Below are 140,174 nucleotides of genomic sequence, written 5' to 3'. Positions count from 1 at the left end.
GTTTCCCTATCTTTTATAAGTATAACTAGACCTATCAAATGAGTATATCAGATCGGGTTGAAAATGGTTCGACTCAAATTAATTCCATGTCATGCAATACAAATCTAATGACTCATACTTAGCCATACACATATCCGAACCAACCCGTATTACTAAAACACTTCTTATTTATCCTAATCAAAGAACACATATACACAAACTAAAGTGAAACCACAGAGTACGCCAACGTGATTGAGGGAGGGCGAGAGAGAGTTGTAGAGATGTGTTGGATTTAAGTAAGTTATGAACATTTTTAACACCCATATTAAACTTATATACGACCCATGGAGTTGGGTCTAAACCCATTTATGACCCCTACTTAATATAACTAACCCATATAAAAACCCAATCCATCAAATATAGGTTAAAAAAATGGTTATGACCCTTTTTGACAGGTCTAGGTATACCTTAGGAACAAAATGGTCTTAAATCAAAATCCTCATTACACAAATAAGAAAATGCTCGGTTCTAGTTTAATCTCAAATTAACAGATTTTGTTAATCGCGGTGGTTAAGAAATTATACATAGATCGTACAAAATTTCATACATTGCAATGCAAATTAAAATTACACCTAGCATCAAGCGATCAGCGACGATTGCCACTGTTACTTATGTTGAAGGCACCATTTGGTGAGATGTGTTAGCAGTTTTGACCCTTATTCTTCTCCTGTTCGCATGGCATCTAATCACTAGGTTAAGCTATTGTACCTAGGTTCGTTACACAATATTGTCGCGGAAACAATTGATCGAACAACAATATAAACAGAACAAGTAAATATATCGAACACGAGATTTATGTGGTTCGGTGTTCGTTAGGTGTGACCTACGTCCATAAGGAGAACAACATAGAATTCCACTATAGGTCAAGTGATACAAAGGAAATTACAACTAAATTCGAGTAACTCAAACATTTAGTGTTTCCCAGCCCCTGATTACACCCAATAACTCACATGGTATTTAAACTCACAATTCCTCATGAGATAATTCAATCTCACAAAAGAATTCATAAATCTTAACACATGATTTATTTGCTTCGACACTCTCAAATTGCTTCAGAGTGTAATTTATAAAGAAGTAGCCTCTTGGATGCTCTTCATAGCAGAGACACATCTTATAAATAGAAAAAAATTGGATCCAAAATAAGATATCTACTCAAACTAGGTTATTAATAGAAAACTTCTTCAAAGTAAGAAAATATTCAAATTATGAAAGTTTCTTTTTTGAGCTCCAACTTGAAATATATTTCTAATAATCTTCACCTTGACTTGACATTTGAGCTAAATCACGTTCGCTTTGTCGAAACCCAAACTTCACTGCCACTCTCCTACGGCCCCTTATGAGCTCAACCGCCCCAGATATCTTTCAAGTTCAAGCCTCACTTTTGCCATGATCATGGACCTCATTAGAACATCAACTTTACGTGTATATTGCTCTGTAAGGATCTTTGCACACAACCTCCTCAATCACATATAAAGTAAAACCATCGTTGCATCCATATTTATAAAGAGATCGAACACGCAACTTGTCAAATTCAACAGTTATAGCTATTGGCTCTGTAGGCTCCACTTGCTATAAGTACCATATGTGTCGATTACCACCTTAATGCCTATTACCTCAAGAGTTTCTGGTTGTAACTCCACCTCAAGTTGGACACCATCTAGATTCGTATAAACACTGTTATAATCACTCCTATTTAAAAGTACTGGAGACTCGTAAAATGTAACTTTTCTGTTGACAAGAGATGAATTTAATTTCGGGCACTACAATCGAGAGCCCTAATCACCTTGTGCTTCAAGTAGAATATATGTTATTGTAAGTTCGCACCCACTTGATCGCCTTACCGGTTTCTTTTTCGATCAAAGCTTTCAACTGCCTAATCCTAATAACAACATCAAACTTGTGTCTCAGCACAAACATCCAGGTCTTTCTTGAGTAGTCATCCACAATTTTAAGCATAAATTTAGTTCTCTTCCTTGAAGGAATTTGCGAAAGCCTGCAAATATCCGAGTGAATTGATTTCCCAATCTTTGTGGTTTCTTTAACTGTCGTAATGAACTGCACTTTTTGCTATTTGCCTAAGTCACAGCACTTGCATACATTCAGCTTCTCAGTTACATAAACATATAACAGATTCTTTTCACTCAGAACATTTAAGCTTCTCTCGCTAATGTGCCACAAATGCATATGCAATAATTCAGACTCTTGTACAGATGTAGGTAAAATTCGTCATCGTCTCACTTTGAAGCTCATATAAGCTACCGTGCTTGATGCATCTTATTATCACTAAGGCATCTCGAACAACTTTTAAAATTCTACATTTTGAAGAATACTGATTCCCAACTGAATCCAAAACACTTAAGGAAATTAAATTCTTCTTCAATTCTAAAACGTGCCTTACTCGAGTCAATGTCCTCACAACACTATCATCCATTTTGATTCAAACATCGCCAATGCCCACAACCTTGTACTCAACGTTGTTCCCCAATTGCATTTTAATACTATCGATGCATTGATAAGTAATTAACCAGTTCCCAGTCAATGTTGCATGAAATGAACAATCAGAATCCATAATCCATTCGTCAATCGATTAATCCTCAATGATATAGAAGACATAATAAATATCATCCGAATTACTATTAGCTATTCTAGCAATATCATTAGTAGACCCAACTCTAATTCCCTTACCCTTCTCGTTCTTCAGCTTAATGTAATCCCTTCTAAGATATGCCCTCTTGCCACACCTCCAATAAACAGCACCACCAGTCTTAGATTGAACAGGTTTATACAACTTTTGCTAACACGAGTACTAGTTCTTCATCTGCTTCACAGGTCATTAAATCTTCTCCTACGATTGTCATTACTCATAATCAAATCATGAAGCCTATCAAACATCAAGCTTGTTAACCTAATGGAATTACCAACAGTAGTATTTCAATTATCAAGCAATGAGGATAATAGAATTAAAGTACGTACCTCATCTTCAACATTAATCTCAACTGAACTCAATTGACTAACGACCACATTTCAATGATATGTTTAGCAACTGATGCACATTTGCCCATCTTTAAGTTATAGACACATTGCATAAAGTAGACTTTGTTGATGGTAGAGGGCTTCTCGTAAATGTTTGAAAGGAACTTCAACAAATTCGCAGTGGTATTCTTTTTCACGATGTTAAGCGCGAAGTCACAAGACAATGTCAGCCGAATAACATCAATGCTTGTTTATCTAGCAATTCCAAGTCAGCTTGGTTCATCAACTTCGGCTTCTCCTTATATAGGAGTAAGTGCAAATTCCTTTATTATATATAATCATCAATCTGCATCTTCCAGAATTTAAAATTCTTCCGTCAAATCTGTCGATTCTCAACTTTTCCCTCTTTAGTCAACATCGATTCGCTTCAACTTATATAAACCTGGCTCTGATATCAATTGTTGCGGAAACATATAATCGAACAATAAATTAAACAGAACAAGAAAGTAAATCAGATACTAGATTTACATGGTTGATTGATATGACCTACGTCCATGGAGAGAGCAACATAAAATTTCACTATAAATCCAGTGATACAAAGAAGATTACAACCACACTTGAAACACTCAAACATAGAGTGTTTCCTAGCCTTCAGTTACACTCAATAACTCATATGGTGTTTAGCCAATAATCTTTCAATCTCGCAGAGGAATTAATAAATATTACCGCAAAATTTACTTGCTCAAACACATGCCTAGTTGTAATTCACGAGAAGACGTACGACATCAAGATCTAAATCACGAAGTATTCAATCCAAAACCAATTGGTAATTTTGAAACAATCATGGAGTTGGTAATTTTCTATAAAAGTTTGTTTTTTTAATACATCGATAACAAAAAGTTACGTAAGTAAATATTGGTAACTTATAGAGATAGTTGGTAATATAAAACAACCAAATAACTTATGGCACTTCCACAAATCTTTTGGTAACTTATTAATCCGTTAAAGGTTGGATAATTCTAGGTACATCCTAAGACTGTTAGCAACTTACTTGTTGTGGAAGCCAATTGATCGAACAATAAATTTGACTAAATAAGAAAATAAGTCGGATATCGATTTACGTGGTTCGATCGTAGTGACCTACATCTACGGGGAGAGCAGCACGGAATTCCACTATAAATCAAGTGATACAATGGAGATTACAAACCACATTCGAGGCACTCAAATACTCTAAGTGTTTCCCAAACCCAATTATACCTAATAACTCAAACACTATTTAGTCCAAATTGCTCACGAAATAATCTTTCAATCTCACGAAGGAATTATACACAAATCTTACCACAAGATTTAATCGCTACAAACACTTGAACTCTTGGTGTGTTGACACATGGAATTAATTAGGGTTGTCGACGCTTAGGATAGATGAATAAAACGACAAGAGATGACGTCGCATGTACTAAGATGATTCATGTAAGACAGCTGGTAAGTACTGGCAGTCATAAGCGGGAAATTTGAAATTCAAATGAATGGGGACCAAAAGTGCTAAAGGTATTTTCATCGAGGACGTCGACAAGGAGAAGAACGAATGCCAAGCTAGGAAGGATTCGATGAAGGCCTTTGCTCCGAGCGGAGTGTCAAACCAGGAAAAAAGCTGGACTAAAGTACCAAAGGTATTTTTCATCGAGGACATTGATGAAATGGATGATAGGTGTCAAGTCAGAAAAGCTCGACGAAGGTCCCTATTTCCGGAGGACAGGTGTCAGATGGAGGAAAGCTCGATGACGGTTACCATCCTAGAGGACAGGTGTCAAACGGAGGAAAGCTCGATGACGGTTATCATCCCGAATGACAGTGTCGGACGGAGAAAAGCTCGATGATGGTTACCATCCTAGAGGACAGTGTCAAACGGAGGAAAGCTCGATGACGATTATCATCCCGAAAGACGGGTGTCAAACGGAGAAAAGCTCGATGACGGTTACCGTCCCGAAGGAGTGTCAAACGGAGAAAAGCTCGATGACGGTTACCATCCCAAAGGACGTCGACACAATAAAGAAAAGTTCGATGACGGTTGTCGCCTTAGAGAACCAATGGGCTCGATGACGGTTGTCGTTCCGGAGAACAAATGGGCTCGATGACGGTTGTTGTCGTTCCAAAGAACAAATAGGCTCGATGATGGTTATCATTTCAAAAGATAAAAGGGGTTCGGTGCGCTTATCATACTAAGGACGGATGTCATTCCAAAAAAGCTCAAGAGCGGTTATCACTTCGTACAAAAGATAAGATCGATAACAGTTGATAAACGATGTCATTAAATGAACGGTGAAGATGAAATCAATGATGGGTATCGGATACAACACCAAGAACGTTACCAAATTTGTGTTATAAATAGCGTCGATTATCAACTATAGATCCCCCGCACACAAGAAAAACAAATGAGTCTTTTATCAAACTACTTTCCAGTTTCGCACTTTCATTTTCCATAGCTGTAGCTATTTAGGTCAAGTTAGTAGCTTTATTATATCATGTCAATGAACTTTGGACACCGCCGTAATTGGACGGTTTCGTATGAATATTCTTAAAAATCAAGTTCTTTATTCACGCTTGATTGCTCCTGTCCGAAATTGGATCTAGAACCTAATCTCCTTTCATTAAGAGCCGAAGAAACTTTCGGTAAATTATATTTAATCATGATAAATACTTGAACTCTTGACGTAATTCTACGAACAAAATCATGAATTCGGTGTCAAGCACCCGGTACCTATGAATGACCCACGGCACTCAGAGAGGAAACGACAGTTCAATTCTTTCTCTCTCTGTCGGCCAACCGAGCAACCCGCTAATGTATATAAACATGCTCGTATGTCCAACGTATGAAGAAGTGCAACAATCGCCACGCGTACCGGAGTGGGAAACATAATCAAGTGGGATTCGGTCAACGAAAGTCCACTATTTGACTTTCCTCTTGACTTTTTCTTTTTGGCCGACTCAGCACATATCTGGAGCAACATGAAATATATTTTGTGTGCCCCTTTCTTTAATTTTATTTTATTTCCTCTTCTATCACCTAGACTTTCCTTTTCTTGTTTTGTTTGAAATACTTGACCAACGAAGCTTTTACATAAAAAACGAAACTCTGGATTTCCATGGCTTATATTTGGACGCCCGCAAATAATAATTCATCTCGGGTCGGATTTCGTTCACTGGCTCAAACTCAAGACATATTTTAACAATCTCCACATTGGCTCGAAGTTTGAGCCAAGTAACATTCGCTTCGTTGGAACTTCGCTACTACTCTCCCACAACCCCAATAGGCTCAATCGCCATAGATGTTTTTTAAGTCCAAGTCTCGCTTGAACTTCGCCATAACCGTGGATCTCATTAGAAGACCAACTTTACCTGCACCTTTAATTGCTCCATAAGGATTTTCCGACACAATCTTCTCAACCGCAGATAAAGCAAAACCATCGTTGCATGCATATCTGTCAGGAGATCGAATACACACATTGTCAATTTCAGCAATTATAGTAAATATTGGCTCAATAGGCTCTACCTCGCTACAAGCACCTTTTGTGTCAATTGCTCCGCTCGTACCCGCTACCTCAGGAGTTTTTGGTTGCAACTCCACCTCAAGTTGAATACCGTTCAGATCCGTATAAACACTGCTATAATCACTCTTAGCCAGAAGTACTGGAGACTTGTCAAATGTAACTTTTCTGCTGATAACATGTGAATTTAATTCCGGGCACTACAACTTATAATCCCGCTCACCTTGTGTATAACCTAGGAACATGCACTTTCTTGCCCTTCCATCGAGCTTACCATCACTAACTCGAGCATAACATGGGCAACCAAATATTCTAATAACAAAATAATCAGTAACGTTACCTGACCACACTTCTTCGAGAGTCCGACATCCAATCGCAGTCAATGAGGATCTATTTTTCAGGTAGCTCGCCATACTAAGCGCATTCGCTAGAAATCTCCTAGCCGTACCAACACTAGAGAGCATTTTATGGGCCGTCTCTAGTAATATTCTGCTCATCAACTCTGCAACATGTTGTGGTTTACTGACATTAGTGCGATATCTCATAATGCCTTCCTTCATGCAGAATTCGTTTAACAATTTCGAGCAAAACTCCATACTATTATTAGTCTGCACCTGCTTTATCATTTTGCCAGTCTCTTTTTCGATCAAAGCTATCAACTGCCTGATTCTGACAACAACATCAAACTTTTGCCTAAGCACAAACACCCAAGTCTTCCTTGAGTAATCATCAACAACTGTTAGCATAAATTTTGGCACTCTTCTTCAAAGGAAATCGCGACAACCTGCGAACATAAAAGTGAATTAACTCTGCAATTTCTGTGGTTTCTTTAACAATCGCACTGAACAGCACTTTCCACCGTTGATCTAAGTCATAGCACTTGCAGACATTCGGTTCGTCAGTAACATAACCACATAGTAAATTTCTTTCACTTAGGCTCCGTTCGTTTGGTGGAAAATATTCTCCCGAATATATTTTCCGGGTTTTCCGGTGTTCGGGGCGGAAAACGTTTTCCGTGGGAAAATATTGTCCTTCCCCCTCACAAAATAGCTTTGAAGTCTACGGAAAATGACTTCCGCTTCTTCAAAAGCGGAAATCATTTTCCGGGCTCTTCTTCTTCTTCTTCTTCTTCACTAAGGCCATTGTGCTTGATTCCTTTCATTATCATTAAAGCACCTCGAATAATTTTTAGAACTCCACATTCTGAAGTATACCAACACCCAGTTGAATCCAAGGCACTCAAGGAAATCAGATTTTCTTCAACTTTGGAACATGCCTCACTCCAGTTAATGTCCACACGATATCATCATGCATTATGATTCTAACATTACCAATACCAATAACATCGCACTTCGCGTTGTTCGCCAACTGCACTTTACTACTATCCGTGCATTAATAAGTAGTATACCAGTTCCTGTTTGGTGTAACGTGAAACGAACAACCATAGTTTCCAAACTTTTTCATGTTGGTCGCCGAACACGGAAAATTATGTTCGAGGAAAATATTTTCGGAAAATGACTATCCGAAAATATTTTCCAAAAGGAGAATATTTTCCGCCAAACGAACAACCTTAGAACCTTTAAGCTTTTCTCGCTAATATGCCCCAAATGCATATGCCATAACTCGACTATTGAACCGATGCATCCGATGTCTCCAACAGACGAATTCCGTTCTTGTCTCATCTTGAAGCTCATATAGGCCATTGTGCTTGATTCATTTCATTATCACTAAGGTACCTCGAACAATTTTCAAAACTCCACATTTTGAAGTATACCGACACCCAACTGAATCCAAGGCACTCAATGCAATCAGATTTTTCTTTTACTTGATTTCCTCACTCATAATTAAATCTCGAACACCATTAAACGTCAAACTTGATGACCTAGAAGAATTACTAATAGCAAGAATAATAATATTCCAACTATCAAGCAATGATAAGTAGTAAATCGCTTCCGTTTGGTGTAGTGTGAAACGAACAACCATAATCCATAATCCATCCGCCAAACGATGAATCATTAGTGACAGACAAGACAAAATCGTACTATCCGAATTACCGTCTCGCTATAGCCGCAACATCATCCGCAGACTCAACTTTAATTCCTTTATCCTTGTCTTTCTTCGCTTTAGGCAATCCCTTCTAAGATGCCCCCTCTTGCCACAACTCCAATAGACGGCACCACCATTCCTAGACCGACTTCATCTATTCATGTTTATACTACTTCTGCTAACACGTGTACTAGTTCTTCCTCTATTTTCACCTACTAAAATAGCAAACACATGTTCGCTAAATTTTCTTCTGAGTATGTCCTCACTCAATTAAATCTCGAACACCATCAAACGTCAAACTTGTTGACCCGGGGAATTACTAACAGCGTAATAATAGTATTCCAACTATCAGGCAATGATGATAATAGAATCAAAGCACGTACCTCATCTTCAAAGTCAATCTCAATTTAACTCAATTGACTAACGATCACATTGAATTCATTAATATGATCAACAACTGACGCACCTTCGCTCATCTTCAAGTTAAATAGACATTGCATCAAATAGACCTTGTTGATCGCATAGGGCTTCTCGTACATGTCTGATTGGGCTTTCATCAAACCCGCAGTGATCTTCTCATTCACGATGTTAAACGTGACGTTACGAGCCAATGTCAGCCGAATAACACCTAAAGCTCGTCTATCCAGCAATTCCCAGTCAGCTTGCTTCATCGTCTTTGGCTTTCGCAACAATGGTATCAGAGCCTATGGTTGATTGGTGGGCCCCCAATTTGTTACGGTGTTTGAAAAATATCTCAAAAATGAAATCTCGTGATCGACGTTTGTTTCCGGTGGAAATTGCCATCACGGTTGGTCTGGCGAGAAGTGACCATGGACAGTTGGTCTGGTGACGCGAGATAGGGACATGGGTGATGCAATTCCAAGTTAGCAGTTGATGATGGTTGTTGTGTATAGTTGCGGGTGCATTGCAATGACTTGGAGATTCAAGTTGAGATATGTTGATGCAAAAGAATACCTAAATTAAGGAGAGCAAACCTAACACTAAGCTCACACGTGAGGGGGAGATTGTTGAGATATATATGTGAGTTGTGTTAGAAAAGTCGCACATCGAATAAGTGGTGTGGTGTGAAGCAATTAATATATCCAAGTTGGCCAATAACTCATTGGCTTAAGCTTTTGAGTAAAGATGGGTTCAAATGGATGTGTTGACAGGCTCGGACTTGAGCTCCCTCTTGGCGATTTCCCTAGGTGAAGATATCGGCTTTCTACTACGCACTCCCAACATTACTAACATGTTACCAGTTAAATATGTTGCCGGGCTTTCGAGGAATTACCAGCAAGGAAAAGTGTTCCACACTTTCACGCAAGGAAAGCTAGAAATTTGCTTTAAAGTTGTTATCAGGACCTCTGGCCGGTGGAATTTATTCAGGAGGGACCATGTGGTGTCTGTTAAATAATGAAAATGATTACTGCAGTTGCAAATTTGAAAGCAGTCACTAATCCTACTCACTTTTAACTTTCGGTTCCTAGAGTGGACAACCAGCACAAAAGTCTCAAGCACGACCCTCAGAACTGGTGTCTAAAAGCCATGTGTAATCCTACTCACTTTAACTTCACTGTCCCTCTGAGCATGATCCAAAGAACTGGTGACCAAACTCTGTTTATCCAGAAGAGTTGGAGCTTTTGGCATCGCAATGTTTCCCTGTATCTTCCTAAGTATTGGTTTGAAATGGGCACCGTTTTGGCCGTCAAAATGATCCGTTGATGACCCTGGCTGTGGCGGAATTTTGGCTGTAAAATCTAGCAAGGGAAACATGGTATTTTTGCTGAAAATGTTTCGAAAGCATCTATTTGTTCAGACTGAAATTCTGAAGTTGATAAAGTTAAGATCTTGTGAATAGACTGTGGCTTAAAATTCCTGTTACTGCATATGGCCTGCTGTAGCATAATGGTTCTGAAAGCTACACTTTGAATTCGACTGATGCTTCGTAGAACATCAGCAGATCACGAAGTCAAGAAGGAACTTTTCAATTCGAGGCGAAGGATTTGGAAGTTGCACTGACCAATAGCATTACTACATAAACATGACAGAGAAACTTCACAAAGTATTCTCCAAGACCTGTGGGTAGGCATATTGATCGAATTCCACTGAAGAACATATATACAATTCAAGATTCATCATGTATTTCCGCTACTTTCATTGTGAATTATCCCTCATTAGCTTTATTTGCTTCTGACGCGTAGTTGTACATGAATTATTTGGATGGAGCAAGTAATAGCTACCTTTGAAAATCATGATGCGTGCTTAATCATTTCAAATTGGAGAAGATGGAAGAAGGCTTCCAGATGTCTTCACATTTTAAAATGGCTTTTCACGTTGACTGAGATGCACATTAGCATGCTTCCTGATCGTTGAGGTGATCATATCAAAACACTTAACCTGGACTTTTCAGGAGTTGGACAATTTGTAGATAGCTCCACTTGCTACTTATAATAGAAAATTGTCTCATTAGTGGTAGGCCAAAAGACGGATTAAGTGCAATTACAGTTGTGGAGGTCGTACTAATGTTGTTCACCATAAATATCACTTAATCTTTAGACAGAAAACCAAACTGTGACTGCTCACAGAATAGTTGACATCCGATTCATGTTCACAATCCAGAAAGATGAATGGTTCTGGGAAAATAAAAAAAATCTAAGGGTGGGCTAGTTGACATTGAAAAGTAGTTCTCTTTTGACATATCTGTCCAACATGAAGTTCCCCTCACCAAGAAAATTGCGGTAGGGGGCGAATAAATGTGTTAGAAAAATTTAGTTGAGCTATTGGAACGTCTTTGTCAAGAAACAATGAAATAAACCTATAACGATTATTACGCAACAAAATTTTGAAGCTTCGTCTCTCCTCGTCAGAAAAATCTCAGCCTTTTGAAGAAGTTGCTTCCATCTCTTGTGATGAAGGGTCAGAGAGATACTGCTTCAATCTGCTCATTTCATGAGCCATATCCATCATGCTAGGCCTTGTTGAAGGAGAATACTGCGTGCACATGAGACCAAGCTCGATCAGCTCCACTATCACCTCGCAACATGCCTTCCTAAAGTACTCGGGCATTGACGGCGAGCTGCACCGGGATAGTGCTTGTTGCACGATGGGATCGAGATTGTGGGGATAGTGACTTTTGACCCATTCATGCAAGCTTGAACATTCATTAAACAGGACCTCTGTCGGGCGTACTCCCATCACGATCTCAAGCAGAAGAACCCCGAAACTGTAGACATCTCCTTGAGTTGAAGCCCTTTTCCCCATCCCGTACTCTGCATTTTCTCAAAACAGTCATATTGGAAGGTTAGGCTTTTATTTCTAGAAGAGGACAAATGGTCAGGTTTTTGACATAGTGGAAGAACTAGTGGAAGTGTAATAATTTATGATTTATATGTAGAAATCAAATTTTCTAACTCGTAAATGGACTAAAACTTGCGCAGACATGGAGTGAACACAACGCAGTTGACATCAAAGTGTACACAATGATTAGTGGCAATTCAATTTGATGAGACTGCAAGTGCAACATACCAGGAGCAATATAGCCGACTGAACCGCATAATAATCCATCTGTTGAGCTGTATGTTGCAGAATCATATGGCGTAACACCTTCATCACCTCCTTTTACCAATCTTGCTATTCCAAAATCAGTGACCAAAGCTGTCATATCGTCATTGAGAAGTATGTTGCTCGGTTTTAAATCACAGTGAACAACTCTAACAGGAGAATGATGGTGTAAATATGCAACACCCTCGGCCACATCGCTACAAATGCTGACCAACTGAACCAAATCCAGCCCTTGGTTCAGCTTGTGGCTCGGGTACAGATGCCTCTCCAGGCTACCATTTGACATCAATGGAAGAACCAGAGCCTTAAAATCCGGCCTACTGCATATAGTTATGATCCTCATCAGATTCCTGTGCCTGGTCCTCTTAAGTATTTGGCACTCTCTTTTGAAGCTCCCCAAGATTCCTCCAGCAGTCTTCGAATCCAAAACCTTCACAGCGATTCTCGTGTTATCTTGGAGAACCCCTTTATAAACATGCCCGAACTGGCCCGAACCAATCAGGCCGGAAGGGTTGAATCCACCAGTAGCCTCCATGAGTTGCCGATACGAAATTTTTGGGTACTTGTGCTCTTTGCTTTCCTGCTTTTCTTCATCTACCATGTCGGCCCTGCTGAAAATCTCGAGCTTCTGTCTGATTTTGGACCTGAGTGCGAGACAGGATCCGAATATGCAGAATATGGGAGTGACAACCAATGAAAGGAGAATCGGCACAATAATCAAGTGATAGTGTCGCCTCTTCTTGCAAGCTTTCATGCCCTTTATTGATCCACAGAGGCCACTGTTTCCCTGGAAAGAATCCACTGTCAGGGCAGCGAATGCACCATCGTCCAATACATTTCCGGAGAAACTGTTGAAAGAGAAGTTGAGCTGCTTCAGAGTTGGAGATGCCTGGAGAGATTGTGGGATCGCTCCAATCAAACGGTTGGAAGATACGTCAAGTGCTTGAAGATAAGGCAACTGCCCTATCGAAACAGGAAAGGGACCTTCCAATATGTTGCCGGAAAGATTGAGGTACTCAAGTGCAATGCAGCTGCCGAGTTGCGATGGGATGGTCCCAGAGAGATTGTTCGACGATAAATCAACTGCCAAGACCATGTCCATTTTACTCAGCTGCAAAGGTAAAGCACCATGTAAATAATTACTAGACAGATTGAAGTATATCTTCAAGCTCCTCATACCCGCCACTTCATCAGGAATCGTCCCGGAAAGTCTGTTGTGAGAAAGGTCAAGTATCTCCAAATTCACGCATTTTGCTAGACTTGGAGGAATCATTCCGGAGAACTGGTTCTTGTATAGCAAGAGCCTTCTTAATTGAGAGAGGTTGGCAAAACTATCCGGAATCAAACCGGATAGCTTGTTTCTTGACAAGTCCAAGAGACCAAGGTGAGGAAGATCACCGACAGCTGAGGGAATCTCACCAGATAACGAATTGTTCGACAAATACACTCTTTCAAGCCTTTCCATTCGGCATAGCTCGGTTGGAATGGTTCCGTTCAAAAAATTGCTGGACAAGTTCAATAGAGTGAGATTAAAAAGGTTCGAAATTTGTGGAGGGATTGAACCATAGATGAGATTCTCGGCTATATGAAACTGCGTCAGAGTACGAGGAAGATCGCCGATGTTGGCAGGTATCTCTCCACCAAGTTTATTGGCGGCCAATTCAAGTTCTTGCAAGTTAGATGAATTGGCTAAAGCTGAAAAGAAAGGTCGGAGGTTGGTGTTACCGTCGTGACTTACGAAATCATTGTAGGAGAGATAAAGAAACTGCAAGCGTGGCAGTTTGCGAACAATGTCAGAAGGCAACTCACCACTCAGCATGTTCGACTCTAAATCAAGCCACTCTAGCCTTGCGGAGTTGGCCAACGCTGGAGGGACGGGACCCACAAGCCCATTGGACCACAGCATAAGATACCTCAATGCCCGAAGCTCACACCCATCTCTTAAGGGTATTTCCCCAGTTAGAGTATTGTTAGACAGGTCCACATAATCCAAAAAAGATGATCCATTACAGAAGATTGCTTCCGGAATGTCACCTGAAAGCTTGTTGGTTCCCAAATTAAAGTACACTAATTTGTGAAGAGAACCAAGCTCTGAAGGGATTGTCCCTTCAAGGAGATTCCATGTTAGGCTCAACTGTTCGAGCTCAACAAGAGAGCCTATCTCGGCCGGTATGGGACCTTCAAAGAAGTTCATGGACAGATCAAGAATGGTTAGCTTAGAGAGACCAGCAAGTGCAGGAGAGATGGTGCCTCTTAGTGAGCTTCCATTCAGGTAAAGCTCTACTACCGCACTTCTTGCATTGTTGCACACAACTCCTGTCCAGTTGCAGACGTGGAGGTCGCTAGAATTCCAGCTTTGTAAGGCGTTTTCCGGGTCCGAAACGATGCCTGACATGAACGACACAAGCGAGGCTCTATCGGTCATGATTTGACCATCGCCAGTGCTGTCTCCAGAAACAACACGAAAGGCAATGAACAAGAAAGGGAAACTAATATAAAAGGAAAAGAATCTGAAACAAGCCATCTCTGTCTTCAAAAAACTGTCTTCTCCGAACTAAAACTTTTCGAAGAAAATGATCGCGGATGCGAGACACAGAGAGAGAGAGAGAGAGAGAGAGAGAGAGAGAGAGGAAGAGAGGGAGACGAGCTTGTCAGTGTTGCGTGAGACACAAGCGCATCATCATGCATGGCGGTGTGTCTTAATTAAAGAAGAACACACGAGCCCGGAAGATATGCAATACCAGGAAGCAACGTAATAAACTAACCAATAATCTACGCGATGTGTCCTATGGTTTGCGCCTAACTGCCGTTGAAGGAGAGAGCGTAACGTTTGGCGCCGATGAACTTTGACCTTCCCAGAGGTCAACGAATGGCAGAGGACCACGTGAGAACCCAAGGCGCGACACGTCAGCGAGTCGGGAGCCGTACTGAACTGCGAAGTGGTGTACATGTCAGAACACCACTTGCGAGCGATGCCTAACTCTTTTATCTCTCTTTCTATATCTCTTCTATCCTGCTTCTTGTTGGGTTTAGGCTGAAATTAGTGGAGGGCGTGTTGTTGAGGATGAGATAATCTTAGTTAATAGGCACGCCTAGGAGGGTGACGTGGCAAGGTTTTTTCGTGGGGTTTTGGTATATTTGTCGGCTGAAACATTAGTTGCACGGAACATATTAAGATTGACATTCTAATTATTAGGCAGGCTCTGTTCTTTATTTGATATGATGTTTGGATAGATAGACAAGGTTAGGGTCAACATATACTTGATGTCACGGCCAAAAGAATTGCCATTTGCGGATGCTTTTTTAGCTCCAAAGAAAGTGCCGATAGCTTATTGCGACTCCTTTTCGGTCTTTTAGTGACAGTCGGAAATAGCATTTCATCGTGTTACAAAGACAGTACAATTGCTATACTGGCACGATTCCCCCCTCCATGTCCGGTTACCTTATACCATGGATTCAATCACATGTCCGCAGTTGGTATCAAATTAACCGGAGACAATTACATCATATGGAAGGTACGCCTCTCCCCTTTCTCCGGGCAGTCGACTCCTGTCAATTGTGGACGGAACCGAACCATGCCCTCCACACACTATCACTGAAATTAGTGAGAATGGTGTCACCAAAAGTTCACCAAATCCAAGATATGAAACATGATTTACCCGAGATCAAATTGCCTTGGGGTGGATTCTCAATTCCACAACAACATCGTTGCACACTCTCCAATTTAGGCTCTTCGGCCGTATGGTCCTTCTTGGCTCAATCATATGAAGCACGTAACAGTGCTCGCGCCACACATCTACGAATGCAACTTCAAACTCTACGCAAGGGAAATCAAACAATCACGGAATATCTACAGCAAGCGGCCTTCTTGGTTGATCAACTTGCCTCGATCGGTGAGAACATCTCTTCACAAGAATATCAAACTCATCCGTTCGGGGGACTCGGAGCGGAATATCAAAATTTAGCAGTGTCAATCTCCGTTCAAAGTCGTACCAATCCCTTACACGCGAGTCTCTACACCGGCTGCTCTTGGCTCATGAGGCACGACTTGATTTGCTTGAGCCCATCACCTCCCCTCCAGAGCGTTCATGACACGGACAGCACACCAAGCACCTCAACGCTTCCTTCTCGTGTGAATAGGTCACCACGGCCGGGCAACAATTTCCGCAAAGTGGACAGCACTTTGGCCCTCAAAATTCAGCCCCAAATTACTCTCCAAATGCAGGCAATTACGTAAATCAAAGGAGCGGTAGTGTTCGATGTCAACTCTGCAATCGCTTTGGCCACCGAGCCAATGTGTGCCGTGACCGTGGGCCTCCACCACAATCTTTAGGCTCGGCACCACGCTCCACATTGCTGAAATTCCACCACCACCATCGCCTTTTCGGACCCGTGGTATCCAGATTCCGGTGCCACACACCACGTCACAAATAATCCATCTCAATTGTCCTCTCTTCAGCCCTACATAGACAACCAACACGTTATTGTTTCCTTTGACACCCCCCTGCAAGCTGATGTGGCGGAACACACAGTAAGCTTGACGTGTAGAAGTCGAAAGCGAGCAAAGAAACGGAAAACGGTCTCATCAAAGATGGCATCCAGCATCGTATAGAATCGTTGTTGTTGTGGAGAATAGCACAAAGCCCTTGACACCCGAGGGATATCCCAAGAAAATACATCGATATGACATGGGCTCTAGTTTGTGCTTGGCATAGGTTCGTAGGTTCGGGTACACAGCGCAACCAAAAACCCGAAGATGCTCAATGGATGGTGCGGTAGATATGATGAGGATGGTGGGGATCAACGAAACCGCGGTTGATCCATGAATATTTCTTCGAGATGACCATGGAGAAAAGCATTCTTGACATCTAGTTGTCGGAGTTGCCAACCTCGAGAAAATACAACCGCGAGGATCGTGCGAACCGTGACATGTTTCACCACCAGACCAAGGTTTCATTATAGTCGATTCCCCGCGTTGATGAAAGCCCTTTGCGACTAATCGGCCTTGTACCGTTCAATAGAGCCATCTCGCACGAAGCTTGACACGAAAGACCCATTTGCGCCAATGGGTTTACCGTGCTGAGGTGATGGTACAAGCTCCCATGTCTGATTGGTTTGCCATTTATGCTTTCGCAAGATATGGCTCCGATACCATGTTAAAGCAATGAACTAACAAGATGAGAATGGGTGGCAATTACCAATGAGTGTTTTGTGTTTCAAGAATAGAATTTTTTGTTACATTCTTCGGCTACGCATTGTGATGTCTTTATATAATACAAGCTAGGGTTACGGAATTAATGAAGAATAAAATCATGATCTCCTCTTTGGAAAGAATTGATCTTGCTTGATAAGCAAGTGGTGAAGAGATTGTAGCTGAATCAAGACACGTTATTGTTTCCTTTGATAGGCTCTACTCCTATTTCGGGTTTGATAGCAAGTTATGATAGAATACTTTTAGTTCATCTCGACAAAATGGGTGGAATGTTTATCCACTTTATTTGATATGATGTTTGGATAGACAAGGTTAAGGTCAACATATACTTGATGTCACGGCCAAAAGAATTGGCACTTGTGGACGGTTTTTTAGCTCCAAAGAAAGTGCCAATAGCTTATAGTAACTCTTTTTTGGTCTCTTAGTGACAGTCGGAAAAAGCATTTTATCGTGTTACAAATACAGTGCAATTGCTATATCGGCACAATTCCCCCCTTCATGTATGATTGCCTAATACCATGGAAGGCTCTATTCCTATTTTGGGTTTGACAGCGAGTTATGATAGAATACTCCTAGTTCATCCCAACGAAATGGGTGGAATGTCTACTCACCTTCCAAAAATATCACCATTCCTTTTGTTCTTTCTAGTCATATTTTTTTATTTTCACTACCATTTGGCGTAAGACCATCAAATAAAGAAGGAATTTGTGAGGAGTTTGTCCCAATGTTTTAAACGTAGCAAAGGGAGATTTCCATCGTTTGTGGATCACTCGGATAAATTTAGCAATTCAGGAGAATAAGGTATCCTATACCATAAATATATGATATGAAAATATATGAAAAAACACATCTTTCACACATTTTGAGGGTCCTTAAGAAGATGAAAAAATATGAAATTGTATCAAGATTATATATAAAAGATATATGAGAATATCCTCTAGTGTGGAGGGAATGTGTGCATATGTAGAAAACTAGTCCGGATGTGGTTATTATAGAATTCGAAACAAGTTATGGGAGCTTTTTATGGTGCCTTGAGATTCACCGTAGTAACTTCGTTGCAATCACGTGCATTGTGTCGTAATCCCTATATAAAGTGTCGTAAATATCAAGATCTTAAAAGATTACTATCGACAAGTGAGACTTGATCACATTTTCATCCAACAACAACATGACATCTCCGTCGATCTAATTCTTGATGACTTGTAGAAACCCCCCGCACTATTTTTCAGTAATTGTAGTTTAATAAAAGCCGAGTGTTTCCTCTCCTCTCGCGTCTGAGATATAAGAAAGTGCATGTGGTCCAGGGAAATAATGCCAACTTAACTAAACATGAAATAATGGTGACAAATCCCTGTGATATTGACTATTTGGATCTTGTATTATCTTCAACGTTATCTGCAATCTCCTAGTCAAAGTCATTTCTCATATTCCGAAGTTCAAATGGCATGGTATCATATCGAGAAACAAGGATGAATTAATCTCATGTGTCGCCTGGTTCCAAGAATACCAGAAACGTCGTGGTTGCTAGAGATTTCCACCAGAAACCCTAATTATTTCCCCGGAAATACAATAAAAAAACAAAGTAGTATAACTACAAACCAGGAAAAATCCTAGACAACTTAAACAAGCTCCAAATAACAAGATGAATTATCAAAACAAGATTAGCGGTCACCTGCTCAAAGAGTAAATCTACGACTTTTTCAAACCAAAATCGGCAGCTGATCACCGAATCTGTTGATCACCAAATCTGTCTTCAGTAACGAGCACACACGAAGATCTCCATCTATGACTTCTTCAACCAGAAACCCTAGTTCACATTACTATACAGGAATGCGACTTCAACCCTAGTCCACGCTTGTAAAAATAGATTAATACTAGTCGCTTAGACCCAATTGGTTAATCTCTTGGAGTTTTACATGATGTTGTTCTCGATTTATTTCCGACAAAGCAAGAAGTTTCCTAGGTGAACTCTATATTATGATAGAATACTCCTAGTTCATCTTGACGAAATGGGTGGAATGTCTACTCACATTCCAAAAATATTCACCTAAACTTTTTTTTTCTTTCTAGTCATTTGTTTTATTTTCACTACCATTTGGCATAACACCATAAAATAAAGAAGGAAGTTGTGAGGAGTTTGTCCTAATGTTTTAAATGTAGCGAAGGGAGATTTTCATTGTTTGTGGATCACTCGGATAGATGTAGCAATTCGAGAGAATAGGGTATCCTATACCATAAATATATGATACAAAAATATATGAAAAAACACATCTTTCACACATTTCAAGGGTCTTTAAGAACATAAAAAAAAATATGAAATTGTATTAAGATTATATATAAAAGAATTATGAGAATATCCTCTAGTGTGGAGCTTTTTAAAAGAAATCAAGCTGTGGTTATTATAGAATTTAAAAGAAGTTATGGGAGCTTTTCATGGTGCCCTGAGATTCACCGTCATAACTTCGTTGCAATCACGTGCGTTCTGTTGTAATCCCTATATAAAGTGTCGTAAATCAAAGATCTTAAAAGATTACAATGGACGAGTGAGACTTGATCACATTTTCATCCAACAACAACATGACATGTCTGTAGATCTAATTCTCGATGATCTGTAGAAACCCCCCTCAATATTTTTCATCAATTAACCGTGACCAACTTCGAGAGTGTAATATCTTCTCTCATGAAAGCAACTCAAAATTGAGCATTACTACGTGGAAAATATGACATAGGTGAATCAATTTAAGAGATTTTATGACACGAAAATTAATTTGAGCTAAATGTGACACAGGTGTATCTATTTGAAATTTTTGGTGAGAATTTTATGATCACTGAGATAAATAGATAGATAGATAATAGAGAGATATATAGTTTTTGGACGTCGGCCATTCTATTTTTCTTGAAGTGGACATTTCTGTGGAGGAGATTTACTTAGTATGAGCAAAATACACTTTAGCGAAAAATAACCAAGAAAAGTATGGTTCTACGGCTGCAATTTTAACTTGCAGATATAGATTATTTTTCTTTCCATCCACTTTGATGCCCGAAGGGCAAAACGTGCTTTGAGCTTTCTTCCATTGTCTTCTGGTTATAAAAAAGAAGCATTGTTCCTTAGTGGAGGGTTAGGCCGATACTCTCAAAAAGCACCAATGGAAAAAAGTCAGAAGAAAAAACAAACAAATATGAACACTATCCTCTGAAATCGAGAGAACACTCCTACGTAACATTTACATCATCTTATTAAATCGGTCGTCATGTCGGGCTACGTACACAACACACACCCCAATTGATTGTTCTTGCCTCATTGGAATTAGACTTGTATGACAAATTTTTCCAACTTCATCATTGAAAAAGAAAAAAATAATGACACAAATAGTCTCCGAACTTTAATTAAATATGTAACGCGGTCTCCAAAATTTTAATTTATTTAATGTAGTCCATGACCTTTAATCTCATGTGTAATATGATTTCTGAACTTTTAATATATTAAATGTAGTTCTCAGACTTTTGATGCATATTTAAGTTAGTCTCTGGACTATATGAAAATGTTCAATGTCATCATTCTATTAATTTAAGTTTAGGGACAACATAGAATAGTTTCGTATATGACCACACTGAACAAATTAAAAGTTTAGGGATGACATTTCACATTGAGCTAATTAAAGTTTAGGGACCACATTGAATGAATAAAAAATTCAAGGACCACATTACACGTTAGGCCAAAGTTCATGGATTATTTGTATCATTTAAAAAAAATGAATTACACTTGAATCATGATCGAGCGCATCTATAGGACTCGTGAGATTAGCCTCCAAGGAACATTAGTCGACCATACAAATGCCATGAACTTGATGCAAATGAGTCCAATTGATCTCGATCGTCGAATTGTCTACGGCCCCATTTGAAATCCACATGATCCGATCATTTATGTGTTCCGAGCTTGTGTATCAAAAGCATGCACATGTCGGTATAGCTATGGTCTTTGATGCTAGAGCGATACACTTTTCCATGCCTCTTCTTTCAAGGAGAAGAAAGAAAAAAACGAAAAGAAGAAGAAATCTTCCCTTTGTTTATAGACCAGCACTATGAATTGGACTAATGTCCACTTGCTAAGTGCAGGACCGACACATTTCTTTTATATATATTTGCATACACATAACTATATAAGCATGTGTCCATTGGATGCTTTTAACTTATAATGTGAATCTGCCTGCACAACAAAAACCAAATCCTCCATTAACAAGGACGGAAAGTGGATATAGGAGAAATCGATTAAATTAATCCGTTGCAATAGAGGGTCGAACGCTTGATCGCGAATAGGACACGTTCGAATCGAACCGCAAGGCAAATGATGATGTCGTTAGGCACGGTCGACGACTTTAAACATAGTGTTTAAGGGTCTATATGATGTCCAGTTCTATAGTATCATCTTGCAAATCTTATATAATCAAGTGGGTCGTTAGTATATCTCCTATATGGAGGCCTAGGTTGGACCGCACATAAAGTCTATGCTTTTGCCCTAGTTGTGCAAAAGAAATCAATTGTAGTTTAATAAAAGCCGAGTGCTTCCTCTCCTCTCGCGTCTGAGATATAAGAAAAGTGCATGTGGTCCAGGGAAACTATGTCAACTTAACTAAACACGAAATAATGTTGAGAAATCCGTGTGATATTGACTATGTGGATCTTGTGTTATCTTCAACGTTATCTGCAATCTCCTAGTCAAAGTCATTTCTCATGTTCCGAAGTTCAAATAGTATAGTATTATATCGAGAAATAAGGATGAATCAATCTCATGTGTAGCCTGTTTCCAAGAATACCAGAAACGGGGTTGTTGCTAGAGATTTCCACCAAAAACCCTAGTTTTTTTTTTGTCAAAATAACATTTCATTCGGTTCCTCATAAATATAAGAAAAAAACAACAAAGTTTAACTGCAAACCAAGACAAGTCCCAGACAATTTAAACAAACTCCAGATAATAAGATGAATCATCATAATAAGGTTAGGGGTCATCCGTTCAAAGAGCAAATCTACGACTGTCATCGAATCCGTCTTCCGTAACGAACACACATCAAGATCTCTATCTATGACTTCTTCAATCAGAAACCCTAGTTCATGTTAATATACAAGAATGTGACTTCAACCCTAGTTCACGCTTGTAAAAATAGATTAATACTAGTTGCTTAGACCAAATTGGTTAAATCTCTTGGGAGTTTTGCATGATGTTGCTTTCAGTTTATTTCCGACAAAGCAAGAATTTTACTCGGCGAACTCTATATTAATAATGGGTCGACGTGAAATTCATGGGAAAACGATGAAAGCGTATGCTGGTTTCGCTGACAAGTTTGAAAAGTGCATTCCTCTTTTTACAGGAAAGCACAAGTTGGTCTTGGCCAAGTCAAAGCTTTCGGCCATTTTGCCTATAGTAAGATTAAGTTTGACTATATGCATCTATATGATTAAATGACTTTTCCAAGCAGTATAGGCTGAGAACGCCAATACTCATGCCCTCAAAAAATTAGAAATAACTACATAATACAAAAGTGATCATTGACATTTTCAAAATCGGTGCCATTTCCTCTAAACAACCCGAATCAAACGATTCTTCGTAGCCTTGTCGACATGGAGTTGAGGAGTACATAGACATACAATGGTCATTGTAAGCCAAATATAACTAAGGTTGGCATTTGAGATGGTTTAGTACCCAACTGATTAAGGATGGATTTGAACAAGATGATTTGACGGAAACAAGGTCACGCATGCGCCCGGTGTTGAATTAGCAGAATTCGATTGTTCCATGCTCTAAAGTATGATCAATTTTTGCTCTAGTAAATTTCAATAAGTGTTGGTAAGTATCAAAAAGCTGCTGGTAAAAAAGATAACCGTATCTTTTTCTGGGTAATTCATTGATAACATAACAACGCTTTCATGAAAGTACTGACTTCTTTTTTATAGTTTAGAAATTGCTTATTTTACTTTTATTGGCATCTAACGTTTCAAATTTACTCATTCTGACATGAAATTACGTACCAAAATCAAGGTAGCTTATCAAATTTTATTAGGTCAAAATACCAATTAGTATTGATTGACGAATTCTTATTTGAATTACTTTACCAAAGTTTTGTTGTCTTTGTTTGAGAATTACTTTCTTGAGTTATCAACTTTTATCTGTCTTGATTAGAAGCCCCTTACATTTATTAATTCATTTTTAGAGATTACAAACCTAAATTAGCGTGATTCACCTACATTTTTCTCTGATCAACTTATCACTAGTATTGGACTTCTAATTCTCATTTGAGTAATTTTATTTTTTGGTCGGAATATCACTTTTCATTAGCTAACTCGAAGAGTTTGAGTACAAAAGACTTGAATCCGAACAAAGTAAGGCCCATAGGGCTTCCGGGTGGTTAGACAACCATTTAAAAGGTAACGAACCATTCCTACGGGCTTTTGTAATTCAGTCCGCGACTAAATTTGGCTCTCTGCTACAATGGGCCAAATGTAAGTTAGTAAAGCCCAACAACAAACTCTTGGCGTCGATGATAAGTGGTTCTGGATCCCACGGGCATTGTACTTGTTATCTAGGCCAAGAGCTTTTTTGGGCAATAATCACCCATCGATGTTAATTTTGAAAGTTTCTTTGCACGGGCCTGACCGAATCTGAGGCGAGGCTTCTTTAGCAACTTTTAGGAACGAGTGATTCCAGGTTTCGTATAGATTTCACCTGGAACTTGGAACCTATCCAAGGGAACAAGTTCCTCATTTTTTGGAACTTAGGATCTACCCTACATACCTTGGAACCTAAAACTTACCCTGAAAAAGGTCTACCTAGGTTCTAGGGTCTACTCATGTTCTACCTGTATTATTAATTGAACAAGTGTAGTGAATCATCACATTTAATGACCACCACTTGCTGCTACAATCTACTAACCACAACTTATATTTAGACACACGAAAAATATAAAATATTAACAAGTCGTCAAATGAAAGCTTAGATTAGTGGTTTTAAATTATACGCTCATCATTTAACACCATGAGACACCATAGCATCACGTGAAGACATATACCACGAAAAACACAAAAAATCTGTTTAAGGTTTTAGGTTCCAGGTTCCACCTACCTAGAACCTAGAACCTATCCGTCGAAATAAATTCCTTAATTTTTGGAACCTGGAACCTACCCCGCATATCTTTGAACCTAGAACCTATCCTGCATACCTTTGAACCTGAAACCTACATGTTCTACAAGTTCCAGGTTTCTACCTGGAACCATACTCACCCCTAGCAACTTTCATGCCCAACTGTTAAAGCACTGATTTTTTGGCATGGCTGAGCTAATAAGGTGCTTCGGGTTTCACTTTTGTTTGCGAAAAACAAAGTTGTTTCTTTCCCGCCAGAGGATAGAAGCGGTTTATAAAGTTCATTTTTCTACCAATTTTTCTTGTTCTTTGTTTTGTATTTGGGTGCGAAGCGTAATTATAATGAAATGGGCCTTTACTTACCCAGAAAATTTAGTGAAATGGGCCTTTTCCTACTTCTTGAAAAACCCATTTGGGCCAATCATTAGTCGTTCAAGTCCTTACAAATGGACCTTGCACTTGATCCATCGCACGTATGGAAAGGAACATGAAAAGTCGAGGTGTCAAATCTTCAGTCGGAAAATCAAAAAAAAGAAGGAAATAAAGTGAAGGCATAAAATCTGCTTTATGGGAAAAGAAAAGGCTTGAAATCTGCTTTAAACCTTTGCATCAGGATTGGTAAAAATTCTCTTAATTGGAAAACATATAAGCTATGTGGATTCCACAGACAGAAAAAGAAAAATTCCCCATTATAAAAAAAATCATCTTTTTGACCATTAAGCAGAATCAATCCTAGGCTCTCATGGATAAGAAATCTGAAAATTAACTGTGAAATCGATTAATTAATTATAATTAATTAATTAATTAGCTTAAGTGTTCTCAAACCGTTTCCTTGAGCTTCCTTGTCGTTTCTGCTTTTGACGGTAAGATTGTCCCTCCATACTTGCCAACTCCATCAGATAATACTTGTAAGGTAAGCGGCCAGCTAATAATGAATTATGAAACCATAAAGATTAAACCAATCTAATCTCACTATTCTTTAATTTAAGCTACTAATTAGCCGGCTTGCGTGCAGCTTTCGTTCAACAAGACTCGATGTAAATGTCAACCTGTAGTCGGTTGGTACTTGCTAATGGCTTTGTCCTCGCAAGATTCAACGAACATTTACATGTTAATTCAATTGATTATGGCATGAGAGCGATCTCGGGTGATTAGTCAATCATTGTATATGACTTATTACATGTCAATGACTATGTACACGAGTATTGCGTGTAGATGTTAGGCAAGGCCGCCTGTAAAACGTACAAAAATTAATTAATGCATTTGCCGATGACTCCAAAATCGTTGTTGACTTGATTTCAATTGGCTCTTTGATTGATTCCACCATATTTAATGCGAAGGCCAATTCAAAGAACGAAATTTCTTGGAAGGAATTAGTTGACCCATTTTCACCTCACGGGTGAAGAGTTGTGTGGTCATGTCATGTCGTGGATGGACATTTCCCCATCAAAATTTGGTTTTAGGTTATCATTATGCATAAGACTTGATCCGTTCTATTTGGTAGGTATATATAGATGCAAATGGATAAGTCTAGTTGTGTTACTTAATTATTTTGGATTATCTCTTCGTTTAGCGCAATAAAATCTCCTAACTCACTTGATCTCTACGATCAAACCCTCGTGTCTAAGAGAAATGCATAAGCATTTATGAGAGAGAGAGAGTTACAAATAGTGGTGTTGAAAAAAGTCATGATTTGGATTATGACCGTAGTAAAATGACGATGGCCAATTTGCTGGAAATATATATTGAGTTTGAGCTGGAATAACCCGGTCTAATGAAGGGCATGAGTGATTGCCGGGGTGAGAGGTTTAGACAATTAGCGCGAATGAAAATCATTTTGTTCCAGAAATCAATTTCTGGTTAGAAATTGATTTTTCTATTACTATTCCATGAACAAGTTTTTGAGCCAAAATACACGTTTGATAACGACACAAAATTTTTGTTTCTCAAATAGAAATTCGTTTGATAACGACACAAAATTTCTCTCTTCCGAGCGGCCGACGACGGGAAGCAATCGGTAGAGGACGGCGAGCGAAGGCGGCTGGTGGACAGTTGCTGTACATATCAATTAATTCGATGTTACACTTACCGAAAATCGCTAATGTGGCAGTATACCATATAGGATGGTCAATGATGACTACACTATCATATCAACAATTTTCGGCAAAAATTGACCTGAAGGACTATATTGAAATTTCGCACAAAAGTTTATAACTAAATTGGCAAAATTAAAAAATTTAGAACTGAATTAGTACCCGTACAGTAGATTTAGGACTGATTGGGTAATTTTCTCGGCGATGTTATGGGTGTCGGTGATATTAGAATCAAAATGTACGATGACAGTGTGAGGACATTGACTTGAGAGAGGCACGCTTCAGTATTGAGAAACAACTTCATTTTCTTGAGTACCCTAAATTTAGATGGGTGTTGGTATACAGCAAAAGGTGGAGTTCTTATGGCCGTTCAAGGTGCCCTAATCAAAGGAATTAAGCACAGTGGCTAATATGAGTTTCAAAGGGGAGACATCGACGAGTTTCATCACAAAGACATCGGATGCATATGCTCGAGAGCTTGAATTGTGATATATGCTTTTGAGGGCACATTCGAAAGAAAGAATTCTAATGGTTTTGAGGGAAAGGAACGTGCTGTGTGATTGCTTGCTGAGTGAAAGGATCAAGCTTGAGGGTTTTCATACTATACCGTTTGGCTTCCTTGTCGTCTCTGCTTTTCACAGCAAGATTGTCCCTTCAAATTTGCCAAATTCCACCAGGTATACCCGTACGGTAAGCAGCCACCTAATAAAAAACCATGGAAAACCAGAAAATCAAACCAATCTAATCTCTTTATACTTTGATTTAATGTGCTAATTAGTGGGGCTTGCGTGTAGCTTTTGTTCGAACGAGACTTACTGTAGATGTCAACATGCGGTCGGCCGGTACTTGCTGGCTGTCCTCCTAAAAGTTCAGTGATCATTGTCCATATGAACGAAAAAAGATCATTAGTCAATTTTTGTACATGACTTATTGCATGTGGGGACTAGCATTTACATGAGTTTTGCGTGTCGATATTAGGCAAAGGCCGCCCGCAAAACGTACAAAATTTAATTAATGTGCTGCCGGTGGCTCCAAAAATCGTCGTTGACTTAATTTCAATTGGCTCCTTGATTGATTCCCATCAGATGTCATTGCAAAAGGCCAATTCAAAAGGAACGAAACTTCTAGGAAGGGATGAGTTGAACCCATCTCACCTCAGGCGCGAAGGAGATATGTGGTCATGTCATATCATCATGGGTGGACATTTGCGAAATCGAAATTTGCTTTTAGGTCATATGATTATGCACGAGACTCGGTCGGTTCTATTTGCTAGGTATTGACAAGATCGACGTGTCTAATTTTGTTCCTTTAACTTTTTGGATCATCTTATCGATTTTTCCATCTGATTCTGTTTGTCATCACAATAAAATATTCTGATTCGTTCGATTTCTGCAATCAAATCCTCATGTCGAAAAAAAAATGCCAAAGCATTTGAATTTCTTTAGTTAATGGGAGAGAGAGAGAGAGAGTGGGCGTGTGTGTGTTACCAATAATGTTGTTTGGATCTTGACCGTCCGATGGCCGATTAATATAGGTGACTACAATCAAACCCTCATGTCGAAGAGAAAATGCCAAAGCATTTGAATTTCCTCAGTTAACGAGAGAGAGAAAGAGAGAGTTACAAAGAGTGGTGTTCGGACCTTGACCACCACGACGGCCAACTAATATAGGTGATTCGAATAGATGGGGCCATCTCGGCGTTCATTCTTCGCCATGTTCGGTTCGGTTAGGACCTATTCTACCCCTTCCTCGAACAACATATCTACTAGAGGGGTCTTTTAGCTTCGAAACCATCTTATTTTTACCACACGTGTGGCGGCTCGGTTCGGGTGCGGGAGGCGGGACATCCTAAACGCATAGTAACGAATCTTTTCGTGGGTTCACTGCAACAATCTACATGCGCATCTGCAAACATCAAATTCATCAGCGAAGCAGCCATGGAAGTTACCAGGAAACTTACGAAAAAACAACACACAAACGCACACGCTCCGCTCCACTCGACATCAAACGGTAGGAGCCAACCCCACACAGACCCCACAGTCAAATTCATCATTCTTTCTCTTCATCTTCATCGTCTTCTTCTTCTTTCTCTCCTTCTCTCTCCTACAGCAGCACAGTGATTCAGTCACATGCATGCACGGACCCAACCAAGTCATGTGCCAAGTCCCATGGTCTGTGTTCGACCCACGAAGCGTCTGATCACGTTGAGCACTTGCCCGTGCGCTCATTGGCCGCGCAAGCCAGACAAAATCCTTGCTTCAGGTTGGAGGTGATAACGATGTGATATGGAACGTACGTACTACTGCTAAGTTGTCTTTTTCTCTTCCACTGCTGGGACCTTCCCATGACTTTTTGATTAGTCTTTTGTTAATCTCGGGGTTTTACTCTCAAATTTGTCCTTGTAAACCTCCTTCATGTTCCCTGTTCAGTCTGCCAACTTGTTCAATATAATTTCATAATTAAATTTGCCTAATCATTCCATTGAAGATACGATATTCATATTCATATCGAGACTTTAATAATTGTGACTTTGCATTTTTTTGAAGAAAATTCAGCTAGTAGATATTTTTAACCCAGCAGACCTCTCTTTTTGCTCATACGATTGACGGTTCATGTTACAATATCCTGACTTTGAAGAAATTATGTCCTATTAAACCACTTGGCGATATCTAGGTTCGTTAAGTAGTGTTAGCACTCGATAGTTATTTCGATAAATTCGCAACAAGAAATTTCATTGATTTGTATACAGAAATTAAGGAGTTTAAATCCTTCTGAATGCTACTTTACCTTATATATTATCCATCGACTCATAAATCCTATTCCTATAAAATTGGCTCCAACCACATGTACCATTGAAAATTGGATGCGATGATCTCGGCCATGATCTCCCAAAATTGACTTAACATGATTTAATAATTTTAAGCCCAATTTGGGCTAGCTAAATTATAGAAAGGCTCGCATGAAGATATTTAATTCCTTATGGGAAACTACGTGCATATCTTATAATGTAATGTCAGTTCCTAATGACAGAAGATTGGTGAGGGGAGGTGGAGAATCTTATGGTCACCAGATTATTAAATAGCTCAATCATCAGACAAAGACAATTACAATGAATGATGTAACTCTTGCTTGTGACATTATTAGATGTAGATTTTTATTGCATTTATAGAATGTCAACAGGGTGCCCCTCAATATCACGTTCTTTCTTCATCAGCAAATTTCATCATGTTCCCCGGCATTAAAAGTGATGAAACTAATAACTTCCTTACAAACAAATGACGATTCATGAACCATTTGAGCCCTAGATTTACAAAATAGATTCAGCTGTCCATGGATTTCTAGGTAATTAATGAGTTAGACGGTACTTTTGGAATCGAAATTCAGACTAATGATTTCATTGATCTGATTTCAATCAGTTGTACCCTTTTCAAAAAGAAATATCACTATCGAGTGTCGAGGTAAAAAACAATGTGAATATAGTGATTGAATGAATAAAATGCACTTCATATTTACCTATATAACATTTTGAGGTCATGTAGTTATTCATTTAATCCCTATCGGATAGATTATGCAAACCGTGAATTCAATATAGACCGTTTTGCTTCCTTACAGCGTATTTCGAACGAAGAATTCTCGCGCGCCCGATCCACGAGCGAGATGGACGGATCCGGGTCGACCCATGTCGGGGGCCAGGAGTCTGGACCCCAGCCCCGAGGTTCGGTTTACGGCCGCAGAATTAGTAAAACGAAAAGGGTATCTAAAGAAAAAAATTGAAAATTCATAACCGACCTCGAAACGCCCGATGATATGGGAAAAAGAGCAGCAAGCAAACAATTATAGTAATTCAACAATGGAGCCGTCCGACCTAAAAGAAGAGGGAGGGGGAGGAAATAATCAAAAGAGAAGGGGAAAACATTGGCCCTGGTTTCTTCAAGCTCTTCCCACATTGTGGTGTGGATCATCGAGAGAGAGAGAGAGAGAGAGAGAGAGAGAGAGGAGTCGTGCCCTTAGAAGTCTACTTGGAAACTTTATCGTGACTTCCCGTTGAAGCCTTCTCTTTCCCATTATTTTAGTGCCTCCCTCCCACCGAAGAAATCCCCCCACCAAATAAGGGGAAAAAACACTACAGTGTGTCGATTTGAAGAACAAACGGCAGCTGAAGAAGCAACCACTTCCTCCTGCAGACACAACATACGTAGTCCTCCATCACAAGAGAGATACAACCCACAATCCAAAATTTGTTCTTTTTTTCTTTTCTTTTCCTCCTCCTCCTGCTCCTCCTCCTCCCTTCATCTTTGGTTCTTTTTTCGTTTTGTTTATGTTTTCTTGATGGATAAATAGAGAAGCAAACGGAATACAGAGGGGTTTCGTGTGCCAAAACCTGGTGCTCTTAGCCATAGGAAGGAAGAAATTCCCACTCCCAATCCAGCTCTTCACGTAATTGCCCCTCAAGGGAAACCTCATCTGCTCTGTAACCCTTTTCTCTGTCGACCCTTTTGCGGTTTTGATCTGATTGCTCGTCTCTTCTGGTCTTTTGCTCATCGAGTTCGTTTTTTTTTATTCTCTGGGGGGTGTGGTTCTTGATCGGTCTGGGCTTCGCTGAAGCTGTTTGGATCTCTTACCGCTGATACAATTGGTGGTAATTTGGGGGGCAATTGTGGTCTTGTGCGCGCCCGAGGAGGGTTTGATTGGTGATGGTTGGGGGATTTACTGGGGTGTTCTGAGGATTGTAAAAGTTTGATTTTTTTTTGTTTCTTTAGAGTGTTTGGATGTTGGGTGTGCCACAATTCCAAATCTTTTTGCTGATGGCATGCTAGTTGGGTAACAATTCCTGTTGCTGTATCTCAAAATTGGGTTGGGTGTGTTCTCTCTCTCCGTGGAGGACTAGTTGTTTGCAGGCATGATCTGTGAGCCGTTGCTTTAATCATTGTCTCGGCAAAAGCTGGAGGTAAACTTTGCCCTCTCTGCCTAGGGTTTCCTTTTCAGGCCATTTCAACTCCAATTCAAGCTGTTGACCCGTCAGCTTCACTTTGCTGGGTTCCTTCTCTTACACTGTGAAGCATTGGTTGTTCAGTTGCTTTAATTGGAGACTGTGTGGTGTGGAGTTTGTGTTCTCCATAAAAAGATGAGTTCGAGTGTCACCGGGGGTGCGGTCCATGAAGGCAAGCTTCTAGTGCATATTGCTGAAGATGGGCACTCTTTTGAGCTTGATTGCAATGGGAACACTGCTGTTGGGGCGGTTATGCGGTTCATTGAATCCGTTTCCGGGATAAACTTCAATGACCAGCTTGTCCTCTGCTTGGACACGAAGCTCGAGCCCCAGAGATCGCTTTCGTCTTACAAGCTTCCGTCGGATGGACGAGAGGTGTTCATATTCAACAAAGCAAGGCTGCATAATAATTCTTTACCTCCTCCACGGGAGCATGTGGATGTCCTCGAAGTCACAGACCCTGCGACACCATCCTCCTCGGATGACCACCATCCTCTGGATGATGCTTCTGATCCTGCTCTGAAAGCTCTTCCTTCATATGAGCGGGAATTTAGATATCACTACAATTGTGGGAACGCCATATATAGACAAACGCAGGCAAAAAATGTGATCTGTGAGAGGCTCTTGAGGGAGCAGAAGGTGCAAGAAAGGGCGCTGCAGGTTGCGAGAAGCAATCTGGAACAATACTATAGAGTAATTAACCAGAATTACTCGGAATTCATGAAGCGCTATTTGCAGCAGCACCAAGTCCATTCTGATCTTTTGGTGAATTTCGAGAGGGATTTGGGCAGACTTAGATCAATCAAACTTCACCCTCAACTGCAGACAGCAACACGGAAATGCTTACTGGATTTTGTGAAGGAGGATCACTTGCGGAAGATGGCAGAGAACTGTAGCAATTCTCACAGGCAGTTTGAGAATAGAGTTTCTCAGTTCAAGCAGACGTTTGGTGAAATGAAGCGCAAGGTCGAGGACTTGTTTTCTAGCAAAGTCGCCGGTCCTGCCAGGAACTTGGAACTGATGATTAAGGAGCACCAACGTTACATAAATGAAGAGAAGAGTATAATGCAGTCTTTGAGGTTTGAATTTCTTTACCCCAACGGCCTTGGTGGCATCATCTTTGTATTTTCTAATCATTTTGGTTTACCAGCTGTTTTCCTTGGTTTCTGATTGACGACTTCCTCCACAACCTCCCCTTTCCCTCCCTCTTATTTCCCCTATTTGTTCTTTCTAATGATGTCCTTATTTGTATGGCAAATTGCTTTTGTATCTATAGATTACAGTGCTAAGGTCTTCTATGTTTTTTGTCATTCCTGCCAAAGTAAATTTCCGAATATATCGGAATAAAGTTCCTAAACTCATAAAACTATCTATAACGTGCGTTATTTTCTGTAGTATTTGATTACGTTGATTTGATTGGAAAGGGTACCTATATATATGGTCTTTAACGTAGATGCTTGTGCTGATTGAACATGGTTTCTGCGTTTCTGCGAAAGGTTTCAAGGAATAGATTGGAGCGATGTCACTGTTCTCACCATTCTTTACTGATTCTGTTGTGATGAACCTTTTTGTTAGGGCTGGCGTCATGTTGATAGGTACTATGTTTAAGTTTTCTCATGATGACGGTGTTCATATTTCTGTAGTATCTTATTGCATCAATACGATGAAGATAGCTGAATATATTTTAATGTTAGTTTTTAGCAGGTTATCTTTTATATTAGGAAGAAAAAGGGTTATCTATCATAATATAGGTGCTTGTGTGCCCTGAATATGCCATTTTCGTTGCATTCTTTTTATTTTTTAATGGTGCTAACCTATAAAAAAAAACATGAAAATTTGTGCAGCAAAGATGTAAATACTGTCAAGAAGCTAGTGGATGATTGTTTGTCTTGCCAATTATCTTCTTCTCTTCGCCCTCATGATGCTGTTTCAGCTTTGGGTCCTATGTATGATGTCCATGACAAAAATCATCTTCCAACAATGCGAGCTTGTGACAATTCAATCCGTAAGCTGCTTGAATTATGCAAGGAGAGCAAGAATGAGATGAACTTTTTTGTACATAGCTATATGCAGCGGATAGGCTACATATCTTATTTCATCAAAGATATAAAGTTGCAGTTTCCTGTTTTCAAAGAGGCAATGGCACGCCAGGACGATCTATTTATGGACTTGAAGGTAGTACGTGGAATTGGCCCTGCATATAGAACCTGCCTTGCTGAAGTTGTTAGAAGAAAGGCTTCTGTGAAACTTTACATGGGCATGGCTGGACAGTTAGCTGAAAGACTTGCAACAAAGAGGGAGGCTGAGGTCAGGAGACGAGAAGAATTTTTGAAAGCACAAAGTTCATATATACCTAAAGATATACTAGTATCTATGGGACTATTTGATATGCCAAACCAGTGTGATGTGAATATCATGCCCTTTGATACTGGTTTGCTGGATGTAGACATCACGGATCTTGATAGATATGCTCCTGAGTATTTAGCTGGAGGTCTTTCTAGGGGGGAGAAGCATGGAAACATGAAAGGTTCATTTTCCATGTCTAGCGACAGTTTGAATTCTGCAGAATCATTTTCCTCAGAATTCCCTCAAGGTGCAGAGGATTTGCCTGAGGGCAGTGAGCTGGTAGAGATTGCTGGGACGAGCAAAATGGAAGTTGAGAATGTAAGGTTGAAGGCAGAACTTGCTTCTGCAATTGCTATGATATGCTCACTCCGGCATGAAGTTGAGTTCGAGTCTCTTGATGAAAATAGTCGTGACATGCTACTAAAGACTGCTACCGAAAAGACAGCCGAGGCCTTGCATCAAAAGGATGAGTATCGCAAACATCTTGAATCTGTACTTAGAGAGAAGCAATCGCAGTGTTCCTCCTATGAGAAACGAATTCAAGAGTTGGAGCAGAAATTATCTGATCGATATTCGCTAGAACAGAAGCTTTCAACTGGCAAGGATGCCTTTGAGTTTGAAAATTCCGCAGGTGCAAAGGCTGAAGGATGCAAGCTTGACACGATAGGCAGTGGTGAAGTTCACATGCCGTGCACATCCACTGCTGATTCTATGGACGAGGTTTCCTGCATTTCAAATTCACTAAATGCAAAGCTGGGAATTTTTACAAGGCAATCAGGCAAAGCTCGAGAAGGAGTGGATGAGAATATGATGGATTCATCTGGCTTGCTTCAAACGCAGTTGGATTCATCAATGCAGGAGCCACACCGTGAAGAACTGCATGTCATTGATAATGACGAGAAGGATAAAATGCTGGGACCTTTAGGCATGTCATCGACAAACAGTTGTGCTGCTGAAAGCATGCATGAGCCTCTGAATGTCTTGTCTTGTGATGCAGTTGCTGAGGCAGGTTTAAATGCCAATGAGTGTAATGATCTCATACTTGAATTACGGAGTGCTCTGGCTGACAAGTCAAACCAAGTGAATGAAACAGAAGCTAGACTAAAAGCTTCAATGGATGAAGTAGTCGTGCTAAGGAGAGAACTGGAAGTTAGACAGAAACTTCTTGATGAGTCTCAGGTAATATCAAGTGAATAACCGCTTAGCTATTTCTTGTTGCATTGTTTTTGGTCTTTCTGTGGATTTATTCACTTCCATTTCTATCTCTAAACTTAACATTCCCTTCTGTAAACCCAGTACAGAAAGTTTCCAGCTAAGGAATTACGGCTTGCTGATAATGATATACCCATGTGCATGTGTATGCTTGTGTCTTTGTGCACTTGCAGAGATGTTGAGCTTCTTTCGTGTATTTTTAGGATATGACAAGTAATCCTCCATTTGTCTCTCTTAATTCAAGTGATCGAATTGGCAGTCACCACTCTTACATGCATAGAGTTCTATAAACAGGCTTTATATGACTAAAAAGCAACATAAAGCCTTGCGGAAGATTCTTCGGGTTCTCTATGATTTTCAAATTGATGCCGAATGGGCTCATGAATATGGAGAATGGTGTTTCGTTAAATTTCGACTCTGGTATTTCAGTTTTAGGAATCTTGACTTCTGTCTTTAGTGTGGGTGGTCTGCTTGCATAACCATCTTCACTCATATTTGTTGTTCCTTGCAGTTTGTTCTATTATTGATCTTCACATTCTCTAGCTAATCTCCTCTTCATTTGGTGAATTTGACTTAGATGAATTGCGCTCACCTCGAGAATTGCTTGCATGAAGCAAGAGAAGAAGCCCAAACCCATCTTTGCGCTGCCGATAGGAGAGCTTCAGAGTATAGCGCCCTTCGTGCATCTGCGGTGAAAATGCGCAGTCTCTTTGAAAGGCTGAGGACATGTGTATATGTAACTGGAGGCGTTGCTGCCTTTGCTGATTCCTTGCGTGCCTTGGCACAATCCTTGGCCAAGTGAGTTTCTTCCAAAAAGCGCTCATTAGATAGTGCTCTGTGTGTCCATCAGATTACATTCGCTTCTCACATTATTTTAGACGGCAGACTTTTTTCCATGTTTTAGATTGTGCCTTTGCTTTTATCTTTGTGGTTTCTCCACCACCAGTGACCACAGCAATAAAAAGTTGCTTACATTACTTTTTTCAGTACTGCAAATGAAAATGAAGATGATGGTATTGCCGAGTTCCGAAAGTGTATTAGGGTCCTTGCGGATAGAGTTGGTTTCCTATCTAGGCACCGTGAAGAGCTGCTTGATAAGAAATCAAAAATCGAAGCTGCTAATGAGCAGCTGAGGAAGGAGTTGGAAGAAAAGGAGGAGCAAGTTAAGACACTGTATAAAAAGCATCAGCTTGAAAAACAGGTAATTCCTCTTCAACTTGTGGTTTCTCAACTCTTTCGGACAGTGTCTGATGTGATGAAAGAGACTAGGGTCCAATTGTAGCTCCACCTTTCCCAACCATCCAAAGCGACTGTTTAGTGGTTTATTTTCTTAATACTTTCCTTATGAACGGGTGGGTGTACATGTGCATGCGGTCGGTCGCGTGTGCGCGTAAGTCAATCTCAACAGAGGAATGAGGAATAATAATATATTCAAGAAAGATCTAGATCTTTGGTTCACAGTTGTTATCTTTACCTCATTTCTGGGAACTAGCACATAGGTCTCTTGATGAGATTTTAGCTAGTGACTTCGAGAAAATAGGGAAACAGAAGGATTTTTTAAATAGGGGACTTTCAGTGTGTGATCCATGTTACCTATTTGCCTACTGATCCAGAACTAGGTGTTTGTCGAGTGTCCTCGACTTTCTTTAGGCCCTACCACTGAATAGTTAGCTCACCTGCGTTTCACTTAATCTGGTTTGTCCTTTGTGAGGATTTGGTTGTGCAATTCTTGTTGATAAAATGTCAATAACTTTTTCTATTTTTGCTGCTTAGGCTGATAATGAATGCATGGTTTTTCAACAGGCAAACAAGGAAAAGATATCATTTGGCCGCCTGGAGGTCCATGAGATAGCTGCATTTGTGCTTAACTTGGCTGGGCACTACGAGGCTATAAATAGGAATTGCTTGAATTACTATTTGTCTGCTGAGTCCGTGGCGTTGTTTGTGGACCATCTCCCAAGCCGACCAAGTTACATTGTTGGGCTGATCGTACACATCGAGCGCCAAATTGTGAAGCCTTTGCCTTCTCCACACCGACCTGAGCATATTAGGGCAGATCCTGTAGATCAACTGACTTCTGACGCAGAGACTGACCGGCCGGCCTTGAGCGTTTCTGGGTCGACTGGAAATCCATATGGTCTCCCTGTTGGCTGTGAATACTTCGTAGTGACAGTAGCTATATTACCTGATACTGCCATTCATTCACCACCCACTTCCTGATCCCTGCTGCAGACAGAGACAGACATGATGGAAGAAAATAAGTGTACATAGGGGGATGATCGTTTTAACTGTTCAAAGTGGAATTTGTCTTGGTGGGAGTTGTTAACTTGATTAGTTTTCTGTACAGCTGAAGAATTGATTGAGTTCGAATCTCCCATTTGTACATAAAGATTATTCCTTAGGTTTCTTTATAGTTAGATGTGAATATCAGGCCAAATGGTCCACGCTTTTCCAGTTGTGAGCTCATGGGTAAATTTATTGCATCATAAGTTCACGTATGTGTTTGCAGAGTTGATTCTGGAGTAGGTTCTACTTTTAAAAGCGCCGTCGATTTTGTTAGATGGAAGTTTTTTTTTTTCGCTAGAAATTGTTAGATGTAAGGTTATTCCTTGCCCAAACAAGTAAATTGTTTCTTTCTGAATTAGATCTGATGATGAACATCTTATGGTTAGATCCCTCTTCTTGGTGTGTGTGTGTAGTGAGGCCAGAAAACAATGGCGTCTGATGATCCTTAACAACTCTCCTTTGATTTGATTTAGCTCAAGCAAAAGTACCAAAGCATCTGCGTTCTTGAGAAGAGCCATAAGCAAATTTACAGATCCTATTGGATCACAGGGTCTTTTCACAGGAGAACAATGCCCACTAGAAACTAATGCAAAGCTTTTTACAAGGGACGGTTACCAGGACTCTTCATCAAATTCTAATTTCAGAATCCCAATACTGCCGAACAGATAAAAGCAGAAGGATGCATTTCCCTAACAAGGCACCACACAGAGTCAACAAGCATCTTTCCCCAAGTACCGGGGGGGGGGCATCTGATTGCGTAGATACCGAAACTTCTAAAGAATATACACCTTGACTATCAAGAATTACTGTCGCTGTCTTCTTCTGAAATGTTGAACAAGAAATTCGGAAGGGACGCAATCCGAGGAAGATGCAGCAGAAGCTCCCCAAACGAGTCTTTCCTCGACATGCCTGCTGGTTTTGAATCTTCTTCCAGAGCCCTAACGTTAGCAAAAGTGTTGCTATTAACCCCAGGAGTAGCATCCTTCACGTCTTTAGCTTTTTCCTCGCAGCTTTCTCCACCAGCCAAGTTCTGAACGGTCGTAGTATCCTTCTGCAAGAGGCAGCAGAGAGAATTCACCCTTGCCATGAGGGATTTTTCATCGGACGCCGCAGTTGACTGGGTGTCGCTGAGCAGGTACTGTGCAATGTCCTCCAGTATCTCCTGGCATCCTGATCCATCATCATCAGAACTACCAGAACCCATCTGCTCAGTGATACAGTGTCCAATATGGTTCATTAGATCGCTCACTGACATTGAAGGATGTAAACCGGGCACTTTTATCTGGTCCCAATTTCGAATGGCCTTTATTTCAAGTCCATCACGATTGCCGTTTCCTTCAATCACACGAGCGTCCATCACTACAAAGGAAAAACAAAATCTAAAAGGATCAGAGTAGTCACCTTCAGCATATAACCACTAAATTTAAACACTGCAATTTAGTTTTAAGTCACTTCTCATCCGGTGCAAGACCCATGAGAAAAAATTCCTCCGAGTCAATTGTGATTGATTACCGCAAGTCAGGAAATATCCAGGAGATAGAATATGCCTTTTTCCTCTACAACCAATTCTCTACTCATATTTTCTTGGAACAGTGAATGAATAATGACCTATGAAATGCAAATAAATATAATTACTATATACCTGAACTGGGAGAGGGAGCTTCTCTGGACACACGTTCTGATGTTATGCCAACACGTTCCCGTATCTCTGTCTTCACAGAGGATGACTGTGCTGCCGATGAAACATGCAAGTCGGATATTCCTGATTCTTCATCTTTTGTGCCATTATCAAATCCACAGCCTTTGGGTTCTTCTAGATCCTCAAAGATAGATGGTCGTGTGTCGAACAATGGTGATTCCAAAACTACCTCCGGCTGCCGACTTAAAAAATTGAGCCGCATGTCACACTGGATAAGCTTTTCGAAGTGCTTGTATAGAAGACCAGGTTGAAACTGCAGATAGTGTTGCCTGTTTGCACATCAAAGGAAAAAGATCAGCACACTAAACCAATGGCTTAAAAGCTACAGTCTGACCTTCAGTAAGAGATGAATGAACTTATGCAATCTGCCCATAAAACTGTGGGACATAACTATCTGAAGTAACACAAACACCAACAAGTAAACAGCATATGCAATACCAAAAAAAAAAAAAAAACAGCATGTGCAACAGGCAGGGAGTTTGCAGGAAACTTCTCTCACTTGTGAGTGCTCGCTTGTCCATCTGTGAAATCAGAGGTTGCCTGCCACAAAGTGTGCTTTCTCGGCTGTGGATTGGTCTCCCGGTAGAAAAGGGGCTGTCTGGCAAGCTGCAACAAAGCCAACAAAAAAAAAGAAAGAAAAAAATCACCATTTCTATAAACAGTAGAGATTACATAGCCACATGACTAAAGTGATGCATAAGTGCGCACCAGAGACGAGAGAGAGATTTACCACAACTTTCAATGTACTAAGTCCGTCATCGGGGCAATTCGCCTTTAAGGCCATTATATCTGACCACTGGATTTCGATTTTACTCTTCAGACCACCTTCAAGAACTTCCCAGACCAACTTATGCTTTGCGAAGTAACACTTGGCCACTAGATCACCTTCATATCTCGACTTATACTAGCAGCCAAACAAAACACGTTCTCCTTAAAAGCCCGAGTCAATCAAAGTCTGATAGTCAGTTCTATAAGAGATAATTAAAAAATAAAACAATAACAAGTACCTCCCATCGTCCAATCCTCAAGAGCGAAGCCGGGAAATTTGAAGCCTTCATCTTGTCAGTTGCACCAGAGGGAGCGTTACTTTTACCATCTTTATTTGTCTCACAAACAAGATTGTCGCTCTGAGCGGTTGCCAAGTTACAAGTGCCCTGAGAGAGCTTCATTTGAATCAATTCCAACAATGAAGGACTCTTCCTCAGTCTCAAACCCAAAGGGCTTGGCTCATCAAGTGGATTGTACTGAGAAGGTGGAACTGGAAATGCATTAGCACCCGCACCCCATAGCTGAGAAAATAATTGATCACGCAAACAAGCAGTTAGATTGAGAGTCCAATCATTCTCGAAAAGCAAAAAAAATATCATCCAAAACTAACATCCTCCTCTATTCTTTGATCAATCACATGGAAAATTATGCAATCGAGGTATGCAGAGCAAGCCCAGGTTTAGCTAACATCATCATGCTTTAGTTGCAGAATCCACAAATCCAAACCACAAGAGTCATAATAGAGTAAAAAGCCACTTATCAAAAGAGTTACAAGACTCCAGAGTGAGTCATTTTCGTGGAGTATACACTGACATATCGACAATAGCCCCATAGCATATATCTCCCGTCAAAATGACATATGGCACACCAATTCGATATCTACAGAGTAAATTACGCAGACATTCCCTAATTGTCCAAGTCCATACAAGCACCCCCTGATCACCCGCGCAGACACCACCGCAATTCCCGGAAAACTCGCAGCAACACCAGTTAACCGCGTTCCGGGGACGGTAGACAAATTTAGGAGGCGACGGCTGCATCCGAGCACGGGGCACATTCTACATCACAGGGGCATATGCACAATTTTTACTAAACTACAGGCAGTGCTACCGTTCGTGCAATTCAAAGTACTCCCAAGCTCATACAAGTCAACACCTCCCCCCATCATCTCAATCTCCAATCTCCAAAACAACGACCGGAAACACAACTTCTCTGAAGATCCTCCCCCCCAAATTCCTATGCTCCAATCTACTCACAATCACAACATAACGAAAGAAAACTAAAAATGAAGTTCGAGAAAGAAAATTTTTTTTTTTCCTTCTTTCGTTATTCCATATTCATCTCTCTTCTTCCCCCGTCAATTTTCTTTCCGGGGGGCAAGAAAAAAAAAAAGCCTCACCTGCTCCAAACCGGACGAGTCCCTGGGCCGCTTGCTGAGCGGCCCGTGCTCCTCCTCCAGCGGCGGATCCTCCACGATCTCGCGCTTCACCGGGAGCTTGTCGCCGGCGGCGGCGCACGACGCGGCCCCGCGATCCGCCCCGCCGAAATCCCCGGATTTCATCAACTGCACCATGGGGATCGGATCACCGGACGCGAACCAGACGACGACGAAGCAGGGGGGAGGGGGGGGAGGTCAACTCGAGGGACGCGGGGGATCGCGAGATGGCGAATGGGAAGGAGGAAACCCTAGGAATGGCCGCTTTTGTCGATCGATCGATCGATCGGTCCATCGAGGGGGAGAGAGAGAAGGTCGCGATCTGGCGCACGTGCCGAAAACGCGGTCCGGCACGTGCGGGAAACTGTGCGCGTCGTTTCCTCGTGGGTTGGCGGAGGGGGTGGGGCGTGGGAATTGACGGAAACGGGGCGGGGCGGGGGCAGGGGGCGGCCTAAATAGGGGAGGTGGCGGGCTATTTTTGGTAATTCGCGGATTCGGCGCGTGGGTACGCGCCAGCGCCCGCGCGTGCGCGATTTGTAAAGTGGATATATGCGGGGCCCGCGCCAGACCTAAAAAATGACGGCGGTGGGTGGTTTGACCGGACACGTGGCGGCCGATCCGGTCGTCGCTCGTTTTCGCGTGCGTTGTGCAAGCCGCCGACACGTAAGGCTGTTTTGAAAAAATTGGATTGCCCAGGGCAGGATGATCTGGCCCTAATTGAATTTCCCCCTTTTTCCCCTCTGTTTTTTGGGGGGGGGATTTGGATTTATCAGTGCATTGCCAAAACTTAGAGAATTTCTAATTGGACTTTGCCTAAGGGTAACAGTATGTTACGAACCACAAATTTTTAGAGAAGTTGATCCCACGACGATTTACTTTGTTTTTTTTTTTTGTTTTCTTTTCCCAGATCAGGTTGTTAATTTCGCGGCTGATTAAAGACGGTCACTTAATCATTTCTCTTTGAATTGATACCACGAACAATCCCAAATTGGTACACTCGCAATAAATTTAACCCAAATTTTTTTTTGACTATCGAAAAATCTAAACCGATACACATGTGACAATTTTACCCTCCGTTAAATTTGATTAATACCACGAAAAATCACAACCTAATTAATTTGTGACAAACTAAGGGGTAAAACCCTAAATCGGTACACCCGTCAACTGCCACGTGTAATCTAACTCAGCAATTTGACGGTAAAATTTAACGGAAACTGACGGAGGGTAAATTTATCACGGGTGTATCAGTTTGGGGTTTTTGACAGTAAAAAAATTAGTTTTTGGTAAATTTTTCACATGTGTACCAGTTTTCGGTTCTTCGTCGTATTAACCTTTTCTCTTTCTAATTTAAGTGACTCGTGTTAGGGGTGATCGGTTTGGTTCCGATCCAGTCCAATAGAACCGGTCATTTAGGGTTTAATTCATATTTTGTTAATTTTTGTCGATGAATTTATATTAATGAAGTTTACTTAGGGTTTAGTTCATATTCTACTAATTTCTATCAATGAATTTATGTTAATGAAGTTCACTTAAGGTTTAGTTTACATTTTACTAATTTATTTGAAGAAATAAAAAATAAAAAAAAGTATATGTAATCCGTTTGGTGCGATCGGTGAACCGGGAACCATCCCAATACTCTTGGGAATCGGACCCAATCGGTCTGGGTGATTCCCGATTTAGGCTGTCCGTATTATAGACTCCTAACTCGTGTGAACAATGGTCAAATAAAATTATTCTCCCAAGATTATAGATATGGTTATGTTTTGATTTTGAAAAGGTACTTTTTCTTTTCACCCACGTGGATGAATGGTCTCTTTTTTATAATCGTAAAAAACTAATTAATATCTTCATGGGACAACATGTGGATAACGATGAATCATTGTGTAGTTTATATACTGTACAGTCAAATTCCCATTCCCCATTAGATTCCCTCACAAGCCGACAAACCAACGTGGTTTTTCACTGTTCGAGGGGAAAAAGATCGACGGTAGTCCCCAAGTCTCGTTTACAAGAGGATGGAGCAAGTCAAAAGAAATGAGCAATACAAGAAGAGCATTAGTAACGTGGTCAATTGGTAAGGCTTTCACATGAGTACCTACTACATCGAGCCATTTTATTTTATGTTTTTTGGTCTTAAGAGGTGCTTTCATTCATTCATAAAAAAGAGGCCTACATGATGAAAATAAACAAGTCTCTGAAAACACAATATCCCGAAGGACACCCAATTTGGAGGAACAGTTCTTGTACGACGGGCTTTAGCTACTTAGCTTGCTGCTTGGGTTGGCCTAGCTAGGACAATGGCTTAATTTCGTTGAAACTTGTTGGGCTAAAAGATCATTGCATTCAAATAAGATATTCCGCAAGGCCCAAGGGGGGCTCTTCTCGGCCCAGCACCATCTCCACTAAGGATGAACCGTCGCTCTCACACTCCCACTGCACTTTTCTGTACTTTGTCGTTCATCCACGTGCGTTTCTGTTCGCTGTTTTAGAAACAGAAGCCCTTGCACTAAAGCTAGGGCTTTGGCTTGCAGAGGAGTTGAAGCTCGGACATCCTTCGAGCCATTTAAGGAAGACTGAATTCTCGGGGAAAAGTATCAAAAAAGATCCTAAGCCGATTACAACTATGTCAATCTAATCTTAAACCTTTCGATTGTATCAATTGAGTCCTAAATATTTTTACAATTTTCCAATTGGGTCCTTTCATCCAATTTTGACTGGAAAATCGCTGATGTGGAGGCCGACCATCCTACGTGGCATGACCGGTAATGATATGAACAATGTTTTTAATAATTTTTTTGAATTTTTTTATATTTTTGTTCTTATCTTTTCTTTGCTATTTTTAATTGTTTATTTATTTATTTTTTCCTTTCATGGTCCGGCAAGGGCTTGCTAGGCCCTTGCCCGTGGCTGGCGAGGCTGCGATGGCCATTGCAACCTCACTGGCCGTGGGCGAGGTGGCCCACTTGGCGAGGCCTTGCCTAGATCGGGTGAGGCCCAGGCAAGGGCTTGCTGGGCCTCGCCTAGTCACTGGCCAAAATGAAAGGAAAAAAAAGAAAGAAAAAATAATTAAAAAATTCAATTTTTATTTAAAAATGTAAAAACTGTCAACATTGGCACTGGCCATGTCACGAAGGACGGCCGGCATTTTTTTTTTATCGGGAAAAAAAATCGGTCAGAATGATTCAATTTGCAAATTGTGAAAGGTTTATAATTCAATTGGTACAATTGAAAAGTTTACAATTGAATTAGCACAATCGTAATAAGTTTAGGACTTTTTTAGTAGTTTTCCCCAAATTCTTGTCCAAGCCCACTTATCTTTAACGGGCCCGCCGAAATCACAGGCGGGCTGTCGAGTCCCGAGATATGGAGAAGCAACTCGGCGTCGAATCGATGCCAAAAACGTTCGACGCGTCTCGTCCTCGCCACAGCTTTCTGTTTGTTTTTGTTCACATTGAAAGATGAGGACGAATGGAGGACGGATAGGTTGTCGCATCTCAAGCGATGAAAAATCTACCGTCTCTAGTTCGTACCTCCAAACGTGCTGCCGATATTGATAGGAAAGTGGGGCTTTCACATTTTCTTGGTAAGTCAAATAAGCTGAGGAGATGATGATGTTTACCTCCGTTGAGTGAAAGTCTACAAACAAATTGAATAGAGCTAATGTCCATTTGATGAAATGAGCTAAGTACATAGAACTTGGTTGTGGACTGTTGTATTTGTTCATGTCTGTGGCCATCTATGTGTATATTCATCTTTTAATTATAACCCATTTTTGTACATTTTATTCAAAACGACCCATTTTACTGTAACACTTCTTCATATATGAATGGTAATACTATTTCACGTTGATGAACATATGAAACGATGCATGCGATTATTTAACTAATGTTTGCATAATCTATGTGGTAAAAGGGCACGTTTTATCTTCAAATCTTTTTGTTTTGCAAGTAATGCAATAAGAAGATCCTTCCTTTGCATTAGGAAACTCAATTTCGGCGGTAATAATTTTCCTTTAGCACGTACCACTTAATTGGCAAACAACTAATCTCCATTGCGAATGACTATCTCCTGTATCGATCTACGAATTCCGTGGATGGATTCGAGAAATTCGACGGCGGTGGGAGTCGTAAAATTGAGGATCTTGCTTCCTGAAGCGGAAGGTCGGAGCGTCCAACCACGACGCCGATCCCCGACGGGTTAAACTCATCCGCCTAACCATATCAACGATTAGCAGGAGCACCACTCTCCATGTGCCTATCCTTTCAAGCTCGAGAATGGAAAGTTTTGTTGAAGGTCACAATTTCTTCAGCCGAAACCTCTGGATGGAAATAGAAGAATCGTGCGTATTCCAAAAGTTTGATTTCTTGACTACTGGGACCAGAATGCTTATGAAAGGAAGTGTAGGATCTCCACTTTTGATATTGGTTCTTTTGGTCCTGATCTGTGGACCTGTTAAACTATAATCATGTGAGACGCACTGGAGAAAATTATTGTGATTGACACTGTTCACAATGTTAGGAATTTGAGAAGGTATTTGGTCAGTGATGCTTGAGGTAGGATATCTTAGGCCAATATTTAATTGATGCCACGAAATTTTTTTGAGAAACTAAAGTATATTGTGTTTGCTTGTAGCTTCGTACGCTCATTTTCTAATTCGACCGATATAAGTTGCGAGACATTGTATTGTTAAGTTTTGTCGGACAACCATTTCATTATTGAATTCATGTGAAGCATCCCGACTCCCGAGATATAGTGCGCACACATGGAACGAGTTATAATGCGAAAGGATGATAAATAGCACAAATGATCTCTGAACTTTAGTTCAATGTGTAATGTTGCCCTTAAATTTTTAATTTGATCAATGAGATATCTAATCTATTGATAAATATTCAATATAATCCCCGAACTATATGAAAATGTTTTAAAAGTTCAAGAAGCACATTGAACATTTGACAAAAATTGAGGGACCACATTGAACAAAATCAAAAGTTCAGGGACGACATTGCACGTTGGACCAAAATTGAGAGACCACATTGTACAAATTAGAAGTCCAGTGATCACATTACATATCGGACCAAAGTTCATGAACCATTCGTGTTATTTTCCCTGATGTAAACTCTATAGCTACTCGAGTAAATAAATACGGTAAACTCACGGAAAATTTTCTCAAAACGGGTATAAAAGGCACGAAAGTACTCTTCAAATAAGTTTTTCATGAGATTGAGAGTTTATAGAGATAAGATTGAGCCTTTAAAAAAAAATCAAATAAATTAAAATAGGGATGGATTGACACTCTTCTTTGGGGAGAAGAACACTAGAAGTGCCAAAACTTGTGTACGGCGCTCACTTTAGTGCCAAAAGTTTTCGCCGGCTCACTTAAGTGCCAAATCGGAGGAAAAACGATCACTTAAGTGCCAACGACGAAAAATTCCGGCCAAATTAATACGTGGCTTTTATAATTAAAATTTTAAACCAAGTTGGAATTTTTTTTTAAAAATCGGTCTACGTGGCATTTCCACGTGTATAATTTGATTTTTTAAATATTTTTTCTGATATTTTTTTCCTTCTTTTCTTTTTTCTTTTTCTTTCTTCTTCTTCTTCTACCTTGGGTCACCGCCGGTGACCGGCGGCCGGCCACCGGCCTCGGTTTGGCGATGGCGAGACTCGACCTTGCCCAGATCCGGCGAGGTCAAGCCTCGCCCGGCCGTGGCGAGGCCGGCCTCGCCACGGCCGGCGAGGCGAGCCTCGCTCGGCCATGGCGAGACCGGCCTCGCCATGGCCAGGCGAGGCTCGACCTCGCCGGATCGCGGGCGAGGCCGAGCCTCGGGTTGGCGACATGGCGGAGCCCCGGCCTCACCGACCGGGTTTGGCGACGAGCGCGGTCGGCCTCGCCATGGCGACGGCGAGGCCGGCCTCGCCGGATCCGGGCGAGGTCGAGCCTCGCCCGGCCGTGGCGAGGCCGGCCTTGCCGTCGCCGGGTTTGGCGACGGCGAGGTCGGCCTCGCCATGGCCGGCGAGGTCGAGCCTCACTCGCCGTGGCGAGACCGGCCTCGCCGTCGCGGGTTTGGCGACGGCGAGGTCGGCCTCGCCACGGCCGGGCGAGGCTCGACCTCGCCCGACCATGGCGAGGCCAATCTCGTCGGATCTGGGTGAGGTCGAGCCTTGCCCGGCCATGGCGAGGCCGACCTCGCCTCGCCAAACCCGCGACGGCGAGGCCGCCGACCGCTGACTCGCCGCCAAACCGCGACGGCGAGACCGGCCTCGCCACGGCCGGGCGAGGCTCGACCTCGCCGGATCCGGGCGAGGTCGAGCCTCGCCCGCCATGGCGAGGCCGACCTCGCCGTCGCCAAACCCAGCGACGGCGAGGTCGGCCTCGCCGTCGCTGAGGCCAGGCGGCCGGCCGTGGCCGGTGGCCGGCCTCCGGTCACCGGCGGTGACCCAAGGTAGAAGAAGAAGAAGAAAGAAAAGGAAAAAAAATTCAAAAAAAATATTTAAAAAATCCAAGTGTACTTACTAAACTACGTCGTTTTGATGTGTACGTGCTGACTGAGCATGCTGACTCAACCTCCGGCGAGCCACATCGGCTTCAAAAATTGATAAAAAAATTACCACGTCGGATTTCCGGCCAAACTGACCAGAGTTGACACTTAAGTTATCGTTTTTCAAAAATTTTGGCACTAAAGTGATTCAAAAGAAACTTTTGGCACTAAAGTGAGCGCCGTACACAAGTTTTGGCACTTCTAGTGTTCTTCTCCCCTCTTCTTTGCAACCTCGCTAAATTGCAGTCGAGACAAAGATTGAATTCATACGATAATGCTTGATTCCTCACTTGACATTGTGGGTGATACAAAATGTTTGCCGGTGCTTATTTGATTCGGGTTTTTACTCTTTTAAGTTCCCTTTTTGTTTTTTTTTTTTTCGAATTTTACTATTTCACTAAATTTGACTTGACTTTACTTAGGCTCCATTTGTTTCGTGGGAAATGCATGATTTGGAAAATATATTCTTAAAAATGATCATTCATATTGCATGAAATAATTAGTCGATGAAAAATATTTTTTACTATCGAATCTAAATATTTTCATGGACCATGAAAATATTTTTCATGCCTTAATTCTTGTAAGCAACATAGACAATAATTTTTAGGAAAATATTTTTCAAATCATTCATTTTTCGCGAAAACAGACGCACCATTAATATGTAACACAACGCTCTTTTAATATGTATCGATATTGACATATACATTCGGCTATAATTCCTCTCATTATTCGTCATAACTTAAAATAATTTTGTAACTTGGCTTTGAACATCGAAGGAAAAGCGAGTTTTGCCTTTTCTTTCTAAGCAAAATTGAACGAGTAATTAGGGCATCCCGGAAATTATCTTTTTCTCACTCTAATTGGAAAATCCTCAAAACACGGGATGCAAAGAAAAAAATGAATTTTTATACACCACTGTCGATAGACGGGGACACTTGTGCTTTGAGCTAATTATGTAATCGAATTCTCTCACAATATAACGATCTAAGACTAATAGCGGCCGGTTAAACCTTTTTGGTAACATTAGATGGACCTAATGAAATTCGTTATCTCGTTTCACATGTGTGCATACTCCATGCATATGGATCAATCCAAATGTCATTCCTTATCGTGTTATTACAATCAAATTATTAGATACATGTTACAAATCACCTCGACATATTTCTATAAAATTTTGTGAGGCCGCTATCAATTATTCTAAAAGTTTTAAGATGTTAGATGAATGCATGATTTTATATATAAATATGTTAACTTATAAATCGAATTTTATTTTCTAGAGAGTAAGACAATCGAGAGTCTAATATACTTCACGCCATATGCGTATGTACCAGTTGCAACTTTTTTTGGAAAAATCGATACAAGTCTTTGATCTTCAGCAGTGTTGGACATAATCAAAGGATTGTGGCAAACCCATCACGAGAACACCCTCCTAAGTATCACTTCAGAATCACGAGTTAAGAGTTCTTACATTGACCTATGCAACGGAGCATAATGAGGAGCACGAGTTTCACGGAAATTTCGACGTGGCATCATCGTACCGTACATTTACAATGCTCTAAATTCGATCCCAACGGACGAAGCGTCGTAATCCCGCGAATATTACTAAACGTCGTAAAGTTGCATGGTTCATCGAACACAGAAAATGCCCCGAGCCCCAGTCCCACACGTTCTATATATTTTCAGACGAGAGTGCTACGTTATTGGGAATGCACAGGAGGTGGAATGTAATGTACATCTCCCACAAAAGTGAGCCTGCAAGATCTGCCGCACTCGGGGTCTTGTGGAGAGGACACTTCTTGCAAGCACTGGTGAAAAAATATAGAAATTTAGGGCCTATTTAGGCTGCGCATGGCAACCATTATGTGCCCGGGAACAGATTTTGATCAGAAATGATTCTTTTTTATTCTGTGCTCGGGAACAATTTCTAAGCATTTGAAGGCGTTTGGTAACTGCCCAAAATTTCTATTCTTAGAATAGAAAAAGAACAGAAATGCGTATGGTAACTACACAAAATTTCTTTTTATTAATAATATTTTGATTTTTTAAATATTTCTTTATGTTTTTTGTCCTTTTATTTTTCTTTTTTTTCCTTGGCATGGCCGGCGAGGGCGTCGCGGCCCTCGCCGCCGGCCTTGTCAGTCACGATGGCGAGGTCGGCCTCGCCATGGCCGGGTGAGGCTCGATCTCGCCCAGATCTGGCGAGGCCGACCTTGCCGTCACCACCCCCAGTGACGGCGAGGTCGGCCTCGCTTTGGCCGGGCGAGGCTCGACCTCGCCTAGATCTGGCGAGGCCGACCTCGCCGTTGCCGGGGGTGGCGACGGCGAGGTCAGCCTTGCTAGATCTGGGCAAGGCCGACCTCGCCGTTGCCGGGGGCGGCGAGGGTCGACCTCGCCGTCACTGGGGGCGGCGAGGGCCACCCTCGCCAGCCTTGGTCGGTCGCCGGTGGACGGTCGCCGGTGGCCGGTCGCCGATGGCCAGTTGCCGGCGGCGGGCCAGCGGTGGGCCGGGAAGAAGATGAAGAACAAATTAAAAAGAAAGAATAAAATCAAGAAGAATCATAAATGGAAAAATTGTTCTAGAATCAAGAAGCTACTTTTTTTTGCTTCTTGATTTTGTTCCAAAATTGATTATGGGAACAATTTTTTGCAAATTTGTGCCCGGGCGCAAAAATTTTAACAAACGGATTTCTGCTCCAAAACTGATTTTGGAAACAAAAGAACAGAAATTTTTACTATTTAACAAGTTGCCAAACACCTCTTTAGTAACATTTCTGTTTCTCTATTTTTCTGTTGTTTTATTCCCCGGAATAGAAAAAGAACATAAATCCGTTTAGTAACAAAAATCTACTTTTCTATTTCTGAAACAAAATAAAAAATAATAAAGAAACAAGATCAATTATCTCTCTTTCACAAGATATTATCATATTAAACCCTAAACCCCAAATCCTAAATCCTAAAATCCTGAACCTTAATCCTCAAACTCTAAACCCTAAAACCTTAATACCCAAACCCTAAAACCCATAACACTAAAATCAAAAACTCGAAACCCGAAACCCTAAAACCCCAATCCATAAACCCAAATCCTAAACCTTATAAACCTCAAATCCTAAACCCTAAAATCCCAAACCCAAAACCGGAAATCCAAAACCCCAAAACTCCAAATCCAAAACCCTAAAACCTAAACCCTAAAATCGTAATTCCAAACCCTAAATCCTAAAATGAAAACCACAAAACCCTAAACCTTAAACCATAAACCCCAAACCCTAAATCCCAATCCCTAAAGCCCCAAACCCGAAACACTAAACCCAAAGCCCCAAACCAGAAATTCTAAAACCTAAACCCTAAAATCCAAAACCTAAAACTCAAAATCCCAAATCCTAAACCTCAAAACCGAAATCCTAAAACCCTAACCCCTAACCCCAATCCTAAAATCCAACACCCTAAATCACAATCTCCTCGACCACCACCTAATATTTAGTTTGTCTATAAGGAGTAATTTTCTTTATGATTGTATTAAGGTCATTCAATTCTATATCATAATATATTATTATTCTATTTCTAGCTCAATTTTATCTAAACATGAATTGTTAAGTCCCCTAAATTGCAATTTCTTTGACCACCACCCGGTATTTGCTTTGTCTATAAAGAGTAATTTCTTTATGATTGTATTAAGGTCATCCAATTCTATCATAATATATTCGTATTTTATTTCTAGTCCAATTTTATCCAAACATGAATCGTTAAGTCTCAACCGACAATTTTATAATTTAATGAAAAAATTCGGCATAGAAATTTTTAGTGTCCGACCAAACGCATTTCTGTTCTTTTTCGACTCTAGGAGAAATTTTATGCAGTTACTAAATGCGTTTTTTTGCTCAAAAACTCATCTAGGGAATAGAAATAGAAAAAAAAACTATTTATGAACAGAAATTAATTTTGAGAACAGAAACATTACTAAACAAACCCTTAATCACACCACCCACATTTTCTTTTTAGTTGATTCAGTTAAAAATACCTGAGATTCACACTAAAAACTCCTAAATCAAAATAAAAATTTAAATATCGTGACTCCATGATTGAGGGTCTAATCATATATAGGTGATTTCTTGATATCTTTACTAGTTAATAATCTTTTACGTGATAATTACACAAATGTAGTATCTGAACTTTTGATTTATTCAATAAGGTTCCTGAATTTTTGAAACATGTTCAATTTAGCTCATAAACTAGATATTTGTTAAGAAGCGCATAGAAGCCTGATACCTTTTACCCAGAGAGATCACCAAGAGGGAGTGTGAGTCAACTAGAATATATTAATTGTTCTATACCACATCAATTATCCGATGTGGGATTTCTCTAACACAAGGGCCTGCATTGTTACACCACAATGCCTACTGCCCAGAAATTATGTCTAACTTCAGGCACCAAACACGGCTCTGATACCAATTTGAAAGATCACCAAGAGGGAGCCTAAATCCGAGCCTGCTCAAAAGCTTAAGTCAATGAGTTATGGGTCAACTAAGATATATTAACTGCTCTATACCACATCAATTATTCTCGGAAATTATGTCTAACTTCAGGCACCAAACACGGCTCTGATACCAATTTGTCAGGGAGCACGCAGCAGAAGCCTAATACCTTCCACCTAGAGAGAAGGCTAAGTCCGATCCCGTTAACATATTTAGTTGGAACCATCTTCACTCAAAAGCTTAAGTCAATTAGTTATGGGCCAACTAGGATATATTAACCGCTCTACACCACACAAATTATCCGATGTGGGATTTCTAACACAACTCATATGTGCATCCTAACAATAATCTAGGGACTATATTAAATTCATGAATATAATAATCTAAGGATTAGATTGAATCAAGTGCGGACACATGCTAATTATAGAGTTGCACATAGTCAATGAATCTTTAGACAAAGGTAATACTGTGAAGTTGGTGTTATAACTTGCTTGATTAAAAAAAAATAGCGACTAATAGGCTTATCAAAATAGGTCATAAATCTATTTATTAATTCATATTTGATGAGCTGAATTGTTATATGAGTTAGTTATATTCAATAAATGGATCATAAATGGGTTTTGACTCAGCTCTGTGGGTCATAAATGAATTTAATATGGGTGCTAAATGGATTTACAATTTACCTAGACTCAACCCACCTCTATGATTCTCTTTCGTTCTCGCTCGATTTCACGCTCACTCACTCCATAATTTTACCTTATTTTAGGCATGAGTTTTTCTAAATTAGGTAAAATATATAAAAAAAGTTTTAGTAATATGGATCGGGTTGGGTGTGAGTTGGGTCGAGTATGCGTTACTAGATTTGTATTATATGGAAATTGATCAATTTGAGTTGGATCATTTTTTACCCGATTCAATTCAATACACCCGTTTGGCAGGTCTAGCAGTAAGGGGTTGTATTTGAGACCTCTCTCCTTTTGAGGTAGATCTAAAAGTCGTTATCGTTGTGCTAGTGGCTTCCGGGTTATGTGCGCCTACGCCCGGAACTTTATTCGCGTAAATTAAGACACTTTCGACACTCACGCTGACGTAAAATCGAGAGGGGCTACAAATACGACGGGAGCTTTTACTCGGGTAACATCGGGAATTCGCCGAACAGTAGTAAAAAGCCACGTGTGAGATGGCTAGAGGGCCCCGAAAGCAATCCAAGCCAGTTCAACTTTCCAATGACAAGCCAACAAAATCCGATGGAAGAGAGAGATGAGGCGCCGTTGCGGGTGAAGAGCAGAAGAAATGAGAGGCCTCAAATCGCCGAGCCTCTCGTTCCGTGTTCGGGTGTTCAAGCGTGCTCTTGGCCTTTGGCTCACCTTATCCTAATCCCCCATCTCTCTCTCTCTCTCTCTCTATATCCTCCTCCTGAGAGACAACACCCTCGCTTCCTGTCATAACTCTCTCTCTCTCTCGTGCCTTGTCCCCAGCTTTTCTTTCGCATAATCTTTGACACACAACACACAACACACACACACACACACACACACACCCTTCAAAGAACATCGTTCACCCACACGCACACTTCATTCAATTCGATTCAATGCAGTGTCACTTTCTCTAGCCATCCATGTAAAGGCAGGCGCTTGCTTCGTCTCTCCAAGAACGCTTGAGGCAAAAAAAGGAGAAAAAATGGCTACTTGACTGGGTTCTTCTTCTGTTATCTGTTGTTTCCTTCTGCTCCCCCTTTGAGCTGCTGAGATAGAAGTTTCGTCCCTTTCTTTGTTGTTTGCATTGGAACTGGTACCCGGGTTCGAGCCGTGTTCCCCAGGAAACAGAGTTCCTTGAATTGGGACTCGGGGCAGAGAGAGCGAATTTCAGTTCTTTTTCTATTAGCAGAAGAGGGTAGTATCCGAAATTTTCGGACGGAGTTCTTTTCTTTTTTGTTTCCTTCGGGCTGCTTTGCGTGCAGTTTGGAGCTGTGGATTCGATAAGTTCAATCTGTTATTTCATAGTTATTACCGTCACTTGGGAGAGGGCCCGTTGAAGGAAAGTCCTAGAACTAGTCCAACAGTTTAGTTTTTCTCTCTGGATGCAAAATGGCTCCCAAAGCAGGCAAAGCAAAACCACACAAGGCCAAAGGAGAGAAGAAGAAGAAGGAAGAGAAAGGTCCGTTTGCATTGCTATTTGCTGTACCATCACCCATTCTGCATTTCACTTCTTCTTCATTCTTTTCCTACTTTGATATTTTAAACTTTTCAGCTTCATTTCCATAGTTTAGTTAGATGAAAGCCTGGAAGACAAGTAAACAAATCAATGGGCACTCAAGTTTAGTGTCAGATTCTCATAAAGCTCAATCAAGATTCTCACTTCTCAATCTTGTTTGGACTTTAGAATTGTTAAAAGAAACTTTTCCTGGCTTCCTACTCCGCTTTGTCTGCTTGCAAGTATTTAGATACCCGTTTAGGCATGCTTTAGATTCAGCCACATTCAAATCCCAACTGATTCTGTGGTAATGATTATGCAGTTTTGCCCACCGTGGTGGAGATTACTGTGGAGACACCAGATGACTCGCAAGTGACACTCAAGGTCTGAACTTTCCCACGTTGTGTTATGTCTAGCAAGTGCTGACACCCATTTGTCTTGGTAACATGGAGATTGTCATGGTTTCCATGAGAAGTACCAACGATTTCTTACTCCCTTCTCAACAGCGACACGACATCACTCGCCGCCACGCCTAATTAAGCGGACCTCACTTTATGCGTTCGTACGAAAACACCATGATAAGTGCAATGATACATTGACAATGAAAGTTTTGCTATATGCTAAAGATAAGCTAATTTCTTTCATCATTTGCTTCGAAACAAAGTAAATTTCTTTGAGCAAAGATGAATCTATATTTTATCGGCATTGTCTTGATATGCCATCACTTTTCACGAAACGAAGCTAATCACATCTCGAGAATCGCGAAGAGCAAGTCGAACGAAACGTAGACTTCGCTCGAGTCCCTCGTTCGGAAATTAAACGGGACCCATGTGTCTGTCATCACTGCACAGTGACTGGTTTGCAGCAGCCTGTGCGAGGATGGTTTAAATTTTTTTGCCCCAGTTCCCGAAGTGGTGGAGGAACATGGCGTTCTTGATGTGGGAATACTAAGCACACAGGACCTAAGAAAACTAACGTTGGGGTCTGGTTGGATTGGCGACAGGGCATATCTACGGACAGGATCTTGGACGTGCGGAAGCTTTTAGCGGTCCACGTCGAGACATGTCATCTGACCAATTTCTCCATATCTCACGAGGTACAGCCCAAGCTCTTTGCTCTTTTGTCTGCTTCTGAACATCTTGAGGCTTTGTTGGTGTCGGTGGGTCCATCCGGCATTTGCCAATAATGTCGCCATCAGATCGCCACCACATGCTGTGCTTTCTCTCCTTAGCTTTTAGGGTTAGCATTTCTGCATTTACCATTTTGTTGGCCGTAAGTAAAAAAAAAAAATTACTTTTTTTTGGGGGTAATAGTAGAGAATATGTGTTTGAAAAAAATGTTTTTTTTGGGGTTTGTTTAGCTATCCCAGGAAAAAAAAACAATATTTAAGATTTGTATGTATTTTTCAAATTTTTTTAAGTGCTTGCTATTTTAAGTAAAAGAGTTAAACATCAAATATTGAGAATCAGAATTTGACAACACATGAGCCATCGGGTAAGACATAAGGGCAAACAAAACAATTTTCTCAGCTAATTATTATGAAGGAATTTTATCCTTTTTAATACGTACACAAGTAGTGTAACCCAAAAATAGTGCGAGGTTTTCGAAATGACACATGTATAATGCATATTTTTTTAGCAACTAGATTTATTTCGTAAGCACGTTGCGGTTATTAGGATTTTGCGAATGATTATTTATTTCATGAACAAATTTCTTGCATCAAAACAGGTTCGTGGGCCAAGACTCAAGGACTCGGCGGACATTCTTTCTCTTAAGCCTTGTTATCTTACCATCACCGAAGGTAACGGTAAATCGAGTGAATTTTACTTTTGACTTTTTATTTTTTACATTTTTTTTCAGACACTCATAAGTCTATTTTAATTTAGTGGGGAACACTTGATCTTTTGAAAATATACACGAATTAACATTTCCAATCATATACATTTTTCTTATGTAAACCTTTTAGTTTTAAAAGAACTAGACAAAAAATTACTAGTAGAAGCGATGCAAATTTTCCGAAAGCAAGCTCTAAACCATTCAAGGTGCTCGTCTTGCGACACGAATTTCCGTTATAACATGATAAACCAAATTTTTTGAGAAAAGAGAAATTGAAAAAATCAAATTTCGATAATAATATAAACCTGAGTATTCACCAAAATGTAATTACACTTAGCATGATTATTAATTCCCGTACATATTATAAATATTATATAAGGGGAAGAAACTCTCATGCTGATTAACTTTTCGATTCTCGCAACATAAATTATTTTCGATAATTAATTGTAATCATCAATTTCAATCCCAAAAAAAAAAAAAAAAAAATTGAAAAAAATCGGAGCACATATAAAAGCTCACGAATTCAAAATTTCCTCACTCGCCTTCCCCTGTTTCTTGGGCATTCATTCGCAGAGGACTACACCGAAGAGCTCGCCATCTCCCACATCCGCAGGCTCCTCGACATCGTCGCCTGCGCCACCTCCTTCGCCTCCTCCTCCTCCTCCCCTTCTTCTTCTTCTTCTTCTTCATCCCCCAAGACCCTAGCTCGGCCCGTCGCCAAGGACTCCTCCTCCTCCAAGCCCAGCAACCCGACCGACGCCGCGCCGTTCCAGGGTCCCGGGCCCGACGCCGTCGACGAGAGAGACGCCGCCAGTTGCGACCCGAACCTCAAGTCGGGAGGCGAGAAGAAGGCCGACAAAGGGGATGCTGCGGCGGCGGCGGCCGACAAAGGGGAGGCGGCGGCGGCGGTCTCGCTCTGCCCCCCGCCGCGGCTCGGGCAGTTCTATGATTTCTTCTCGTTCTCGCATCTCGCGCCTCCAGTCCAATGTGAGTTCCCTTTGCTCGCCGTTTTCTCCGACTTTTTTTTTTTGGGTAATGAGATGGGGCTGGATGATGCTTTGCTGTGGTTTTGGGTGCTTTGTCTGGTGTCTTTTGATGATATGCATGTTTTCATCAAAGTAGAAGATGCTCTTTTTGGACAATTTTCTTCGGTTTCTTCTGCAGACATCCGGCGATCGACACGTCCGTTCCTCGATGATAAGACGGAAGACGATTTCTTCCAGATAGATGTGAGGACCTCACTCCTTTCTAGTTATCTTGTACTCCACCATTTCTATCATATATGGATTATGCCGATAAACTTTTAAGATTTTGGGTTCCTTGGGAGTGAATTTCTGGCTGTAACTGTGTATGCAGGTGCGGATTTGCAGCGGTAAGCCAATGACCGTCGTAGCTTCAAAGAAAGGGTTTTATCCTGCTGGAAAACGCATTCTTATAAGTCATACTTTGGTTGGCCTGCTTCAACAGAATAGCAGGATTTTTGACGCGGTGAGTCTTAGAAATCAGATGAACTGTCTTGCGCATGCTTTCTCCTGTCAATTTTGTTTTCTGCCCTCAGTTTGGCCCTCTTTGATATTCTAATTATTTGGGTTTTCTTCTCATTTCTTCTGGTGTTACTCAACATTTCAGATCATAGAAACTTGCAACTAGCCATCACCTATTTAGCATTTTTATTATACTATGCTTGCAGGCATACAAAGCTCTCATGAAAGCTTTCACAGAACACAATAAGGTACATACATCTGATTGTATTGAATTTGCAATTCTGGTAATTATTGAAGTTGCAAGACAATAAACTCACCCGAGTTACAATATTAGTTTGGAAATCTTCCGTACGGATTCAGAGCAAACACATGGGTCGTTCCTCCAGGTGTCACTGATAATCCTTCAGTGTTCCCAGCGCTTCCCGTGGAAGATGAAAATTGGGGAGGAAACGGTGGTGGTCATGGACGTGATGGCAGACATGATTACAGACCATGGGCCAAAGAGTTTGCCATTTTGGCGGCAATGCCCTGTAAAACATCAGAGGAGAGGCAAATCCGTGATCGCAAAGCATTTTTGCTTCATAGTCTCTTTGTCGACGTTTCTGTTTTTAAAGCCGTCGCAGCAATCAAGCACCTCATTGATGCAAATAATTGCTTCACATCTGATCCGATCGTTTCAATGTTGCACGAAGAAAGAGTTGGGGATTTAGTTATCAAGGTGACTAAGGATGTCCCTGATGCAAGTTTGAAACTGGACTGTAAAAATGATGGGAGTCAGGTCCTTGGCATGTCTCAAGACGAGCTCGCCCAGAGAAACTTACTTAAGGGCATAACTGCTGATGAGAGTGCTACAGTACATGTGAGTAGCGGAATGTTTCATTTGACATGAGGCATGCAAGTTGAAAATGTAAGTTAATTATGTACGGGATCATATATTAATTTGCAAGTAATTTTTTTTTGGTAGGATACTTCTACTTTAGGTGTTGTGGTCGTTAGGCATTGTGGCTATACGGCAATTGTTAAAGTCTCAGCTGAGGTAGATTGGGAGGGAAATCCAATTCCTCAGGACATTGACATTGAAGACCATCCTGAAGGAGGGGCAAATGCCTTAAATGTGAATAGGTCAGTACAAATTTTTGTTGTGTATTGCTTAAACATCTTGATAGTTTTCTCAATTATCGACTGTGGTGCTCATTTCAACTTTGACCATCAGCCTGCGGATGCTCCTGCACAAGTCATCCTCACCTCAGTCATCCAGCGCCGTTCTACGGACACAAAGTTCAGATTCTGAAAATTTACACTCTTCTAGGTCTCTGATAAGGAAGGTCTTAGGAGAAAGTTTGTTGAAGTTGCAGGAAGAGCCTACTAAATGCACCAGATCTATCAGATGGGAATTAGGGGCATGTTGGGTTCAACATTTGCAAAATCAAGCTTCTGGAAAAAATGATGCTAAAAAAACCGAAGAATCTAAGCTTGAGCCGGCAGTTAAAGGTCTTGGGAAGCAAGGTGGCCTGCTTAAGGAAATAAAGAAAAAGACTGATGTCAGGACCAGCAAGTCCGATCTTGGAAAGGAAGCTCCTATTAGCTGCAACAATGAGACTGACAACAAATCAAATGGCATCAATCCGAAGGAACTAGAGAAACAACAAGAAGAAAAAGAAATTATGTGGAAAGGGCTGCTTCCTGAGGCAGCATATTTGCGTCTTAAAGAATCAGAAACTGGTCTGCACCTTAAGGTTTGTTTAATGCAAGAACCGCTATATTTAACGTGTCCAACTATTTTTCAGCTCTTTTGGCCAATTTATTCCCCGAAGACTGGATAATCTGAAATGCTTTAAGTGTCAAGCTGTGCCATCCTCTAATAGATGTGCATGGTGAAAATGATATGCTTTATCTCCTTCACCTTATACACATGCATTCAATTTTTCCGTTGTTATTCTTGTAGTTGCCAGATGAGTTGATCGAAATGGCACACAAATATTATGCTGATACCGCCCTTCCAAAGCTGGTTGGTTGCTTTCTGGACTGGAATTCTTCAATATATATATATAATTTTTTTTTCATAATGGTTGATTGGTATCTCTTTATTTTCTTAGGTGGCAGATTTTGGTTCCCTCGAGCTTTCACCAGTCGATGGGAGGACATTGACTGATTTTATGCACACCAGAGGATTGCAAATGTGCTCCTTGGGCCGTGTGGTAACCAAATCAATAACATTCGTTTAATCTTTTGTAAATTCACGTTTACATCTTATGCTCACTTAATAAATGTCTTCAATAGCAGTCCCGTAGAATTTTTTTTTTCTATGTGCAAGGAATTGACAGTTTGAAAGAGACATTGAAAAATTTGCTATCTTTTGATGTCATGTTATTTAATTAGCTGAAATCTTATCTGTTATGAAGCTTTCGCTTAAACTTCTCTCAATATGATATATAATGGAGAGGAAATTTTGCTATCTAAACTACCCTAGTCAATCTGGGTTTTATGACCAAAAAAATCTGGGTTTTACCTTCTGGCCAAAAAAAGAAGATGTAGGTTTTACTGACCGATTGTGCATGTTTTACGTAAACTAAAGCTGTTGGAGAATTTATATGGTGGAGCCTAACACTTCGATTCATTTCCTGCATCATGCTAGGTTGAACTCGCCGATAAGCTTCCTCATGTGCAGTCACTCTGTATACATGAGATGGTTGTTCGAGCATACAAGCATATCCTACAAGCTGTTGTGGCAGCAGTTGAAAATGTTGCTGACGTGGCTGCTTCAGTTGCTTCATGTCTAAATATACTGCTAGGCTCACCATCAAGTGAAAATGCTGACACAGATACTATCAGTGATGATGAGTTAAAATGGAAGTGGGTGGAAAGCTTCCTTTTTAAAAGGTTTGGCTGGCGATGGAAACAAGAGAGCTGCCAGGATGTCAGGAAGTTTACTATTCTTCGTGGATTGTGCCACAAAGTATGATAACATGGCCTCTTACTTAAGTTTTCGTTCAGATCTCATGGTATTGCTTGTGCTATGTAATTGAAGCAATCTTGCAACAGGTTGGACTAGAGCTTGTTCCAAGGGACTATGATGTGGAGTCACCTTCGCCATTTAGGATGTCGGATATTATAAGCATGGTTCCTGTTTATAAGGTGACGAACAGTAGTTTTTTTTCTTTCAAGACTAATTGGTAATTATTTTTTAGGATCTTATTTGGATTTTGACTGGTTCCTGCAGCATGTTGCTTGTTCATCTGCGGATGGACGGACACTGCTAGAATCATCCAAGACTTCCTTGGACAAAGGAAAACTGGAGGATGCTGTTAATTATGGCACTAAGGTGAGTGACTGCTCTTTTTCTGGCATCATATCGTACACTTATCTGCAGTAGAGCTGATGATTTTTTAATAAAAACTGAAGGCACTGTCGAAGCTGGTGTCTGTGTGTGGTCCTTATCATCGAATGACAGCAGGAGCATACAGTCTTCTGGCTGTGGTGCTCTACCATACTGGTGATTTTAATCAGGTATGTGCATTATTAAGTACTCAACCAGATGAAGAGATCACTTCTAGATATCTATGATCTGATATGAATCCCGTCATCACAAATTGGGATATCAATAATGTTAATGAATAGTTATGAGTCAAATGTAGACTATCCACACTTCATCTTAATTAGGCCGATTCTCATTTGAACTAACTGCTCATTTATTCAAGTGTATGAACATTCAACACAAAAAAAGCCAAATCAACTGCATAACAATTCTGACAAAAAAAAAAAAACTGCATTACAATTGCCTTCATTCTAGTGAGTTACTGTTGACATCTTGACTTACTGAGCAGCGTTCTTTGTTACACATTTTTCATCTATCTTACAGTCGAGAATCAAATTTTAAGTTTAGGTATGAAAGTGTTGAACTTGGGTGGTTCTGAGAAAAAAACAGAGCTAAATTTTGGTAAGGGCACTGATCTGTTTGACGTCCCACTGCTTCACTAAACATTGACAAAGTGAAACAAAGAAGAAAAAAGATTCTTTCAACATGAAGAATTAACAAACTGACAGATATTTCATTTATTTCTTTCTAAGACCTTGTACTTTAACTGTTAGGGTTTAAAAGAAGTAAATCTGATTGCTGTTCAGGTGAAAAAGGATTAGTTTTTTTCTGTCAGAATTTGCTACTACATAGTTTTGGTAATTGCTATCTATACTCTCTACGTTTCTTCTCTTCACTTGGTGATGACTTTCTTGAGATGAGACCTACTGTCTATGGTGGATGGTTTGATTCTTGTCTGATTGCTTTAATAGCATGTTGTTTGATATGAACTTATTAATTTTCTACTTTGAATAGGCAACCATCTATCAACAGAAAGCATTGGATATTAATGAGAGAGAGCTTGGTCTTGATCATCCCGATACCATGAAGAGTTACGGGGACCTTGCTGTGTTCTACTATCGGCTTCAACACACAGAGTTGGCTTTGAGGTATGCTTTTACTTTCTTTTCCCAGAATATCTAACCTACATCCTAAACAAGATAAGCTTTAGTGAAGGGCTTTATCTCTTTTTCCTTTCCCATTCCTCTACGATTAAATATTTTTTCCTTAGAATAATAAATGCCGGAGAGAACCTATTTAAAAGCAAACCATGTGACCATTGCCTGACTATGTTAAAGTTCATGTTATAACTTTTGAGTTGACCTTCATTACTCTAGGTACGTGAATCGTGCTTTGTATCTGTTGCACTTAACCTGCGGTCCATCTCATCCAAATACTGCTGCCACCTACATCAACGTAGCAATGATGGAAGAAGGTCTGGGAAACGTTCATGTTGCCCTTAGGTACCTCCATGAGGCTCTAAAGTGCAACCAAAGACTTCTTGGAGCTGATCATATACAGGTCTCTCTCTCTCTCTCTCTCTCTCTCTCTCTCCAACCACCCCCTGACAAATCATTTGAAATTCACTTGCCAGTGGCATCTTGGGAAAAACTTTATTCTATTGAAAGAATGGGGGTGAAGATTTTCCTTTCTACTTGGACTCCAATTTTGGACCTTTTTAATAAACAAATCATTGTAGTCAACACTTGGGCGGTCAACATTGACAAGGTCTTCTACCAATAGTTGTGTGCTGTAGTATTAGGAGCAGAAGGTTTACAACTGCTATGCTGGACCAACTCACCACTAATCTCTCTAACATGCACCTGTCACTCTGTCATCATTGTTAATGAGCTTGTCAAGTAACCCTTTGAAAATACGTTCAGTTCCCTGGTCAACAGGAAATGTGTGACAAAATTTTATTCAAGTTTCAGCAGATTGTGGCAATAACAAGACCTTCTTTTTTGCCTTTGTTATTTCCCTTCCAGACTGCTGCCAGCTATCATGCCATTGCAATTGCTCTCTCTCTCATGGAGGCCTACTCCTTGAGTGTTCAGCATGAACAAACTACCTTACAGATACTGCAGGCCAAACTTGGATCAGAGGATCTACGTACACAGGTACCACCAACTTTATTATGAGAAACCGTCTTGTATTATTTGATATTCATAGGTGCTGAGTTGATAAATCAATTAAATTCTAGGATGCGGCTGCATGGCTTGAGTATTTTGAATCGAAGGCTCTAGAGCAGCAAGAAGCTGCTCGCAATGGTACACCAAAGCCAGATGCCTCAATCTCCAGCAAAGGTCATCTGAGGTATCAACCTTGTGAATCCGTATCCCTCCGTATACTTTTCATCTTTTTTCTGACCAGATAAGAGAAGTGATAAAGTTTATGTTTGTAAAATTGTGTGGAAAATTTACGTCTTCCCTGTAAACACACGCGCCGCCTCACTATTCTTTTCGCTGTTGTCCTTGTGAGTATACTGACCACTGTTCTGGCCAAAACTTAGTGCTGAATGAATAGATGCTCATAAAATGTGATTGGCATCATTTTCTTGTAAAACCTATGGTTTCCCATTTTTAACCTGAAGCGATTTTGTTTCCCCTTTGAAAATTCATAATGTTGATAACCTAATCTGTGTCCATTGTTTTTCCTTTATATTTTGCTGACTTTCCATCTCACATGAAAGTTCTGTGCCTGACCGTTTTCTACAAAAGGTTAAGCTATTAGAGTATGGCACGAATTATGTTTACTCCTCACGCGAAGGACTGAAGCATGGGAACACGGTACATGTGAGTAAAAGAGTTATTGAAGCCCATTGTGCATAATGGAAGGGAAAATCCATGAAAGGGTAAAAGGGGATGTGAGGAATCAAACTTGAGATCTTTTGCTCTGATAACAAGATAAAGTTATCTGCTGTACTGCTTACTCCAAAAGATTAAGCTATTAGAATATAATGTGAGATATATTTTTAAGTGTTGAGTCAAAGAAGAACTCTAGGATTTATAACTTCTTTATGATGCTGGCAGTATTGTATGATAAAGCAGTAATGTGATGTTCTCTCTTTTGTCTCAGCGTGTCAGACCTCCTTGATTTTATAGCTCCAGATGCAGACATGAAAGCGAGGGATGCCCAGAAGAAGGCTCGTGCTAAGGTCAGAACCACCTTTTATATATCTACTCTTTTGTAAATGTCTCCGCTGCTCTTGGTTTAAATGATAATTTTGATGCAGGTGAAAAAAGTTGACCAGAACTGGGATGCATCTGAGGATTATCAGACAGATGAAACCTTATCGCCGAATGATCCTCAGGCAGAGAACTCAAGTGATAAGGAAAACAAAGCTGAACATACTGAGGCTACAAATGATAAGGAAGATCCTTCTTTGCCAGGTCAATTGATAGTGGGCATGAGTAATGAACTGGTACAAGATGACAGTTCAGATGAAGGGTGGCAGGAAGCCATACCTAAAGGCCGCTCACCTGCCGCTCGTAGGTCTTCTAGTTCGAGAAGGCCAAGCCTGGCAAAACTGAACACAAACTTCACGAATGTATCACAGTCTTCGAGATACCGCGTGAAATCCAATAATACTCCACCATCAAAAATCAGCACTAATGAACCGGGCACCTCAATTGTACCATCCACGCCTGCTACAAAGAAGTTTGTGAAAAGTGCAAGCTTCAGTCCGAAGGTCAATAGTCCTAACGCCTCATCTAGTTGGACTCCCAACCCCAAGTCTGCACCAGCTAGCCCAGCTCCAGGTGAACAAGCTACTAAGACGACTTCCTTGTCTTGTCCAATCAGTGTTCAGGCTGCTGGGAAGCTTTTCTCCTATAAGGAAGTTGCTCTGGCTCCGCCTGGATCCATAGTGAAGGCAGTTGCAGAACAGTTGCCCAAAGAAAATGTTACGAGTGAGCAGAATTCTGGAGAGACAGCTGCGGCAGAGTTGGCTCTAAATGAGGCAACTGTATCTCAAGATGTAGATGATCAGGAACTTCAGAAAGAAGCAGCAGAGAATAAGTGTCTAGATGCTGAAATGACAAAAAATGCTTCAATTGAAGAGCAAGAAAAATTAGAGAAAGGAGCCACAGAAGAAGCCACGGATACCCCCATTCCACAAACAGTTGAAATGGCTGTGGCAGTGGAGGTTGAAGGCACTGCTTATCTAGAAAATCAACGAAGTAGCAGCGTTCTGGCTTCAGAAATCAAGGCAGCTGATAGCTTGAAAGATTCAGATGCAGTTGGTTTAAAAAATGATGCGTCGGGAATAGTACCTGATGGCCAAACTACTTCCTCTGATGTGGATTTTTCACAAGTTCCTGTTGAAAATACAAGATCATTGCAAGAGAAAAGTGCATCTACTACCAAAGAAGTGGTGGCTGAGGAAAACAAAAACCTGCATGATCGTCCGAATGGTGATATAAGTGGTAAGCCCTTGGCAGCTGAAGTAGGAAAGCAAGATGAAATGGACGCTGCAAAGGAGATGACTAAGAAACTCTCTGCATCTGCGCCACCCTTTAATCCTTCTACTACTCCAGTTTTTGGCTCTGTTCCAGTTCAGGGGCTCAAAGATCACGGAGGAATCTTGCCTCCACCATTGAATGTTCCTCCAATTCTCAGTCCTGTCCGTAGGTCACCTCATCAGTCTGCAACAGCCAGGGTCCCGTACGGTCCTAGGCTATCTGGTGGCTATAATAGGTCTGGAAATCGGGTCCCCCGTAACAAATCTGGCTTCCATAATGGTGAACATGCTGGCGATGGGAACCACTTCAGCCCTCCAAGAATAATGAACCCACATGCAGCTGAGTTTGTGCCTGGCCAACCCTGGGTTCCCAACGGCTATCCAGTATCCCCTAATGGGTATATGGTTTCTTCAACAAATGGTATCCCACTGTCTCCTAATGGTTTTCCTCTGTCACCAAATGGTATTCCCTCGCCTACAAATGGATATCCAGCATCAGCCACTGGTCTTCCAGTCACTGCTCAAAATGCTTTCATAGCATCTGCAGTTAGTCCGATGGAATCACCAATAGATATGGCTGATGAGGTGGTTGGTGAAAATAAAGTTGAAGTTGCTACCGAGGAGCAGTCTTCTGTGGAAGTAATAGTTGAGAAGCACTCCATCAAAGAAACAGCGCTAGAAAATCACTTGTCATGCCATGAGGAGAATCCTCATGAGACTGAAGGAAAGACCAAAGATGATATCCCAGAGACTATAGATTCTGTGAAGACCAAAGAGATGGGCAACGACATAGCAATCGATCACGAGAAACCCATCAAATGTTGGGGGGACTACAGTGATGGCGAAGTGGAGATGATTGAGGTTTCGAGTTAAATACTACTAATAACCTTTTTCCTACACATTCACCCATTTGAAGCTCTGCTCTGTGATGTCTTGAGCTGAGTCATTAGATGCAATCCAGCAATGCTGCTGTGCAGGGTGAACCAGAGATGTCGCTTCTTCTACTGTATGTGTTGTAAATGACAGCGAATGCTGGCACTTCCTGAAGTTTTTTGACGTTGGGTTATCACAGCATCAGAGAAGAATTTGATGACAATACTGTGCATAGGCTGATGAAATGAGGATGAGTCATTACGAGAAGGATGTATCGAGTTGCTTATTGTTAACTAATTCCTATCAACTTTATTGTTTTTCAATCTGTCTTTGGTCCTTGTAACTTTTGTCGTAGTTGAGAACGGGAAGAACCTCGGAAATTTGTACTCAACAGGAGCTCTGCCAGTAATGGTTGGAGCAATGATGGCTGCAATGGTCTGCACTAATAATATTTAGTTTATCTTGTTTGTAAGAAAAGGTCACTGCACAACATAAATTTTAATGTATCTACAATTGTTTCTCTTAGCTTGCTTTTTTATCATATGTAGCTAAACAGCTCATCCGGAAAGATTGCAGCTGTTAAGAGGTGAAAGAGGTGGCTCTTCAATCTCAAAATTTGGTGGCAGTATGACGAGCAATTATGTGTGTGTGTGTGGAAAGAGAGAGCATGAACAAGCAGAAGATTGTCTTAAGTTCCATAAGTCAAGATGCAGAAATAAAATGATGCAGAGGAGAACTTAATTAAGAGAAATTTGCAGGCTTCTTCTGCTTTGCTTAAATTACGATTGGAGCTTATGCCTGGAGATTTAGCCAGTTTCTTTTGATAAGATCAACTATTTATTCCTGGAAATTTGATGACTCGAAGATAAAGCTGAACACCATAACCCTATTGAAGTAACAAATCAAGTAGCACGATATATATATTATAGTGCATAATCTTTTACAAATCAGCATCAAGATAATACATCAAGATAAGCAGAGCATTCATTTAGAGATTTTTCCCTGATTGGGTTTTATCAATTTCCATGTAGATGAATTTGTTATCTTTATGTTTATCTTTCACCATAATTATAAATGATGATATTTTTCTCTTATATCTCTCTATTTATACTGTACGAAGTATCAATGATATGAATGTGCTTCATTCATTCAATTCTCTGTTTAGTTTTATGGTATTAACCGATGCAGACTGGGCTAGCATGAGTTCCTTCACTTTTTTCAATTTTTGGAGTAGTTCAGTTGTGCACTACAGTTCAATAGGAAAGAAAAAGTTCAGAGGATCATTATGCAGAGACACAAGCAAACAAACTCACATTGTATAGATGCAATAGGCAATATTTGGAGCTAGTGCGGATATAGGAAATGAAATATGATTAAAAGAACATGACTTAAAGATTTAGGCGAAGACAAGAGAGAAGAGACAATATAAGCAGTTTAGAGACGGCCACAATTGAAACTCTCTCGCGGCCGGCTACACGTAATTTGCCAGCTCACACTCTTCCAACCTGTTGCTCAGTGTCATTCCTTTATAACCCTCTTCATTGTAATACTCAGTCATATTCTCTCATTCTCTCTTCATTTCTTGTACCGCCATCTTCATCTTCTTCATTATTCTTTATTCAAGTAAATTGACAATTAGGTTGCATTTCATTGGTGCAATTTCCATGGCGAAGCTATCACAGCAAAACCAGAGAAACAATGTGAATAACAACAAGAGAAATGAGAATGTTACAAGCAATAACGGTGGTGTGACAAAAGTGAAAAGAACAAGGAGAAGTGTTCCTAGAGACTCTCCTCCTCAACGTAGCTCGATCTATCGTGGAGTAACTAGGTGTGTGAAACACCTCTCCTTATTTCCCTTGCAATATTTCTCTCTCGATCTTTTTTTTCCTCCTAGGCATTTATCTTGAAATAGTGTGCATTTTATAATGCTTGTTGTGTGCATGTTATGATGCTTGTTTTAGGCATCGTTGGACAGGAAGATATGAAGCACATTTGTGGGACAAAAATTGCTGGAATGAATCGCAGAACAAGAAAGGACGCCAAGGAATTTGCTCATTTTCATTTATCAAAGCCATCTAATTTCTTTCCTTTTCTTGAACTTGTGAAGCTCGTAATTTTTCATGCTACTGACGTGTTCTCTCTTTTTCTCATGGCCGGTTCATTTGTTTTTTGCGGAATCTGGTTGCAAATGCAGTTTATCTTGGTATGTTTCGCGATCTCCTTTTCTACTCTCTTTCACACACATTTGCCTCGGGAAGACAGAATTAGGAATATTGAAAGAAATACTGATATTTACATACCCAAGAAAGGTTGCAACAATTTTCTACATTCACTTCGCATGTCAAATGGTGTTAATCTCATTCAGTATATATGCTTCATGTGATCTTTGCAGGCGCTTATGATGATGAAGAAGCAGCTGCCCATGCTTATGACCGAGCTGCACTGAAATACTGGGGTGAAGGAACCATTCTCAATTTTCCGGTATTTTTTTGTCATTTGTCACTCTACAAATGTGCACGATCACACTTTGTGAGAAAAGATTACAGAAACTTAAGTAAGATTACAATGCAGCTGTCCACGTATGAGAAGGAACTGAAAGAAATGGAGGGACAGTCTCGTGAAGAGTACATCGGTACATTGAGAAGGTACAGGTCACATTTGCATGCATTGAGGTTTAAACATTTTACCAATTATGAATGAAGTACGGATCTACCACTTTGAGGCATTCTTTGGAGTATGACAGTCATTAAATTATGGGTTTAAAATTGCAGGAAAAGCAACGGTTTCTCTCGTGGAGTTTCAAAATACAGAGGTGTTGCGAGGTACTTAAGCATCTGATCTACTCTAACAAAGATCAGGAATCCGCCCTTTCTTTACATTGATAGTCATCAGAGATCTTCACAATCTTCTAAATTGCACGCTCTTAGTAATTTGTGAGTACTGATCTACATTATGTTGAAATTGATATTAACTTTTAATGTATGAATGAGTAGACATCATCACAATGGAAGATGGGAAGCTCGGATCGGCAGAGTTTTCGGAAATAAATACCTCTACCTCGGAACATATGGTACTTTGCCATCTCCTCTTGCTCCTGTAGTATATAGCATTGCTATATGCATCTACTTCATCTCATCATACTGCTTAAGGATTAAAGGACAAAAGGAAACAAATTTTGGACTATTAGCAGCTTGTTTCTTTCTCAGTTCAGTAGACCATTGAGTAAATGCCAATCGAAAGAGGCCAGGCATCTATGCGTTTCGTTTAGCGTCTCTTTCTTACATACTAATTTGACTGTGTCCAAGCTTCTTAATTTAACAGTTAGGACATAAGTGTTGCTTCTTGTTTCCTAGTAGAAAATCTTAAAGCAATTCATATCTTATCCGCAGACGATGGAAAAGACAAGAGACTTTTGCTTTCTAAAGAGATTTATACGTGATAACCAGTCAAAGAGTAGTCTTTCCACTATAATATACACAGAAACAGACACAGGGAGATATCCTTTCCAACAGTTGGCCAAAGGGAGTAACTAACTTATAGAACAAATACATGAGATTCTGTTGTTAGTTTGGTAGCTGTCAACTGAATGTGTCTAAAAAGCCAATGATTGAATATAGGGCTCAGAAGATGGTAAATCCCATCAAGGACTATGAGAGTCACATAGGTTTCATGGATAAAACAAAGAAAATCACTCATTTATGGTTATAATGAAAATTTCTTTGCCCAAGAACAATAAAAAAAAGGAAGAAACTATTGGCCGAACAAATGCTAAAAAGATACGGTAGCAACAAACGACGATAGATGAAAAGTACTATGAAAGCTTCTCATTCACACGAAAAAAATTGTTAAAACTTACCTTAACCAATAACAACTTTGTTCTGCATGAATGCATAATGTGGGGGTCAATGGTCATCATACATTCATCAATTTCGCTATCGCATGATTGTGATGTTTTCTTTTCATTCAACTTCGCAGCTACCCAAGAAGAAGCTGCCGTTGCATATGACATGGCGGCTATAGAGTACCGTGGACTCAACGCTGTCACCAATTTCGACCTGAGCCGTTACATCAAATGGCTTAAACCCGGGACTAATGATAATAACAACAGCAGCGAAAGTCAAACAAGCATGAACCCTGACCTTAACCCTAGCCCTAATTTTAGCCTTGCTAGCTCCAGTTTACCTGCAAGCTCTCATCAACTTGGGATAAGCTACTTCCAAAACCAACAGGCAAATGTGCCCATAGAAAGTTTAGAAACATTGCCAACTCAGCCACGCCGAGCAAATGCCACGTCAGCCCTAGGGCTGCTGCTTCAGTCATCCAAATTCAAGGAGATGATGGAGATGACATCTGCCGTCGACTGTTCATCATCATTATGGGAGTCCGAGTTGCCTCAGTGCAGCAGCTTCCCTGATGAAGTAAAGACGCACTTCGAGTGTCATGATTTAAGCTGTGGCACAGAGGGCGATGATATGATTTTCGCCGATCTCAACTCGGTCTCTCACCCGATGTTCAAGCTAGAACTTGAGGCATGACGGCTAAGGTTAAGATCCGAGTCGAATGCGTGGAAATGCGATCTTACCATGCATTTAGGGCAAACAGTATCAGTAGTCTCTTCAGGTAATTTGTGAATATGGAAGCAAGCCATGACACAAGAAAAGAAGAGTCTTGGTCTGTGTTTGATTCATTTGTTACAGTTCTTCTTTAGCTTCTCTTTAGAAAAAAATAAATAAATAATAAATCACAATAAAAGAATAAGAAGCCACAATAGAGGTAATACCTATTTTGTGCTTTCAAACCTTGAATGCTACTTGACTTGGCTCGAAAATTGTACTTCAAGAAAAGATAAGTAAATAAGGGATAAGGTCGGACCATTTTTTTTCTCTTATTGTCTGTATTCGTTTTTTCCCTGAATTTTCAATAAAATAAAGTCCACTTCCTTGTGAGATTGCAAAGCCATGCATGACCCTCTTTGTTCTTCACGATGATTCTAATATTTTTTAGGGAAAAGTCCAAAAAAACTTTTAACCTATTGCACATGTGCTAATTCAGTCTTAAACCTTTTATTTATATCAATTGAGTTTTAAATCTTTTTGCGATTTGTTAACATAGTCCATCTGGCTAATTTTGATCAGAAATCGTTGACATTGACATCAGCCACTCTACATGGTATGACCGGCGCCGATGTGAACAAATTTTATAATTTAAAAATATTTTTATGAATTTTTATTTTTTTCATTATGGCCGGTGAGGGTCGTAGCCCTCGCTAGATCTAGCTAGGGCGGCCCTTGCTCGGCCATGGGGCTCAAATTCTTGCCAGATCTGACAAGGGCAACCCTCACCCAGGTGAGGGCTTGATCCCTGCGGCCTGGTTGAGGGTTGCCCTCAATGGATCTAGCAACGGTTCGACCATTGCGGCCGAGCAAGGGCCTCCCTCGCCCAAAGGCTAGCGAGTTGCTGGCCACAATGATTTTTATGCCTATTGAAGATTATTAATCGCTCACAGTTGGTCCTGTTTTCGGGGTCATGGAACCTGTAGAATTTCGACTAAAATAATTTTTATGCCTATTACTCTGTCATTACTGTGTTAAATTAAACAAAGTAATTGCTCATTAGCTATGCTGTTATTTAAATCAAGTGGCACAGCAGTTATTACAGCTTCATTCTAAATTACAAGTATGACGAGTTCTGCATTACGGTCTTAACTATTACTGCAGCCAAATGTACGTACTATGAGAATCCAATTTAATTTAACTAAAAAAGTGAAGCAACGAAGATGAAATTAGCACAGTTGCAGAACAAAAATGAAATAAAATTAAGTACGTAGAAACGACTAAAACAGAAGAATGGCATTTCAACTAGAGATAGTTCTTATATGTAGATACTCAGGAATCAAATTGACAGCCAAGATGGACATGAGATGAATATAGTTTGATGATAGTCTTAACTTTTCCTCCTTGTGTGACACATGTTGAAGTACTAGCATATGGAGTTGCAGAATCATAATAACTCAAACTTTCCAAATTCATGATAAGTCTACCTGAAAATGGCTTCACGCCTCGAAGCTGCTCAGAGCACACAACAGGCAATAGTCAATCTCGTCCCTAGAGACCTCAAATCCCATTGCTAGCTGGCTTTTGTTCCGCCGTGGTCTGTCGGCTGTAGGTTTCCCGTTAAACTATTAAGAGCCCGTCCCAGCTGACTACACCCAACAGGCAGCTGCCTGTCATCGAAAGTGTTTTGATAGGAATTGCTATTCTGTCCCCAGAGCCCTTATCTAAGGCCCTCAAGTGGGAGGACTGAAGCTTTAATGTACTTTCTATGGAAACCGGCTCAAATCGATGATGTATCGACAAACAATACCCCCAAGTACTATTCATTGAAGTGGTTGCGATGCTTCTTGGTGCAAGAGGAAATACAAATCGCGTAGTCTAGTTGGAGAAATCTTTTTCTGAAGGTGGTGGAAGGAGATTCTAGAACTAATTAAGTAGAGGGTGATCTTCAAGAAAAGTATATTTGTGTTGTTATTTTGTGGAAGTTTATTTCAGAAATTTTACCAGATTTCTTGAAGTAGGTTCAGGAAATTGTCTTGAGAAGATCAGGAATATGTTATAATGGGAATGTCATACAATTTGATTCCGCAATGGGTACTTACTTTAAGAGAGGGCCTGATGAACTTATGGGACGCGTGGGGAATCTAAGCGCTTGTGATTGGGAGCCTCTTCTTCCAAGTCATCCTCACCGTCTTCAGGAGTCGCTGAAAACACGTGACCAGGCTGATTGGACTCGGCATGCGTTCCTTCCTCTGGGGCACCTACCTGGTGGCCACTATAGTCGTGCCTTACTCTCTAGGAAAGCTCACTGGACTGAGGATTGATGATCCTAAAAAACCTGACGCCCTCTACCCGGCTGTCAAACTCAAGGCAATACTAGCGCCATTGCTTCTGCTACGACTTGGTTACCCGGATACTATCACTGCTTATTCAATGGAAGACAATCAACTGGGTCTGAGACAGGTCTTGAACATGAGCATTACTGTGACGGTTGTTGCTGGCATTCTCATCAGATGTTGGAACTACACCAGTTTCACAATATTGTACTTCCCGATGTTTCTCGCCGGTATCATCAAGTATGTAGAAGGGGTATGGGCTCTCAAGTTCTCACTCGGCTTGAACACTGGCATCACTGCAAAAGAAATTGCCGGAGAGGGAATGGTTCCTCGGTTCCTTGATGCTTTGCCAAAAATCGACGGTCTTGAATTGGTTGTTAAGGCTTATTACCGTTTTCATTGCTTAAAGCCTCACCTAGAGGACTGGATCTACCATCCCCGATTTATTTCTCATCGCCAACTCTCAATTGATCATTGTTCGCACCAAGAGGCCTTCAGGATCACCGAAATCGAGCTAGGATTCATGTACGACGTGCTATACACCAAGGCACCCGTAATCTATATGAAGCTGGGCTTGTTCATCTGGTTTGTCAGCTTCTTTTGGCTAGTTGTCACCCTATGCAGGTTCAATGCTTTGCCGAAGTCGATCCTGCATCTAGATGTGATCATGCGCAATGGCAAGATGGGCTTCGGTGCTTTCGTGTACTCTTACCAGTACACGAAATTCACTTTCTGTGTGCTGATGCTGGCTCTCCTTTTGGTGGCTTACCAGATCCTGCTGTTACCCTACTCTGAGTGGGCAATTGTGAAGATGTCAAAGCGTTCCAATTGGCCGCTAGTTCCCATGTTCTTGCAATTTTTTGCACCCAGGTCCGCGCATAAGTGGAGGCAGTGGTCGGACTCGATGTACCAATTCAATCTGCTTCACTATTGCCTGCGACGCGACTGGACGAGGCACATCAAGTTCCTAAACTTTTGGGGTATTTATGATTACATTAACTGGAACTGGAGTCTCAATAGGATGGGACCTGCGAGCCTCCCTGAGAACTTGAAGGAGAGAGTGTGGGAGGAGTTGAAGGTTTTTGAAAAGGCTCGACGAACACACCCATTTAGCAAAAGAGGGGAGTGGAGTTTCGAGAGATACAGTGTCGGCACTGGCGAAGAGATCCGACGGAGCATCGAGACAGCATTCGATAAGAGCATTCTCGCATGGCACATCGTGACCGATATATGCTACCACCATCATTCGGAAGAACAAATCTTCAGAGAGACAATACCATTCAAACGATGATGAATCTCCCGATTGCCACTCCAGAATCAAGCTGATATCAAACTACATGATGTACTTGCTCGTCATCCATCCGAAGATGTTGTCGACCACCACGGCAAGCATTGTGTTTAGGCATGCCCACGATCAGGTCAAGGAGATCCGAAGATCTTCAAATGCTTTGAAAACCACAGAACCTCAGTTAGCTCGGAGCGTTTTCAAGGATCAGCAAAGATCCAGGTCATCGAGCTCGAGGCAAGACCACAACGCTTTGGTGACGTTGGGATGGCACTTCATATCAGATGCGCAGAGGCTCGCGAGGAATTTGCTGGATAGGCAGGATAGATGGGAGCTCATGAACAGCGTGTGGATAGAGATGCTTTGTTATGCTGCGGCGAACTGCCGGTTGTCGTACCACGCCGAGCAACGGGGAGCTGATCACTCTTGTTTGGTTGCTTTTAGCTCACAAGACAGACACATTGAAGTTTGTACCCGTGACCGGGGACTAATTTCACTGAAAACTTAGCGAGACATCCGGAACCTCAAATTGCTTACTTTCGGATGCGTCAAACTAAAGGTCATTGTTTTTTTTAGGAGCCAATATAATTAAGAATAAATACGGATAAAAATGAGGGCAATTACTAGATCCGACTATGAATGAACAGAAGGAGAGCAAACTACTAAAAAAAATCTCCTTTTGTTCAAGAACCATTAGCATGAGGCGCCTACGTGTACAAGTTATGAACACAAATCATGCATTCATTCGATAAACTTTTAGGTATTGCTCAATTTTGGTCTTCGTAATTTGCTTTCTGACTTAGATCTTAGTTGTCCTGTCCAAACTGAAGCTCTCATCCACTCGTGCACAAACACATCTCAACGCTTCAAGAACAGCTTGGGTTTCTGCGTGGAGAGCTGATCTAACATTTATCGAGCGAGCGAAACCTTCAATTAACTTCCCGGAAGAATCCCGACGCACCCAAGAGATGGCACCTGTAGTTGTTCCTTCCAAATACAAGCCATCGATTTTCAGAGATCCTGGTTGCGGCGGAATTCAAGTGCCATTTCACAAGGTTGCTGTGCATCTCAAAGGCCGCTGCGATTATACTTCTCGTGTCTAGTACGATACCCCCGACCACGTAACTGTTCCAAGCTTTCCAAATGTGCCATAACATCACAGTGACAAGCTCAAGAGATGGCAAATAATTTTGTGCACTTTTGCAGTTCAGTAGCCATTGATCAATTATATTTAGCCCATGATTTGAAATCTGGATTTGTAATAGTACGTCCGACCATATATCTTCAGTCCATGAACAAAGGAGGAATAAATGTTCAAGGGTTTCGGGGTTCTGCTGGCGGAATGGGCGCAGTGGGTCAAGTACTATCCTCCTCTTGAGTAGATTTTCTTTTGCGGGCAGTGCATTTTGACATGTACTCCATAGAAACATCTTGAGTTTGGGTGAAACATTTAAGTGTTTAGATTTTACTCCCTAAGGCTTTGGGACCTCATATGAAGAGGAGGCTTGTTGTATGCTTGTTGTTGCTTCATCCTTTCCGAGTTGATTGCACGCATTTCTAACTGAGTACGATCCTGTTTTAGTCCCCGTCCATACCAACCTATCTTCTGCATTTCCGTAGGTAAGGGAGTAGATATTATGTCATTCACAATTTGTTCCTCAAATAGGGTCCGCAGAGTCTGTTCATCCCAAAGTGGAGTTGTTTTTATTGATTAATTCAACCACAAGCAGATGATCACTGCGGTTTGCCGGAGCTCCAATTACCCCTAATGCTATCCACTTATCCTTTCTAATTCTGATAGATTCCCCATTAACCATTGACCATATGAAAGAGTTTGAGATGGCTTCCCTGCTCATGAGTAGACTCTGCCATCCCCAGGATGATCTATATCCCTTCCCAGCATGCCAGAAATCAGTATGAAGTAAATCCTTTTTAATAATTGGCTTCAAAGTGCTAATAGAGTCTTAGTTATTCTTCAAGCTTGCTTTCTCAGCATAGCCCCATTACATGGGATCAAATCCCTGAATCCCAGTCCACCTTTGTCCTTCCTTGTTTTATGTAATTCCCATCACTTCCAGTGCATTCCAGATTTCAAGTCACTATTCCCATCATTGCCGTATGGCACATTGCAACAAATATGATGACTCGTCCAATTTTCCCTATGGAAGCAAATTGATTTCGGATTATATGGTGTACCTTCTAGCTGTTCATCCTTACATGTTATCGGTCATCATGGGAGATATTGTCTTTGCACATGCTTGCTCTAAGATCAAGTCAATCCTGGAAAGGGAAGCTTTAATTAAAACAGAAAAGGAATTTTCCTGGAGCATTCTGACTACTCAACAAAGTCCCCCTTGCTTGAGACAAGATCCCCATGCGAGAATAACATTGCAATGGAACGTGATATCGAATTCAAAAGCCTTGCCCGGTTGTTGTGGAACAGGGGAGACAAATGGCAGGTGATAGACAGTTTCTGGATAGAGATGCTCTTTTTTGCTGCCAAGAACTGTGGATTGTCACACCGCGCGGACCAACTTCCGCGAGGTGGAGAGTTGATCACTCTCATCTGGCTCATTTTAGCTCAGAAGACAGACAAGACCTTAGCTTCTTAGTCTATGCCGAATCATTTTTCATGTTGTAGGGTTAATATAGATTGTGAAATCTGTAGATTGTGTTTGAGACATGTAGCTGGATTTACTTTTATTACTTAATCTTGAACAGCATGATTTTCTGATATTGCCCAATTTATTCTGATACCTTGTGGTGGTGAATATCTTTAAATTAGCATAGAAAAGCTTCCTGAGAAAAAGTTATGCAGAAGGCATAATGCCCTTGGGTTCCAACCTACATTCTTCTATCTACTTCTTGTTCACTTATTCTTAGGATTGGGATTCTAGGGTAAACTTTTTTAGATTTAATATGTTCATATCCTTAGATCCACATGAAGGCATAAAGATTTGCTTATATTGTCTAAGAATCGGAATTGCAAGGTTGAACTAGGAAGGACAACATATTAGATTAGTAAACAAATCAGATGGGTTGCTCAAACTGATGATATACATACATCTTTTCCAGGGCATATATTGACATAAAGATTTCATCATGTTGATTAATCAGTGTGGGAGAAGTTTGAATCTTTATTTTCTTTAGATAAAGAACAGAGGAAGTAAAGAGTCGACCTACTTTGAAATAAGGAATAAATAGCCGACTGTGGCGGTGGGGAAGTATTCTTTGGGCTGATTATCCAAATGTAGACAACCAGTAAGTTATGTCAATAGCCAACATTTGTTCTGGCAAATATGTAAAAGCCGGTCATTGGAAAACGTATATACTTTAATTTATGAACGAGCTCGTACATTGTTTCTTCTAACCACGTTTGGTCAGTAATGGAGTCACAAAAGGAAACAAAAATTCAACCAAAAAAATGAAAGAACTACAATGTAAGCAGTACTTCTATCTTCCCTTGAGAAAGTTTCTGCAGATCCTTTCCCAGCATTTTCGATCTGGCTCTGTCATCTCTAAAGCGAACTTGGCATCTTCAGCGAAACCTTTCTGCAAAAGTCACAGTATCACCAGATTAGTGGACAAAGCATGGAAATTGTCGCCGATGCATCAAAAGGAAGAAAAAGGGTATTCACATTAGTGATGCGGTTGATCAATTACCTCGATGCAGCCGTTGTTAAGAAGGCGGTCGATGAGATTGAAGAGAATGTCTTTGGTGTACTCAGGGTGGCCCTGAATACCGAGAACGCGATCACGAACTGTGAACATCTCGATGCCGGTTTTTTCGGAGAATGCAATGACTTCAGCACCAGTTGGGACCTCCCAGACCTCATCTTGATGGCACTCAATAATGGATAGAGCTGGCGGGATATCATCCATCGCATTCAAATACCCACATGGGAACAAATCCTTCACAATCCTCACCTTCCTCAGCCCAATGTCCCACCCTGTGTGTGCTTTCCCAACTTTGCCACCCAATGCTCTGCACAGCACCTGCAACAGAAACCCATTCAAGAAAGCCCCACTTCAGCTACTGACACAGATGACTACACGAGAATATTTGGCTTCAATGCAATCAAGATTCAATTGGGATTAACGGGTTCTAGTTCTGTATTCATCACATGCATCTACCTGGTGGCCGAAGCATATCCCGAGGATCTTCTTGTCCATGGCATCGAGAGTTTCCAAGAGGAAGCAGAGCTTGAGGATCCAGTAGTCGTTGCCATAGGCGTCATAAGGGCTCCCACTGACGACGAAGCCGTCGTACTTGTGGAGCTCGTCCATGTCCGGGAACTCCCCATCCACGACCCTGTAAAGGTCCCACCTCTCGCCTTCCTCCCCGAAGGCCGCGACGAATACGTTGAAGTACCCGCCGTAGACTTTCTTCACGTAGTCCGAGTCTCTTGCTGCGAGCAGAAGGGCGTACCTTTTCTCTGAAGTTGCCTTCATTTTCGAGCCAAGAAACCTGTTTGTGACTATTTGAGTCTGTCTGAGTCTTGAAATGAGAGTATCTGAGAGAGAGAGAGAGAGAGAGAGAGAGAGAGAGAGAGAGTGTTTATGTCTGTGTGTCTATGTGGGTATCTCTTGTTGTAGATATGTGAATTCGATGTGCAGAGAAATGGAGAAGGAGAGGTGGCCTTTATAGAGGACGAAGGACGCAGAGATGTTGGCAGTCAGCTGCGGCTGCTGCTGGATATGGAAACTTCCGTGAGCTGGGATCTTGAAATTAAAAATACATTTACTGTATGAATTATGCATTTGGAAAATGAAAAGACAAGCTCCATAATGTAAGAAAACGACACAGGAGGAGAAGACCAGCCTGGACATACACGGTTTGACCTGTTGGCCCCATTTCTGCCCTGAAAGAAAACGTGAACACAGTTGAACTTGTTTATTTCCTTTTGTTTGTTTGGAAGGTCACGCAGAAGTTCGAGGACGCCCTTTTACTTTGTCCTCTTTTTGGGCTTCCAAGCAAATAGGATTTGATTACAAACAGAATTGGCACTTTACACTATAAAAAAAATATGCGTACCATAACATCAAGGGATGATCTCATAACTAATCTTAAAGTTTTCCCTGTGAGACACTAATACTCTAAAACTTTTTTTTTTCCGTTTCACGGATACCCCAAACTCGTACCAATAATTCAAAAATATCTTCTCTTAAAACTTTCCTCCATAATAGGCACCGACGCCAGACGAAGGGACCTGATGTGACGATGGACGTCTCTCAGGTCTGCTTAGGACGATGGTGCAAAGAATGACGTCCAAGAAACGTCCTTTTTTGTCTCTCTTTTTTAAGGATACAACGATAATATCCATGCAAATGATGCTATTTTCTTTCTACCGTGCTTTTCTAAGAATCAAATTGGGGAAAAACAGGGGAAGTTTAGGGCTAGGGTTCTTGGACCATTTGCGCAAGCAGAATCGAATTAGCGTCAACTTGGATAATTGGTGTGCTAGGGTTTCTAATGGATTCAATTACGACTAGCACCAATTTTATGCATTAGATTAAGGATAAACAATCTTTTTCAATTGTTGATTATGGATTTATACTTCCCAAAGTTAATCTTCGAGTTTCGGTTTGTCTAATCTTCCCAAACTTGTAAACAAAATAAGCACTTCTATCCAATTAGTGAAGATGCTTTTGCTAATGAAATTAAAGACGACACATAAAAATCGAAAAGTTCATAATGGATCTTGAGCTAGTATCATCGAAGTGAAAATGACCACATAACTCATTGATCCTACCAATTACGAAGTGAAAATTCAGTGCATTTTGAATGTCTTTCACATAGAAAATCCACTTAGCATGTTGGTACTCTTTTAACTAGTTATGTAAGTGGATCGATGATAGGATCCTTCAAAAAGAATTTCTCCTAAATGTGACACCCATAATTCGAACAATGTCAACCCTAGGGAAACGCTTCATTGTCATCAAGAAATGAGAAAAAGTGGGGAAGTTGACCAATCTGGTTGATAATATTAGTAAATTTAATGATCTGAGCACATGAGCTTTTGGACCATCGTAAGAGCCACTTACGCGTGGGGAGTCAAGACGGCTCGTCGGTTTTGGAAACAGGTGGTTAGCACTAATTGAATGTTGCGTGTTGCAATTACGTCGTTTACGACTTTGTTAATCATGATTAACGCGTGAAATCAACTGTTGAACAGCATCAATTCGCCGACGGGTTTGAAAAGGACTTGAGATTTTGATTGCGCAAGAAAAAACATATTCAATAAGGTCTTTCCTAAGATAAAGATATAAAAAAATGGGAATTGACTCAAACGGGCACACTAGCTTAGGGCTACATAATTAAATCAAGTTGAGATTATTAACTATAATTGACAGACCAAACCAAGGGAAAAAAAAAGAAAAAAAGAACCAAAAGCTTTGGTTCAATCGGATTTGATGCACTGTTTATCTTCCCAAAAAGAACATTAGCAAGCACAGCCCGTCGGCAAATTAAGATAGTGAAAACTTTAATGTGTGTATTAGATGAATATTCGCTCACTGCTTAATCCATGTTGAGATCTCTTTTGCACAAACTACACATTGTATGGATGCAAAAAATCGAAATTTAAAGGATTTTGTAATATTACAGGTTTTTTTTGCTAGAACTTTATGGAAAGAAATTATCGAAACAATATGAAAGAATTTGTACACATATACATGAAAAGAGAAAAGTTTTTAAGGTTTTAACTTTATTTGGCAAGTCTATTTAAAAAATAGAGAAGACTCAAATTAAAATTTAAGTACTTGAGAGATAAAATAGGATGAGTAATTTACGCATTCATTTATTAACATGATATTATAAATAATTAATTGAGATCTTTGATCCTTGATAGTAGTTACCGATGGTATCTCACCAAAGCAGGGGAAGCCTAAGCTTCCGATTGGGTCGGCCCCACTTGTCTATGAGTATACACCTAGCGGATTGACAGGACTACGTTCCTCAGACTCCTAATTGGAGAGATAGTTATTTCTTCCCTCTCTCTAGGGAATACCTCCGAATTTAACACTAAGAGTTCAGACAAAATAAATTTAGGACTTGCTGAGGTCCAAAGACCATCTTAACGAAGAGAAAGAAAAATATTGTAACCCCTTTACGAGGTTCTGTTCACTTCACATAACATAGTATTGATGGAAGAATCAATGTTTCACTTAACTGACATAAAATTACTAAAACGATGAAGCAAAACTCCCTCGGAGGAAATTGTTGCTGGGGGGACAGTTTCGCAATATCACAATCCAAATTATTGAGATGAAAAGATATTTATTTGGAAAAGCTCATTCCACGTGAATGGCATTTTCTCATGTGTTCTTTTTGTTGGCATTGACAAGACAACGACAGCGACATCAGTGATGCTCCACAGTCCACGAGAACCAGTTATCTCCACCGTATAACTTTACACTAGCACTCAAAACTTGGCCTAATTAAAAAACAGAACACAAATTTTAGGTCGAGTGACAATTCTGACTCTAATTTTTTTTTATTTCGTAAAAATTCACCAACTTTTATTTAAATCCTAAATCTGGACCCCTTAACTTAGAACCATTTATTATCCAACTTGACTATTCCACCTCAGCAATAAATCCACGTGGCTTGCTGAGTGGATTTAAAGCACTATTCACTGTCTTCTTCTCTAAGTCACGTCTTGAAGAATAATGGCGAAACTGTTCGTCTCATTCACTTCACTGGCAAGTAAAAAAGATCTCCAAATTGAATATCTCTAATCAGACTTCGTTGTTTTGTCATAATCTGAAGTTGTAGACCACAGCCCGTCGACAAACGCCATGGGCGAGATCCGCCAAGCTCACAACCATAACCTTTTTTCTCAAACAAGGGTGACTTCAGAGAGAGAGTCAACGGGGGGCTAGATTTGGGATAAGGGTAAAAGTTGATGACTTTTTTATGAGATAAAAAAATTGGGGCTATAATTGTCACTCGACCTAAAGCTGGTGTTTTTTTATGAGACAAAAAAAAGTTGGGACCATAATGGTCACTCGACCTCAAGTTTGTGTTTTTTTTTTTGGAATCAGCCCCTCAAAACTTATCCTTTAGGATTACTACTAGTGAGTCCCGTTTTTATTTGCATGTTTGCAACATTTCCATTTTTCAATTTTCTTGAAACCACAAATTAAGAGATTATGATCCTGCTCTCACTATTTCTCGGCATATAAAACTGGAAATGCCTCTCGATCTTTGGGCAGATTGTAGACACATAAAAAAATGGCCAACTTGTCAACATGGTTCAGTTATGGTCGATGAGTGTTTGTATCAAAGATCATCAAGGGACATATGGTGGATACTTAAGGCAACGTGGAAGCAAATATCATCAAGTTGCCAACATAAGGGACACATGTCTTGTGTATATGTTTACACCCAAAGATGACTAATTTTTGGGTATTATTGACAAGACCAGTCATAACTTCGTCGAGGAAATTTCAGTTTTGCTCTAGTTCGGGAAAATAGTCATAACTTCGTCAAGACAGATCGGATTAACTTGGGTCCAAAGCCAAAAGAACGAAGACTCCTGGATCTACAACTTTTATGTTTTGAGTTTTCTCAAAAATCACTATAGAGCTGTCGATTTTAAAAGGAAGTCGACGGTTGCGATTAGTCAGGATGTGGAAATTTCAGTTCTGCACTAGTTTGGGAAAATAGTCATAACTTCGTCGAGACAGATTGGATTGACCTGGGTCCAAAGCCAAAAGAACGAAGACTCCTGGATCTACAACTTTTATGTGTTGAGTTTTCTCAGAAAATCACTATAGAGCTGTCGTCGTTAAAAGGAAGTCGACGGTTGCGACTGGTCAGGATGTGGAAATTGATAGACACTTCAGTGAAGAATTGCCATCTTGAAGGAATCGACAAAAAGTGGAGTCGACAATCATGAATACAACTATCGAAGAAGTAATTGTCAACATAGTGGGGTCGAAACAACCACCAACGTAGTGGAGTCGAATAAACCGTCAAGTCTAAAGTTATTGATCCTAATATTATTGTTCAACCCGACAATAATCAATGACGACAAATAAATGATCAAACACTCTATAATGAAAATGTAACATCCTGAATTCGATCCACTTTTGTGATCAATGAAATGGATGGTTATTTCTCATTTCGTTTTAGTAAGTCTCGTCCGGAACTGATCATTCTCGGGATACTGACCAATAGGGAATGGCTAACTAGGAAAACGGTACGTAGACCCAAAAACTCAACCGCGAATCGAGTCTGATTCCGAGAAACGACGAAGAAATATTTTTGGCCAATGTGGGCCGATCCAAGGAGGGTGACAGATTTGGTTTGGCCAATGATGTACGATCGGAACGCGGGTGATTCCGCACGAACGAGAGTATGCGTGGCGAACAATCTCGAACTTATTCCGAACGATCGCGACCTCCGGAACTAGTGATAAAATCCTCGTGTTCTCTTAGAAATCGAGACCGTCACGACTCGAGTAACCCTAGGTCGATATGCGTAACCCCTAAACATCCGCCCGTTAGTGAGAGACGCTAAAATCGCATTTGAGCGAAATTGATCGTGGAATTGAGTTCGGACTTGGGTGTCAAATTTCACGGACGTACACGACTATTTTGCAAGGACGACGTTGTACTAGTGTGGCCAATCATATTTGGGATCGGTATGGTCGAAAAATGAAATTTCGGCCCGAGATCGGAAAATTACCGTTTTACCCTTGGACCCTAAGCGCTAATTCCGAATTTTGGAAGGTTAATTTTGGCCTTGTTCAGCCCATTGGTGACCGAAATTATTGGGCAAAAATGCCCCCCATCACCCTTGTTATTTCCCAAATGACCCTTGGATATTTTGATCAAGACTTAATCTTGGCCCTTGATTTTGGTCGGATGTGATTGGTCTTCAAATGGTGTCCATTGGATCATAATTTTAGTGGAGTGGGTAGAATGGGAATTTTTAGTAGGTTGGTCAACCACCCCACTCACCATTTTCATCAAAACCTCTTGCAATCTCTCTCTCCCCCTCATTCCCCCTCAATCGGCCAACTCTCCCCCTCTCTCACGCCTCACTCTCTCCCACTCTCTCCTTCCTTGGCCGTGAGCAGCCAAGCCGCCGGAGCAACCCCCAAGCCGCCGCCGCCCGTGTGCCGCCACCGGCCGCGCGCCACCATCTCGCCGCACCACCACCACCTCAGCCCTTCTTCCTCATCATTTCGCCACCTCATCCCCAGCACCATCACCCCCACTTCGCCGCCCAGTCTAGCCGTGAGAGCCCCAGCCCGCCGTTTGCCGCCGAGCGCCGCCGTGAGGACCCCGAAGCGCCACCGCTGAACCGGCTTGAACCAGCCGTCGTCCGACCCGTTTTCTCTCGCGATCAGCACACATTTGAAGCTTGAGACCTTGTGAGTACAAACCCTAAACCCTAATTAGGATTATGTGCACTTTAGACAAGTTTTATGGGTTAATTAGGGTATTTTAGGGGTTAAATTGTGGAGGATGATTAGGCTGAATATGTGATGTTATTGGTGGCTTAGTGTGGTAATTTTAATGTGATTTGGTGACCTAGAATGGGCTGAGTAGTGGCTGTGCATTATGGCTTTAATTGGACCTTGTTCGGCTAATTTAAGGCTTAATTGTGGATTACCGTGCGTGCCTTGGTTTGTCCATGTAGTGGCCGAATTATGCATGGATTGAAGTTGATTATGGGATGCCATGTTGTGTGCTAGATGTGGCCGAGAATTGAGAGGCTTGGCGGACCTTGAGTGTGCGTAGTTATATTGGTTTAATCGCTTGAATTTGGGTGCCAATTACATGTCGGGGCTGATTTGGATTAATTGGTTCTTCGGGCATGGCAAGATGTGGGTTGAGCATGTTGTGGCATTAATTGAGCATGTGGCTATGTTGGAATTGAATGCTCAGTGTGAAATTTTACGAATGCCGAGTGTGGACGTTATGGCCATGAGTGTGCACATCGAGCATTGGCATAACATGTGCATATGCGAGTGTGCGTGAATAGCATGAGCATGTGATCATCTAAAATACCCTGATTCGTTTTACGCAGGGTTCATATAATAATTGGTGGTATGAGTACGTGTGATCACATAAAACCCTGATGCGTTTTACGCGGGGTATTGAACCCGTCCTGATGTGTATTACGCGGGACGATGCCCGGATTACCGGAAGATGGCCAACCTGATGCGTTTTACGCGAGTTGTGTCATGAGCCTGATGCGTTTTACGCGGGCCGGAGATTGATCTCAAAATGTTAGACCTGATGCGTTTTACGCGGATCGGACCTGATGCGTTTAACGCAGGTCGGTGTTAATTGGAAAGTTCGCACGTGTGCAAGTGTGCAGAAATAAGCATGAGCATTTGCATAGTGATGGCATGTGTGCAAGAGTGCATTAACGAGTGTAAGCATGTGCATGGCATGTGTCCGTGGCCAAGTGATTACGTGTGTGTGCCATGATGGGATTCTGCCTTATTATTGCCATTGTTATGTGCCTAACCTGCAGGGTCACTAAAATGCTTGATTTGGGCCCGAGGGCCTAAATCCTTTGTGTACTGTGCTATCGTTGTTTAATGCTTGTCAGGAGGTGCATGTTAGCCTAGTTTAGGTTTAGAGGGCCTACTCGCTGAGATTTATTTTCACTGTTGTTTAAACCCCAACTTTTCAGACCCCCAACCTTGAGATGGCAGGTGTGCCGATTCGTTTTGGGATCCCACACCGCATAGAGCGGTCGGTGATCAAGTACCGCGCAGGGAACGGGGAGACTTACATTAGACATTTTACCACAGTTTGGGTCGTTGTGGGTGGGCCGTAGTTCCAGGCTCATCAGTATCTGGGTTGGTGCTTTCGGGACCCGTTCGGGGTTTATGGACCCCTTAGGACCTTTGATGTCCCGATCGTCGGGTTTAGCCAATGGGACCCGCAGGATATTGATGGGGAGGGAAACAGCCCTGACGCCGTGTCTGAGGAGGATTTTGATCCCCGGCCGATCATTTTCGAGATGGATTCTGAGCTGGAGGAGGAGCCGATGGAGTGGGAGTCCGATCCCGAGCTGGAGCCGATGGAGCTGGAGCCGGAGCCGGAGGGCGATTCCGAGGAGGAGCCAGTGGAGGTCGAGTCCGAGCCGGATTCGATGGATTCCGAGTCTGAGTCGTTTGACGATTCGTCCGAGACCTCAGGATCCAACTCGGACTGATTGCCCTAGTGTTTAGCCTTGACCTTAGTTAGATAGGGCTGATACTTTTTGGAGGAGCCCTTTTTAGATAGTGCATGACCGCCCGAGCCACATACCCCTTTTTGAAGTTAGTGGCTGATGACCCATTTTTGGTTGATGTATATGCCTGTCAATGGATATTGTAAATCCCTGTTATTAATGTAAGTTGTATTTATTGTAATTATTGATATCCTTGGTCATGTTGTTATATTATGTACGGGTGTTATATTGCTTCCGCATGTACATTGTTCTCTGTTTCGAATTTTGGGTCGGCGACGCGTCCTGGGACGTCGTACTGAATCGACCGCGGTAGGGTTGTCACGTGCCGTAGGGTTCAGGGCGTGACAGAAAATGTCAATATTGAACCTAGAGTAGTTGAGCCACAAAAGATAGCATTGAGAGGATCTCAAAGAGATCGGATGTCAGCTATTTGTAATGATGATGTGGTTAGAAATTGACTTAGGAATTGGTAATGATTCATGTTCATTTTCACACGTCATGGAATGTGATGATTTTACTAATTGGTTTAATGCCATGGAAGAAGAGTCAAAATATATGAATTGAAAACAAGTTTGGGATCTTGTTGAATTACCAGAAGGATGTAAAAAGGTCAAGTGTAAATGAGTCTTTAAGACCAAGTGCGACACAAAAGGTAATATCGAACCGTATAAGGCCAGACTTGTTGCTAAATGTTTTACTCAGAAAGGAGATCTTTCACTAGTCTCCAAGAAATATTCATTTAGACATATTATGGCTTTAGTGGCTTATTATGATTTAGAGTTAAACCAAATGAATGTCAAAACTGCCTTTCTTAATGGGAATTTAGAGGAAGAGGTTTATATGGACCAACCTAATCGCTTTTCAATTAAAGGAAAGGAACGCATGGTATGTAAGTTAAAGAAGTCAATATATGGACTTAAACAAGCTTATAGACAATGGTATCTTAAGTTTAATAATACCATAACTTCCTTTAAATTTAAGGAAAACATTGTTGATCGATGTATATATGAAGGTCAGCGGAAGCAAGTTTACTTTTCTAGTTTTGTTTATTGATGACATTTTGCTTGCTACAGGATAAGAACATTAGAAGTGTCATAACTTTTATACGGCGTTCACTTGAGTGCCGTAACTTTTTTTTTTCGCTCACTTGAGTACCACATCAGAGTAAAATCGTTCACTTGAGTGCCTATTCCGACAATTCGTCCTACATGGATATTTTACTTAATTTTTCATTCCAACATGGCTTTTTATCACGAAAAATGAATTCCAACATGTAAAATCTTTCCTTACCAAAAAAAAAAACATGTAAAATCTTTGTCCAACATGGCAAGAGTATAGACAGGGAAATAGAAATTATTTAAAAGAAGATTTTCTCACTAATTTTAGTAATATGAAGGACGCCTGTGCTTGCAGCTTTGCTTCATGGTAGCATCCTTGGAACCCTGGGGCAGGACCACGACGCATTGGCGACGTCGGGATGGGACGTGATATCGGATGAACGGGGTCTTGCGAGGACTTTGCTGGCTATGGCTATGCTGGAAAGGTGGAAGCTCATTAACAGCGTGTGGATGGAGATGCTTTGTTACGCCGGGGCGAACCGCCAGTCATCTTACAACGCCAGGCAGGTCCGGTGAGGCGTAGAGCTGATCCCCCCTGTTTGGTTGCTTTCAGCTCACAAGACGGACAACACAATGTGCTATAATTCCGCAACAAGTAAAGTGCTTTTATCACATTTCATTCAAAATCTGATAGAACGTTGAATCAGCATCGAATTGGTCGAGTGATGTCATTGTGTTGCGTCATAGATTAGCATCCCTAATTCCAAATACCATTAAACAAAGTTTATACCAAACTACAAAATCAAGTCAAGTATCATTCCATCACTTTGCCTCATCCGGACGTTGCGAGTGCTCACGAAAAATGGTCTGAAGCGAACAGTGTTTGCCTTTTCAGGAATCACGAGGAACGACAACCAGTCTGAATTGCAGGCTAAATGAGAGAAAACATGCCAAAGTTTCTTAATCGAAATGAATTAAGGAACGTTGTCAAAAAGCAGATGGAACAATTTCAAAAGCAGATAGATAAATATAGTTCTTTTGACACATAAAGAGTTCCTTGCTTCCTGGCTATAGTCTTATCTTTTACTCTCTATAAAATAGCAACAATGTCGTTGTGAACTTTGAAAGACATTTGATCTTACAAGTTCCTCTATACATTTTCGGAGTCTTGAGCATTGGGACGAGGATTTATTGAAGTTATGTACATAAATCATTAAAGTCAGGCCAACCCAGTTGATCTTCTCAGGTTTCACCTCTGATCATTTTCCCCTTCTTGTTGATTGATTTACCTTGATGGTTATTTTCCTTGATTATCTTAGAGTTGTGATTCTTGCTCGGTACTCTTTTTTTATCTGTCTTTCAAATGGCTCGCCGGACATAAGACTCAAACTCAGCTGAACTAGAGATATCAACACGGGTCATGCACCCATTTTTTTACTCGTATTTTTATAATTGCATTGTGTTTGGGTTGTTTAAAATATTTAATGGTCGGGTGAAAGTGGGTTTTAGAATGTTAAAGTCTAATCCAATTGGTCTTGATGGGTTTCGGTCCATTTAAATACAAAGAAGATTAGCAAATATACTTGGGTTAATACCACAAAAAACCCAAAACTAGTCTTGTGACAAATTTACCCAAAACTAATTTTTTGACTATCTAAAACTCCAAACTGGTACACCTATGACAAATTTACCCTTCGTTAGTTTCCGTTAAATTTTACAGTCAAATTGCTGAGTTGGATAACATGTGGTAGTTGACAGATGTACCAGTTTGGGGTTTTAACACAATTTTACTTATTTGTGATTTTTCGTAGTATCAATTTAATTTAACGGAGGGTAAATTTGTCACTAGTATACTGGTTTGGGGTTTTTAGTGGTCAAAAAATTAGTTTTGGGTAAATTTATCACAAGTGCACCAATTTGGGATTTTTTGTGGTCAAAAAATTAATTCGGGGTAAAGTTATCACAGGTGTACCAGTTTGGGGTTTTTCATGGTATTTACTCAATATACTTTGAGACCACTTCTTTTTTGGTTATTTGTATTTACTTCTTTTCCTTGTCATGAGTAAATTTATGATATAGATGAAAGATTTCAGTCAAGCAGTAATTAACCACAAAAAAGAAGTCAGATTTATAAATGTGAGAATGCTAAAACCTACGCTTGAATTATGGGGAAAAATTGATTAACCATATTTGCACACAAATGGTAGTAGCATCTCCTGTATTTTTTATATGTACAATTGACATAGAGTTTGGTACATTTCCTTATTGTCCCTCTTAATGTTACAAATCTTGATGGATCTAAGTATTTTCAAATCTTTGAATACGTTTTGGATCTTTTAGTGCTTATGGGAGTAGAAGTATATGTCATATATATCTTCCCATGCATGATCTCTTCTACTAAATTAAATCAAATTTCTAACACTGGGAGAAATAACATGAGATGTGTTCTAGTATCCGGTTGTCCGGGTCGGTTTTGAGTGGATCGAAAATGGGCTTGATCCAAAATCGAATCATTTTTTTTTTGTCTGTCCTATCTCTGACTCTCTTCTCTTTGACTTTTGTTCTCCCTCTTGCAGAGCGCAGGAGTCAAATCCCGCACCTATGATACTAGCGTCCTCACTCCCCCAATTTTTTTACTAGCAGGGCAGCATGCCTATTGGTATTTAACTCATATTGACCGACTACAATAATTTGCTAATTGCTGTAAGAAAAGTCAGCAAAATTGTCATGTTAGATGAAGTTTTTGCCTAGTGAGCTCAAAGTGATTGCAGTCATCTAAGAGAATTTGCTGATTGCTAAGAAAAACTCCTAATGATACCGATTTGACTCTGGCAGTACAAAGTAGTGATGATCTTAATTTGGTAAATAGATCTCGAGAAAGAACTGCTCTGTTTCCTCATTTCTAGGACAATCTGAGGACAAAATGGCTTATTTCAATTGGATTCCAAAGACGGTATTAGTGGCGAGGGAGGATATGATGAACTTATGGGATGCATGGGGGATCCAAATGCTCGTGATCGTCAGCATTTCCTTCCAAGCGATCCTCCTCTTTGGGAACCGCCGAAGGTATGTAACCGGACGCTGGGGCATATTGATGAGGATGATTTTCTGGGTCACATACTTGTTCGCCACAGAAGTTGTACCTTACTCTCTTGGCAAGCTCACGGGACTACGAGTCAGCAATCCGGCTTGACCCGATCCAAATATCGAACTCAAGGCATTCTTGGCCCCGTTACTTCTGCTACAGCTCAGGTATCCGGACAATATCACGGCCTACTCGATGGAGGACAACCGATTGGGTTGGAGACAGGTCCTGAATATGGTCATTGAAGTGGCTGTTGTCAGTGGAGTGCTTATCAGATGCTGGAATTACTCCAGCTTTGTAATCTTGTACTTCACAATGTTTGTAGCCGGCATAGTCAAGTACGGGGAAGGAGTATGGGCTCTCAAATTCGCTCTTGGCTAGAACATCGGCATCGCCGAGAATGAAATCTCACAAAAGAGAATGATTCCTCATTTCTTGGGAGACTTGCCGGAGGAAATTGGCGGACTCAAGTTGCTAGTCAGGGCTTATTATCACTTCCATTGCTTAAAACCGCACTTGGAAAACTGGATCTATCGTCCCGACTATATATCTTAGCCCAAGCTCTCGATTGACGGTTGCTCATTACAAGAGGCCTTTAAAGTAACAGAGATGGAGCTTGGATTCACGTGCTCTACACCAAGGCACCAATAATTTACACCAAGCTGGGTTTATTCGTCAGGTTTTTGAGTTTCTTTTGGCTATTCATTACGCTGTGTGCATTCAAAATTCTTGCAAGGACTCTGCCTCAAAATGTATCTGTCTATACCAACTTCACCTTTTATGTCCTTGTAGTCACTTTTCTCATAGAAATGTATCAGATCCTACTATTACCCTATTCAGATTGGGAAATTGTAAAGATGGCGAAACGTCATAAATGGCCGCTTGTGCTGCCTTTCTTAAGAAGCCTAGCACCTATATCTGTGGATAGGTGGACACGTTGGTCGGACAAGCTGGATCAGTTCAATCTGCTTAGCTACTGTCTTCGACATGATTGGACAAGGTACATCAAATTCTTGAAGTGTTTCGGCATTCAAGAGTACATCAAAAGGAATTGGAGTCTTAATAGAATGGGGCCCCTTTGCTTCCCTCCAGATGAGAAGGAGAAATTGCTGCGAGGATTGCGAAGTTTTGAGGAAATAAGAGGCTCTCATCTGTCTAGCCAAATAGCAGAGTGGACTTTCCAAAGATTTAATCAAACTCGTCAACTCGGATGGAGTGTGGATATGGGGTTTGGTAAGTGCATTGTGGTATGGCACATTGCAACAAACTTATGCTACCATTGCAGCCAAGACTCATCTGGTTTTCTCCGTGGAAGCAAATTGATTTCGGATTACACGGTGTACCTCCTATCTATTCATCCTTACATGTTATCGGTCATCACGGGAAACATCGTCTTTGCACATGCTTGCTCTAAGATCAAGTCAATCCTGAAAAGTGATGCTTCAACAGACGCAGAAGCAATTAGCCTGGAGCATTTTTTACTACTGAACATCCTGCTTCATCAAGTTCGACACCCTCCGATGAGGCAGTGACATCAAAATGGGACGTGATACCCGATTCACAAAGACTTGCCAAGCTGTTGATGCAAATGACAGAAGAATGGGAGGTAATATACAGTTTCTGGATGGAGATGCTCTTTTCCACTGTCACGAACTGTCGATTGTCACACCACGCGGACCAACTTCGGCAAGGTGGAGAGTTGATCACTCTCGTCTGGCTCCTCATAGCTCACAAGACAGACAAGACAAACCCTTAGCTGCATAGACGATGGTAAATCATTTTTCATATTGTATGATAAATATAGGTTGTGAAATCTGTAGATTGTGTTTTGGACATGTAACTGGATTTACTCTTTCAAATTACTCGATCTTGAGCAGCATGATCTTGTGATATTACCCAATTTATTCTGAAGCCTGTGGTGGTTAACATCTTTCGTATTAGCATGTAAAAGCTTCAAAAGAAAAAAGTAATGTAGAAGGCACAATAGCCATGCTTTCCAAACTACACTCTTTTATCAACTTCTTGTTCACTTATTCTTAGGAATAGGATTCCAGGGTTAGCTTTTTTTAGACATAATATATTCATATCCTTACGCCCACATGAAGGCATAAAGAATTTGCTTATATCATCTAAGAATCAGAATAGCATGGTTGGACAACGGAAAACATATTAGATAAATGCACGAATCACGTGGGTTGCTAAAAAGGATGATATACCCGAATCACTTCCATTATACGGTCATCAAGATTTCGTCATGTTCATTGGTCAGTGTGGGCGAAGTTTACATCTTTATTTTCTTTAAAAAAAAAGAACAGAGGAGCTTAGGAAGTCGACCTACTTTAGATTTTGAATAGACAGCCGACTGTAGCCGTGGGGATATACTTTTTGGGCTGAACATCCAAATGTAAGACACAACCGTCAAGTTGTGTCGATAGCTGACATTTGTTCGGGCAAGTATGTAAAAGCTAGTCGTTAGCATATGTATGTATATTTACTATACGAACTGAGGCTCGTACAATGTTTCTTCCAACCACGTTTGGTCCGTAATGGAGTCATAAAAGGAAACGAAAATTCAACCAAAAGGAAAAAATAGAACTGGGAGCAATCCTTCTAGCTTCCCTTGAGAAAGTTTCTGCAGATCCTTTCCCAGCATTTCCGATCCGGCTCGGCCATCTCTAATGCGAACTTGGCATCTTCAGCGAAACCTTTCTGCAAAAGCCACGGCAACACCAGACCAGTGAGCAAAGCATGGAAATTGTCGCTGATGCATCGAAATGAAGAAAGAGGGTATTCGATAGGGAAGCAACTGATCAATTACCTCGATGCAGTCGTTGTTAAGAAGGCGGTCGATGAGATTGAAGAGAATGTCTTTGGTGTACTCAGGGTGGCCCTGAATGCCGAGAATGCGATCGCCGACCGCGAACATCTCAACCCCAGTTTTCTCGGAGAATGCAATGACTTCAGCACCAGTCGGGACCTCCCAGACCTCATCTTGATGGCACTCAATAATGGACAGAGCTGGTGGGATATCGTCCATCTCATTCAAATACCCGCATGGGAATAAATCCTTCACAATCCTCACCTTCCTCAGCCCAATGTCCCACCCTGTGTATGCTTTCCCAACTTTGCCCCCCAACGCTCTGCACAACACCTGCAACAAAAACACATTTCAAGGAAAGCCCAACTCAGCAACTAAACAGGTGATTACACATGAATATTCGACTTCAATACAATCAAGATTCTATTGGGATTAACGGGTTCTCGTTCAATATTCATCACATGTATCTACCTGGTGGCCGAAGCAAACCCCCAGGATCTTCTTGTCCATGGCACCGAGAGTCTGCAAGAGGAGGCAGAGCTTGAGGATCCAATAGTCGTTGCCGTAGGCGTCGTAAGGGCTCCCGCTGACGACAAAGCCATCGTACTTGTGGAGCTCGTCCGTGTCCGGGAACTCCCCATCCACGACCCTGTAGAGGTCCCACCTCTCGCCTTCCTCCCCGAAGGCCGCGACGAACACGTTGAAGTACCCGCCGTAGACTTTCGTCACGTAGTCCGAGTCCCTTGCGGCGAGCAGGAGGGCGTACCTTGCCTCTGATGTTGCCTTCATTTTCGAGCCAAGAAACCTGTCCGAGAGTGCCTGAGAGAGACAGAGAGCAGGTGTGTCTGTGTGTGTCTGTATGTGCCTTTCTTTGTTGTGGATGTGTGAATTGGATGTGCAGAGAAATGGAGGAGGAGGGGTGGCCTTTATAGAGGACGAAGCAGACACAGATCGTGGCTAAATCTAGCAGATGCTGCTGTATATGGAAACTTCTATGAGGTGGGGTTTTGAAATTAAACTATAGTTTTGGGTATAAATTATGCATTACGAGAATGAAACGAGAAGCTACATCGTGTAAGAAAGAAAACGACACGCGAGGGAAAGCGCAGCTGGGAGGGACACGGTTTGACCTTCTGGCCCTTTTCAGCCTAAAAAGAAAACGTGGGCACAGGGTCACCCCCATTTTTTTTTGGTTTCAACCCTTAAAAAATAAGTCCATTCGTGTCGTCGAACGATAATCCCGCTAAAAACCCTAAACTTTTTCCCGTGAGGGACGTCAATACTCCAAAGTTTTTTTTTCCCTTTTTACCCAAACTTGTACCGGTGACCCGAAAATATTTTTTTAGTTCTACCGCTGTCCCTTTATGGGAGGTGAGGGGTTGTTGATTTTTTGCAATAGATTAAGGATTGATAAGTCTGGGCATTTTTTATTATGGATTTGTAATTCCTATAGTTAATTTCGAGTTGCTGATTTTCTCTATGCTCTACATTATTGAAGTTCCTCCCACTGATATTAACTTGTTGATTTGCCCTTAAACTTTGAGAAGCCTTTTTCACAACAAAAGCGATCGTGATTCCTTAAAATTATCTTGAATGTTGCTCAGATGAAAAAGAAAATAAAAAATAAATAAAATGAAATAAAATACATTCAGAAATATTTTTAACATATTGCAAAAATTATCCACGTCACCGCCGATCGTGCCAAGAAAGATGGCCGACGCTCATATCAGTGATTGTCGGCCAAAATTGATCGGAAGGATTATATTGACAAATCATCGAAAGGTTAAGTCTCTGCCCCTCTCTAGATAAGAAGCAGAACGCACCATACGGGGGGAAGGGAAGAGGTGAGGTGGGCCCCTTATGACTAAAATTGATCAAATTAAAAAGTTTATGACTAAATTGGTATCCATACAATAAGTTTTAGGTTTTGTTTCGTAATTATTTCTCCAAAACTATCATTGCATGAGAAATATGATTTGTCAATTGATCAATGAGAAGGCAGTCTTGGAGAAAGAGCATGGAAAGGATGGGAACCCAATTTAAAGCATAGGAATGAAAAAAAAATCGACACTCTCGAAATGCAGCTAAAAAGGATTGGGCGTGATTTGGACACAACTTGAACCGTCTGAACAAAAAGTTATCAGTGGAAAGTGCCGAAGCTGGAAGCAAAGGAGAAGATCTATTTAAGATCCATAATTGCACCGATGGGACTAATTTGTCCATTGCTGCCGTTCTATTTGGGATAGGAAAAGACAACATTGCTTGCTTTACATCGACGAGAATGATTGTTTGGAGATAGTGGTGTTGTCTGTCAAGTCATTTTTCTTCTTGGTGGGATTAGTGATGATGGATAGAAGTCAGGCAAGACCAACGTTACCATGCAGAAAGGGAAAAATTATTCGAAAAGTACTAAATTTATTGTACGGTGGTCAATTTAGTCATAAATTTTTTAATTGTGATAATTTAGTCCTAAATCTTTTGACGATTTACCAGTATAATCCTTCCAACCAAATATCCAAATAATAGGTTTAGGACTAAATTGGTAAATCTTCAAAAGGTTTAGGACAAAATTGGCACAAAAAAATATTTAGGACTAAATTGACACAATTGAAATGTTTAAAATTGAATTAGCTACCATAATGATTTAAATGATGTATTTTGATTCTATTTTGGTCTTAACAATGTTTTTTTTTTGTTTGTGCTTGGCCTTGGAGTGAATGACAAAGTTCGAGAGTTTTGTGTCTCATTTTTTGGCGTTTAATCGTATTAGCACCATTGGCATATCATACATAGCTCAAGTAACATATTCATGCTACGGATTTAACAAAAGGATTACCCATTCGTATGATCGTATAGATTTAACAAAAACGGATTGTTCAGAGCAAATGACCAATCTCAGCATCTATTTGCTAGTGCACATGATATGATGCGGCAAATGTAACATGACAAACTCTAAAATTCAATATATTCACCATTCAAAGCACATATTCCCAGCACCATTCAACACAAAAAGGAAACATTAAAACTTCAACACTGAGTGTCACACCCCCTAATTCTATGAGAATAGGGGAAATGACACGACCGCCCTCCTAGATGTAACCTCAAACATAACCAACATAAACATATTATCAGAAATATAGATCTACATCTATAGATATGTGATAGAACAGTAATATGATTACATAGGAAACCTTGAGTCGAACATAGTCCAGTCCAACCAATTATGAAGCAAAATCTCTTATAATTATTTATAAAAGTGGATCGATGACGGGATCCTTGGAGAGCATCTAAAAGTTTCTTATAATCGTGACCTTTTTAATTTCGAACAATGTCAAACCCTAGACAAACAAGTCATTGTCATCATGAATTAGCATTGTCAATGATGAGTCATCTTCAAAATTTGTTTCTTCCCCGCCACGCATGAAAGCTAGCATGTCCGACCTTACAAGAAATAAGAGAAAAAGTGGGGGAAGGTGACCAATCAAATTCCTGTCGAAAATATAGTAAAATAATGATCGAGGACACGAGTTTTCGGACCATCGCAAGGGCCACGTACGCGTGCGAGCCAAAACGGCTCGTCGGTTTTGGAAATAGGAGGGGTTGGCTGGCACTAATGGAATCTTGCGTGATCTTAATTACATACTTAATGGCATTCCTTAATATTTCTTTAATGCGACGCGGGAAATCAACTGTTGAACCCGCCCAACACGTGTGTTCATTCAGCAACAATTCGCCCGAAAGGTTTGAAAAGGACATGAGATTTGATTGCGCAAAAATATTCGGGAAAATTTTCTAAATAGTCCTAAATTTATTACACGGATATCAAGTCAGTCCTAAATTTCTTTAATTTTGTCAATTTAGTCATATATTTTGCACAAGATTCCAATGTAGCTTTTTCGACCAATTTTCGATGGAAATCGCTGGCGTAGCGGTGTGCCATGTAGCCCTGGCCTGGATGACGGCCGACCTCGCTAGATTTGGCGAGGGGATCCCTTGTCGGTGTTGCCCTCGCCTAGCCGTGGCTCGCCCTAGCCCAGCCGTGGCTCGCCTTAGCCTAGCCGGGCCTCGCCTATGGTGAGCGACGGTGACCCTCGCCTAGCGAGGCGAACTTGCCCAACCATCGTCTATGGCTAATCACCTATAAAAGGAGGAAGAAAAGAAAAAAAAACATAAATAATAATTGAAAAATCAAAAAATTATTAAAATATTATTAAAAATTGTCTATGTTAGCGCTGGCGATGTCACATAGTAGAGGTGAGTGGTTTTAGGTTCCATATAGGCTTCACCTGTGCCGTATAGGTTCCATGTGGAACTTACCCTTGGAACATGTTCCTCATTTTTTGGAACTTGGAAACCCTGCATACCTTGGAACCCATCATGTCATAGGTTTTAGGGTCGGTTTCAGGGTCTACTCAGATTCCACATGTATTATTAATTGAACGATTACAGTGAATCATTACATTTAATAATCACCACTTGCTACTACAATCAATTGACTACAACTTATATCTAGACATACAAAAAATATGAAACATTAATGGAGTGAAAGTCTCAATCATAAAATGCAAGCTCAGATTAATAGTTCCAGATTATACACACATCATTAGACACCATGAAATACCATAGGATTGTACGAAACCATAAACAAAGAAAAACCCAAAAAATTGTTCCAGGTTCTACCTGCCTAGAACCTAGAACCTACCCATCGAAACAAGTTCCTTAATTTTTAGAACCTAGAATCTACTTTTGAACTTGGAACCGCATAGGTTTCCACCAGTCCGGTTCTCAAATTCCAGGTTCTATCGTGGAACCACGCTCATTCCTACCACGTAAACCGACTAGCGTCCACGTCAGTAATATCCGATCAAAATTAGCCGGAAGAACTGAATTGTCACTATGTCAAAAGGTTTATGACTATATCAACATAATTAAAATGTTTATGACTGATTTGACACCAATGTAATAGGCTTAGGACTTTTCCAACACTTTTCCCTAAAGAAATATGAAGAAGTTGTAGTACATGTATGAGCGGAAAGAGAGAATATTTGAGTTTTTAACTTTATTTGGCAAGTATGTTAAAAAAAAAACAATACAAAAGACTAAAATCGAAGCACGCGAGCGCCATAATAGGATTATGAATCTACCCATTTGTCTACCGACGCAATATTATAAAGCAGAACTAATCGAGACTATTTTGAGGATTTTTTTTATAATATAGCAAACATGAAGAATAATGAGATGAAAGCTGTATTCGATTTTTCGTTTTTCATTACGGAAAAAGCTCCTCCACGGGAATGGCATTCTTCACGTGTAATTTGTCAGCATCAAGAAGACAACGATGGCAACTTCAGTGATGATTAAACAACTCCACTGTAACACTAAACTCATCCTTTAGGAGCGCTCCTGGTGAGTCCATGTTTATCTGCATGTTTTACATCATTTTCATACTATAATTTTATGTGGGATTTGCATAATCACGATCCTGCCTTCCCCAGTTCTCGGCATATTAGTCGGGAGTACCTCTCAAACCCATCATTTTCCATGTGTACAGAAATCATGCTTTCTTTGATTATGTATACATGTCGTGTTTCTCATTGTTTGGTCAAATTGCATGCAAAAAAGTGTTGCACTATGCTTAATATACGCGTAAGTTTGCAACTTAGGATGATTCATTTGAGTATGTGGAAGATGGTGCCATCTATAATCTAGAATGTTTTGAGTGATCTGGTAGTGCGCCTATTAAGATTAAGTGCTACACTACACTTAATGTACACGATCAGTGTCCACATTATCGATTTTCAGTCAAATTTGGCTAGAATGACTACATCTGAAAATCATTGAAAAGTTTGGGGGTTAAATTGACGCAATTGAAAAGTTTATAAAAAAATTGACCACCGTACAATAGATTTATGACGTTTTTGGACAATTTTCCCTAAAGCTATTACCACAGAAAATTCTATTTTGTTGCTCCACACCAATATTACTGGCGGATATTATTTTGACAGCTGCCAAAGTACTTCTAGAATCAGGAGCATCGTTGTCAAATAATTTATTCGTTTGCTAAGAATTTTAAGGAATAAATAAATGATACAGAGATATGTCTTTGAAAGCATAATTTGTTGGAATTGAATGATTATATTCGCAAGCACAATAAACCTTTTGAAATATGTACACTACGTGAGTACTTCCTGGCCAATACTAGTGGCCGAAAAAGGAATGTATTTTCCCACTACAACGTTTGATGTCCCTATTTTCTTTTTGTGTAACTTGTACCTTGCTATATATATATATCCTCTTCCTATAAATTAAAGAAAAAGGCATTTTAGCATTGTTCTTGAGGTCCAAAAGAAAGATACTCCTTTGGTGGGTTTTTGGAATAATCCCATATTCTCCTATCCAAAGATTAACATATACTAGGCGTAAATCGCGCTTTGTGCGGGCTACCATATAATTTATAGCAAAAAAAAATTGATGATTAAACATGTAAGTATAAAGAAAGCTTCACATTAAATTCTCGTATTTATCGTCGAAATAACATTAGTCATTTTGACAAGCTTAAATTAGTAAAATATTTACCATCATATTTCGACCTATTAAATATTTTTTGTTATTTACTATGTGCCTCAAGTACGCGTAATTTATGTATTTTTGTTGTGGAAAATGTAAACAAATCTAAAACATTGTGTTAATATTAAGGTGGGAAATTACTTTAACACGAAGGAGCTACAATTAGGATAAAGAGATAATGAAGTGGAGAATGCAGGAAAGTACTCACGGCAGGTAGTACGATCGATCCCTAGCAAATTAAAGTCCCGTGTGTCGAATTTCGATGCAACGTTTAGGAAGCCACTGTTATCATATAATTTATATCGATAACATACCTATGTTCTTGGGTATGTTGTTATTCTCTTCTCCTGATTCTAGAAGCAATCCAAGATTATTGGGAGATACATAGATGCAAATTTGAAACATATTGGAGTGCAACCAAACGACATTTGATATTATATGACATTCCTTAAGCCAATGTAGAATCGAAGGTATCGCGTTCTTGTGGGATGTTGCCCTCTTTATCATGAGACTATGCAGGTCTTCATAGCGCACGAATTTAGGCTACATGCATGGTGCTGCGATTGAGAATCACTGGACTTCCAAGTTTCATGTAAAGTCGATGCTCTCATCCAATGGCATGGCTGCTTATGCACCTCTTTTTTACCTGAATTGTCCCGAGTATATGAGCAGGCAAACGTTCTCATCTTCTTTATGGCAGAATAATTTCTATATTTCCTGATGCTTCATGCTTCGATCATCTCCCATTTTTCTGGAAAACTTATGTCTAAGTGAAATAAGATATGAATCATTCGAGTCTGTGACAGAGACCCCAGCCGGCCACCTCCTTGTGACTGTCGATTGCCTCTCGCCTGAATATGAACTATGAGCAGGCAAAGGTTCTGAATTGTTGGACCACTACCGACTGTTTTAAAAGCTTAAGCAATTAGATGAGGGTATGGTTTAATATTTAATTATTCTAACATTTCCCCTCACGTGTAGGCTGGACTTTGGCCTTAGCCTAAAGCGTGGAAGTATGCAATTGGGGAAGCAAATAGGGGTCTGGAAAATTTAAACTCAGGACCTCCAGCTCTGATACTATGTGAAATTAATGGGACCATTGTCAACTTTCTAAAAGTTTAAACTGTTAGAAAAAGCTGTGGTTTAATATTTAAATATTCTATCTTGAATGAAGAGCTGATATAAAGTTGAACGAAATCGGATGAAGAAGAGTCGAGCATGAGAAATGAATATTTGAACATTTCGCTTTAATTCGGGTAGATATTCTAATAAGTGCATCTATGAAAACAATTCACGAATGAGATTCTCCACTTGCAATGGCATTGGAAGACCTTATTTTCTTAGGATGCTAATTTGTTCGAGTAATTCCCGATAAGTGTGCATTTGAATGTTGTTTTTCTTAAGTGGTGCATCTGATTTTCTTTTTTGTTTCGTGTACTCAAAATTTTTTTCCAGCTTGAATTTTACTTTGACCTACATATTGCATGGCCTCATGCAAGTTTTGAACTTTTCACGTTGTGAAGAAACTCGAACTTTCGTAATTCTGAAGGTCGTATCCATCTTTCATTTGTCTAACCAAAGCGTGTAGACTTTAGAGGCGTTCACTTAGAGAAGGATTTTGCATTTTGAATCACAGCCCGTGTAGAAGGAAAAACAATCATAGAAAGTTGTGTCGACTGATTGATTAGTCGCCTACGGGGTATGAAGATCCTCCACGCCGCACAACACTCTGTCAGTGCCTCGACAAAATCATAGCTATCGATAAGAACACCATTCGCGTAACTCAATGGTCGAAGTTTATTTAAAAACCTATTTTGTTATCGGTAATTTGGGTTAACATACACCCTTGCCATGTGGAGGCGTTTCTTTTTCCACTATCAATATAACTAATAAGTAAGGACTATCCACTACATGGAAGATCCGTATTGGATATATTCTTATTTGGATATGTGTCCATTTGAACGAGTTCTTCACAACCGTCGACTATGTGTGCGTGAGCCTCCTAGTGGGGTCAACGTGAACATAGAACCGGACCGGTTTGGGACCAAAATTATTTCATGTCATAGTGATGGCGGCCGTCGAATTGGAAAGTTCCCTTGGTTCCCGAAGTCCTTTTGCATCCGGTGAAGGCATGCATGGTTGACTAGAACTAGACTGACTCAATAACAAAGTTGAAGGCATAAATGGGAAACTGATCAGGAAGGAGTCAAAGCCTTCCTTGGCAGGCCATATTTTCTTTGGGAAGAATTTATTTTATGAGGTGATCATCTACGTCTGGTGTTTTCCTTAGATCTTTGATGTTCAGTTAAAAGGTAACCTCACCAAACGAAGGAAGTTTGCGCGCCTATGAGGGCCTCTACGGCCTGTGCCCATCCTGTGAGGCGGGCTCCATGGATGCGTTCCTTATTTTAACGTACCGATGTCCGCACGATTCGCACTCCTAATTCTCCTCGTATCTTTGTCTTTTCCAGAGAGGGAGAGTACCCTTTGGAAATTTTACATCCCGGTGATCCCGAGATCCGGACGAGAATCGAGACGAAGCATTCTAAACACTTGTTTAAGTCCTAGTCAAAGCCTTCCTTGGCAAACCCTATTTTCTTTGGGAAGAATTTTTCTATGAGGTGGTCGGCTACGTCTAGTGCTTTCCCAACGTAATGTGAAACAGACACGGTCTACTAACTTCATTTCAAAGGTGGACGAGTCGATTCCAAGATTGATTTTCCAGCTAACAACTTTTGACATTTCTGGCTAAGACAGAAATAATTGGAAAAAAACAAAAGAAGAAAATTGGGAAAATGCCCACCACTCGTTTTGGAAGAATCTTAGTGGCCCAAAAATCGCAATCGGAATTTATTTAAAAATTTGATGACGAAGGATTCTCTTTCCACCAATGTATCTTGGCCCCATACTTAGGCAAATTCATGAAATGGGAATATAGATCATGGATATCTGTGCCTTGATTCGAGGTGATTAAAGTTGAATTGTAGGTTTCAAAGACAAACCTTTTGTCACGGGGAAGCCAGCTCCAATGATTCACATTTTTTTTTGTTTTGGAATAATGGAAAAGAGGGTTGGATGGAGTCTCAATTCATTTAATTTTTTTTCTAAATTTTTACGAATTTTTTTTACTTTTTTTCTTTTATATCTTTTTTTTTCTTCATAGGGCCGGCGGGGTCGCCGGCAACCTCCACTAGCCCCTAGGCTAGCCCTCGCCCAGCCCCTGGCGAGCCACAATGAGGGCGTCGCGGCCCTCGCCCGCCCTCACTATGGTCGACGACCCTCGCTGGCCCTAGCCTTGTGGCCAACTGAGGTTGCTAGCCCTCGCCCAATGACCGGCAGCCCTACCGACCTAGTGAAGAAAAAGAAAAAATATAAAATCATTAAAAAATTGGAAATTTTAAAAAAATAAAAAAATTGACCATGTCAGCGCTGACTGTGCCACGTAGGATGGCAAGGCTAACCAGACAACCACATCAGCTATTTTCTGCCAAAATTAGTCGGAAGGACTACATTGGTAATTCGTTAAAAGATTTAGGACTAAATTGATACAGTTGAAGGTTTTAGGACTGAATTGGCAAATTGTCAAAAGGTTCAGGACTAAATTGGCACAATTAAAAGGTTTAGGACTGAATTAGCTACCGTACAATAGGTTTAGGATCTTTTGGACAATTATCCGACATAATCTCTCCATACTTATCCAATTTAATTGTAGATTTCCATACACCTTCTGCATACATTAGTCCATATGCCCAGTCGTCTTCTAACGAACCCAAAAGACTGAATACAGATATTGGAATTTCATGGGTTAGAACTATTAGGCCCATATTTGGACTGCCTTCACATTCATGGTCCATCTATTAAGGCTAATTTACAATACTAGGCCCAAAAAGGGCATAAAAATGACATGAATCAAAGCAAATAAAACAATGTAAATGTCTCAATAAAGTGCATTGTTAGCATACAATCTCGCTATTATGCTAATTGATGATTTTCAAGCATCAAATAACAATATTATTAAGTTCTACGTCCTTCGAGTCTCGTCGTCCCCACTTTTCCCTTTTGCGCTCTCTCACAATTATGCGACTTAATGACTCATTATCATTAATCACTTGCTAATCAGGATCAATGCATGATTAACCCTTTTCCCCCTTTCCCTATTCAATAATGCGTGTGGTGCCAACAACATTTCCATCAAACTTTTCCAATAGGCCCAATGCGAACCCTACTTGTGGTGGACACAAAAGATGGCACACCTTTATTCCACGTGTCATTACAAGACAAACATCAATATTATAAACACACATACACACACACATACATATATGTTAATAATATTAAATATTGGATGGGGCAAATTGTTGGGTTGTCCTTTAACCAATGGGTGGGGCTCAATGCAAAGGCAGGTTCCTCTCATGTGCACCACACTCACTCGGAGGGTACAATGCACTTTCCATCGATTTCTTTAGAGCTTTTTGGCAGTAGGGAAAGAAAGGATGGGTCTATCTTTGACATTTGATGAAAAGAGGGGCCAAAAGTGTGAAAACAAAAGAAAAGGAAGGGTCAACATTCGCGACCCACGCTTTTTCCATACAACGTGGTCGCATCATGATAATATCATCTCTCTTTTTTAACCCTTATCCTTTTATCTTTTCTTCACGGAACTATTCACCCAAAAATGAAAAATAAAAAATGGAATAAGATGAGATCTTCACGGAACTGGGGCTCTATTTCCTTCTTCTTCTTCTTCTTCTTATTATTATTATGTAGGTCCCTTGATTTGTTTCTTTTTGCTAAATTGTAGGTCCCGTTAAAATAAATCGTGCATGATGGTAGCCCATAAAGTATGGGAGAAAAATCATGGAGAGGAAAAGATAAATAAGTGGCTGCTTTAGAGACACCTAGACCCGTTGAAACGGATGATTTAACCTAATCTTATCTATCGATAACTTCAGTTGTATTTCGTGTGTATATTAGTATTGTACTAGAACACTCTTAGAGGTATGGACATGTGTACCATGCATTTTCTTATCCCTATCTCAATCATCTTAACCTTTACTTTTTCTAAATCTAAAGAATTCGCAAAGAAGGGCTTCTTTACGATCGACTTGATAGTCTATGTTGGACCTGCTTTACATATCAAACGACATATCTGATATCAGAAGTGTAAATCAGGTGATAAAACTTCGGCATATACACTTCTCAATTATCGTGCTCGAGATTGACTCGATATGCACATGATCGATGGATAATGTGCTGGATTAGAGGCAGGCTTTCCCTAGTTTTGGTGGTCCAAGAAAGATTTGGGTCCGTGAAAAGTGAAAAAAAAAAAACCAGATTACTCAATGCTAATAAACGATGTTTAATGCTGCGAAACAGTAAACAAAACTGACTATGCTTATCGCCGTATAAAAGTATGATTGGATAGCATAGTTGAAAACTTCTCTCTCTCTCTCTCTCTCTCTCTCATGTGAATGTTCAAACCCAGGAAGAGCCTCAGTAATGGTTCGCAGCTCCTGAAGGCTCGAAGTTCTTTCTTTAACGGTGAAACAAGCGAGATATTTCCAAGTACACACATCACTGTGTGCAACAGGTTCCTCTCTCTCTCTCTCTCACTACAGCGTGTGATTTCTGTGTCTGAGCTTTGGATGTTCATGTGTTTAGGAAGAGTTTTTTTTTTTTTGCTAAAACGTGTTTAGGAAGAGTTAAACCTGAAAAGGCGCGGAGGAGGTGTTTAGGGTTTGAATTTTCGTACATTTGACTCTTTGAACTTTTGCTGTTCTAGGGATATGCATGAATGCTCAGTACGCCCCATCAAAAAGTTTCTATAAATGGATGAAGATCTGAGTCGATAACGATTGATATCTTCCCCGAATCCAATCCTTTTCAGCTTCTCTTTCATTTCTTTCGTTCTCTCTTTTCTATTTTTTTTTCCCCTTATCAATCATATGGTCTAACTTAAAACATTTGAACCTAAACAAAGCTTTTAAATTTGGAGAAACACATGATTTCTTCAATTCTTCCTCCATCTTGGGGAGATGGTGATCTTCAGAATATGAAAAAAAAACAATAATAATAATGATAGTGCCTTCCGAGGATTTTCTCCCATTTTTATTGTGCATTTTCTTCTCTTATTTTTCATTGTGATAATAGTCGTTGAATCAATAACGTGTCACGCATTCGAATCATACCCCTTCCAATCATCTTTATCTCGTCGACTGTTCATGCTATTTAATTTGTTTTCCAACTCAAAACTTTTCTATTCATTTTCAAGCGATTGTGTCAACATCAAGTTTTTCACGTGCGCGACTGTTTGCACGTTAGGGATAATATTAAGAAGCTTGTCGGGACAATTTAAGTTAACTTGATGCTTTTGCATAATCCAAACTTTGCATTTTCATCCATTTCTCTCACATGCATCATGGATCTCGTTGATGTGAAATCTCTCTCTATCTAACTTAGCTACATGCAAGCTGGTAATAATGTCCAGGGCACACAGACTCTTGCTTTTTGAAAAGATAATCAACACTTTAATTCCTCCGGTCTGTGCTCAGTGTCACTTTGCTCCCTAAAAGTTATGTCTTCACTTTGTCCCTCATAAATTCACAAACCGTGTCAACTTTACGAAAATCCTTGCGTTCGAGGCATTGCTCAACACGAATTCACGTGTATATTTCCTAAGTAGAATTAGGATTTCCCCCCATCTCCCTTAGGCCAGCTGAGTGAAAAGAAGGAGGGTTTGGGGGGGGGGGGGGAGTACAGAGATGCACTAACTTTGCCCAAATAATGACAGAATGGATTGGGTGAGGAGCAGAATTTGGTCACTTATGGAAGCAAGGAAACTGCAGGATCCTTTAAAGGAAACTGCAGGACCCATCTCATGCTCATTCTCACGTGTTGTGAGATAGGGGAAGACGGTTCCCTTTTAACATGGATACGAAAAATCCGGAACCTTCTCCACTCTTTACCTGGATTGGATTTTGCAATGAACCAGAGACCCCCAAACCTTCATGAACTCATGCTTGTAGTTGCAACCTTACCGACCATAGTCGCATCCCTTACACTTGACCATATGGTCAGACCAGATTAAGCTCAACCTTCTTTCTTCATTATGGAGGACCCGACCGAATCGGGTGTTCTTATCATCCACAAATGGTACAAGAAAATGATCTCATGATCACTTTTCAAAGGTGTTTTCGACCGCTGCGATTAGGTGATATCATGGTCGATTTTAATGCATTGGATCAAGATGATGTGGCCGATTCAATTAAAAGCATGTCATTGACGTCGATATTAAGAGATTCATGAACGAATTGTTTTCTATGCCCCGGCCTAGGAAGTTCTGCCAAATAGTAATTGCACATGAGATTTCGCTTAAATCCAATATTTACCAGTGGTTTTAGTACTTAAATCTATGGATTGAGATTACCCCAGAAACCTGTTTTGGGTTCTCAAAGGAGTAGAGTGAAGACCACTTCCAGTTCCACCTTTTTGCTAACAGTTAGCTTTTCTTCTTCTTTTTGTTTTTTTTTTTTTTGTGGCCTCTTTCGAAAGTTGTAGGTTGTTATCGATGGAAGTGTAAGAAGCTATACATGCAAGGGTGTAAATAGTGTTTGAGTTCTTAAGGAGGGTGCAACGTATAATAGAGGATAGAATAGAATAGACTGAGACATGAACAAGTGTGCAGTGAAAGGCCTAGAACCAATCAAAACCGAATGTTAGGCCGTGGGAAAGGGGAAGGACTCAGTCTAGTCGGGTCCTTTTGGTTTCAGGTGTCCGTCTCGATGGTCCTCGACTGTGGTGCCTCTGTTTTTTTTTTTTTTTGGTCAAGATGGTGCCTCTGTTTAGTCTCCACTCTCAGTCCCCATAGCTCTCTCTCTCTCTCCATTTTCAAACTTAAATATTCACAATAACCGCAGAAAGAGCTGAACCCATTTTGACTGACTGATAAGTTTAAGACATGGACCTCCTCTCTTTGGTGGTGGTGATATTTCTCTGTTAACCGCTGTTGTTTTTCTTGTACTTCTCACAAGTCTGAATAATTTCAGGGGGGAAAATAGGAAAGGGAGTTTTCATCAAGTCCAAAAGCTATCGGTTGAGGAGGGACACGGATGTAATTCAGGATAACATTTGAGGGCAGGCAAGGGAACAGGACAGTGGCAGTGGTTGCTTGCGCAAATCTAGCTAATCTGGGCCTTCTGGGGCAAGCGAAAATTGTTCGAGTTTACAGCCAAAAATCAAATCACAGTCCATATCAAAGAAAACCCCCCTTCCCTCAGCAAACACACACCCACCCATTTTCCATCTTCCATTTTCGCTCTCACTCAACTCACTTTAGGCCTCATTAATATGGTGTGAGAAGAAGAGTAGTACAGTCACAGAAATGGTCTCTTCCTGTGCGCACATGAAGCCAAAGTAATCTCACGTCCTCCACTTCTTGTAACCCAGCACACAACCTCCCTCTCTTATCATTTTCCAACAGCCCTTTTCCATTTCTTTTCAAGATAGGACGAGAAGACCCGACTTCGTACTCCTAGGAAACGAGAAATTCTTGAGAGAAGAAAGAAACGTTGCAAGAACTGAAGACCCATGTTTCCCTCTTCCATGATTTGTGTTCTTTCTGACAAACACGCAATCACCCAAACCCGGTCTGTTTTATCTTGTTTTCTGGGGGTGACACTGCTTAAAAATCCCAACTTTTGCCTCAATTGATGAGTGTACACATGCTGCTGCTGCGACTGTGGAAGCGACGGCGGCGGCGAGGGTGGTGGAGCGTGGGGAGTGCATCTGGTGGTGGTGGTGCTGCCGCTGAGTGGCAAGCTCAAGAATGGCATTGCTCTTTTTGCTTATGTGAGGAATGGCAAATTTGTGCTCTTTTGCAAGGTTCAACTCTTGCCACTTGCTTGTCTCTGTTCTCCTGCTTGTTTAGCTTCTAACAGTGGTGGTGGTGGTGGTGGTGATGGTGGTGGTGGTGGTGATATTGGCGGGACGGCTCAATCTTGTATTTCTTAGCTTCCAATTTGCTCTAATCTTTGTTGCTTTTCTTCTTTGTTAGCTAATTGTGAATTCATATGAAAGGCTCTGCAAAATGCTCAAGTTGGTCTCCCTCTCTCTCTCTCTCTCTCTCTCTCTCTCTCTCTCTCTCTCTCTCTCAGTTTTTCTTCTTCTTTGTTAGTGCCCAACTTTGTGCTTCTTCTTCTTCTCATGTTTCTTGGAAAAACCCCATTTCTGGAGAAAGCGAACCCAGAAGTGTTTTTACATTTTTTCTTCCCTGCCAACAAAACGCCAGAAATTAAGAGGAAGATGAAGCAGTGAATAAAAGCCAAAATAGATTTTTTTGGGGGTCTTAAAACACTGTTTTATTACCTTGTTAATTCAAACTTTTGTCAGGCTGTCCACTAAAATGCTTGTTGTGTTTTCTCGGGGGATGTGCATGTTGGTTGGTTGTGTTGTGCTAATGCGCTCTCGCTCTCTCTCTCTTCAAATGTAAATTTGCGAAATTTGATGTCATCTTTTATATGTTTTGTTTCTAGGAAAGAGTACAGTTTGTCCTTGGAATTTTCCTCTTGCTTTTTTGAGAATGTGGGAAGACTTTGTTTTTTCCTAATGGACATGTTTCGCCCTTCTCTTAACCGGTTCATGTGGGGTTTCGTTTGGCTTGCTGAAACTTGTCTGCCAATGCCATTTAGTTCTGGTGTGCAAAACAAAAGATCAACATGTTCACTAAAGAAAAACAATGAACGCGGAACACTCTCTCAGAAAGAAGGAGAAACAAAAAGCCTAGCTACAGTGCAGCAGCTGCTTTAGCTTATGATTCGTTATGTCTCACCTTCCTATAACTTCCAATTTTCACCAAATCGATGATGCTTATCATAAGGTTTTGTGTCCGAGTTATCAAATGGTTCGAGTGTTCTTGCATACCAAATGGATGTGTACTTCTAAACTACTCTTTTCCCCCATTTATCACCTCGACAATGCCATGGAGCCTTTGCGAGGAATCCTTGAGTTCCAATGAGCAGAAAGAAATTAAGAAAAGTGGGAGCAAATGTCAAAAGAGAGCTTCATATAAGGTACCCAGCTTGACTGTTGTTCTTGTTGTTGGCGCTTCAGATAAGGTACCCTTTTGGTGGAACTTGGGAAAGACGTGGTCATTTTGGAAGGAGTTAAATTTGGGTGGACACAAGACCTAGGAATTGGTGTGTCTCTCTTGATTAATTCCACATTTTCACAGTGACCCGTTTCCGTGCTTCTCAAGGCAGCCTCGATTTGAATATCCTTCAGTTGTAAACTCTTTTTTTTCTTTTTTTGGGTTTTTTTGTGATTGATTAAAGAGGCAGAATTTAAAGAATCAGATAGCAGCATAGAAACTCTAATGCCCACCTGAACCTAGACATGTCCACGTGAAACAGCTCATTCATATGCTTCTTTCCATTTGGTTTGGAGGGTGTCATTGAGCTTCTGTTCCTTACTTTGATGCCAAGGCTGAAGAGATTGTAGACTAAACAGATTGATAAGAGCTCGACTAGGAAAAGAATAATGCTCTTCAACATTATACTGCCAAGATTTTCCTTTCAATTTCTTCATCTTGATGCGCAGTTAGATTCATGATTTTCCATTGCGTTAGCTAGATTCATGATCTTCCATTGCCTTTTAATTAGGATGGGCAAGGTTTTGGTCGGGACTAAGAACCGACCTTGGAGTTCCGACTCCAAAGATTACAAATTTAAGATAGTCGTACCCCTAAAATTGGTTAAATCAAGCTTACTTAACGAAAGAAAGTTTAAACCGAACAATAGGAAGCAAAAAAGGGTCTAGTCCGGCATGAAGTAATTGAAATTTTTTTGAAATAAATATCTTCTAAATCTGATTTAAAATCGATTACAGGGCCAGTTGAAACTTGGAATTGGCTCACAGGGTTTCATGAACTCCGAAACAAGCTTGGTCGGTATCTTTCCCGATTGAATCAATGGTTCCGAGCCCAGAATTGCGAATAAAATCGGTCAATTGGCTCCAACCTTTTAGAATAAGAAATTAGATCTGCTCTCCCAGGATATAGCCCGAAATTGAACTAGCGCTAGTTCACTAATTATTGAATTGGATCGGGTGCTCGCCCCTACATTTACCACATGGTCTTCAGGGCCCGAGGGAAGTTTTGTGAGGCAAGCTTTAGAAAGCATCATCTAATAGTAGAACTCCAGCTGGAAGGCCAATCAGATAACCCTCTAGTTAGTCAGTGGCAACTTGTAGCCAGATTTAGCTCATCCAAAACCATAGATCTTGGACTGGGTATTCATGGTAAAAGCACATGAATGTAGTTGAAATTACTCGACTTTATTGTTGTTCTGAGGGCTATAGCCTATGCAATGAATTAATCTAGCACTCCAAGAGATGTAGGTACTCAAATTGTTGGTCTTTATTAGCTGAATCTGAAACGATCTACAGATTTATTTCCTCCCAAAAAGAAAAATCAGAGGCAATCAGTGGTTTAAAGCAGAAGCGAGGAACTACAGTGAGAGCTGCCACATTGTTATGGATTCATAGATTACTGCAAGCTATGCACCAATCAAATTCACCAGAGCACTTTTCCTTCTACAGTTCTTCAGTTGGTGGGTGAAAGTCCCTATCAGACATTAATTTCTGCTGCCCGTTTTCATGCCTTGCAGTTTCTGAAGTTGCAGTCCCCATAAATTCTATACAAGACAATCTAATGTATTCACTCTATCCGGTGTAGTTTTAGTCAAAAGAAAGTGCTTATTTCAATCTTCCGTTTTATGGTAAGTGAAAATCACATGAGCTAAATTACAATGCTCTTTGGCTTTATCATGTTTCTGAATTTTCAATCTCTTGGTGCAACATGCACTTGATCAGCCTTGCATCACCTCATTGCTTTCGGACCCACAGTAGTTTCAGGTTAAAAGAAAGGCTTTCCCGAGACATAATTATGGATCATGCACTGCAGTAGCATCATAAGTAGGTTTATAACCATTTTTTGAGTATTCCATTTTTTTATAGAGTGATTTTGATTGGGAGACTGAACTCAATCAAGCTATTCAAGGCCAAGTAAGTAACTCTCCATGAATGGTAGAAGACATCTTAATAGTTCAATTCAATGGAGATGTGAATTTCAACAGTTTGATCTCTCACTGAAAAAAAAACAATAAGCAACGGATTAAACAGGCGCTAAAAAGCCAAAAACGGTCGCTAAAGGACACTAGCAACGGCACATTGCCCGCCTAACGCTTGCTGCGGGGGAGAACTTGTGACAGATTTTTTTTTTTTTGGTCGAAATGCTTATACCATATCATTCATTTAAAGTTGGACTACAAGAGTGAAGTAGACTAGCGTCATTACATAATAAATCCCAAAGAGATTGGGGGGGTTTATACAACCAGTATGGGGGAAGAGTCCCTTTACGATGGGTCTTTGCGATCCAGTTTGCAATGTAATTGGTTTCTCGTGGACAGTGGGCCAGGGAGATCCCTCGCGTTTGGGTGAGTAGTTCATTACATTCCTCAAAAAGTCTTCTCAAAGCCCATGGGCTGAGGGGCGGATGTTCTGTAAAACTAACAGTGGCTGCACTGTCGGTCAAAATTGTCACATGCTCTGCCAGACTATCTTCCTTTTCGGCCAATTCACGCAGACAGAGGATGGCTTCCTTCACCGCAGTACCTTCGACTTCCAGAGGAGAGCTAGCAACCGCCCCTTTAGTAAACCCTGTTATAATCAAACCTCTGGAATCTCTACAAACACCACTCACCGATCCCTCTAGTTTGCCTTTGATCCAAGAACCATCAACGTTGAATTTCCACTGCCCTGTATCTGGTGGTGTCCAGCTTTCTGACGGTTGCTTCTTCAGCCAGGTATTGCGTTCGGTTGGGTTTTGCAAGCGGTTGAATCTGCTCAGATTGATAGCTTCATCAACGATAACACCCGATTTTGGGGAAATCTGTTGGAACACCTGGGCATTTCTGGCCTTCCAGATCTGCCAAAGGATACCAGCGAGCAGTTCTTGGAGAGCCGAGAAACCGCCAGTAAGTGCTTCATCTAACCACTTATCCATTCTTGTCAAGTTTGTCGGAGAAACATCCATCTGTATTCTCTGATCAGACCAAATATGCTTGATCCAATCGCACAGGATGAAGGTGTGCTCCATCGTTTCTGGAGCTTGCTGGCAAATTGGGCAAAGCGGGTCAGTAATTACCTTCCTTTTGTATAAATTCTCCTTTGTAGGTAGAGCATTCCGGCACACACCCCACAAGAAGAATCGGATTTTTGGTTCGGTGTTTAATTTCCATATTTTAGACCATAGAGAACGGGGCTGCTGATATGATGATGATGCTTGTGCTGTGTTTTGCTTGGGTATAGATGCTCGAATTCTGGAATATCCATGTCTGACCGTGTATTCCCCTGTTGTATTGCCGGTCCATATTTGTTTATCGCTTTCCGGACTTGGCTGAATGCGTGTGGTTAGGATTTCGCTGACAACCTCCTCCTGAAACAACCTTCTTTGTTTTCCTTCCATGTTCTTGTCCTCTGATCGATTAAATTTGCGACTATTTGCGGGTCATCCCTATTTGCTGGGCCACCAATCAGTTTCTGATTCAGCCATTGATCCTCTCTTATATTGATACTATCTCCATTCCCCACCGACCATTTAATATCCAAGCTTATGGCGTCCCTGCCCATTATCAAACTTTGCCACCCCCACGACGGTCGGGAGCCATTTCTGGCTTTCCATAAGCTTCCATTTGGGAAATAAATTCCTTGAAGTAGCTGGCTCCATAAAGCTGTTGGTTCTTGAGCAAGTCTCCATGCTTGCTTTCCTAGCATGGCTTTGTTGAAGGTGACTAGGTCCTTGAATCCCAAGCCGCCATCTATTTTCCTTTCTTTGAGGATGTCCCACTTTTTCCAATGTATACTTGATTTGGATGAGTTCTGTTTCCACCAAAATGATGCGATTTTCTGGTCAATGGCTTTGCAAACTGAAATTGGGATTTTGAAGATAGACATAGCGTATTGTGGAATAGCTTGTACCACTGTTTTGAGTAAAATCTCCTTCCTCGCCTTTGATAGCAGCTTTTCCTTCCATCCCTCCAACTTCATATTTACCCTAGCTAATATCCACGCAAACATCTGTTTTTTAGTATCTCCCCAATCAGATGGAATGCCGAGGTATTTCCCGGTTTTATCCATTATTGGTCCTCTCAGTTCAATCGCAAGATTGTTTTTAAGGCTTTGAGGACAGCCCGCACTACAGAATATACCCGATTTGTTCAGGTTGATAGCTTGTCCCGATGCAAAGCAATATTGATTCAGGATGTTTGCTAGATTCTGACACTCACCAATAGTTCCATCAATGAAAAATATGGCATCGTCAGCAAATAGTAGATGTGACAAGGTTGGACAGTTCCTGTTTAGTTTGATCCCCTTCAGAGTCCCATCCTCGACGGCCTTTGATAGCAGGGAAGAAAGCACGTTGGCCATTATTATAAATAAGTAAGGAGATAGTGGGTCTCCTTGTCTGATTCTCCTTGATGGATGGAAGTACTTTAAAGGCTCCCCATTTACCTTGACACTGAATGTGGCCGTAGAGATACACTGTTTCACCAAAGATACCCATTCCTCACAAAAACCCATTTTCACCATGCTCGCGCAAAGAAAGTCCCACTCCACTCTATCGTATGCTTTTTGCATATCCAGCTTTAAGATAGCCTGGAACTTCCGTTTTCTTTCCCTGATTCTCAGTTGATGTAGGATCTCCTGGACGATAAGTATGTTATCTTGAATAAGCCTCCCACTAACAAAAGCGCTCTGTTCTTTAGCAATAATTTTTGGGAGCCATGGCTTGATGCGGTTCGCTATCACCTTTGATATGATTTTTTAGCTGAAGTTATACAGGCTAATGGGTCTGAATTGTGAGATAGTTTCTGGGTTGGAAACTTTAGGAATGAGCACTATGTGTGTTTTGTTGAGTTCCGGATCCATCTTGCTTGAATGGAAGAAGGTGCTTACTAGTCTGTGTAAATCGTGCTGTAGGATCTCCCAATGATGCTGATAAAACTGGCCATTCATCCCGTCAGGGCCTGGGGCCTTTGTTGCACCTTGTTGAAAAGTCGCCTTCTTTACTTCATCTATGGTCACTGGTACCATTAACGCCTCATTCATCCCCTCTGGAACTTGGAATGAACACTGGTCTAGTATAGGGTTGAAGTTTCTTGTCCCCACTGATACATACAGAGAATCATAAAAACTGCCAATGTGTTGCTTCAGCCTTGTTGGATCTCGGCACCATATGTCGTCGACTTTCAACATTGAGATTTTGTTCCTTTGTCTTCGTTGAACCATTGCAGCATGGAAGTATTTTGTATTTTTGTCTCCACATTTGATCCAATTAATCCTCGATCTCATCCCCCAATATAGCTCTTCCTGCTTCCACAGATTCTGAATTTGTTTTTTGAGCTGCTGCAGTTCTTTTTTGCTGTTGTCGCCATTTCTTGTGTTTGTGAGGGTCGTTATTCTTCTTTTCAATATCTCGATCTGGTTGGAGGCATTGGAGAATTTCTGATTGCTCCACGAGTTCAAAACCTTGGTGTTTTTTTCAATTTGCAACCAAAGGCTGCAGGATTATCTTCTGGGCCACCCCATGTTTCCCTCACCAGCTTCGTACACTCAGCATCCTCAAGCCAAAATGCCTCAAACTTGAATTCCTTTTTCCTTTTAGCCCTCCCTGGGTAGAGTGACAGGAGAATTGGGCTATGGTCTGAGCCAATTGCGGGTAAGGCGTAAGCTTCCGCATTTGGGAATCGTACTCTCCAATTAATGTTGCAAAGGATTCTATCAAGCCTCTTCCGCACTAGAGCTTTTCCTTCCCTATTGTTAGCCCACGTGAATGCACAGCCCTTAATTTCTATGTCCATGAGTGAGCATTTATTTAGATATTCTTGGAACGCGACCAGCCTGTAGTGCTCCGCCCGACTCCCACCCATCTTTTCCCAGTGGTACAAGATTTCATTGAAGTCCCATGCACATATCCAAGGTAGATGGTTAGCTGCATTTATCACTTGTAGGTGGTGCCACAGCTGAAGCCTATCCTGAAATTTTGTGGGGGCATACAGGAACGTTATGTGCATAAAATCGTCGCTACCTTGATCCCTACACACAATGTCAATAAATTCTCTGGATCTGTCTTCCACCATCACTGTCACCTCGTCATTCCACATCAAAGCCACCCCCCCCCCCCCCCCGTGATGCGTATGGGGTCTATTATCTCCATATTTTGGAATTGCATACACCTCCTCACTCTGTCAACTACTGCACTCTTGTTCTTAGTTTCCATCAAGAAGACTAAGTCGGGCCTTTCTTGAGCCATTAAGGCTCTGAGGTGCTGGACTGTCAAGGGATTGCCCAGCCCTTGACAGTTCCAGCTCAAAAGTTTCATATAATCCTCGGTGGCTTATTAGGGCTAGCCACCAAAGCCCATTCATTTCTTCCTTCGGCCAAATGGATCGGAGCATCAAGGAGCGCCTCCTCGTTAATGGAGGGACTGAGACTCTCAAGTAGTCCAAGAGGGTTGATTTTTTTCTGTTTCCTTACCGCAGCTACTTTCTTGAAGGGTTTCGGGCTTATCTTCTCCTTCCTTGAAGGTTTCGCGTGTCCGCCATTACATGCCGGTTAAAAGGGATAATTTGGGTGTCATACTTTTCGAATCCTGGCTGATTTGTCCTTGACTTTTCTGCTTGTAAGTTCCTCTTACTCGGCCTCTCATCCTGAAGCTTGTTTTCAATCATCCCTACAACAGCCTTGCCCTTCGAACTTGGTGAATCCGTCTCTGGGGTGATTTCCCTAGGCGTCTCCGGGATTGTGACCACCTCCTCGTGGACATGGATGTCTTTCCCGTAGAAGATCTTCCAAAAAGGGCTAGGTTCTCGTACTTCTGCTCTCAACCATTGCCCAAATTTGCCCCTAGCGTTTTCGTTGAGCCCCGACTCCTCAAAAGGAATTTCTTTGCAATAGGAGGCATAATACCCTATCCTTCCGCAGAAATAGCAAAAGTGAGGGAGTCTTTCATATCTATAATCCACCCAAATCTTTTTGTACTCCAGATCTACAATTGTTCCTGTCTTTAACGGGCTGGAAAGATTCAAGAGGACCCTTGCTTTGCAGCTTTTGTTAGCGCCTCCTCCTCTAGAATCAAATCTCACCTCTGTTACTTTTCCAATTTTCCTTCCTACCTCCCTAGCCACTTCTTCTGATAATCTTCCTCGGGGGATACCTGCTAATTGAACCCAAAAGTCACAGTGGGTGAATTCGTAACAATGGTCAGGGATATCCGGAAAACCTTGTTGGAGTACGAGAAGGTTACTAGAGAATGACCATGGGCCTATTTGCAGTACTCGCTGTTTCTCCTCTAATGAAGAGAATGAGAAGGAAAAGAACCCCGGCTCAATCAGCTCGCAGTCTACTTGGTCTGTTTTCCATGCCCTCTTCATTGTACTAAGGAATGCCTGGAAGTTCACATTTGGTTTTGAATACAGCTTCCCATACAGAGTTAGCTCACATTCTTGTTGTTTATCAGCAGGGATATCCCTTGGTAGCTACACTATATCATCTACTGATCACAGGTTTCCCAATTCTTTACACAGGGCAGCCAACCGAGTGGCATTGTTGTCCTCACTTTCCATCGAGGATGTTCACCGGGAAAGGCTTAGATTAACCTGGATTGACTATAACACTTGAAATTAAGCTTTGAGCCCCTGGCATTTTGTGGGTGACTTAGCAAGACTGCTATAGAGAGCTGCGATTGAATCTACAATTTCTGATATATCCAGCAAAGCGAAATACTTAACTGAACCCAATGCTACTAATCCATGGGCGGCGGTGACTACTTCTGCTAACACCCTCTCTCCTTAAGGCGAAAGGCTCTACTGCTGCGTCTGGGTCGAAGACTTCCTGTAACGAAAAAGGAACTGAGGGGTCGAAGGTGGTAGTGGGAGTGGGAAGGAAGGGGTTCGGAGGAAGACTTCGTGGGTAGCTTGGTTAGTGAGGATAAGAAGGTGTGCATATTTGGGGTCTTGCTGGTGAGGAAGGAAGAGGGCCCAGTCGATCATGAGGCTCTCTGCACCTTTAGCTTGGGCGGGGGAGCTGCCTTACATTCTCGAAGTGGCGGGCTACGAGAGCCTGAGGACTTCGCGCAACATTCAGGAACTTTGACTCGGGCAGGGGAGACTTTGGTTAGGGCACTCGTTACTTGGGTTAAACGGGGAGGAGTGGTGGACAAACAGGAATGTGAGGGGGGTATATGGCGGATGGTTTGATGGTATAAACAGGGTTGAAGAAGGGGGTCGACGGTAGTTAGGGTTGACAATCAACTATCACCATGGGGATAGGGGGAGAGCTCCATCGAGAGAGCAGAACAAGCAGGTGGGGTGTTGAGTTGGGGCTAACTTGTGACAGATTTGAGAAGCCCATCTCTGATATTTTTAGGACAGGTGTGGAAGCCGTCCCCTACTAGAGGCAAGCAGTACTGGAAACAAAGCTAAAGCTTATCATTGGGAGATGGATGCCATGTCTAACCCAAATCTTAGGCTTAGCTAGAAATAGATCCTGGTTAATTAAAACCTTGGAAGGTTTGACATACGATAATACGTCGTAATAGATATGCATAACCTTTCTCGTGTCAGCCTTTCAAACATTCACCTCTTATGAAACAAATATATCTTTTCTCGGGTTGGTCAAAACAAATCTCATGCTTAACATTGGGAGAGATTGAGTCTATGCCAGACTCAAAAATCTTCAGCTTAGCTAGAGATTAAATCCTTGTTATAATAGGATAATACGTCGTAATATATATGCCTAACTTCTTTAGTACTAGCCTCCACATATTCTCCACTTGGACGTGCTTTAAACAACTATTTATGCACACAACGACACGATCTGACGCTCAAATTTAGCTTCATGCTGACACAAACCAATGGCTTCCATGGCTGGCTTTTTCATTACTCTTGTTGATGTTTATGCTCTTTTGAATCTCTGGACATGTCATATCAAGCGTTTTTCGAGAGCGAATCCAACAATGGCTCCGCAGAATTCACAGGGCATGGCCACGCAAGACTCAGAAGAACTTTCGAATGTACGAGAAGCACAGGTTATAGTGCATCGTCTAACATACCTGGGCTAAATTTTAGATGGATGTTATAGTGTGGATTCATGTTTTGGAAGATTGCAGTGTCCGCCTGGCGAGGCGAAGCTATTGGGAACATGACAGTCTATGCGGATTGGCTCGCAAACCATATCTTTCGCAGGGGACTTGGAAGAGAGACTTCATGCAAATATTTCGTCGATCAACCCGTGTTCACATGTTAGGCATTTCTGTTGATCGACATTCCATGGAAGATGAAGAATACTTCAGAACCCTTGGCGTTGACGGAACTAAAATTTTGATTGGAATTTACAGAAAGACTATATAATTCATCCATGCATTTTGATGATATTTCATTTCGAAGTGATTTCTACCGAAGAATGTTCAGGCACATGGAGAAGCTAGCCTCAAATTCAACGGTGGACTAAGGTAACCAATTTTGTACAACTATCATCAGACCATTATATTAGCATGCTGCCTGTGATTTCCCAAAAGTACATTGTGAACTAGGTCGTTCAATGCCATAACTACTTTTCACTTGCCAAATTGCAATTAGTCCGTGAAATACTGGATGTCTTTTCGCTTAAATCGCGAAATAGCAATAACCAGGCCGCATTGGCCTGCAACAGAGACCTTGGTGAACTTGTTGGAGAAAAAGGAGTCTCCGGTTGCCCTAATCGAAGGGAAGAAAGGAAGGAACTTTCTCGCCTGTGTTAAGTTTACACTGCAAGGATTCTGAATTCAGTTGCCAGTCTTTCGTTCTAATAGGAGATCTATGAACAAGATTGAGAGAGACAGAAAGTGCTCACCAATGGTGCTGCTGGGACCTCCCATGTTCGAGGGGGAGGAGAGAGGCTCTTCCTTGATGCTTGCAGAGACTCAGCAGCTGCTCTCTCTCTCTCGGCTAATGGTTTCTGCTATTAGGATTCTCGAGAGGATTTATCAAAGGCTAGAACTCATAACTGATGCTCCGATAGCCAACGAACTCGATATTTAGAAGGTAACAAGGCAACCGTTCGCTGTGAGATGAAGGCAATATCAATACAGTTATCTTGTCATTGGATAAATCTCTTCCGCGTACTATAATGAAATTAACTCGCATTCATCTTTCAACAGTTTATCACATTTAGGGCCGGTTTGTTCAAGATGATTGTCTCAAGAACCGTAGGTGGAAATGAGACACATCGAGTTAGGCTAAACATGAGCTATTCAAGTTAGGACAGTTAGACTATTTTAGTGGCTAGATTGTCACATAACTAGGACTTAAAAGTATGGAATCTTGAAATTATTTCGTTAATTTTATTTTAACCGTTCTCACAAATCAGTCATCTGTGCCTTGGCAAGGCTATCTACGGTTTAGCTTGACAGGGAAAATTAGCAAAAAAGTCATAAATCTATTGCAATTATGTTAATTTAGTCATAAACCGTTTTTTGTGCCAATTGAGTCCTAAACTTTTTGCATTTGTGTCAATTCAGTCCATTCGGCCAATTTTGGCCGGTCGGCACTGACGTGGCATGGCTGACGCTGAAGTGAAAATTTTTATAATATTTTAATATTTTTTCCTAATATTTAAATTATTTTTTTCTTTTTCCTTTTTTTCTCTCTCTTTTTTTTGTCCTTCCTTCTTCCTCTGGCCAGTCGCCGGACCGAGACAACCGCCCAGTGGTGAGGGCTGGCGAGCTCGCCCAATCATTGGTGAGGCTTGCCCTCGCCAAATCCAGTGATGGCACGCCTCGCTGCTGGTGGGCGAGGGCGAGCTCGCCCCCGCCAAAATCGTGACAGGGCGAGGCCAACGTCACCCAGCGACGGCGAGGTCGGCCTTGCTAGCGGCCAACAAGGTCAACCTTGCCGACCCTCGCCTCTAGCCGGTTGCCTCGGTTCGGTAACCAACTAGAGGAAGAAGGAAGGAAAAAAAAAAGAAAGAGAGAAAAAAAAGGAAAAAGAAATAATTAATAAAAAGATTCAAAAAAATAAAATATTATTAAAAATGTCAACATCAGCGACAGTCGGCCAAAATTGGCTAGATGGACTAAATTGGCACAAATGCAAAAGGTTTAGGACTCAATTGGCACGAAAAAAATATTTATGACTAAATTAGCACAATTGCAATAGGTATAAGACATTTTTAGTAATTTTCCTAGATTGATGAGATGTCTCTCCTTTCTCATTCTCACCGTCCTTTGATCTTCTAAATACACAATGGTTGTCCCTTAAATATAAATATAATTTTTCTCTGTATTATACTTATGTCGTATTTGTTTCATTAAAAAGTGTTGATGAAATATCTTTCAAGAATATGGATGGATCGATAAGAATCAACAAAGTTGAAAGTTGCTTTGTTGATTTTGAACGGGAAATTAAATGCTGGGAAATTTAAAGATAAAGAAGACCGGAGGCAATCGCGGCTATCCATTTAAATTGCATTTGAAAATAAAAATAAATTTATGAGGATTCGATTGGGGATCCTTTACCATGAGTACAATGTTGCTATTTATAGTCAGTCCACTACAAGTGGTTATTGAGTTTTTTTATTTTATTTTATCGGGGAGTGGTTATTGAGTTTGAAAAGATAATTTCCTAATCCTATCTTCAGAACAAATAACTTCCTAATTTCATTTGCGGTTGCAAGAAGTTACAACAATACTTATTCATAAAAAGTGATAAAATCCTAAAATAGCGGCAATAGATGTAACCACCAAGGAGTTAGATTTTTGTGTCGATTGCCCGCTCTCAATGACTTGGTCCACATGGGCACAACTGATAATACGAAATGCTCGACCTGTGAAATGGATATTGCTGTAAGTTTATCTACATAATAAAGAAATCGCTATGAGACAGGAGTGATGTGCACAAGTTGCTTATGATCAAAAGCGATTTTCACCAAAGATTATATGCGGTACCGTTAAGAAATTATACTTGTGTTCATGTAAGATTTAATTAGCTGAAATTGCATCCATCTCTTTAGCATAAGAAATTGGGCATAATATTTCCGTTCGTCATCCCATTGACTCGATTTTTTCACCCACGAAAAATCTATGACTAGATTGTTCCAAAAATGTTGTTCGATTTTCAAAAAAAAGTGTTGATCACGAAGTTTTAAAAATTGAACCGAACTGACGGCCATGATTTTTTCTTCATTAAAAATTCGATCTCCATGATTAAACCTAGGTAATTTAGATGATTAGAAAGCAATAAACCTCACAATCATGTAATTGTGAATTTTTTTTGAAAATTGATATTTATGTATTTTTTTATCTAATTGGCCCAACTTTAACAGGGCATAAATTTTCCGTCCAACATCCTATTGACTTGATTGTTGCATCTATGGAAAATCTATGACCCGATTATTTCAAAATGCGATTCGATTTACAAAAAAAAAAACGCGAGGATTGTGAATTTCAAAAACTTGGATCAAACGGACAGTCATGATATTTTCTTCGTTAAAAATCCGTTCGCTGTGATTGAATATAATTGTTGACACCTCTTATTTTTTCTTAATAAATAAAAAATTTAAATAGGAAAAATGCAAAAAAAATATAGCAAAACGAAAATATAAAAATAGTAAAAATTACTGAAATATATGCTCGGCCGAGAAAGGAAACGAGAGGGGGAGGATGGTGATGAAAGATCTCATGTGCTGAAGATGGAAATCACTGAAATTCTCTAGAGAAAATATACCAACTTTTTATTAATATCTTCAATCTAAATTTTGAGGCGAACTTTGACTTTTTCTTAACTCAAAAGACATGAAACTCTCGTAATTTTTTAAATGATGACACGTATATTTGCATGTGATTTTTTTCATAATTTTTCGAAATTTGAATAATACTTTAAGTTTTGATGAGAAAAATACATGCGGTTTTTGTTTAAATCGATGCCATTATAAGACTTGTATTGATGTTTCTAGCAAAAAAAAAAGACTTGTATTGATGTGATACCTCTTTTTGAGATGGACACCTTCTACCCTAGTTTTTGCAGCACCTTCCGAATTAGCTAGGTCACCTAAGTTCTAGAACAGAAGATCGTGGGTATAAATGGGAAAAAATCGATAAATGATCGATAAAAGAGTGCATATTTTACAATAGAATTAAAACTTCATACCAAAATATATAAGAACTGCCACCATCACCATCTTCAGATTTATCTAGACTCTCAACAAGCTACTTACTATTAATGGTGATAAATTTGAATATTAGACTTGGAGCGGAAGGATTAGAAAAAAATAAGAAAGATAAGTTTATCTCTCGAACTCCTCTATAAAAAAAAAACAAAAGAATAATCTTTGTTCCTTGTTTTTTAAATTTTTATATGAGGCAAATTTTGACAGATGCCGCTCTGCTGAAGCGGCAGAAGAAGGAAATTGAAGAGTTTCAAGCCAAAGTACAAGTTTATTGATTTATCATAACTAAGATGGATAAGAAAATCATATGCACTTATTTGCAATGATGAATTTGGGAATCTATCTTCTGATGTTACCATACCGATTTTCTTAGGGCTCACTTTCCGAGCAAGCATTTAGAAGAGATCATAAACTTGCGGAATGCATGACTGCAGATTTAGTGTTGCTGCTTATATTGTATTATGTTTGATGGTCAATTGTTCATCTTCGCTTATAAAAACAACAAAATCATGCATTTTGAAACCTCTTGGAAAATGTTGATTATCTATTCATTCAAGATGTGGTTTCCTATAAATAAGTATGAGAAAACCCTATCTAACCCCGATGTTATTGAACTTATTTGACAAATTGTGCTAGTTTCAATTCTAGATTTGGTTGGTCATCTTTCCCCTAGGTGGTGATGTTGGTCTTGTCGAATAATCAATGTTAATCGGTGTGTTAGACCTAACAGGAATATTCACATTGGGCGGTAGTAATGGAGCCACTACTCTTACACTTTTCACATTTAGCAATTGATCAGCCTGTCGACCAGTTTGATTTGCCAAATGTTGTTACCAAATTAGTTATTTTGACCAACATATGGCTCAAAAAATGGACAGGACTAAGAACTTACCTTGCTACACTGGATTTGTTTGTAGTGGTTGATTGAATGAACTTGGCCACGATAGAGCATCATTCACAGCATTGATGACGATCGGCTTGATCATGTCGAATATATGACTCACAATGTAGTTAGCCATATCATTCTGCTACTTTTTTAACATTCTTCTCATGGTTGACACCATCGACTTGATCGTGTCGAATATATGACTCACAATGTAGTTGGTCATATCATTCTGTTGATTTTTGAACATTCTTCTCATAATTGACACCATGTTGGAATTTGGAGTAACATCCCTTAATTTCTCTTCAGTGTGATGCATCGGCAGATCAACTTTCTCAAGTCAATTATCTTCTGCGACTCTCCCAGCGACTGAATTATCGAAATGTGTGGCCGTCTCAATACTAGTTTTGTGGTAATGAGTTGTTGCCAACGGCATTGTAGGACTCTTGTTGATTTGCAGTTCTTGCCAGGGTCCTTTGTTAATTTTGGACAGGAAAGTAATTGACAAAAATTTAAAAATACGAAAAGTGGAGGCAATCGCGGCTAGCAATTTGAATTGCAACAAAGTAAAAGATAAAGATTAAAATAAAATTTTACCAAATTTGAAAAGATAATTTACTAATCCTATCTTCAGAGCAAATAACTTCCTAATCCTATTTATGGTCACAAGAAGTCACAAAATATTAAAATAGAGACAATATACATAACCACCCAGCAGTTACATTTTTGTGTTGATCACCCACTGTTCATGACTTCCTTTTCGAGTTGTCGATGCTTTTCAAGTTGTTGATTATCTTTTTCATCGATGAAATAGTGGACTTTTATCGACTTCTGTCACTTGTTGATTATAATCAAAAGTTGATCATTTTGGGGTGCTAACGATATTTATTTTTTGTATTTATTGTATATGATCTTCTAAACACATAATGGTGGTCCCATAACATTAATATCACCATCCTTTGATATCCAAACGTACTACGCAATATGGGAACAGAGAGCAAAAATCCGACATCTTCACTTTGGAAGATTGCTAAGAAGGCTAAGTGCAAACCTGTTAGCATATTTAGTTGGATCCACCTCACTCAAAAGTTTAAGTTAATAATTTTTTGGCCAACTAAGATATATCAACTATCATATCAATTCTCCATTGTCGGACTTTTCAAACATAACTCACATATTCATCTCAACAATTTCCTCTCACGTACGAACTTAGTGTTAGGTCTGTTTCCTCTAAATTTAGGTATCCTTCTACATCAACATGTCACAACTTGAATTTTCAACACCCGCTTTCATCCTTGGTCACTTTCTCCAGATCGAACCATGAAAACTATCATCAGGACTGAGTTGCTACACCACAATCTCCACCTTCACTCTAGGTCTCTTTCGCCAGACCAAACCCTGAAGGCTGTCCAAAATTCGTGTTGTTCAAATTCCTTTCTTAAGATATTCATCAAACACCAATGCACATTGAGAGTGGGCTATCAGTCAACCATCAATAGGAGTGTCAATGGGTCGGGTCGGGTCGCGTTTTCATGATACCTGACCCGATCCGAAACAATGAATATATGTGTTTGGCCCGACCCGAAACAAGACCCGAACATGATATAGCCGCACAATCGGGTCATGTTTAGGTCGGGTCGGGTTCGTGTTTAGAGGTTTGCTATCCTCTTGAAAGAATTGTTCCTCACATTTCATGCACGACCGTACTGTTAAATTTGTTCCCAAATGTGGTACTTTTGCATCATTTGTCTGTTAGGGTGCAGTCCTCAACTCTGCTTTTATATTTACTTTCCAGCTCGAAAAGAGATGTTGTCTCGAGAGATTTTGGTCCTTCATTCCGGCAGATGTTTCGTAACATGAAGTAAAGCAGCATTCCGAGTTCGATTTGGCAAAAAAAATCAAACGAAGGCAACACGAGTACACATTCAATTCAATTGCAAGAGAAACCATGCATTCGTTGGATTTCATTCGAGCTATTTCACTACAGCACTTCATACAATGAGTAATCCAGGACAAAAGCCTAAACTGAAGAAATACAATAAATGCCACTGTAAGAGGAGAATCACAGCATCAAAGAAAACATACGTGGTGAGCATTGGCAATAATGTTGCCAATTTGCAAGAGTTACTACCACCAATGATGAACAAGAACTCCACTCTGTCTCAGGGATGTGAAAAGGTCCAAGCATTGCCCATATGTTTTCTCGTACTTGGAACTTCTCTCACCGGGACAACATCTCTGCTATCTGTTGTAATGGCACTCGAGAAATAGTTCATCGATCAAACAGATAGGCCCGGTTTCGAATAGCCTCGGAATCAAATCGAACTCGGTCCCCTCCACATCCATCTTCATCACCACGAAATCCTTCTCTGTAACCGTGCTTTTCAACCATTCCGCGAAATCGAATCCCTGAATCTTAGCCACCTCCCCATCGCTCGAGGAGTGAACCGGCTGAATCCTGCCCATCCCTTTACCTTTGTCCTCCGATTTCTGACCCGGGTCTCAGTTTATTTCGAAGGACAGAGTCTCATTCTTCACCCACGCAGCACATGACAGCAAAGTGACATGCTTCTTCGACTTGTATTCCTCATAAAAATGCTAATCGGCCTCGATAGCAGACACTTCGAAGGTCTTGCTCTGTTTCGGGTATTGTTTTCTAAACCAACTAACTATACTAGAGCCGTAACTCCCCCCGCCGTGGCGCAGGGGGCTCGCGACGGTGGAGGGTCAGTGCTTTAATTCATATTTTTGTTTAGGGGTTGGTTTGACCCCTAAACAAAAATATCATTGACATAATTCATATTTGCAAGAAACATTTCGTCAAACACCGAAACAAACGAAACAAACGAAGCCAACAAACGAACATCGTCAAACTCTCACCAGCACAGAAAAGCGAAGGCGACAGGTAGGAGCAGGGCCTGGAAGCCGACGCCGGTGTTGAGGTTGTGGAAGGCGGCGTAGTGGGGCCAGAGACACTAGTTTTCGCTAGAATTGCCGGAATCTCCGCAAATGAATGAAGCCAACGATCACTTTCCCCTCAGAATCTTGATCGCGAAACCGAGTCAGAGCCGACGGTGATTTTCCTTAGATCTCTTCATATCTGAACCGTGTCACTCCTCCTACGTTTTGGACAGGATGCACCCAAAATCATAAAGGCACCTAATGATCCTCTCTGTCGTAAAAAATGTAAGATGGAACAAAAGATAACAAGGTCGTTGCAGGGTCATCAGTTGACTCAGTAATTTTATCGAACAGTTGGTATGACACGCAAAACGGCTGATGCAAAATGAGATGAACACGCATACATAGAACACCTCGAAAGGCACAGTGAATCAACAGATGGGTTCCCCATTCTTCGACAAACAAAAGCAAAAAAAGCCAACTTGGAGCTGATCTAATCAAGTTCAACTCTGAAAAGAGAGTCAATCCAACACACCCAAGCACCATGCCGTTGAAGAAGCAGGAATACCGCAGATTCAAAGCTCGCCGGGGATTAATTGAAAGACGGCGATGCTCACCAGAAGAGAGAAATCGTCACTTGTGGGTGGGGCCAGGGGCAGCGGGTCAGGATGGTCAATCGTCGAGGAGCTTCCAGAGGCGAGACTTGACAAAGTCGTTGCGAGCTTTGGCGTGGGCTTGCTGAGAAGCGACGTTGGCGTAGGAGAGGTGGATGCCGGCCGCAATCAGGGAGGCGTCGGCGGCGAAGACGCCAATCGTCGCCGCCAGTTGCCTCCTCGTCGCACTACTCGATCGCCAGTTGCAGATCCGGAGCCCTGGAAGAAGATGATAGGGTTTCGGGTGGGCTTGGGAGCAAGAAGATCAAATGGATCTTGTTTGTTTCTGGTGGGCTTGTTTCAAGCATGCTCGGATAGATCCAAAATAAGCTGAAGCCTTGTTTTTACTGTTACCCAAACAAGTTAAGGCCCAACTCGACCCAATACAAAATTTTCCTGTTCGGGTCGAGTCGGGTAATGTTTGAGCGGGTTCTTTTGACACCCCTAACCATCAACTCTATATCATTTGTTTGGAGCACATAATAGAAATTTGATACCTTAATTCAGGAAGATCACCTAGAGGGAGCTTGAGTTTTAACCCGTCTACATACTTTGAGAGAATCCTAGGTCCAATTGGATATGTTGATGGGCTTGGACTTAGACTCAATCTTAACGATCTCCCTAGGCAAATGTATCGGACTTCTGCTACATACTCCCAACACAATTATCCAATCAACCTCTAGGTGTATAGCTCCTTGACAACAGACCGGAAATGAGGCGCTTAAGTATGTCGACGTTGAAATTGTGGAGTTGAAATCGCTGAAAATAATGATCAATTGATGTGCCATCTCATAAATTTTTCTCTAGACATACGAATTGTTTAATTAAAAGATGGTTCACCATCTTCAACCTTTTTGTTTTTTTATACCCGAAAAGAGCTATTCAAAACAGAGAGATTGGTAGATACACTAATGATAGGATGGCGATAGGATGATGACATTGAAAGTACGTGGAGAAGACTCAAGTCTCAACCCAAAATGAAGAGCAATTATTATATGTGGATCCCATCCGATTGGCTTCTCACATCATATGAGAAGTTTTTTCCAAAAACGTATGGATAAAAGTGAAGAGCTTCGAGAAATGAGAAAAGGAAGGATAACATAGCTTTTTATGACGTGCATAATGGACCCACGTCGATTTGGCTTGTCTCTATTAGGCTTTCATTGACAACTTCTGTTGAACAGATCGAATCCCAGATTCTTGATGGGCTCGAGGGTGGTCCACCAGCAAGAATCAATGTTTTTTCCATCAAATTCATACCAACTTGCTCTGTTGTCTCTACAGCAACAGAGACAGAGTGTGTTAGCATGATGCAGCATCACTACCTTTATTCTTCTAGCTCTCCTCAGCGAATAAGCCGTCGCGTGTGGGCATCGTGACCCAGCCATGCGAGATTGGTCTGAGATGGACACGATCTCGACCGCCGCTCGTGCAGGTAGTGACCTTCTTGAACGACACGACCCACACACATGCTCAGAAAGGTTCTACCGAACACGTGGACATGTGCGAGCCATAGACTTTTTGTCACAAGCACAGACATGTACAGGTCAGGGTACCTTCTTCTGATTGGCTAAAACAGACCACAAATCACGATTGAAATGACTGGATAATAAGGCCAATTCATGAAGCGACCGAGAGAGCCGATGGAGAGAAGACCGAAATCATCATTATTCCATGATAAAGTTCGAAACATAGGAGGAAAATTCAGGACAGAACACTCGGAAAAGGACACCCAAGAAGACGATACGAGCTTTCAACATAGAAAACTAAACACGACCGATTGAAACAGACAGAGTGCTAAACGCACTGCAACCATAAACTATTACTCAACGCAATAACAACCCCGGCGAATGCATTCGCTAGCTAGTAATTCCGGCCCGAGCAGGCGCCATGCAGGGCCTCGCCACCACTTCACCACCGGCCACCGCTGCATACTCCATTTCGTCTGCCGCCGCCTCCTCCCGGCAGCACTGCTTCGCTGCCGACTTCGTGGGTGTGCAGGCCGCCGGGCGCCATCTGCCGCCTTTCTTGTACGCCAGGTACACCAAGCATGCGCCGCCGGGCAGCGCCTGCTGCACCACCCTCTCTCGCGTGTAGCCCACCACGGCCGCCATGGCCCAGAGGTGGGCCCCGGTGGGGCCGCCGCCGCCGCCGCACGTGACCGCAACGGAGAACTCGGTGGGCCCGAAGCACCTCAGCACTCGCTCGACCAGCGCGTCAAACTTCACGGACTCGGGGTCGATCCCCATGGCCTCGTAGCTCGCGTAGCTGAACCCGTCCTCTGGGGTAACGTGCACGGTGGAGAGCGCTGCGCCCTCGATCCCGTTCATCGAGTACCCGCACGGGTCAAAGTCAAAGTCGCAGATCGTGTGGCCAGGAATGATCTCCGATATCCCGGACAGTTTCGTCATTTGCCTCGCCGAGTAATCGGGGTCCCCCGATCTTTTGAAGAACACGGACGCCTTGCTCTTGTCCAACCCCGTCATGCACATCTCCAGGGTGACCACGCCCGCCCGATCCTCCGCCGCCGACGGCGGCGAGGCGGAGCGGCGCGCGTCCGCCCCAGCCTTCACGGCGGAGTAAATGTGCCAGTTGCGGTTAGGGGCCCTCGGGTCGCCGATCACGTACGCCTCGGCGAACAGTCCCTCGAAGAAGCCGTTCAGGACCTCGACCTCGTCGGCAAAGTTACGGTATGGGGCGGGCTGGGCGTGGGGGAAGATGAAGCTGCCGCGCGAGTACTTGACCGAGTCGACGCCGAGCGAGAGCGACTCGGCGAGCTGGAGTGTAGGCTGGATTGAAGAGAGCAGCTTCGTGGTCCCGCACGTCTTGAGGATGATCTTGAGAGGGTAGACGAAGAGGCTCGACTCGGAGAGGACGTAGGAGTCGAGCTCGGCGCTGGAGAGCTGAGACACGATGGAGCAGCGAGCCGGCTCGAGGATGGAGTCGAGCTGGGCCCGGGTCAGGCGGCGGAGGCCGAGGCCGGAGGGGTCGGCGAAGATGGGCGGCGGGGAGAAGGTGATCTCGAGGCGCTTCTCGAAGCCCTCGAAGCCGATGGGCGAGCTAGGTGGTGGGTCGTTCCTGGGTTGGTCTAAAACAGCCATTTGTCTCTAGAGTATGAGCTTGAGGAAACAGTATCGGAAGCAGAGCAATTTCGCAGGGACAGACAGGAGCAGAGAGAGAGAGACAAAGAGAGGGAGAGAGGGGGGGAGGGGATGAATTCTACTCTACTGAACCAGCCATTAGCAAGAGGGCGTATCAGGATGGCTTCCTCAGGCACTGCAAAACATAAAAAGGAAAATGAAAAATCAAGAACAAGAACACAGACGACGTTATACAACCAAATGAAAAGGCCAAAGATTCGATCTTTTCCCGCGGGGGAGGGGATGAGGACAACGTACGTCGGAGTAAGCAGCAGATCGGAACTTCTCGATGCCACCGTTGGGACGGATGTCTTCAATGCAGTAGCCGAGAGGGACTTCATAGTGCAACGAATTCGTACTACTACTACTGCTGCTACTCTTTTTCCCACCTTTGGTCTCCATTAAAACATCCACGCTGCTCTCTGCAACTTTTCGAGAATCAGATTTACGCTCTGGTCAAGAGCGCGCAAGGTTCGCGTAAAAACACACGGGAAAATCTATAAATCTGACAAAAACAGAGTACCCGACGACGACGACGACAGCAAAAAAACACAACTCAGATTGATACATGGACTTACTTTTCCTTGGATCGAAGATAAAACTGCGCTTGATTTTCCTTTTCCGAGTATACCCAGAAGAACTGTTCCGACGCAGACGGTGAGAATGCAGGGTTCGGCAATGGGAAACGCTCGGTAACGCGAAAGCAGGAAGAAAAAGGAGCGGATGGATAGATAGTGCAGCAGGGCTTCCTTTTGGTTGGCGAAGATAGCGGCGAAAGAGAAGAATTTATAGGGCCAAGGCGAGTGGCAGTGTCGTAATATAGAGGGGGCAACGGAAGGCGTTTTGGTACTTTTCACCTTTAAAATCTCGGTAAGTCTACGAAGGTGCCAGTGCCGGTAGCGCTTTAAAATATTGTAAGGGGTCAGCAGTCAGCACACGCGGCGGCGTGCCCTTAGCAATTGGGACGTGGTAGATAATAGATTTTCTTTTCTAGGTGCTTTTGGGAAAATGAACATTAGATTAATGCACAAAAGCTACGTACACACACATTTGGTCAATAGGGTTTGAATTCCCCGAGGCCGAGGCGGCCAATGGCTACTGCCCGTTAGGTGGCGATAGTTGATGGATTGTATCTATTCGGCAGACCCATCAAATGGGTGGGGTCGGGATCATTAATGGCCCGATCCAGATTGATCCGTTTAACCTGTTTGGATCAATTTACGTGCAATACAAATCTATCAATATTGCTAAAACACTTTTATATTTGACCCAATTTAGGAAAACTCGTACCCAAACTGAGATAAAAGTGTGGAGCGAGCGAGTACAAGATCGAGTGAAAGCGAGAGAGAGTGAAGAGAGGGTCATAGAGATAAGTTTCTAAGTAAGTTGTGAACCCACTTAATAATTATATTATTTTGAGTTTTACTATTCTAAGCTCGTTGATAACCCATTTACTAAATATATTAATTCATATAACTACTCGGTTCAATAATTATGTGTTAAAAAATGAGTTTATGACCTATTTCGCACAGGTAAAGCTATCCATGTCATATAATATTCCCACAACTCGAAGTAGAAAAACACTCATTTCTATGTAATCCTCTCCCTATTTCTGTTACATTAAGCAGCTCAAACAACCTCCACCATGATCGGTCATTGTAGCTCGGCGCCTCCGTTGCACGCAGTCGCCATTGCTATCGAACGGTCAATCCTGGTCGCTCATCGCCGCCATTCGACCTCTCTCACTCTTTCCTTCAGTCACAACACAGAGCGAGGTCCATGAACTAAGGTGTTGAGGTCGTGAACCTCGAGTATAGTCGAAGGCGATCAACAACCTTAGATTTGAGGCCTCTAGGTGGTCGCCGACAACCTCCATGAATCGCAATTCTGATTTTAGGCTACTTTAGAAACTCTGATACTATCCCTGCCTCCCCTTTTTGCACGTCATTTATTAAATCAAACGGTGCAATAGGTATTACAATACTTAGACCAATCAGTAGCACATATATTATAACTCTATTACATTGCAAAGCAATAGCTATATTATAGTCTTATTTCATTACTGCAATCAAACGAGCTGTAAATTGCATATGCTTTTTGTAATTCTTCTTTGGAACATATCCAAAATGCATGATCACGATATTAATCATCCATCTAAATCCATTTCTAGAAAATTTCCGCCACCATGAATGCTTCAATAAGATAGGAGAAGACTATGGAGGCTCCACTTCCCTCTTTGTCTCTCAAAGCTCACTAGTTGGATCACTTATTGAAGCCGATGTGGCTCGCCGGAGGTTGAGTCAGCATGCTCAGTCAGCATGTACACATCAAAAAGACGTAGTTTAGCATGTACACTTGGATTTTTTAAATATTTTTTTTTTTTTCTTTCTTTTCTTTTTCTTTTCTTTCTTCTTCTTCTTCTACCTTGGGTAACCGCCGTGATGGAGGCCGGCTACCGCTGCCCGCGCGCGAGGCCGCCGCCGCGCCGGCGAGGCCGACCTCGCCGTGCCGGGTTGGCGATGGCGAGGCCGGCCTCGCCATGGCCGGGCAAGGCTCGACCTCGCCCAGATCAGGTGAGGTCGAGCCTCGCCGGCCGTGGCGAGGCCGGCCGTGGCGAGCCGGCCTCGCCGTCGCCAAACCCATGGCGGTGGGCGAGGTTGAGCCTCGCCGGCCGGGCGAGGCTCGACCTCGCCCGGCAAACCGGCGCGAGGTCAAGCCGCTCGCCCGTGGCGAGGCCGGCCTCGCCGTCGCCAAACCCAACGGCGAGGCCGGCCTCGCCACGGTGAGGCGAGGCTCGAGCCTCGCCCGTCCGGCGAGGTCAAGCCTCGCCGGCCATGGCGAGGCCGACCGCCGTCGCCAAACCCAACGACGGCGAGGCTCGGCCTCGCCACGCGGCGAGGCTCGACCTCGCCAAACCGGCGAAGTCGGGCGGAGGCTCGACCTCGCCGGCCATGGCGAGGCCGACCTCGCCGTCGCCAAACCCAGCGACGGCGAGGCCGGCCTCGCCACGGCCGGGCGAGGCTCGACCTCGCCCAAATCCGATGAGGTCGAGGCCAGGCGAGGCTCGACCTCGCCCGGCCATGGCGAGGCCGGCCTCACCGTCGCCAAACCCAGCGACGGCGAGGTTGGCCTCGCTGTCACTGAGGCCAGGCGACCGGCCGTGGCCGGCGGCCGGCCTCCGGTCACCGGAGGTGACCCAAGGTAGAAGAAGAAAGAAAAAGAAAAAAGGAAAAAAATTTCAAAAAAAATATTTAAAAAATCGATTTTTTTTAAAAAAATTCAAACTCGGTTTAAAATTTTAATTATAAAAGCCACGTATTAATTTGGTCGGAATTTCTCGCCGTTGGCACTTAAGTGATCGTTTTTCCTCCGATTTGGCACTTAAGTGAGCCGGCGAAAACTTTTGGCACTAAAGTGACCGCCGTACACAAGTTTTGGCACTTCTAGTGTTCTTCTCCCGATCTCCCCAGTGTTGCTCGAACTCCCCAACCCCCCACACCCCGCCTCCCCATATGGGTTAATTAAAACCTCTATTTGCCTTAAAAAAATGTACAAAGGCCAAAGCTAGTGGGTACCTATCTCGAGCTCCATCATCGAAATTTGGGTAATCATCAAAAGCTTATGAAATTAAGAAACTTCATATGAATCAAAGAGTCGCAGCATCGTGGAAGAGCTTGAAGAAACAAAATAAAAACGGAAATTTTCATAAACATTGCACACATATATGTATGTATAAGGGAATATCTCAAATGTTCACTCAAAAAATCTAAAGAAAAGCTAATGGAGCGGGTCATGGCATCTCGTTTGCTGTTGCGATAGGATTGCATTTCAATCATTGACCAAACCCATCTCTATCACTTTCCCACTCGACATGTGAGTGAGAGAAAGAGACTCGAGGGATTTTCATCTCGTACCCTTCTCTTTTCTTTTGTTTCCTTTTGGGTTGGGGAGATCACGATTTCTATGTTGCCAAAAAGGACAAAGAATTGTTAAATCTCTTATTTTCGCCACTTCCCAACACCAAGACAAAGATCTGCATCCTTCCGGGAAAGACGTCCCAAGCTTAACATCCAAGTTAAAGATAAGAGGAGAGGATTACAATACTATTTTCACACTGTAATGCATTAGAGACTCCAAGAAACTATAGTTTAAGCAAGAAAAAGCCAAGAGTGGTACAAGTGCTAGCACAACTACACCTGCTGTTAATGAATATTGCTTTTGGTTGCACTTGTTAGTATATTTTGACTATTGATACCCTAGCTTTTTGCCGATATTATTGCCGACCCTAGCTTTTTGTGAGGTCCTCATCCCAACAAAATCTAATCCTGAATACCCGTTAAGCTTCCTTAGTTTTATATTGATTAACCAATCATCTTCTGTGGCCCAAACGTAGATTAAAATCTGATAAAATAAGCAATCATGTTCTTGGCTGTACTAACCCCATTCAATGTCAATGCCATCCTCTTGGGCATGGACTCAGCACACACTGGACTCACTCGACCCAAAAAATTTAAAAAAAGGGAGCTCGACAATATCATTGGGGAATGATGAACAGAGTTCTATCAGATCCATCGCAAGTGGAGAAACGTTTTTAAATCATGCACCGTCGATTGATCTCATAATACATGTACAAAATCTGTTTTTTGTAGCTACTTTGTGTTGTAAATATTGTGCAATCGTACAGTTTTGTGGAACATTAGCTAAGAATATTTTGGTCTTCCGTGTGATCTTTGTACTCCATGGATTAGATCAATGTCTATACTTTGTGTTCATATGATAAAGCCAATTCTGAGTTAGGCTTCAGTCTGGCAACTTGATCTATCCTCGTCATATCCTTGTCAATGACATTCTCCAAATAATTTAGAGCTCTTTCTTGCGATGGGTCCCAAAATTTGGTGGAGAAGGAGAAGAGGGCAAAAAGAAGAAAGAAGAATAGAAAAAGGGATTAAATTTGTCAATGGAATTATCTGCGCATGCCCTTAGAAGAGACAAAGTGAACCCCACGATGGGGCATTCACATTGGATTTGCCTGAAAATTGCCATATCATAATCTAAGTTGAAGCTACAAGTATGTGTATCCTGATTTGTTTTTGAGAAATCAACATGATTAGCTTATTCTAATCTTGTCTTGACATGGAGCATCTGGCGACGAAAGTGTTCTTGGTGATGATATGAAAAAGAACGGTACTAAGTGGTGATGGTATATGCTGTCTGCTATAGGTGCCATCTGAGGAAGTTCATAGCTAAGGGTTTGAACATGTGGGGATTTTGCATATGGCGGAATCGGATTGTTCCGATGTTCACATCTAATTCTAGTGGCTGAATATTATTGCGTCCATTCTCAGCTTTTCAAGTGAAGATTTCCATCTATGTCATTATTGTTTTATTTAAAAACGTCGACCTCTCTTCTTCTTTTTCCTCAAAATGATCTTAAATATTAAAATTCTCCCAGTGTATCTTTTCAATCAACTTATTTCATTGAAGTGTTGAATTGGATGTTGAAGTGTCGAGTTGGACCATACGAGGACGCACATCATGTTCTCATCGGCCAACCAAGTAGGCACGACGAAAGAAATGCCGATAATGAATGAGAGAGAGAGAGATGTGTGTGTGTATGCGCTTGTGCATGAAGCAACAATGACCACCACACGTGCTGGTCACTATCATTGGGCTCTCGATCGCGCCGCTATCGGACAAGCAGTGGCCGGGGCCTGGCAACCCCCTTAGGCCATCCCCCACGTTTGTTGGCCCTTCCCGGTGATGGTGGGCGGCGGCGGCGAGGTTGCCCTCGTCGCCTCGCCACCTGATTTTTCAACCCTCTATTTTTCTTTTTTTTTTAAGATGTGTGTTTGTGTATGCGCGCGTTCATGAAGCAACGATGACCACCACATGCGCTAGTCACTATCCCTTAGGCTCTCGATCGTGCTACTATCAGACAAGCACTGGCCGGGGCTTGGCAACCCCCTCAGGCCATACCTCACCTTTGTTGGCCCTTCCTGGCGATGGTGGGCGGTGGTGGTGAGGCTGCCCTTACCGTTCAATTTCTCACCCTTCTTGTTTTTTAAGCTAACTTTTTAATTTAATTTAAATAAAAATTGTATTAAAAATCAAATTTATACCAAAACGATGTGGTTTTAGCCACGTCGTCGCCAAGTAGAATAGAGAAAATAATAAAAAAGTCATGTCCGCATTTTTCGTCAGCCAAGTTGGACGGAGTTAATGGAATGACTCGATTGTATCAATTTGATAAGTTTTACGAGTTAATTGTACTTTTTGCAAGTTTTATGACTCAATTGCACTTTAATGATAATTTTAAGGACTTCTAGTGCACTTATCCCCAAGCAATTTCAAGCCTCAATAAGTTGAAAAAAATACAAGTCCATACACTTTAATTAAGGTTGGTAATTTCTAAAAAAAAGTTGGTAAATGTAACGGGTTGGTAAGCAAGATAAATAAAAGTTGACAACAAATAGAAAAGTTACTATATTTTAAAGAAGTGAAATAAGCAGACACTAGTAAGTAATTCAAATGAGAGTTTGAAAATTAAAACTAATAGTTAATAAAATAGGAATAGTTGGTAAGTCACACATATAAAAGTTGGCGAATTCATATAAGAGCTAATAACTATACGACCTTTGTAAGAAAGGAAAATAATAAAAATATTGGTAAGTATCACAAATGAGAGTTGATAACTCAAGACTAGTTGGTAATCTAATTAGAAAAAAGTCAGTAGTTACTCAAATAAAGATCTATAAATTCATGTGATAGTTGGTAAATGTAAGGTGATGGTAATAAACGCAAAATAAAAATTGGTAAAAACGTAAAAAGGTTGGTAATTCCCAAACCGTTTAAAAAAATTAATAATTTCGTGAACGTGTCGCTAACTTATCAACAACTTACCGAGAAGCTGGGTAATCATTGTTTTTTCCTTTTAATGACAGTTTTTGATATCTACGAACTCTTTCAAAAGTATATTTGTATGGCACGGATTGATAGAATCGTCCTGGCTCGATACACAAATAATTGGACCTAGTGAACTCTCTCGGCACATTCCGACAAAAAAAAAAATCTCTGTCGGCACGATTTCCTACACATGTTTAAGATAGAAAAGAATCTGTGCTCGAAGAAACTTGATCTTTATCTGCGTGCCCGTTTTGAGATAAAATCGATCCTACATGAACATTGGAATCATATCGAAGTTTGTCATTCATATCAAGGTAGCTCAGGCACGTAAAGATCATCCCCCGTGCTCGCCTGTTCTAATTGTAGACTCAAGAAATGGCCAAAAACAATTATAGGCTCGAGAAAGGCCCCCATGATATTGACATGTCCTTCTTTCTTGTGCTTTATAATGTGATGCGAAACGAATATAGATGCGTCACCTTAACATTGTTTTCTTTTCCGAACAAAAATGGAGATTAAATGAGCAAGTGGTCACTAGGGTAATGAATTTAACTTGGTGTTGAGAAGGGAGTTTTTAATATGGCCGATGCTGTATATGCAACTACTATGTGAACCAGCTTTTTCTTGTTCATAGCTTAAATGAACTATAATATCAATTAGAGTCTAAAGTAGGGTTACACAGATCCAAGAATCTGTATGGATTGGACTAGCATAAGAAGGACTAGTACAAGACTCTATCCAACGATTGCGAAAATCCATTTTTGTTCAGCATAGATTCACATTATATTTCACAAAACGAACAATAGCCTTCTCATGGAGAAACTGGAAGAAAGTTATTTTTCTTTTTTGTGGTTGATCCTACTTGATCTTTTGCTATGGTTCTTTTATTATAGAGTTAGAGATTACGGCATGAAGGGCATGGTAGGTAGAAATTGTCCTAAATCCACACCTGGTTCTAATCATCCCCTCTCTAATTTGCGACGGAAAATAAATCCGTCGCAAAATTCGTCATAAATTTGTGACGGAAAATTTTCGTCGCTAATTCCGTCGCAAATTAGCGACGACTAGTTTTTCGTCAGAATTTGCGATGAATTTTGCGACGGATTTATTTTCTGTCGCTAATTTGTGCAATGTGCAATGAAATTTACCATTTTGTGACGAAAGTAGAGATGAATTGGATGATTGTCACAAGTTCAAATTCAAAGAGATTGGACGATTTGCTACACGTCCAATTCTAAGAGAGATTAGATTTACAAATTCAAATTAGATAAGAAGATCTATTATAAATTCAAGATATTAGATAATCTCTTAAAATGTTCTCATCACAAATAAGCTTTTTTAGATTCGATAGATACAAATCTTATCTTTTTTTTTCAAGACTTAGATATAGATAACACGTATATCTATTTAGTTGAATGTGGCGTTTCCTCCGCACGTAGCTCTTATGTATGAGTAAATATATGGGTAAATAAATTATAGCAATTTTCAAATATATCGGAATCGGGTGGATGTATGAAATGTAAAGTCAATGTATCTATATAGGGATATCTATAGGAGATCTTATAAAGAGATATTCTTATTTAAACCTAACCAATTTGATCTAACCAATTAGATGAATTACTCCTAAAAGGTTACATCCGAATGATAAGTGTATAGAGGGCATGCATTCTATTAGAGAAATATTTAGAAGATTCCCTATATTTCCTTTAATTGATTGTAATTGATATTTTCCCTTTTAGATAGTCATCCTATAAAACCGATAAATAGGTTCGTGTACTTTTCATTTGACAATGATATATATATTTTTTTTGCTCTTAATTTTTTTTATCACATTCTTGACTTGGTATCGTACCCTATTGTTATTTGAGAAAGCGTCAATCGAGTCGTTTGTAACAATGACATCCACATCAATCATGTTTCTCCACAGTGTTCGTAATGCTAGTCACATTATATGTAAAAGTGTAGAAGCATATCTACTCA

At 41.1% G+C, this 140,174-nt stretch overlaps 10 protein-coding genes, 2 long non-coding RNA genes and 1 pseudogene across 16 annotated transcripts; 6 read left to right on the top strand and 7 right to left on the bottom strand.

Moving 5' to 3' along the window:
- Positions 1-11,480: 11,480 nt before the first annotated feature.
- Positions 11,481-14,691, bottom strand: LOC115677273 (putative leucine-rich repeat receptor-like serine/threonine-protein kinase At2g24130). The gene is made up of 2 exons (XM_030600402.2): positions 12,132-14,691; positions 11,481-11,875 (listed from the first exon to the last, which is right to left on the bottom strand). The coding sequence occupies exons 1-2, from the start codon at positions 14,689-14,691 to the stop codon at positions 11,481-11,483; spliced, it is 2,955 nt and encodes a 984-aa protein (XP_030456262.2).
- Positions 14,692-30,601: 15,910 nt separating this feature from the next.
- LOC115677359 (autophagy-related protein 11) lies at positions 30,602-37,563 on the top strand. Its single transcript, XM_030600514.2, has 6 exons — positions 30,602-31,552; positions 31,679-32,673; positions 33,439-35,119; positions 35,730-35,950; positions 36,140-36,353; positions 36,956-37,563. Exons 2-6 carry the CDS (start codon positions 31,730-31,732, stop codon positions 37,370-37,372), a joined length of 3,477 nt encoding a protein of 1,158 aa, XP_030456374.1. The 5' UTR covers positions 30,602-31,552; positions 31,679-31,729; the 3' UTR covers positions 37,373-37,563.
- Positions 37,564-37,877: 314 nt separating this feature from the next.
- LOC115666021 (uncharacterized) lies at positions 37,878-41,552 on the bottom strand. The gene is made up of 6 exons (XM_056321018.1): positions 41,305-41,552; positions 40,145-40,426; positions 39,868-40,041; positions 39,637-39,743; positions 39,081-39,406; positions 37,878-38,797 (listed from the first exon to the last, which is right to left on the bottom strand). The coding sequence occupies exons 1-6, from the start codon at positions 41,476-41,478 to the stop codon at positions 38,235-38,237; spliced, it is 1,626 nt and encodes a 541-aa protein (XP_056176993.1). The 5' UTR covers positions 41,479-41,552; the 3' UTR covers positions 37,878-38,234.
- A 12,092-nt stretch (positions 41,553-53,644) lies between these two features.
- On the top strand, positions 53,645-67,068 carry LOC115677356 (protein REDUCED CHLOROPLAST COVERAGE 2). The gene is made up of 23 exons (XM_030600511.2): positions 53,645-54,505; positions 54,864-54,925; positions 55,545-55,637; positions 56,270-56,342; positions 56,951-57,364; positions 57,542-57,606; positions 57,734-57,865; positions 58,068-58,109; positions 58,196-58,720; positions 58,826-58,983; positions 59,075-59,597; positions 59,807-59,869; positions 59,958-60,059; positions 60,497-60,817; positions 60,904-60,996; positions 61,082-61,183; positions 61,264-61,368; positions 62,192-62,325; positions 62,554-62,737; positions 63,202-63,333; positions 63,417-63,529; positions 64,292-64,370; positions 64,449-67,068. Exons 1-23 carry the CDS (start codon positions 54,436-54,438, stop codon positions 66,546-66,548), a joined length of 5,685 nt encoding a protein of 1,894 aa, XP_030456371.2. The 5' UTR covers positions 53,645-54,435; the 3' UTR covers positions 66,549-67,068.
- Positions 67,069-68,212: 1,144 nt separating this feature from the next.
- On the top strand, positions 68,213-71,206 carry LOC115677357 (AP2-like ethylene-responsive transcription factor At1g16060). The gene is made up of 7 exons (XM_056320824.1): positions 68,213-68,379; positions 68,513-68,601; positions 68,944-69,032; positions 69,123-69,196; positions 69,323-69,373; positions 69,545-69,621; positions 70,527-71,206. The coding sequence occupies exons 1-7, from the start codon at positions 68,213-68,215 to the stop codon at positions 71,084-71,086; spliced, it is 1,107 nt and encodes a 368-aa protein (XP_056176799.1). The 3' UTR covers positions 71,087-71,206.
- A 2,136-nt stretch (positions 71,207-73,342) lies between these two features.
- LOC115677491 (uncharacterized) lies at positions 73,343-74,731 on the top strand. The gene has a single exon (XM_056321037.1). The coding sequence runs from the start codon at positions 73,343-73,345 to the stop codon at positions 74,729-74,731; it is 1,389 nt and encodes a 462-aa protein (XP_056177012.1).
- A 3,309-nt stretch (positions 74,732-78,040) lies between these two features.
- On the bottom strand, positions 78,041-79,371 carry LOC115677493 (gamma-glutamyl peptidase 5-like). 2 transcript variants are annotated; one of them, XM_056320723.1, is made up of 3 exons: positions 78,860-79,371; positions 78,364-78,721; positions 78,041-78,277 (listed from the first exon to the last, which is right to left on the bottom strand). In XM_056320723.1, the coding sequence occupies exons 1-2, from the start codon at positions 79,175-79,177 to the stop codon at positions 78,365-78,367; spliced, it is 675 nt and encodes a 224-aa protein (XP_056176698.1). In that variant the 5' UTR covers positions 79,178-79,371; the 3' UTR covers positions 78,041-78,277; position 78,364. The 2 variants fall into 2 exon arrangements, with proteins under 2 accessions (XP_056176698.1, XP_030456528.1); XM_030600668.2 differs by having other exon boundaries at positions 78,389-78,721; positions 78,860-79,364.
- Positions 79,372-93,545: 14,174 nt separating this feature from the next.
- Positions 93,546-95,014, bottom strand: LOC115677492 (gamma-glutamyl peptidase 5-like). Its single transcript, XM_030600667.2, has 3 exons — positions 94,363-95,014; positions 93,892-94,224; positions 93,546-93,782 (listed from the first exon to the last, which is right to left on the bottom strand). The coding sequence occupies exons 1-3, from the start codon at positions 94,678-94,680 to the stop codon at positions 93,684-93,686; spliced, it is 750 nt and encodes a 249-aa protein (XP_030456527.2). The 5' UTR covers positions 94,681-95,014; the 3' UTR covers positions 93,546-93,683.
- Positions 95,015-105,911: 10,897 nt separating this feature from the next.
- LOC130140700 (uncharacterized) lies at positions 105,912-110,087 on the top strand. Its single transcript, XR_008818673.1, has 2 exons — positions 105,912-106,048; positions 108,504-110,087. It is a non-coding gene; the product is annotated as an uncharacterized LOC130140700 (long non-coding RNA).
- A 2,855-nt stretch (positions 110,088-112,942) lies between these two features.
- LOC130140699 (uncharacterized) lies at positions 112,943-118,436 on the top strand. 2 transcript variants are annotated; one of them, XM_056320778.1, is made up of 4 exons: positions 112,943-113,223; positions 113,316-113,486; positions 113,563-113,644; positions 118,098-118,436. In XM_056320778.1, exons 1-4 carry the CDS (start codon positions 113,103-113,105, stop codon positions 118,189-118,191), a joined length of 468 nt encoding a protein of 155 aa, XP_056176753.1. In that variant the 5' UTR covers positions 112,943-113,102; the 3' UTR covers positions 118,192-118,436. The 2 variants fall into 2 exon arrangements, 1 of the variants encoding a protein (XP_056176753.1); XR_008818672.1 differs by lacking the exon at positions 118,098-118,436 and having other exon boundaries at positions 113,312-114,189.
- An 8,094-nt stretch (positions 118,437-126,530) lies between these two features.
- On the bottom strand, positions 126,531-127,463 carry LOC115677275 (uncharacterized; annotated as a pseudogene).
- A 123-nt stretch (positions 127,464-127,586) lies between these two features.
- Positions 127,587-128,559, bottom strand: LOC130140692 (uncharacterized). Its single transcript, XR_008818668.1, has 2 exons — positions 128,116-128,559; positions 127,587-127,769 (listed from the first exon to the last, which is right to left on the bottom strand). It is a non-coding gene; the product is annotated as an uncharacterized LOC130140692 (long non-coding RNA).
- Positions 128,560-129,797: 1,238 nt separating this feature from the next.
- On the bottom strand, positions 129,798-132,060 carry LOC115677312 (S-adenosylmethionine decarboxylase proenzyme-like). 3 transcript variants are annotated; one of them, XM_056321021.1, is made up of 3 exons: positions 131,870-132,060; positions 131,550-131,743; positions 129,798-131,427 (listed from the first exon to the last, which is right to left on the bottom strand). In XM_056321021.1, exon 3 carries the CDS (start codon positions 131,250-131,252, stop codon positions 130,011-130,013), a length of 1,242 nt encoding a protein of 413 aa, XP_056176996.1. In that variant the 5' UTR covers positions 131,253-131,427; positions 131,550-131,743; positions 131,870-132,060; the 3' UTR covers positions 129,798-130,010. The 3 variants fall into 3 exon arrangements, with proteins under 3 accessions (XP_056176996.1, XP_056176995.1, XP_056176994.1); XM_056321020.1 differs by having other exon boundaries at positions 131,550-131,719; XM_056321019.1 differs by having other exon boundaries at positions 131,550-131,713.
- Between the last annotated feature and the right edge of the window lie 8,114 nt (positions 132,061-140,174).

This window comes from Syzygium oleosum, unplaced genomic scaffold (genome assembly GCF_021117445.2).
Source record: "Syzygium oleosum isolate NSW1041296 unplaced genomic scaffold, Sole_v2.1 Sole_v2.21, whole genome shotgun sequence".
In the NCBI taxonomy this organism is placed as follows: Eukaryota; Viridiplantae; Streptophyta; class Magnoliopsida; order Myrtales; family Myrtaceae; genus Syzygium; species Syzygium oleosum.
The sequence above is the reverse complement of the archived record's forward strand: the minus strand, read 5'-3'. Positions and strand labels throughout refer to the sequence as shown.

Excerpts from the sequence above, each read along its gene's own strand:
- LOC115677493 (XM_030600668.2), bottom strand. The coding sequence starts at position 79,177 with ATGAAGGCAACTTCAGAGAAAAGGTACGCCCTTCTGCTCGCAGCAAGA. Across the intron at positions 78,722-78,859 it reads GGATATGCTTCGGCCACCAG|GTGCTGTGCAGAGCATTGGG; the intron begins GTAGATGCATGT and ends TTTCTGTTGCAG. Across the intron at positions 78,278-78,388 it reads TTAACAACGGCTGCATCGAG|AAAGGTTTCGCTGAAGATGC; the intron begins GTAATTGATCAA and ends TGACTTTTGCAG.
- LOC115677492 (XM_030600667.2), bottom strand. The coding sequence starts at position 94,680 with ATGAAGGCAACATCAGAGGCAAGGTACGCCCTCCTGCTCGCCGCAAGG. Across the intron at positions 94,225-94,362 it reads GGGTTTGCTTCGGCCACCAG|GTGTTGTGCAGAGCGTTGGG; the intron begins GTAGATACATGT and ends TTTTTGTTGCAG. Across the intron at positions 93,783-93,891 it reads TTAACAACGACTGCATCGAG|AAAGGTTTCGCTGAAGATGC; the intron begins GTAATTGATCAG and ends TGGCTTTTGCAG.
- LOC115677356 (XM_030600511.2), top strand. The coding sequence starts at position 54,436 with ATGGCTCCCAAAGCAGGCAAAGCAAAACCACACAAGGCCAAAGGAGAG. Across the intron at positions 57,607-57,733 it reads ACGATTTCTTCCAGATAGAT|GTGCGGATTTGCAGCGGTAA; the intron begins GTGAGGACCTCA and ends CTGTGTATGCAG. Across the intron at positions 58,110-58,195 it reads CTTTCACAGAACACAATAAG|TTTGGAAATCTTCCGTACGG; the intron begins GTACATACATCT and ends TTACAATATTAG.
- LOC115666021 (XM_056321018.1), bottom strand. The coding sequence starts at position 41,478 with ATGGTGCAGTTGATGAAATCCGGGGATTTCGGCGGGGCGGATCGCGGG. Across the intron at positions 40,427-41,304 it reads ACTCGTCCGGTTTGGAGCAG|CTATGGGGTGCGGGTGCTAA; the intron begins GTGAGGCTTTTT and ends TTATTTTCTCAG. Across the intron at positions 38,798-39,080 it reads AGCTCCCTCTCCCAGTTCAG|TGATGGACGCTCGTGTGATT; the intron begins GTATATAGTAAT and ends TTTCCTTTGTAG.
- LOC115677491 (XM_056321037.1), top strand. The coding sequence starts at position 73,343 with ATGCGTTCCTTCCTCTGGGGCACCTACCTGGTGGCCACTATAGTCGTG.
- LOC115677359 (XM_030600514.2), top strand. The coding sequence starts at position 31,730 with ATGAGTTCGAGTGTCACCGGGGGTGCGGTCCATGAAGGCAAGCTTCTA. Across the intron at positions 32,674-33,438 it reads AGTATAATGCAGTCTTTGAG|CAAAGATGTAAATACTGTCA; the intron begins GTTTGAATTTCT and ends AAATTTGTGCAG. Across the intron at positions 36,354-36,955 it reads AGCATCAGCTTGAAAAACAG|GCAAACAAGGAAAAGATATC; the intron begins GTAATTCCTCTT and ends GTTTTTCAACAG.
- LOC115677312 (XM_056321021.1), bottom strand. The coding sequence starts at position 131,252 with ATGGCTGTTTTAGACCAACCCAGGAACGACCCACCACCTAGCTCGCCC.
- LOC130140699 (XM_056320778.1), top strand. The coding sequence starts at position 113,103 with ATGGCTTCCTTCACCGCAGTACCTTCGACTTCCAGAGGAGAGCTAGCA. Across the intron at positions 113,224-113,315 it reads ACCACTCACCGATCCCTCTA|GTATTGCGTTCGGTTGGGTT; the intron begins GTTTGCCTTTGA and ends TTCTTCAGCCAG. Across the intron at positions 113,645-118,097 it reads TGGCAAATTGGGCAAAGCGG|GGCAGCCAACCGAGTGGCAT; the intron begins GTCAGTAATTAC and ends TTCTTTACACAG.
- LOC115677273 (XM_030600402.2), bottom strand. The coding sequence starts at position 14,691 with ATGGCTTGTTTCAGATTCTTTTCCTTTTATATTAGTTTCCCTTTCTTG. Across the intron at positions 11,876-12,131 it reads AGTCGGCTATATTGCTCCTG|AGTACGGGATGGGGAAAAGG; the intron begins GTATGTTGCACT and ends GAGAAAATGCAG.
- LOC115677357 (XM_056320824.1), top strand. The coding sequence starts at position 68,213 with ATGGCGAAGCTATCACAGCAAAACCAGAGAAACAATGTGAATAACAAC. Across the intron at positions 69,197-69,322 it reads TACATCGGTACATTGAGAAG|GAAAAGCAACGGTTTCTCTC; the intron begins GTACAGGTCACA and ends TTAAAATTGCAG. Across the intron at positions 69,374-69,544 it reads AAATACAGAGGTGTTGCGAG|ACATCATCACAATGGAAGAT; the intron begins GTACTTAAGCAT and ends ATGAATGAGTAG.